This window comes from Cygnus olor, chromosome 1 (assembly GCF_009769625.2).
Source record: "Cygnus olor isolate bCygOlo1 chromosome 1, bCygOlo1.pri.v2, whole genome shotgun sequence".
Classification (NCBI taxonomy): Eukaryota; Metazoa; Chordata; class Aves; order Anseriformes; family Anatidae; genus Cygnus; species Cygnus olor.
In genome coordinates, this window is record NC_049169.1 from 74,708,211 (window position 1) to 74,812,784 (window position 104,574).

Here is a 104,574-nt window from a genome sequence, read left to right on the forward strand (position 1 = left end):
GGCCTGTCTCCTCCTGCCTATGTATCTGTAGAACCCCTTCTTGTTATTCTTCACATCCCTTGCCAAGTTCAGCTCCATCTGTGCCTTGGCTTTCCTGATCCCATCTCTGCACATCCGGACGACACCCCTGTATTCCTCCCAGGCTACACAACCCTGCTTCCACTTCCTGTACATTTGCCTCTTTTCCCTCAGTTTAAGCTGCAGGTCCTTGCTCAGCCATACCTGTCGCCCACCTCCTCTGCTCCATTTCTTCTGCTGGGAGATGGAGGGCTCTTGCGCTCTCAGAAGGGTGTCCTCAAAGAGCTGCCAGCTCTGTTTCTCTCCTATGCCCTTAAGGACAGTTTCCCAGGGGATCCCAGCCAGTAATTCCTTGAGCAGCCGGAATTTTGCTCTCCTGAAGTTCAGGGTCCTGATTCTGCTTTTTGCCAGACCCATATTCCTCAAGATCACAAACTCCATCCCAGCATGGTCGCTACAGCCCAGGCAGCCTCCAGTTTTAACCTCTCTAATGCTCTCTTCCACATTGGTGAGCACCAGGTCTAGTAAGGCTTCACCTCGGGTTGGTCCGTCTATTACCTGGAGCAGGAAGTTATCCTCAACAGACTCCAGGAATCTCCTGGATTGCCTGGAACCCACCGTGCCGCTACCCCAGCAGATATCCGGGTGGCTGAAATCCCTCATCAGGACAAGAGCTTGTGAGCGTGACAGTTCTTGCAGCTGAAGAAGGAACGCCTTGCCAATAGACTCCCCCTGATCAGGTGGCCTGTAACAGACCCCAACCACTAGATGTCCTTTACTGGACCGATCATTGATTTTTACCCACAAGCTCTCAACCTGGTCATGGCTGTTTCTCAGGCACAGGTCTTCACAATCTATCCAATTCCTAACATAGAGAGCAACTCCTCCTCTCCTCCTTCCTCGCCTATCCCTTCTGAACAGTTTGTAGCCATCAACAGCCACACTCCAGTCATGGGAATCATCCCACCAGGTTTCTGTGATGGCAACTACATCATAGTTTCCTACTAGCACGGCGGCCTCCAGCTCCTCCTGTTTGTTACCCATACTGCGTGCATTAGTGTAAATGCACCTCAGCCGGGCCACCTTTTGGGAGGGAGAAGCCCTAATACCCTCTTGACAATACTCAGATGTTTCCATTGTTACCAGCCTCTCACCAACCCTCGTGTCCTTCCTGCAAAATGTTATGTCATCCTCATCCTTCACCAAGACACAAGACTGCAAGGTCTTGCTAGCACATTCCTCACCCACAAGAACTGGCATGTTACATTCAGGCTCCTTTCTAGCATCCCCAGTTTCACCCCCACCCCCCTTCATACCTAGTTTAAAGCTCTATCAATGAACCCTGCCAACTCCCATCCTAAAACCCTTTTCTGCTGGTGGAAAAAGCTATCCCTGTCTGTCGTCAGCAAGCTTGGCCTCATGTAAATCAACCGAAGGTCAAAAAAAAAACAAAACCATGCCGGTGACACCAGGCTTAGAGCCAATTATTAATCAACTGGCTCATCATGTCCAGTCTGTCATTATTTCTTAAAACTGGAGGGATAGAGAACACGATTTGTGCTCCCGAACCCTGGACCAGTCTCCCCAAGGCTCTGAAGTCCTTCTTCATAGTCCTTAGAGGAGTTCTTCCTATTTCATCACTGCCTACCTGAAACAACAAAAGAGGATAATAATCCAAGGGCTGTACTAGCAAAGGAAGTTTCTTCCTTACGTCTTTAACCCAGGACCCCGGGAGGCAGCAAACCTCCCTGTGTAGCGGGTCTGGTCTGCATATCGGGCCTTCCACTTCCTTCAGCTGTGAGTCACCAATGACAATGACTCATCTTTTATTCTTTACTGAGGAGGTTTTAATGCAGTGGGTGGTCTGATTAGACTTTGGTGACACCTCCAAGTAGGAAGAATCATCACCCTTTCCATTGTCCAGTTGTCCTCGCAGAGCAATGTACCTGTTCTGCAGGGGCAGCTGGGTAGGCAGGGGAATCACTGGGCAGGTGCACCCACTACGCTTGTAATGCCGAGCAGGGACCTTTTGCCATTGCTTCCTGTCCCCCAATTCATCACTATCGTTGCTAGGGGGAGGAGGGGAGAAGGGGTTCACTGTACCAGGAACTCTGTCTGCCTGCTGGTCCCCTCCTATTACCTGCTCACAAGGTGGTAGGGGGTGATGTGTTTCTTGTGGAGCCTCTGCTGGCTGCCTAAGCTTCAGAGCTGGTATTTGGGATGTCACACCCCGGTGCCTTTCTTTCAGGCCTGGCAGGGAGTTGCTCCAGCAGTCTATCTCCTGCTCACACTTTCTGATAGCCCTTAACCTCACCATCTCTTCCTTGAGTTCTGCCACCAGGCTGACCAGGTCATCCACCTGCTCACACCTCACCCACATGGTGTCTCTGCCACCCTCAGATGGCAGCAACAGGCTCAGGCACTCCCTGCATCCAGAGACCTGAACGGCCGCATTTTTGAGCGGGCAGTCAGTCTGGGTTGCCACAGACTTTCTAGAAAGAGCTTTCTGCCTAGCGCAGACCATGGCGGTTCAGCTAGGTAGGCAGCCGGTAGATGAGCTGTTCTGAGCACGGAGGGATGCTCTGTCCTGTCCGAGCACACCCTGCCCTCACAAACTGCCACGCCCTGTTTGCCCGTCCTGCTCACCGCGCTCCTGGTCGCTTGCACTCCCTAGGGGCTGCCGTTGAACGTCAGGGAGGGGGCGCTGCTGGCTCCTCCCGTGCCTTGTCAGCCTCTCTCGCGAGGGCTGCCGGGTCCTGGCGGCTCCCTCGGCTGCCTTGAGTGGCCTCGATGCTAGAAAAAAAGCCCTGCCAGCCTCGATCCACCACTCCACTGCAGAACGCGTCTCCCCCAGAGACGATCGCCTCGGCAAGTCAATCTTTAAAAAATAGAAAAAAACTTTTTTAAAAAAAATCTTTTTTTTTTAAATCTTAAAAAAAAATAGAACTATCAATCTTTAAATAATCCAAATCACACAAGTATTTTTTGAAGTATTCCTTTTATTTTGGATGTATGCACGTAAAGTTTGTTCAAATTGGAAGTGAATCTATCCATTCTGAGTTATGTGTTTACTGCACTTCACAGATGTCAAAGTACTGTCTATATATCCATTCTGTATTTCCATATGTACAACTCATAGCTAACATAATCCCTTTAAAATCTCCTTGAAAATAAATTCAGAAAGAATTCTCACCCTCTAATAAGACACAGAGAAAAACTCAAGGGGAAACAGGATGTGAAAGAATTGCTGGAAAAAAGAAATGGAAGTCCTCCATGAATACATAACCATAGATTACATGCGTTAAAACAAAGGTCTGTGGCTTATTGTGATAACCAGCATAGCCCCATGACTTGGGCAGCATTATTATCCTATTTTTATGTATGGGAAACTGAGGTGAGAGACAACTGAGAGAAACTGAGGTGAGAGACAAGCCAATGACTTCTTAACTGTTGTTAACTGTTGTTAACTGTTGTTAATATTGGGACATTAATTAATTATAATTAAATAATTATTAATTTAAATATTAATTTTAATAATACATTAATGATTATAATTAATAATATAATAGAATATTTTAATATTAATTTTAATATTAATTAATGATTATAATTAATTAATTAATATTAATATAATCTAATATTGGGAGTTCCTGTCTTTCAGTACCCCCCAAAAAGTGATTGGATTATGATGAGTTTAGCAGCTAGTTATTATAATTATGATGAGTTTAGCAGCTAATTATTCCTTTCCAGTTTGCCATATGACCCAAGGAACAGAGAGGAAAACAGGGAATATTATGGTGCAGCTCTCTCTCAACTTCTCCCAAATGGAATTTGCCAAGTGGCTAACGAGTTTCTTTTCTCTTTATCACCTAAATGATCCCATATATTGCAAGCAGATTTTGCCCTTCCCTCACTCCCCCCCCCCCCCCCCCCCCCATGTTGGTGCAAAGAGTGGATGGTATGCTTTTTTTTTTTTTTGTAACATCTTGGCTTCTACTATGAGGCTCTGAAAGGGTTAATGTCCCAAGATGTCTGGAAAAAATACTGAGCAGAAATAGGATTTTTCTGGTGTTGACTGTCAGTATATGAAAATAAGAATTTCACATTAGTTGTTCTCATTCCCAGGATGTTGAAAAACTGGGAGGTGGGGTGGGGAGCCAAAATCATGATTCAAGTGATGGTGTGAATGCTTTAGAGCTTAATGTTAGCAGACAACCTGTTTAGCCTTTGAAAAAGGAGTTTAAGGGGTGACTACATCATCTGGTGTCATATCTTCACTAGATAGACAAATTCAAATGAAAAAATAAGGCAATCAATTCTTATTAGTTTTTAGAACAAATTGATCAGGACTAACTGGATGCAATTCTGTCAGACAAGCTTTAATCAAACAAGTTTAATTTTATTTAAACACTAATTATGGGGCTAAACACAAAGGAAGTTGAGAGAAACTTAGTTGCTTGTGATACACAAGATGTTCTAATGGTACCATTTAGATTTAGGCTTTATGGTTTCTCTTTATGCAACAGAGCTTTAATTTTAAAAACTATGTCTTCCTAGGTTTCATGATTAGGAAGATAAAAAAATAAGTGTAAATCACAACAAGAGTTGTCTGATGGAGATTGGAGATAAATCCCACAGTCATTTGCAATAAACTGTGTGAGAAACACTCTGTAGCCAATAACATAGGCTCAGGTGAGGATCCCAGTGAAGTAGGAATTTATTCGCAATTGCAATGGCAGGCATCCCATAAGCAGGAGCGTGCCTACTAGTCGCATAGTACAGTTTATATATTTTCTTTCTCGACAACCGGGACCCTCCCCTGTTTCCCCATTGACTGGGTAATCCAGGTTCACAACCTATCCCATGCTTCACAGACAATACATGGCCTTCAGTTTGCCGGCCTGTTAAATTTCAAATTTCTTTTGACTTTTTTGCTGTTTGAAGTGGTAATGTTTCTTCACTTATCTGACTTGACACCTTGATTTTTGCCTAATTGCTCTAAGGAGTCTGGTTGTCTGCATTTTACAAGGTCATCTGCTAAGCTTTCTTATCACTGCAAGCATATCTCAATACCACATTCCTTACCTTTAAACAATGTAACTCTGTGCAAAAACAACATTTTTATTCCCACAATTCCCCCCTTTTCTTCTTTATAAATTGTTGATTTTTGCAAAACTTTTCTCTAAGGTGTAATTTGGTAGATATCTTCCTCTTCTTCATTTTCTTTGCTTTCCATCTCCTCTAATATCACCTTACCTGAGTAAGGTGGTGGCTCCATGGTCATTTGTTTCAATAGTGCAGTTTCAATTAACCACAGTACTAGTTCTCTTACGCAGGGGGTAATGTAACAACCAATGGCTGTCAAAACTCCTGCTACTATGATCAAGGATGTAAATATGGACACTACCATCCCTTTTCATTTACCAAACCAAGATTCCATCCATGCGGTGATGGAAGTGTCTGTTCCTAAGTATTCTGCCAATTCACTGGTAAGGGTGGTAAGCCCTTGCAATGCTCTAGTTACTGTGCCATCCGGGACAGTATTGTTGGGTATAAAAGTGCAACGATGGTTGCTCAGTATCACACACACCCCTCCTTTCTCTGCAAGCATCATATCTAATGCTATTCTGTTTTCCCAAGCCATTTCGCTGGTGGCATCTAGTTGTTCAGCGATTCCTCTTATTGCATCCCTTGTATAATTTATGAATCTCTGCTGATTATAATAAATATAATTAATCCAATCCACATTCTTATTGATTGTTACCCACCAGAACAGTGACTCAAACCCCGCAGCAATTTGATTCCTGGCTTTATGTTCATCGGGAACTCCTCTAGGCACTCCAATAGAATCTATGTACACTCTATCATCGAATGATATTCCTAAGCTTCTTTTACTTCTTCTGGATATATGTGATGTTTCTCTTTCAAATGCCAGGGTGAAGGGTATAGCTAATTGAACAAGTGCACAAGTGCCTCCCCAATTAGATGGTAGGGTGGACCGTAAGATCTTCCCTCCACAGTACCACCAGAGATCTGCCCTGGGGATCTCAAGTCTTGAGCAGTTTGCCGTCAAGTTCGGTAGCGTTCAAGGTTCTCATGCACAAGGCAAATTCTCCCAGATGCCGGGTAGCACTCACACCCTGCCGTGAGAGGCAAGCTGTGTGGTTACCTATAGCTGTAGAGAATTCAGGGGGAACCCTGATATTGCTATCATGCAAAGAAGGGAATAGCAAAGAGAGAGGCTTACAGGCCTCGTTTCCCCAGGCAGTCTTTTCTTGATACAATGCAATCATACATCATATCCCCTGGGAATCCTTGGTCCACCCCAATGGGAAGGGCACTATATGGGCAATTGGTTGTCCCGAGGCACAAGCATAACAATTGCTATGGTTGAGACTCTGGACAGTATATTTGACCCATTCTATCCAGGCATTCGCATCTCCATACCCTGTTTCAATCTCAAATGTTTGCCTAAGATCTTTTATTTCTTTAACTGTGACAACTGCCGCATTTCGAAGAGGGCCTCCCATTTTCTGCTCAAGTTTCTCCCTATCTTTGGTGGCAATAGAGAATCATTTCCATTTAGCTGTTCTCCATCTGGCTGTCGGAGTATTTGTTCTCTCTGCTCAATTGTCATTGGGCATTTAAGTCTCCACAAGCTAACACCTCACAAGCATCAAACATGACGGACTGTGGTACATAACCCTCTGTCACATTCACCCATATTTTGACGGGGTATCCTGTCTTTGCTATTATCTGGTCATGCCTTTTCCAAGTTGACAATTGACCAAGGCCTTCTCTGAGGCCTACAATCACTAAAAACAAAATTAATAGTTGATTTTTCCCTGTCATTATTTTTAACCGTTAGGTTTCCAAATAATTATCAATACAAAGAATAAGATGTACACTACTACTAGAACAAAATCCCCTTGGGAGCACTTCGATTCGCTATAGGCCAGTCCTTTCTCTCAATTGCAAGTCACACTCATTAGTTACCTGTGAAAATAAAAGTTTAGTTTACAATTGTAAGCTTTTATCCTGCTTAGAGTCTATTATGAGATTTTTTTTATTTTTATTTTTTTAACTTTCAACAAGTCTTCTGTAGGAACAGCTTCCCGGGTACTAGGGTCGACGGATGCTTTCACTCCGGTATAGTGAGTCCAAACTTTTTCTGCAGTTCTTATGGCTGTTTCAGTGGTTAGTAGTACTTGGAATGGTCCTTCCCATTCAGGCTGGAGTTTCGATTCTTTCCAGGTCCAAATCAGGACCCAATTTCCTGGTTGATGGTGGTGAATGGGGAATTCCAAAGGTGGGGTTTGATCTAACAACCCATGGGTCCTGAGAGATGACAAAGAAGAGGACAACCCCAGAATACAGTTCTTAAGAAAACTCTCTCTTGTTTCAAATTGTGGTATCTCATCCCTTCTGCCCAGATAGGGGAATCTGAACAGCATCTCATACGGTGAAATTCCTATATCCTTTCTTGGTGCTGTTTGAACCCGTAGGAGTGCTAAAGGTAAGCATTTTACCCAAGGAAATTGGGTTTCTAACACTAATCTAGTTAATTGCTTCTTTAAGGTCTGGTTCATTCGCTCCACCTTCCCAGAAGAGGAGGGGTGTCAGGGGGTGTGAAAATCCCACTCAGTCTCTAAGGCCTGCATTAACCCTTGCAGTACTTGTGAAGTGAAATGACTTCCTTGATCTGAATCAATGTTTTCAACTATCCCATATCTAGGGACTATTTGCTCCAGTGATACCTTAGCCACCATGTTCACAGTGGCAGATACCGAGGGGAAAGCTTACACCCATCCAGTCACGTGGTCAATTAGGACAAACAAGTACTTAAGTCTCCCTGCTTTAGGTAACTCAGTAAAGTCTACCTGTATACTTTGGAAAGGTCGAATTCCTGGCTCCTGTCCCCCTCTAGGTGGGTTACAGATGACCTTTTTATTTACCTTTTGACATATGGTACATCCTCTGCATATTTGCTTCACTAAAGTATATATTCCTACACAGACATACTTTCTTAGCACAACATCACACATTGCTTGCACCTCCCAATGACTCTCTTGATGTAAAACAATTAATATTTGCCTCATTGGTGCTTTATTCAGCATTTCTCTCCCATCAGGGAGTATCCATTTTCCTTCAGACTTCATGGCTCCTGATTCCTTAAAAAAAATCTCTCTTAAAACTTTTTAGTTCTTTCTTAGTTTTCAACAATTCCCTGAATCCTCTCTGAATTTATTCTTCGTTTTCCCTCAGACATTAGGTGCCTTATATACTTGACTTCTTTTTCTACATATTGTAATTTATTTTTCAATACTCCCAAGCCCCGTTTTCCCAGAAAGTTGAATAGCTTGTTAGTAGCTTCTTTCACAACTGTTTTCTCCTGTCCTGACAATAAAAGGTCATCCACATATTTGTAACAGTAATACCTCCTTGGGAGGTTGGAATTGCTCCAAAATCTGTTCTAGAACTTGCCCAAATAAATCGGTGGCCCTGTAAACTCCTGAGGTAAAACTGTCCATCTGTATTGTTGCTTCTACCCCCATCTCAGGGTCTTTCCAGTCAGAGGTGAATATATCTTTGCTCTGAGGGCCTGAGAGTGCTCCATTAATAACACAGTTTTTCCAGTCTAAAAATTTACTATTTGAATGCCCAATTTCATCATCAATTCCCTTCCCAACAAGTTAGTCCCTGCCTTGGGTACATACAATAATTGCCCAGTAATCATTTTATCCCCTAGTCTCAGCTTGGTATTCCCCCAAAGTGGCACCGTTATCCCAGCCCCTTCTACCCCCATCACTTTTAGGGTTTCATTAGTTAGTTTAATCCCTGATACTTTACAGGCCAGTAATGACCTAGCTGCCCCAGTGTACTGGGTTCACATGGCAAGATTCTGGGGGGGCTACAGTGGCAGCCCCCATGAGAAGAATCCATAAGCCTCCCTGTGGCAGATAAGGGACAACTTCAGCCGGCCCCGAAGCGGCCCACCGCTGCCCAGAGCCAAGCCATGAGCAGCACAGTCTGTGCCTCTGTGAGAGCACATCCAAGAAAGCGAAAGCAAACAAACAAAAACCTGCTGCTCAACAGCAGCTGGGATAGCGAGGAGCGAGAAACCTCCCCGCAGACACCAAGGTCAGCGCAGAAGGAGGGGGAGGAGGAGCTTCAGGCACTGGAGCTGAAGCCCTCCTGCAGCCTGTGGAGAGGCCCCTGGTGGAGCAGGCTGTCCCCCCCGTGTCCCATTCCCTGCCCCCCCCCCCCCCCCCCCCAATACTTGGGAAATTGACCAAACGCCACAGTAAATATACCAAAACTTCTAGACTGTTACTTAGATAACGCCTACATCCTCTTTCCCTGCTCATTCAACTTCAAACAACTCTGTCACATACCACACCTTTAACACCTTCAATAACTCTTCTAACACTTCTTTTTATCTTTCTCCAGCCTGTACTTTCACCAAAGGCTCCGTCAGGGGCCAACTTAATTCCGTACTTTTTTTCCCTCCAGGATGCTGAAACAACATATCAGTGTACCATATTTCATCCCATTTTCCTTCTCTCCTCCTTCTTCCACTCTGGATATTCCTACCTGAAGTGGCCAGCCTGGCCACACTTAAAACGTCTTATCAAAGCCTGTCCCTGCTACGATTCAGGCTGCAACACAGGTAGCTTTCCTTGCCTGCCATTCCTTCATCTCTCTTCCTCTCCTTTCCATCCTGGCCCTGACTCCCCCTGAAGATTTTCTTCCTCTTTCTCCAACCCTCTGCCTCACCACCCGCTACACTGTCAATACCATTAGTTTCGCTCTCTGCTTTTCCTTCTCATCTCCCCTCCGGACATACACCTTCAGGGCCTCCCACAGGAGGGCCCCCCCAGTGACTGTTCACTACAACCCCCCACCTTCTGGAGCTTTTTCTATGTATCTTGCCAGGCTTTAATCACAAAATGAACTTTCAAGAGCCCTTGGGATACCAGGTCTTCGGGATTCATCCACGAGTATTTTCTCATTCTGACCCCAAGTCTCTCATATGATTTCTGTGTTGCGCATTATTATTATTCCAGCCAGGATCACCAAGTGGATATTTCTGCTCTGCCAGTATTACCCCTGGTCCTGGAGGATGAGCTCTTTCCTGTTCTTGTATAGCAGCTCTCCTCCTGATCATTGCCCTTTCTTCCCCTGTAAACAACATACTTAGTACAGACATCATTTCCCCCCAAGAGTATACGTTAGTCCCTAGGAACTGGTCTAATTGTTCAGCTAGCCTGATGGGGTCCTCAATTAAAGACTTCATCTCCTTCTTAAAACCCCTAACACCCCTCTGCCGGTAAGGAGAGGGGGAGTTCACCTAAGAGGATACACAGTTAATGTTAGTACTGTTCGTATCAGGGAAGGCAAAATTCTCAATATCTCTTCTACCTTGTTCTAATTCTTACCAGAGCCTAGAGTACGCTCCTTCTCTAGGGACAGTGTTAATTGCAGTCCCTGTCTTCCTTCCTGGAGCGACTGCTGCTGCCACCGGTGCAATATTAGGATTTTAGAGAGCATAACTTGGCTCCTTCTCCAGAAAAGGAGTCTTATTGTTTACATATAAATTTAAAGCCTGAATTTTCATCAGACCCGTATTTTGGCCAAAATACTGCTGTTTCCTTAATTGGTTCTTTTGTCCAGACTGATACACAATATTTAACCATTTTCTTCTTTTATCATCTCTAATTTTAGGATTATTTTTCCAATTTCTTATCATTCTTCAGGAAGAACTGGCGGTAGGCACTCCCCCAGGGATATCTCCCTGTCCCCTGGAACCCATATTTTCCCATTTCTCCTGGCCCTTGTCAGTGTGCTGCTACAGAAATTTACCTCCTGCAGGGTACCATACACTAACATTCCAATTCTGGAAAATGGGGGTGTACTGCCAAGCACTTCACCGTGCAAGGGGTACCGCACACCTATGAGTTTACCAGATTCCCTGGTGTACTGCCAAGCACTTCACCGTGCAAGGGGTACCATACACCAAATTTCCCAAGACTCTTCCTTTCTCTTTCATCTCACGCTTCGTCTGTCTCCGGCCACGCCCCTCACGGAGCTACGGAACCACGGATCAGGACTCCACACTCGCTTCGTACAAAAGTATGTCTCAATCACATGTCACCCAGAGTCTCACCCGACCCCCAAAGCAATACTTAATATTTCTTACCTTGGTCCGTGCACAGAGTTACCGGATCAATTCTTAAACCCAGAGTGTCTACCTTCTTCCCTTCCCCAGTACTTCATGAATCCTGCCTCCTTAATCAGTCTCGGGCCCTCTGTCAGCTCTCCGCAGAACCGCCACCGTCGATGTACAGGACCACTGAAATCAGCGGGGCATGCCTTCCTGCTGTTGCAGCGGTGGGGCTCCCTGTTAGGTAACTGGATCCCAGACGAGCCCCCAATTCTGAGAAACACTCTGTAGCCAATAACATAGGCTCAGGCAAGGATCTCAGTGAAGTAGGAATTTATTCGCAATTGCAATGGCGGGCGTCCCACAAGGAGGAGCACGCCTACTAGTCACATAGTACAGTTTATATATTTTCTTTCTCGACAACCGGGACCCTCCCCTGTTTCCCCATTGACTGGGTAATCCAGGTTCACAACCTATCCCATGCTTCACAGACAATACATGGCCTTCAGTTTGCCGGCCTGTTAAATTTCAAATTTCTTTTGACTTTTTTGCTGTTTGAAGTGGTAATGTTTCTTCTCTTATCTGACTTGACTTGACACCTTGATTTCTGCCTAATTGCTCTAAGGAGTCTGGTTGTCTGCATTTTACAAGGTCATCTGTTAAGCTTTCTTATCACTGCAAGCATATCTCAATACCACATTCTTTACCTTTAAACAATGTAACTCTGTGCAAAAACAACATTTTTATTCCCACAACTGGTTCTGAATTCTCTAGCAAACAGTCATTCTGAAAGGTGAAAACTGCTCATTCTTTCCAAGCAATTGCGTACAATCTGAGGATGGCAAGTGTAAACTGTATTAACAATTTCACTGCTGATCAAGGGAAATATCTTGAAAATAACTACTTGCAATCAAAGGTTAATTTCAAAGCTGTGGAGATTAATACCATGTGGAAATGAGTTCTAATTGCTAAATGCCATTCCCATTTAATTCAAATGAAGCTGCTGCAAAATTTCCAGCCTGCTGTAACATCCAGGCAACTTGCTACAGAGTTTAGGTATGATTTAATGTAAGTGTGGGAATAAAAATGTTGTTTTTGCACATAGTTACATTGTTTAGAAGGTAGGAATGTGGTATTGAGATATGCTTGCAGTGATAAGAAAGCTTAACAGATGACCTTGTAAAATGCAGACAACCAGACTCCTTAGAGCAATTAGGCAGAAATCACTGTGTAAGAAACATTACCACCTCAAAGAGTATAAAAGTCAAAAGAAATTTGACTTATAACAGGCCGGCAACTGAAAGCCATGTATTGTCTGTGAAGCACCGGAGAGATTGTGAACCTGGATTACCCAGTCAATGGGGAAACAGGGGAGGGTCCCTGTCGTCGTCGAGAAAAAAAAATATATAAACTGTGTTATGGAACTAGTAGGCGTGCTCCTACTTGTGGGACTCCTGCCATTGCAATCGTGAATAAAATTGCTACTTCACTGAGATCCTCGCCTGAGCCTATGTTATTGGCTACAGAGTGTTTCTCACAGTAAGTTATGATGGAATTTGTTTAAGGGTTTCATAATATTCTTATATTATTAGAAGAGGAATGTCTATATGCAGATATATTAAAATTCATGTTCATGTAGCTGGCCAACCAAATGGCACTGTATGTAGGATTTGAATGATATTATGCAGACAGTTCACATGCTTTAGATATAATCTTGGGCAGAGGAAAGAGGGCAGAAAAGAATTTAGTGAGAAGGTAGAAGAAAGTCATTCATTGCTTATTTGTTTCTTTTCACATTCTTTGTATACAGTGTTTCTAAACATTTCATATGTCTCCTATTTCTTCAATTCACTACAATCTAAAATAGCAGTGTTCTCTTAAAAATGGCTCTTTATTCTAGGCTGTGGAACCGCTACTGTGTTAGAGACTCTAATACGATGGACTATAAAGAATTTCTGAAGAATTTTGGAATAAGTACAGATACAGTCAAGCTAAAAAAAAAAAAAAGTTCCAGGTATGTGCTCAGAAAAGGAGTGGAAGTTTTAGGGTACTTTTCCTTTTTTCCTTTTTTTCCATGATTTCAATAAAAGCATTTTTGTTGACCTTGATGGATGTGGTTTAGAATTCTGTAGGACTTTGATAGTGTCTGACTCTCAGCAGATCCAGCTAGGACAGGGAAAAAAAAAAGCCAGTCTCTGTTGGCCTGGGAAATTCCCAATTGTGTGTTAAAACTGCCTTTAAAATCAAAAGACACTTGACATGTGCCAAAAGTAAAAATCACCACTATGATTTGAAAAATACTGTGGTTTTAGTGTGCTTTTAGTTTCTCACTGTTCTAGTCTGTTAGCGATAGGCAACAAATTATATTAATCTCCCTATGCTGAGTCTGTTTTGCCCGTGATGATAGTTGTTGAGTGATCTCCCTGTCTTCATCTCAACCCTTGAGCCCTTTACGTTGCATTTTCTTCCTCTCTTCGTCTGAGGTGGGAGAGGGAGAGCAGCTGTGGTGGAGTTTAGCTGCCCAGTAAGGTAAAACCATCACTTGATAAGAGCAGGATATGGTTGTTTTTCTGAAAAACAAAGTGTATTTAAGCAATTCAGTTGTTGGATGAATGGAGGCAGTGAAGAGAGAAAGCCAGCAGAGACTTGCTTGTACTTTGCAGGGTAAAGAGCATCAGCTGAAACTTGAGCCTATTATCTTCAAACATTAGCCCTTTCGTTTATCTTGCTTAAAATTTAACACTTTATAAAGAGAATTATAGAAGAATATACTAATTTATCCTGGTCTAGAAAAGAGAATGTTTCAGGTAGAAGTCTTATGGTTATCTACTTCCTGAAAAAGTCATCTTTTGGGTAGTAGGAATTATTTTTGAACCAACTTTGAATGGATGATCTACTGTTTGGAGGCTCTGACTACCGCCAGTTTACATTGGCTTCACTAGGATCAGAAGAAGCCAAACTCTTTTGAAATCATTATCTAGTATCCTAATGATACTTTTTCTTCTCAGTGTTTTACATGACAGTGGTGTGACTATATAAAAGTTTGTAAGTTTATGCAGTAATACCTGAGATGGTTATATTATTTCCAGTGATTATTTACAAACAACCAAAAATAATTTATTTCTTTGTGTGATTTTGTGGAGAAATAACCTTATAGAATAAGGCTCCTCCTCCTTCCTAGTACTTGCTGTACCTGCCATTGTGCATGGTTAACCCTCATAATTAACTTAACAGGGCCTGGGACACCTCCCCACTCATTCCACCATAGGATACTTCAGACTAAAATTTAAAGACCTTTCTAGTGGGAAGTTCCTGCAACCCTATCTTACTCACATTGTCTTGAATTCAGCCTTGTTCCACCTCTCACCCGCTGATTCCTAGTCTTGTCTTTCACCGTAACCAGTTCAAGAAATAGACCCTAATCCATGCATAGTTATAAAAAAAAATATTACTGGGCAATATTTGTTTAAAAAGAGATTTTAAGATGACATAGATACACTAGTACTAACCTCTCTGGCACAATCTTGAGGTACAAAACCGGATGGTATTTGTTTAGTTTTGGTTGGGTACTAAAACTTATTAAAGTGAAATAGAATCATGGAATATCAAGATAGAATATCATAGAATCATATAGAATCATAGAATATCATCAGGCCATTGAGGAACAGGATAGCCCTCAGAGAGCATGTCTGTGGCGTAATGACCACACAGACACCAGGGTTCTTTAAGGATCAATAACTTCAACTACAACTTTATTGAGGACAGGCTCCCTTCTTATACCATTAGCTCTACAAGCGGTACTTTCCCACTAGCTATTCGTTGGTTAACAACTTTGCCCAGCAACAGCGAACATTTAGCAACTTCCATGTCTTAATGGTTGGAGAATAAGCAGTTTGAGACAGCAAGTCATCTCCTGAATCATCCTTCTTTGTTCCTTCTAACTTATTTACATTCCTCATGGCTTCATCGTCACCAGTCCGATGTTATCACCAGCCATGGGGCTTGTCAACACCCATGGCAATACTCCTACACATGCCCTAAGCACATAGTGGGCCAGGTGGTCATACTTTGATTACATTTGTTCATACAAAACAGCATTTTGTTTCTTATGCTGCACTGGAATAACCTTTGAAAGAGTTTGGTGCACACACCATTTATGAATAAGATTCTCAAAATGCTTAAATCTTGTCTAGTGAAGTGGTTGCTGCTATGCTGTGAATCAAAGATAAAACATCGATAGCAGAATCTTTATATCAAAGAATCTATGTGCCAGCAGCAGGATAAGTAGAGCAGTATGCCACAAATCCCCAACTCAAAATGAGTTGGTCATCCCACCTGAAATATTTCGCACAATTGCTTTGGGTTTTTATTTGTTTTGCTGTGTGGTGGTGGTTTGGTCTGGTTCATTTGTTTGGTTTAGGTGGGAAATCACTGTGGAAGGCGTATTTGACTTACAGTAACTCAAGGCTCTTCCAAGGACTGTGGCAGCTGAGAAGTTACAGTGAGTTGGAAGTATTTGGAGGAAATGGAAAAGAAAAGAGCCTTTCCAAGTCAGTAAGGATGCTTATTACCATAGGCCTATAAGAAAACTGTCCTCCGTTTAATGAAATTATATTTTTAGTAGTAGATCATTCTGGAAACATATTGACAAAGAGTGTGTTAGTTTCTAGAAGTATTTTCTGATATGCTATAATAAAACTAAAGTTGTCTGTTACGATTTTAAGTGATATGAGTCAATGTTTTTAAAGAAATATGTAATGAAAAGCTACTACAACAAATGCACAGATTAGTTGCCATCATTTTTACCTACTGATCAAGTTTGAAAAACAAGAAAATATAAAATATAGTATACGTTAGTTTTTGCTTTATTCTTTTTGTACATAATGATTTATGCAGTTAACAAAAACAGCCTGTAGGAGTTTTAGATAGCTTTATTTTTTTGAAGGTGAGAAAGCTGCGGACTTTGCTAAGCCAGTTCTCTTAACAGATCTAATCTTCCAGAAGATAAAGGAGAAGGAAGAGAAGCAGAAAATACTTTTTCTATGGCCATCAGTAACAAAACTTTTTCTACAGTGTTCACCAGCTGAGTGCGCTGTGACAGAGCGTGGTCTGGATAGCAGGGAGAGGGCATTTAGAGAAAAGATAAAGGAGTCCCATTAATACTTCAGAATACTTGGATAGGTGGAGAAGATAAGCAAGGCATACAGGAACACGCGCACAATGTTTCTTGTTTGCTTTTAAAGCCAGATAGCAGAAACAGAAGTTCTGTTTTATTTTGCATGTTCCTGTTTAGCTTATTAGATACACAGCATTAAAAGCATATATTAGAACTCCATATTCCTTAGGCTAAACCAAAATGAGAGCTCATCAAAGCTTGATGACTAAGTTATTTCATAACGTAAATTGCTAGATCACTCTGTCAGATCAAAGTAATGACTTCCTCTGAGTAATGACTAGTTATCATTGTCTGACAATTATTTTCTTACTTGCATTACATAAATTCATAGTAGATAGGTGCTACTGCAGAAACATTTTTTATTTTTTTTTTTTTTTAACGTGGAGGCAAGCTTAGAACTGAGATTGAAGCTGGAAAAAACATGGCCAATGACCTCTTGTGATCATAAACGTAATCTTAACTGAAGAAGGTTGGGGAGGATGATGGAGGAATGTAACCGCGTTACTGTGTTCTACCTGCTTTATGGGAAGCTGAAAAGAAACAAAGTTTTACAACACTCATTCTTGTGCCTTTATGTCATGATAATCCTGGCTTTCTGAGAAAAGAAAAGCTGAGGCTGTGCATCAAGACTGTATGATTTACAAAAAACTCAGTTATGCAGACCTGTAACCATGCTTTCTCAGCCTTGAGAAGACAAGAGGGACACGCAGGCTTCAGGGACACTCAACACCTTGACCCTTTTTTGTCTTTTCTATCTTTTTTTTATTCACGATTTATTCACGATTGCAATGGCAGGAGTCCCACAAGTAGGAGCACGCCTACTAGTTCCATAACACAGTTTATATATTTTTTTTTCTCGACGACGACAGGGACCCTCCCCTGTTTCCCCATTGACTGGGTAATCCAGGTTCACAATCTCTCCGGTGCTTCACAGACAATACATGGCTTTCAGTTGCCGGCCTGTTATAAGTCAAATTTCTTTTGACTTTTATACTCTTTGAGGTGGTAATGTTTCTTACACAGTGATTTCTGCCTAATTGCTCTAAGGAGTCTGGTTGTCTGCATTTTACAAGGTCATCTGTTAAGCTTTCTTATCACTGCAAGCATATCTCAATACCACATTCCTACCTTCTAAACAATGTAACTATGTGCAAAAACAACATTTTTATTCCCACACTTACATTAAATCATACCTAAACTCTGTAGCAAGTTGCCTGGATGTTACAGCAGGCTGGAAATTTTGCAGCAGCTTCATTTGAATTAAATGGGAATGGCATTTAGCAATTAGAACTCATTTCCACATGGTATTAATCTCCACAGCTTTGAAATTAACCTTTGATTGCAAGTAGTTATTTTCAAGATATTTCCCTTGATCAGCAGTGAAATTGTTAATACAGTTTACACTTGCCATCCTCAGATTGTACGCAATTGCTTGGAAAGAATGAGCAGTTTTCACCTTTCAGAATGACTGTTTGCTAGAGAATTCAGAACCAGTTGTGGGAATAAAAATGTTGTTTTTGCACAGAGTTACATTGTTTAAAGGTAAAGAATGTGGTATTGAGATATGCTTGCAGTGATAAGAAAGCTTAACAGATGACCTTGTAAAATGCAGACAACCAGACTCCTTAGAGCAATTAGGCAGAAATCAAGGTGTCAAGTCAAGTCAGATAAGAGAAGAAACATTACCACTTCAAACAGCAAAAAAGTCAAAAGAAATTTGAAATTTAACAGGCCGGCAAACTGAAGGCCATGTATTGTCTGTGAAGCATGGGATAGGTTGTGAACCTGGATTACCCAGTCAATGGGGAAACAGGGGAGGGTCCCGGTTGTCGAGAAAGAAAATATATAAACTGTACTATGTGACTAGTAGGCGTGCTCCTCCTTGTGGGACGCCCGCCATTGCAATTGCGAATAAATTCCTACTTCACTGAGATCCTTGCCTGAGCCTATGTTATTGGCTACAGAGTGTTTCTCAGAATTGGGGGCTCGTCTGGGATCCAGTTACCTAACAGGGAGCCCCACCGCTGCAACAGCAGGAAGGCATGCCCCGCTGATTTCAGTGGTCCTGTACATCGACGGTGGCGGTTCTGCGGAGAGCTGACAGAGGGCCCGAGACTGATTAAGGAGGCAGGATTCATGAAGTACTGGGGAAGGGAAGAAGGTAGACACTCTGGGTTTAAGAATTGATCCGGTAACTCTGTGCACGGACCAAGGTAAGAAATATTAAGTATTGCTTTGGGGGTCGGGTGAGACTCTGGGTGACATGTGATTGAGACATACTTTTGTACGAAGCGAGTGTGGAGTCCTGATCCGTGGTTCCGTAGCTCCGTGAGGGGCGTGGCCGGAGACAGACGAAGCGTGAGATGAAAGAGAAAGGAAGAGTCTTGGGAAATTTGGTGTATGGTACCCCTTGCACGGTGAAGTGCTTGGCAGTACACCAGGGAATCTGGTAAACTCATAGGTGTGCGGTACCCCTTGCACGGTGAAGTGCTTGGCAGTACACCCCCATTTTCCAGAATTGGAATGTTAGTGTATGGTACCCTGCAGGAGGTAAATTTCTGTAGCAGCACACTGACAAGGGCCAGGAGAAATGGGAAAATATGGGTTCCAGGGGACAGGGAGATATCCCTGGGGGAGTGCCTACCGCCAGTTCTTCCTGAAGAATGATAAGAAATTGGAAAAATAATCCTAAAATTAGAGATGATAAAAGAAGAAAATGGTTAAATATTGTGTATCAGTCTGGACAAAAGAACCAATTAAGGAAACAGCAGTATTTTGGCCAAAATACGGGTCTGATGAAAATTCAGGCTTTAAATTTATATGTAAACAATAAGACTCCTTTTCTGGAGAAGGAGCCAAGTTATGCTCTCTAAAATCCTAATATTGCACCGGTGGCAGCAGCAGTCGCTCCAGGAAGGAAGACAGGGACTGCAATTAACACTGTCCCTAGAGAAGGAGCGTACTCTAGGCTCTGGTAAGAATTAGAACAAGGTAGAAGAGATATTGAGAATTTTGCCTTCCCTGATACGAACAGTACTAACATTAACTGTGTATCCTCTTAGGTGAACTCCCCCTCTCCTTACCGGCAGAGGGGTGTTAGGGGTTTTAAGAAGGAGATGAAGTCTTTAATTGAGGACCCCATCAGGCTAGCTGAACAATTAGACCAGTTCCTAGGGACTAACGTATACTCTTGGGGGGAAATGATGTCTGTACTAAGTATGTTGTTTACAGGGGAAGAAAGGGCAATGATCAGGAGGAGAGCTGCTATACAAGAACAGGAAAGAGCTCATCCTCCAGGACCAGGGGTAATACTGGCAGAGCAGAAATATCCACTTGGTGATCCTGGCTGGAATAATAATAATGCGCAACACAGAAATCATATGAGAGACTTGGGGTCAGAATGAGAAAATACTCGTGGATGAATCCCGAAGACCTGGTATCCCAAGGGCTCTTGAAAGTTCATTTTGTGATTAAAGCCTGGCAAGATACATAGAAAAAGCTCCAGAAGGTGGGGGGTTGTAGTGAACAGTCACTGGGGGGGCCCTCCTGTGGGAGGCCCTGAAGGTGTATGTCCGGAGGGGAGATGAGAAGGAAAAGCAGAGAGCGAAACTAATGGTATTGACAGTGTAGCGGGTGGTGAGGCAGAGGGTTGGAGAAAGAGGAAGAAAATCTTCAGGGGGAGTCAGGGCCAGGATGGAAAGGAGAGGAAGAGAGATGAAGGAATGGCAGGCAAGGAAAGCTACCTGTGTTGCAGCCTGAATCGTAGCAGGGACAGGCTTTGATAAGACGTTTTAAGTGTGGCCAGGCTGGCCACTTCAGGTAGGAATATCCAGAGTGGAAGAAGGAGGAGAGAAGGAAAATGGGATGAAATATGGTACACTGATATGTTGTTTCAGCATCCTGGAGGGAAAAAAAGTACGGAATTAAGTTGGCCCCTGACGGAGCCTTTGGTGAAAGTACAGGCTGGAGAAAGATAAAAAGAAGTGTTAGAAGAGTTATTGAAGGTGTTAAAGGTGTGGTATGTGACAGAGTTGTTTGAAGTTGAATGAGCAGGGAAAGAGGATGTAGGCGTTATCTAAGTAACAGTCTAGAAGTTTTGGTATATTTACTGTGGCGTTTGGTCAATTTCCCAAGTATTGGGGGGGGGGGGGGGGGGGGGCAGGGAATGGGACACGGGGGGGACAGCCTGCTCCACCAGGGGCCTCTCCACAGGCTGCAGGAGGGCTTCAGCTCCAGTGCCTGAAGCTCCTCCTCCCCCTCCTTCTGCGCTGACCTTGGTGTCTGCGGGGAGGTTTCTCGCTCCTCGCTATCCCAGCTGCTGTTGAGCAGCAGGTTTTTGTTTGTTTGCTTTCGCTTTCTTGGATGTGCTCTCACAGAGGCACAGACTGTGCTGCTCATGGCTTGGCTCTGGGCAGCGGTGGGCCGCTTCGGGGCCGGCTGAAGTTGTCCCTTATCTGCCACAGGGAGGCTTATGGATTCTTCTCATGGGGGCTGCCACTGTAGCCCCCCCAGAATCTTGCCATGTGAACCCAGTACACTGGGGCAGCTAGGTCATTACTGGCCTGTAAAGTATCAGGGATTAAACTAACTAATGAAACCCTAAAAGTGATGGGGGTAGAAGGGGCTGGGATAACGGTGCCACTTTGGGGGAATACCAAGCTGAGACTAGGGGATAAAATGATTACTGGGCAATTATTGTATGTACCCAAGGCAGGGACTAACTTGTTGGGAAGGGAATTGGTCAATTGGCAACTTGGAAAAGGCGTGACCAGATAATAGTAAGAGGGGATACCCCTTCAAAATATGGGTGCATGTGACAGAGGGTTATGTACCACAATCCGTCATGTTTGATGCTTGTGAGGTGTTAGCTTGTGGAGACTTAAATGCCCAATGACAATTGAGCAGAGAGAACAAATAACTGGGAGACACCCAACAGCCAGATTGAGAATAGCTGTATGGAAACTATCCTCTATTGCCATCAGAGAAAGGGAGAAACTCAGGATCCTCGCCTGAGCCTATGTTATTGGCCACGGAGTGTTTCTCACAGAACCATATTATTTTCTTAGGGGACGCTTTTTAGCACTGCTGCTTTATAACTTTATTATTGCTTTTTGTGTCTACCATCATTAATTCATCTTCCTGGTGCCTGCTTTGCAGTGTGTATAGCACAGTATGTAAAAGCTGATATAACTGCGTATAAAGCCAAGGTTTTTGCAGTAAGGTATAGAGGTTTAATGGAGTAGAAGCTTTAAGTTGCTGCTTGCCTTCTTCTTTGTGCTCACAAATTTGTACTTAATTTCCTAAAGGGAGCATTACTGTCTTGCATCCAAGTGACTAGTGTGTGTGAATTTGCTGGAAGAACAGCTTCATCACTGTTAGTACCATAATTGCACAGGGATAGTATGACTCTACAAGCCTCTCCTTTTAAAATATGATAGTGTGGCAAGAAAAAGAAAGGGAGAAGTAAAACTAAAGGCAATGAATAAACTAATGCTGAAAGCTTTCACTCTGCCCTGTTCATTGTTAGTCCCTGATAAAGTTAACTGAAGGGAACTTTCTGTGGTGCACAGTAAACAATTTCAAACCTGAAATTTTGAATGTAAACTAAATTGAGGCAAAAGTCTTTTGAACTTAGGTGTTGACATTGTAAATATTTTTTATGAAAATGCTGTGAGGGTTGAGAAATAATTCTAACTACTGAATTCAAGTCAATGTGTTATTTTACTGTAACCAGATATTTTTGCATTATTATTACCAAAACTCAAATAACTTGTAGGTTTTATAGTGTACAGAAGGTAAATGAATAGAAAACGTTTTCCTGCCTTGCTTCAAGAATCTCAGCAAACCTGAGTTTAGGCCACAGGATATTTTCCAAAATTTGATTTCCTGGACATGATTTAAGTTCAGCTTATGAAGACTAGCTTCCTAAACTCATATTTCCTTTATAAAGTCAAAATATCATAGGAATAGATGTTTTTGTGGCTTTTGGTTAAATCTAGACCAGGATATCCCATGATTAATCTTTTATACTCAGAAGGTAAAAACTGTGAGAAGGATACTGCCAGAATATACTTTGTACTCTTTGGCAATGTTGCCAAGGGAACATGGCCAGTCAAGGAGAAAGGAAGAACAGCTTCACTCTTACACAGTATTTTTGCTTCAAAATATTGCTTGAGCTTACAGCAACAGGACAAGGCACCCAAATCATACAGTGTGAGGAGGTCAGTAACTAGATCTTTTGTCTCTGTTTAATGATACCTTAATTTATAGTTTATACATTTAAATTGTTTGAAGAATCGAATCATCCATGTAAATAAACAGTTGAATTATTTTTTCTTTGTGTGCAATAGATAGCTGAAAAGGCCTCAGTGCATATACATGTTTTACAGCAGCAGGTGCTGTAGGAGAATATCATCTGCAGTAACCATATTGCTTTGTGCATTCAGCAGATAAATCGGATTTGCTTCTAGTCATTCACAGTGTGATATAACAATGATCAACTATTACTTTGTCAAAAAATTGCTATTGTAGTTTTTTCAATTAATGTCACTTGCCAGTTTATATCTTGAAGTAAATCTTGCTCTTAAGAGCAGTTGCATAATGGAAAGATTTCTGCATGTATTCTTCCACTGGAGCTTTCTCTAGCATTTGAAAAATATGGTGACATTTTAATGATGCTGTAAACAGAAATGTTCAAGCCTATGTATGCCATATCTCTCAGGTGATATTTCTCAGATAATGCAATTCAAAAGATCCACCAGGTGAATGGAACAACAGCAAAAGTTCTTCGTAGTAATCTAATTCAAATAATAAAGTAATTTCATTGTAGCTGATAATAAATATAATAGTAATTGATGGGCAAGGGACATGATTTCAAGGTTTTTAAGATTATATTTAAATAACATGACATGACGTGGCAGTGAGCAGTTTATAAGAAATAATACATGATAGCATTTTACGGATGTTGGAGGTATTTACATCTTATAGGCTTTTCATGTAAAATTCAGGGCCCATTGAATTTGATGTAGTTCTACGTTAGACTTCAGCTAGGATTTCATCCTTGACTGGTTTAGGACCAGATTACCTACACACTTATTTCTCTGTATATGTCCCCACTGCAGCGAGATCAAATACATCAGAGGCAAACTGTTGAGGTGTACTTCACTCAAAGGACATCACTCATCCGAGTCCCAAATTCCCTGAATTCCATCATTTCTAGTGTTGAAAATTCCTTCAGTCAGAAATGAAACATTGTGAACTTGAGATTATACACAGAGTGATGTAGAAGGAATGAATTTCACAGTATTTTAGTATCACCACATGAGCTTTGCTGTGCATTACCTCCCTTTACAGTTTGAGGAGTGTGGATGAAGGGTATTCTTGTTGACTCTAGGGAGCAAATCATACGTGACCAGTGTGAAGTCTGTCCAAATGACAGGCCTAGCCTTCTAAGCATTCCTTTTCTTGAGTCTACCCAGATTCCTTATTGGTGAACTTCATTTGTGATATAAGGTAAATCATGGTCATCAGTTGGTCAGGATTTTGGTGAACATTATATCAGTTAAAAACATGAGGACAGTTTTCAGCAGCAGAGAGTTTTAAACTTTTTGTGTTACCCTCATGCTTCGTTTCTCTGATTTAAGATTTGCCAGATGTTAAGGCATTGATGGTTGAAAATTTTTCAGTGGGTAATATACTGTAAAGGATCACTATGAGATGATTTATCACATTACTTTACTGGATATCCATGTTGTTACAGCCCTAATTTGTCAGTTCTTTTGGAAGTATACTCCTTTTCATTTGGACATAACCCTAAGTATACTTCCAAAAAGCAATGCAGTGTTCTGTTTCATTGCTTTAATAAGTTAGCTGGCATACTATAGTAGCAGATAAAATGCTGGCTTACCACTCTCAAAATGTGTGCAGTTTTTCTGGCCCTACAGTGGAATGATCTTTCTGTGCCTCGCTTATTACACCTGTGGCAGCTAAATTATGTACATATTGCCTTCCTAACACAGCTTGAAATCTGAGGGCCAGTATTATGTCTATAAAGAGGGATTGTTTTGAAATCATTAAAATATGCCAAGTCCTTCCTCAGTTTTATTCCCACTGATTTTAATGAGAGCTTTGCCTAAATAGGGCTTGCTTTAATTTGATCCTCAAAACTTACTGCGGGCAATTTCTTCCTCGTTCCTGTGAGGGCCTGATTCATCCCTTTCCATGACAGAACTTGCAAGAGAAAAGGGCTGTGTTGGCCAGCCACAGGGAGATGGGCGAAACTGAAAGAGCTCCGTGACCTGTTAACCATCTGCAGAGTGCAGGAAAACCACTGCACCCTTGTAGCTGTGTTGCAGCTTTGGCTGGTTGCTCATTCTGAGTGCAGAATTGCTCTCTACAGCATGATTCAAGTGATTTAATAGACCACAGACATTTGAGTGGGAAGGGATCTCAGTTGTGGACTCAAAATAACAGTTGTTATCTTGGCCTTAATTTTAAAGATCATCTGTTATTTCATACTGTTTGTTTCGTATTCATTTATCCAAGACAATAATCAGATATAAAATATTTCTTTCCACAGCTTTTTTTAATACCTCATCCCTCAGTGGTATTCTTGGCAAAGCCCCTTCCTGCAGGGCATGAGATGGCTCTCCTGGTGAAACTCAAATCACTATCTCTGCATTCATCTACCTTGATACTTTGGTGCTTGGCCCTTCCCAGCCCTTGTTCTGGGCTCTGGTGCAATTGTGCTGCTTGTGTGGTCTGAGATGCTCATCCCTTGAGACAACGAACCATGGTGTGTGTGTGCTGTTTGTAGGCAGGACCATAGTAAGTAGTCCAGTTCTATCCCCTTCCCTTAAATACGACATGCTGTCCAGTTTCAGACAGACAGAGTGAATGCAGTGATTCTTGTAACTTCTGCATTTTGCTTTGTTGGCTGAGCTTGGGAAACTGCCATGTAGTCCAAAAATTTGAGTGTTTTTTTTTGTTTTGATTTTGTAAAAGATCCAGGAAGTCTTGCATACCTCTGATTGCATTTAGTTTGTTTTTTTTTTTGCTTTGTCCTAAGCATCCTGGATTAGCAAATGCTCTAAGCGTCACCTGCCACCATTCTAAGGAGCATTAGGAGTTTTAAAAGCTTTTCTGAGATGACTAGAGTAGCGAATCAGAATATTTCTGATATTATATGAGGGATGTAATTACCTACAAAGCACCTCCTGAAGTAGGAGTGTATTCAGCCATGCTCACTTGGGCCTTTCTGCAGTACCATTGAAACTGAATAGGAAATACGTCAATGATTTGGGGGGTCATGGGATCAAGTCCTTATTAATTTTAAAGTAATTGTTCTTCGAATGTGATACTAGTTAAGTTCCTGTGATTTTTATCACAGTGTAACACTTCCAATACTTTTGGAGTTTTTGCATATGGATGTGATCAGCACCAAAAGATTAAAGAAAAAACAAACATACTATTCCCCTTAGTTAGGTTCTCTACTGTTATGTGTAAATAATGAGAAGGGATGCATTAAATATTATGTCATTCTAGACATCTGTAATGTGAGCATCTACATCTGAACTGCTCCTCCTAGACTGCAATTCATAGTCACTAGAGGGAAACAATGGGCAGGATTCATCTAACCGGTTTTAGATGTCTGCTTTAGGATGAGATGAATCCTGTCCTCAAAGTGCCTGTTTCTTCCCAATGACTATGAAGGGAATTTGGAGTAACTCACTCAGGTGCAGACATGTACATTTGGTTAGATGAATTCTCACTTGGGGTCTAGTTCTTCCACAGCTAGACATTTGGAAATGAGAAAATAAGTTGGCTCAGTTTACATTTTTACTAACAAAGAAAAGCTGTGGAAGTTTACTCTAATTATGAATGTTGTACACACTGATATCTTAATGATGATGTAATGTTTCTAATTTAAAATTCCTCTTGGAATGCAGAGTGTTTTTATACAAAAACCTTTTAAAACTGTTTTCTTTTGTTCTTCTTTTTTTAATCAAGTTTGGACTGAAAGCCACAGGTAAAATTGCTTGGCAACAATTTTTAGAAAAAAAATGAGGATCCTGGGGGTGCCTTTGAAAACAAGCAGACAATTCCTATGAGAAAAAACAAGTAAGTAAGAAGTTCTTTTTTTATGTGAGTTCTGAGTAACTCGTGTTAAAAATGTTTATTGAAAATGAGGAAACTGTATCCAACCAGTGATCACCCTTGATTAAATTATATTAAATAATCTTTTGGCAATGCTTTCTCTAAGTGCACACTCTTATTTTGAATCCAGTCATACCCTGAGTCTTAATGAGGTGATTTATTCTTCCTACTCTAGAAAGAACGTATTGAGCAGAAGAGGACGAGACATGAAAGCATTGCCAAGAGTGTCTTTTTTCCTGTTGCAGAGTCAATCCACCTAGAGGAGATGAAGCTTTATCCAGTGACACTGTGCTTCAGAAGCTGTGCAGATATACCCAGGATGCTTATCCGTCTTTAAAGCAGGCATTCCTTATGCTTGATGAAGTAAGAACAATTATTGTTAGGTGTTGCCTTGCTTAACTACTCTTACAGCTAACCATTTGTGTCGTATACCAGCTTCAAAGTAATCTAGCGGCTGCCAGTCTTTATTTTGTGTTACAGTAGCTTGCAGAGACTGTTTCCAGTTTCTTTAATATAGATATGTGCAACCTGGGACTAAATAATCTGTAATAACATTTCTGATAAAGAAAAATTATTGAACTAGAATTTCACTGGAAGTCTTGCTGGCTAGTTCTTTAATCATCCCTGTGGCTCCCTTTCAACCCCTGCTATTTTTTCTGTGTATTTCATGAAATGTTATGACAGAAAAGAGAATTGGTGCTTTCATAGCAGTTGTATTGGTACCAGAAAAATAAATAATATAACTTTACAGATACTGCAAAGCATTCCCCTGTTTCTACATCCAAGGATTTCTTGAGTCCCTTAGGCCTAACATCATACTGGCAATTTATTTATGCTTTGATTATATGTTATATATATATGTTATATGTTACCTGCAAATCTTTCAGAGTTACTGCTGCTTATAATTAAGACTCCTCTTCTATTCTAGGATATTTTCTCAATTTCTCAATGTTGGACTTTGTTAGAAAGCTTATTCTTTGATTGTGCTTGATCTTCCGAGTCATGCTGTATCAGTGGTTTGTTTTCTTTGTCAGTTTATCGTTCCATTTGTCTTTGTTATCTATGGTTGTTTTTATTTGTACAGGTTATTTGTACAAATGTGTATGGAGCAAGAGAGAGCACAGGTGCTGTGTTTACTGTTTATACGCACTCACACACACAGAGACATATGTTATGTACATATGTATGCATAAGAAGGATGTATATTACAGGGCTACAAATCAGCCCCTGCAGGACCGCATTGGAAAGACACTAGAGGATGGTTATTATCTATAATTCCATGTGAAGGTTTCTGTTCTCTGGTTTATCTATTGCATTTGTTTGATATCTGCCATTTGATTCTGTACTGTTCTCATTTCTAAATCAAAATGCATGTCACTGTGTGTAAGCAAGGTATACGGCGCCCAAGGCAGCAGACTGCCCCAGGAAAGCAGCTCCAAAAGGGACACAGTGCCTGCTTTGCCTCTGTCAAAGTCCTGGACAACCTTGTTGGCTGCTACCACCAAGGAATGAATCCAGAGGTGTTAATTCACAACTGTTGCCATCTCACCTTGACTGGGTACAATTAGTTATCTAGTGTTATGTTCTGATTATGCAGGGTTCATCTCCAAGCCTGGTTCTGCATTCCCTCCTTCCCTGGACTTCCTCCTGCTTGGGGCTGTCTCTGGGCCCAAGCAGATTTCTGCCTCTTGTTGCCTACTGCAGTCTCTTCTCAAGTGTGGTAGTTTCTTTAAATGTTGATTTCCTTATTGGTAAAATGAAATGTGATAACACTGGATTAGATAGTACAGAAAGAAGGCTATGAAAAATATTCAGTCTCAAGAAAAATCTTTTTGGATGTCATGGTTTTCTCTTCATGATAGGGTCTGCATAGTAACACTTAACGAATGCTATTATTCTGCTCAGCTGCTGTATGCAATAGTCTAACAGAGCATTGGTCTCACCATTGTACTCATTATTTAATGTCTAAACATGTGTGAATCTGTTGCATTTCTAAATATTTATGGAGCTGTATGAGTGGGTTTTCAGCTATTATGAAAAACCCATGAAAACCAAGTAGAGAAATTTCCTCATATCTTAGAGTTAACAAAAGTAAGTTTCCTGCAGTTTTTATTTCAGAAGGTAAAGATTTGAAGTTGAATTTTTTATCTGTTGCAGGACTTAAAATAAATTCATGTTCTTATCTAAAAGGTTTTAATAAGTTCATGCAGCATGCTTCTAATTCATGTCACTGCCTAGCCTTCATGCAACTGCCTGTTGCCTTTTGTTTGCAACTAATTTTTTCCTGAGCTGTTCTTGATGTGTTGAAGTCTAAAATGCTGTTGTTCCATTACTGTCAATCCATATTCTGAAACTAAATCCTAACCTAATACCAGTGCTTTCTAATGTGCAATCTAGAAATAAAATATTTCCTGTAACTGTAGCTACAAATTTGACTTTAAAATTGTGGTGGTTTTACCTTGCTAGGCAGCTGAACTCCACCACAACCACCCTCTCATTCCCCCTCCTCAGAAGAGGAGGGGAAGAAGAAAAGGAAAGAAACAACTCGTGGGCTGAGATAAGGATAACTTAGTTAAAGGAAAAAATAATTATTAAGGAAAAATTATTATTAATTAAACAATTTAACTAAAGGGAAAAAAGGGGAAGGGGAAAAGGGAGAAAAGGGAAAAAAAAAAAAAAAAAAAAAACAAGCAAAGGCTGTGTGGAAGTGCAGAGGAAAGAAATTACTCTCTACTTCCCACAAACGAGAGATGCTTGATCATGTCCTTGAAGCAGGGCCTCAATGCACGTTACCATTGTTTGGGAGGACAGACATTTTCACAATGAGAGCCCACCCCCCTCCTCTTCTTCCTTTTTCCACCTTTTATTGCTGAGTGTGACATCATATGGTATGGAATATCCCTTTGGTTGGTTTATGTCAGCTGCCCTGGTGATGTTCCTTTCTCACTTTTTGCCCACTCCTAGCCTGCTGACTCGGGGGGGGGTTAGAAAGAGTCCTGATGCTGTGCCAGCAATGCTTAGCAGCAGACACAACACTGGTCTGATATCAGTGCTGTTCTAGCTACAAGTGCAGAGCACAGCACTGTATGAGCTGCTGCAGGGAAAGTTAACATCCCAGCCAGACCCAGTACAAAAATGTTGAATCAGATTGATGTTTTATAAAAGTGAATGAAGTTCCCTTTGATATTCTGTTGTATGTCTTGGAATATTTTGTAATTCACTTTAAAACTCAGATCTTAGAAAAAAGTAGTTTTACAAGTGTTTCAACACCAAGGAATTAAGAGCAAACCAAACTGTCTAGCCTCTAGAATATCTTGAAAATGTTTTCCATATATTCTAAAACGTGGAAAGAAAAAGACATTAAAAATAATTTGAATGGGCAATATTCAGTATACATTAGCTGAGCTTATTTTATTGTTGGTTTGGTTTTTTTTTTAGTTATTATTACTGTATATTCTTATTTTTATACCTTCCTGCATTGTTTGATAGTTCTTGTTCTTGATCACGTGTTATTCCAGTCACCTAAGGCATTGACATTTGTGTCATCTGAAAATGTGACACCACAGTTCTTTCAGGGTCATATTGTTGCATTTCCTTTGTGTGAAGAAATTTAGAATTGTGGGATCAAGTTGTCATTGCTCATATGCACTATTTCATTATTTATATTTTAGTTGTGTTTTAAAAAAAAGAGATTGTTTATCTCAGAGCAAGGAATTCAAGTGGTACAGGAAAGTCTCCTAACTCAAATTCTTAGATGCATCAGACTCATAAGAAAAACTAAACTGTTTTCTGTCTTGTGCTGATACCTGGTATCAAGTAAATTTCACTGTTTCCAGAATTGTGGAAGTTTTACAGGTACACAGTTACCAGTTCTAGTATTGTATCTTAATAACTACGAGACATGTATACCTATTTAGCATTACATGCTGAAAAAGGTTGTGATTGAAATTTAAGTTAAAGATAGGCATAAATACATGCAGGATAAGACTACAACTTAATTTGAGATGCAGCATTTTTGAGAAGAAGGGATATGTCATGTATATTATTAAAATACACATCATAGCACTGAATATATATCCCCATGGTCCTGGTGCACACAGGCAAGGGAAAATCTGTTTTGATGAAGGGATAAAATCAATATGATAGGTAAAGTTAATTGGAATTAGAACTGTGCAGTAATTATTACAAGCTCATATGATATAAATAGAAAGTGCTATCATGTCTCTAATATATTTGTGTGCAATTTGTCATCTGATATGTGGATTGTAATGTACGTGTGACACTGACGTGGTATTGAGCCTACTGTTGCATAGTTCACTCTATTTTCAAAAATAACTTCATCTGACTTTCTGTAGAGTTTGGATTGCCTTTTCATGTCTAGTTCTGGAATATGAACTTTTGATAAAGAACTGTCTATCTTCGGTTCTGTGGCCTTCACAATGTACAGAACTATGCTAAAATGAGTTTCTGTCAGGTTTGATGGAATGTATGCGGATATGTATGTCCCATACACTGGATTGTGTGATCGTCCCTTAAGTGGACATCTGGATTTTCTTATTCTGGATTTTTTTTTATTACTTTGATTTCTTACATATTGCACTTCTTAAATTGTAGACTCTATTTCTAAATTCAACAAGCAAATAATAGACTGAAAAATTAAAGCTTTCAGTCTGGTTGACACAAGCAAAACGAGAACTGGGCATATCTTCAGAAGGACTATCACAATTCTTTTCCAATATAATTATATTTTAAAAACAAACAAAACAAACAAACAAACAAACAATTCTTTTTAGCCGTGCACGATATGATCTGTGTATGTATGTATATGACCACAAAAAGAAATAATTCACCTAGCAATTTATAAGAAAAGAAACCAGTTTCATACATTTCAGTAGATAATAATAAAAACTACAGCATTCAGGCTATGATTCAATAAGGCTCTTTACTACATGATTTTAAGTAATTTACTGGGCTGGGGCATTACTGAATGAAGTTTTGAACAAAGGAATTTGAGATTGTAGAAAGGAAAGACAGGCTGAAGAAACAACCACTTAATCAGCAATATCTGGAGGCTGCCACACTGAAAGACAGACCTGTAAGAAATGTTTATATTTATACATAAGACCTGTAACAAATGTTTATATTTATACATAACACCATGGTTACTACTTTTTTTTTGTTGTTGGAATGAAACAGCACTTCTCCATTGACACTGTTGATGCTGGAACTGAATTAAATAATAATCTGAGCAATAAGGTTATTTTAAATAAAGTTAAATTTGCTAGATGGCCAAATAAGCAAATATAAGCTACTTCATAAATACTGATGCAGTATACTTTAACTTTCCCATGTTATCTAAGGTTTAAACAAAACATTTTTATTGTAACAGATCTTCATGGTTGAAACATATTCATTCTGTACAATTGTTTCTTGTGAAGTACAAGCTATCTTTCTAGCTTCAGTACCAGATTCCCTAACTTATTTACTGGGGGAGGTAGGTATATTAACAAGTTTTGTTTCCATATGATTTAATGCAGTGACAACAGTCTCTAAAGAAAATGCAAATAGCAGATAGTTTCAGAAGACCATTATCTTTTGATTGCAAAACTTTAAAGTATTTCCCAGACCAACTGATGAAGTAAATAATTGCTCATCTTCTATATAATTACTGCCACCCTGGATCTCTGTGGGGGACTAAAGGGAAACAGAATTTTCTTAGGGTGAATTTTATGAACAGAAAGATATTTTTCTAGTGCTTAGCCAGGAGCTGAATCACTGAAGGAATTATTTACTCCTAATTTTTCTGTTATTGTTCCAAAGCCTTTATTCCACTCTTTTTTCTTCTTTCCTCCTATTATACTTCCTTAGGTTTCTTTAGAGAAAATAAATAAATTATCTATTAAAAAAAAGGTTTGGAACAAATTTGAAGTTATAAAATGCAGTAGACCATCACAGAAAAGAGTTGGTACAAATCCATATTTAAAACTTTCCTACATAAATTAAGAATATTACTTGCCATAGGAACTGAGGGAAGCTATGCCTTAAATGTCGCAAAATAATAATAATAATAATAATAATAATAATAATAATAATAATAATAATAATAATAATATCCTGATTCCCTTGCATGAGCACATACATTGCCTGTTACCTTACAGTCCAAATGCATATCCATTGGCATGACAATGTGACAGGGGATCAGGTTCTGGATAAAGATTCACCCTGAAAGCTGATTCACCCTCGGTAGCCAGGTCAAGAATGCCAACAGACCCAACATGGCAGCAGAATTGATTTAAAGGTTACATATGAAGATGCAAAGGCAGCGTGAGGAAAGAAAGGCAGAATCCACAGACAGTAGGTGTCAAACGTTTTGGATTAACAAACTACTGTCAAGAGTCAGAATTTCTCAAGGCTCCACATGTACAGATAAGGAAAAAAACACAGCTGATAAGCTGACCTGAATGGTCTGTGCAAATCGAGGTTATGAGGCACAGTCTATCAGCACACTAAATAATCTATGCAAAGGTAATGGAAAGGTCATTATAGTTTCAATCCATAGTTCTAGGCTTCTGTCCAGGAAATATTCCAGTTGTATGTTCACCAGGAACTAGAATAAAACTACTAGGTTCAATATACAAATGCTATTGAAAAATCTGTAGAGCTCTTAGTTGTTGTAGGTCGGGATGATCTAGACATGTAGAATAGCATGTTAGAATTAGCACTAGTTTAGTAAACATTTGCCCTTTTTTATGCATTTTTTTTATGCTTTCTTTTTTTCTTAGAAAAAAAAGAGGGAAAGATCACAAGAAATGACCTTCATCACATTTTCCGTTACTTTGTTTTTCAAGTGAAAGATAAAGACTTCCAGGAGCTAATGCAGATAATTGATCCACAACAGAGTGGATACCTTGACTATCACGAATTTTTAGACTTGTCTGAAGAAAAAGAATCCATGGTAAGTGCTATTTCTTTAATGATAACCTCCCCTATAACAGCTGCAGCAAAATGCCGCATTGTATTTTAGTAAAATGTTGCACTCTGCATACAGTTATTGTCTATATTAGTATGTTCACATACTTTCCAGCAATGTAAACCTTCTTCTTAATCAGTGCTTCTAGACTCTTTCTTTTGGTGCATCAATTGGAAGGGAATCTGATGGTTACGTGATGTTTTTGAAAACTTATGCAGAATCACTAGCTCACATATGCGTGTACAGCAGATGAGGGACAGTAGTAGTACTTCTTAGCTTTCAGGTGTCAGATGCGTTTTGCTGAGATTTTGCTGTTTCTTATTTTATCTTTTATTCTCTATAATATACATCTGTTCAAATTGTATGCTATACGCTACACAGAGGTTGTATATTTTCCTGGATACAGTTTTGATACCTTTTGAATTTGCAGCCTCCTTGTAATGTTTTCCTTTAGAACCATTCACCATACATAGAGAGTATATGTTCAGAGTGTATATTCAGTGTGTACGTACATAGATAAATACATAATGAATCCCGCGGTCAAAATTTCAACTCACTATGCCGGTATTCACTATTTATCTCCTTTGACAGAGATTAAGCAATACTTCTTTGCCTAGCAGATTATTCTAAGACATAAGCTGCAGTTTGCAGATCTTCCTAATATTAAGAATCTGTTGATAATTTTGAGTATCAAATCTCTTTAGGTTTGCATTAGTATGTCAACTGACTTAAGTCCATGTTTAGCTTTGTTTTGGGTAGTCTGAATAGTGTTTTTGACAGATATCAAAAGAGTGGAGTAGTGTCAAGAGATACTAGATGCACAAAAAGAAGGTCCCTTTGAACAGCACTGAATGGAATGCATTGCTTTGAAAGGCTTTGATTTTAGGAGGTAAACCAGGCTGAGTCCCACCCTGGTGGCTCCAACAACAGCAACATTTGATGCAGCAGCTCAACTCCATTCCAGCTGGTTTTGAGTAGAATAATGGTCTGGCTGAAATTTTAGGGCAAACTTTAGTAGTTGTAAAATTAGCGTGTTGGGGAAAGCACAAATGCTGACATTGCCTAAGTATGCAGCCGATACGCACACTGAGTTGGATTTACAAATTATGCCAGTTAGGCTTGTAGTAGAGAGGTACAGAAAGTGGCCATTTTTTGTCATTTAAAATAAGCATCCCAAATGAAATAAATGTTAGCATGGGGGAAGGCAGATAAAGGAAATGTTGCGCATCACAGATCGTTGTCACGCTGGGATGAAATACCACCTGGGATGACATGGTAGCCACCCATGACCCTGGCCACTGTGATTTCACACCTGGAGAGAGATTCTGCTCTGAGGAGTAGATCTGTTCTGGACTTTATAGCTGGTTTGTACCCAGCTATTGATGAAAAGCAGGTGCAAGTAAGCTTGAGTTTATGGAGTCTTTACTTTTTGTCTCCTCAGTGGTGATGCCAGCTTCATCAATGTGGCTTTTCCTGTAGAAAAGGCAATTAAAGGTTGTACAAATAAAAGAGGATGGCCTTTTCAAGAAATCACTTCATTTTTATCATTGCTTTAGGAAGTAACTCAGTCAGAGTAATCTTAATAACAGCAATGGGCAGAACCTGAACCTGGAAACCATCTAGGCCTCCAGACAGCCAAGACAATCTGAAGGGCATCTCGGCCTCCTTCCTTTCACCTGAAATTTTGCACAGTACAGTATTTGGCCAGATCTGCAGTTACATGGAGATTTGCTGTCAAACTGTGATCCTATGTTCATTTCTTTTCAGAACCATCTTGTTTTAATGCCTTTTCACTTATAGATTGAGTACAGTTTTATTCTAAGTTCTACTGCTATAGACAGATCCTAAAACAGGTGAAATTATCCAGTTTTTGTCGTTGTTTTCCCCTGTGCAAGCCTGTTGTCTTCAAATTATGCTCTGAGTAAGCTGAGTGCCACTTGGAACTCATTCAGTCCTAGTGGGTTTTGTTTTACCATACTAAGGGGAGAGACAGACAGTAAAAACCCTGCATTGTTAGTCAGTACATATGTCTCTTCAGTCACTTAAAGGAGCAGGTCTATGAAGTGAGGTATACGCTTTCCTGCACAGTCACTTTTTAATCATTTTTCAGAATTATGTTTGTCATTTTAGTACAGTTTTTCACATGGTAACACTATCACGGTTTAATATCAGGAACACTTTTTGCTCTTTCCTGCACTACTAATTCATTCAGTTGTCAGGTGGAGGAGATCCTTTCTGATAAAATCACAGAATATTGGAAAGATTTTCATAAGGCTTTGCAGTCCTGTGATCCTAAGTGTACTGGCACTATTAAGAGAAGTCATCTAAGAAAAGTCTTACAGCTGTGTTGTCCCTCTTTGTCAGAACAACAATTTATGAAGTAAGTTGATGATGTATGAATTGTAATAGATTTAATGTAATTTCTTTTCTTACCCTATCTTTCTTCCTGTCTTTTAATATGACAGCTATAGTTGGAGGCATTAAGGATTTTGGTTTGTCTTAAGCATATAGAAGATAAAAGATTGGTGGAGGAAATGCCCCATTCCTCACATGAGCAGCATGTAAATCTCTTATTTCCATGACAATTACATGTTGGGAACTTGTCAGTTTGACATAATTTCACTATTTCAAAGGTGACATGAGCCTTTTCTATAAAGGAACAATTAATGTGCTGGAGATCCAAGTCATTATCAAGCATTATTTAGTATTTCCAAACACAATGTAATACAAAATGAGTTGAATTAATGTTATGTCTTTCCTCAGTAGGCTATTGTTGTAAAGAACAGAGAAATGAAATTTAATATTGTTAACATGAAATCTCATTTTCAATATGAGCAGACTCCCCAAACTGGGGAGTCAAAATAGCGACAAGCATGGGGAGTATGAGGTCAAGATATCTATTTCCAAAGGAAAGGGAATTGTATTTAGGCATTTTATTGCACTAACAGGTCAGTCGGGTCATAATCGGGTCTAATCTACTCTCACAGGACCTCTAGCTTTCTCTTCTTACACCCAGTGACTTTCAGAAAAATGTGAAATTCTTTCCTACCTTTAAAAACATAATAGGAAAATCAAAGAAATCAGTTCCAGTCTGACACTTTACAACCCATTGTCCTGCTGATCATTGTCAGTGAGCAGCAAACACAACAGCATCAATATGAAATGGCTTTTGGAAAATAACCTTTGATCCTGAAATACGAATGAGCATGAATGTGATCAGTAAAACCAATTCTACTGTATATATTATCCTTTCTATAAATGTCTTAGAGAAAACTTCGGGTGCTATGCATTGGGTTCATAAAAGTCATGTTTCCAGCACGGTGTGCTGTTATAACTATATGTTTTCATTATCTGTCAGTTTTATAGCTCTGCACTATGTAGCATACAATCAGTGGTCATTGATCATGAACAAGTAATTATCCTTGGAATTACCTGGGACTCAGCAGTTATACAATTTTCTAAATAATTTTTCTACCATTATTTGTGTCAATGAGAGATCTGTACTGTAGGAAAAGTCAGGAATTACAGTCACTTTGAATCACAAAGTGATCTTTACTTGAAATTCTAAACATTCCCTGTAAGAAAACAACATAGAGTAAAGCAGTGAAAGGCAGACTGGTACGGTTTAATTCACTGATGATTTTAGTGAATATGTATTTTACCTTTGTTTTAAAAGGATGCAAGATAAGCACTGTGAGATCAGTCTAGCAAAATGCTGAACACTGAAGTTGTTTTCTAGCAAACCCCAAGAAAAAAAATTAATACTTTTAGGATTTCTGATATGGTGAGCATAGAGTGTATTTGCATTATCGAACTGCAGCATTGTTAAACAGTTCAGCTATCTGTGTTTAGCAAAGCAAGATATGTGTCACCATAGATGGGATGAGTTTGGAATCTTTTCATAGGAATGGATTCTGAAATATTCATCTAAAAGACAAGGTTTGAATTCCATTGTCGAAGACATTCAGGGACATGTAGTCTTGTATTGACCATGTTTAGTCCATGAACGCAGTCTCATTCATGCTGTATTGTTTATTCTTCTCTAGCAGAAGAATAAGAGCACCTGTTCTTAGTAGTATCATTCGTCAGGGTTGTGTTCTAGAGAGCTGATGACCACATTGAAGAAGAAATGTAATTCTTATAATAAGACAAAGAGAGAATTTATACTCAGCAATGCAATAGATGACCTAATCAATTGGAGAAATGTTTGGTTTTAGGATAAATGAGTATAAATTAGCTAATTAAGTTAGAAGGGTTCATCCACATTTGAGGAGATATTTTTGAAAAATCTACTTTGTATATTACTCTTAGATTTGTCATTCTGTGATTTAGCCTGACTCTTTAAAAATGTTTTGACTTGCATCTTTTTACCAATCTATATTTCTTTGCTTCAAATGTGGCTTTTTTTTGTTGTTGTTGTTAAATCTTACTTAAAACTATTCTAGGAAAACATTGTGGATTATGCAGAGGAACAGTGGATGGCACTGTTCATTCGCTGCTCTACAGCAGTAAGAGATGCTAGGTTTAAAAATGATGTATTTTAAAATAATAACCAAAAAAAGAATTATAATTGACTCCTCTAAATGCATACATACTGGTTTAAGACTATCACATCTGTGCTGGGAATGTCATAACCAGATTGCGGATTTAGCACGGGTGCTTTAAAGGATGCAGGGTTTTTGAGCAAAAGGTGATGAAGTGACTGAATTACATTCTGAATTCCAGTGGTTCAGCCATATCAGTCTTATTTATTTGAAATGATACTTCTGCTTTGGGGTCTTCTACTATAATTGGACTTCTGCATTGATGTGACTCATCCTGAGGCGCTTGAGGACAATACTGCTATTGCTGCAGCTGAGTAGCTGGCATGCTTGTCCCAGATGGCTACCTGTGAGATGACATTCAGACTGGGGAAAAGAGGGACCAATTTTTAAGGGCATTTGGGAGACTTTTAAGGATTACACTCACAAAGCAGATGTTGCTCTGTAGTGTTCACAGCCATTTTCTGTGTGAAATCTTCACTTCCTTTTTTTGTTTGTTTGTTTCTGTTTTGTTTTGTTGTTGTTGTTGTTGTTTGTTTGTTTGTTTGTTTTCCTCCACACTGAGCAGAGCTGAACAAATACTAGAAAATGGAGATTCTTTTCCCTCTTTCCATTCTGATACTTTCTCCCCTGATGTGGATTAGATTTTGCAAAATAAATGAAAGCTTGCATTTCATTTTTTTCAGAAGAAAGTCATTGAAACACATGACATGTCAAGTTACCAGTGTTTTTTTACCACAGATGTTTTTTTAGTGTCAATCTACAGGACTTTGGTGTAAGTGGAGTGCAGAGAATGCCATACTTCCCCAGTACAGTACAAGGACAGGAGCATTCAGCTTTAATCCAGGAATTCCCCAGAGCTCTGTGAACATGAATGAAATCCTGGAAGGCTAAACAGCTCAGTGAAGCAGCAACAAGGGCTTGATGACAAGGGCTTTGATTCATGAGCTCTGCTAATTTATATGGGAATGAATTAACAGGGTGATTTAATAGGCCCAGAGAGTTACCCACCTGACCTCTTGGCTGGATGTTACCTTCAGCATAACAGAAGGGGCTGAACAGAGCATCTGCCCTGGACTGCTAGCGTTCACAGCCAGGAGTATTAAATAAAGCCATTAGTGATTTCATTTTACATTCCTATGCCAGGTGGCAAGTTATGGTAGACAGGGGGTTCATTCATGATTTCTGTCAGGTCTAGTGGTGCAGTGGCTATGATCTTAGCTACTTCTTCCACCAGTGCTGCTGAGTTTGACAGGCTAGTGGAGGGTGAGCCAAGTTTCTTCCAAGCATCCATTATATAATTCAAGCATTAATTATACACGGTATTCACAAAGGGTAACTACAGGCAGGAGATACTTTTCTTCTTAGGCTCCTTCTAGAGACAATAGAGCTCTTCCAGGTAATGATATCGTGTTTACATTAGGTTCCCGCTTTCTTTTTGGCTTCAGAAGCCTGGGAAGGCTAGTTTCCAATACTTAAGGATAACCTTCTGAATAATGCCCTTAACTATATATGGAAAGGAAATGTGTTACTTTGATCATTTTTGCCTTAAGACATATGTATTATGTATTGTTCTCAACCTCTGAAACTGTTTTCAAATTCTTATTTTATCCAGGTTATGCTCTAAATATGAGGATAATACTTCTGGTGGGATCTTTTACGAGATGCTTTTGGATAATTTAAAAGTTGCCGTTCTTCCTGGTGACTTAAATGGTATCAGTTCACATATATCAAAGGGAGGTCAACAAAGGGAAGAAAAAAGGCAAACAGAGCTTTCAAAAAGGTACTGTTATTAATACAGACAATGTTCTATTTAATGTAAAGTAAAAAAAAAAAAAAAATGACTCAGACTGAGGGTACATGCTGCTTTTCTAATAGTAAGTACTGTCCTCAGCTGATCTCTCATTTCACAGAGATATATTCAGTTGTACAATGCTCAGAGCATTGCATCAGGAGAACAAATACATATGGATCATTCATCAAAGACTGTAGAATTCAGGTAAAAATGGTTGAGCTTCCTTTACAGGGTCCACAAGGATTGTATCTCACTGCATCATTCAACAACTGCGGTTTTGCCCTTTAGACAACATCTGATGAGTAAGCTTGTGATTCTCTGTAGAATCGGCGTGGCTCATTACTCAGGAACAATAGTACACCTAACGGCTGTGACTACTGCAGGCCTCCATGTATGGCCTCCATCTGTCTGAACCAGCATCACTAATATTGGCACCCATGTTACAAAGATGTATGGTTTACTCACTTCTTATTTTGAATATATGGAAATGTCTGAATAATCCAGCAGAAAACAAAATACAACCCAAACCAAACAACCAACCAACAAAAACAAAAGAAACTGAAAAAAAAATCACGTATTCTAATGTGATGAGCTTTGTTTTCCTTAAAATTGTATTGTACACATGTATTTCCTTTCACTTGAACCCAGTGAAAGAAATATTTACCTTAATACATCCATGAAGGTATTCTCACTGCCTATCTTCCCTCATTTTTAAGGGTGCTATTTCGTAAAACAGAGGCTAGCCCCCTGTGCAAAGATCACATTTTCATCAGCAGCTCTGAAGACAGGAGTATCTGAAATCAACAATTCTGTTAGTGATGCATCTTGTCACAGATCGTCCTGAACCTTCTTTTTTTCCTTTTCAACTATCTGACTTTTGTGCTTCACTAGCTATTGGGAGGAGGTCATTTGTTTGAAAGTGTCACCTGACTACCCACCATTCATGTTGGTTGATTGCATTATTCTTATTTCCTTAGGAAACCGAGGTGAAAGTGGTGCTGTGTGGAGGGAGTATAATTTAAAATATAAGCTTGCCTGAAACCAGGGTAGATCATAAGGATCCCTAGTGGCTCTTGTGTCTCTTAACAGGCTTTGAACTCTTTGTGACTCTGTAATTACTGCCTAGATTTCTTAGATATACGTCTAACTCTCCAGTTCTTTTCCTTTCCTCTTTTTAAAGCTAGGTGGTGTGTGTGCTTTTCTGCATAAATTTGGGGCACCATTTTAGCCAGTTCTTTACGTACCAATTTGAATACATAGCAAAATTTATAATGTGTCCTTGCCTTATTTCTTACTAGTGTTCATTTTTCAAGCTACCTGTTTACATTTGACTTTTTGTTGAAGACTGATACAGAAACAGTCTTTAAGAGCTTCATTCCCCTTAATATAATCTGTTGGTAGTTTTTTTTCCCTAGTGAATAGAAAGCCCAAATTTTTCTCAATTGCTCTTATATTATTGAAGTATTTTTAGAATGAGTTCTTATTACTCTTGGTGTTTTTGATACTGAATCTCATATTGTGTTATGGGCTTTCAGATTTTGGTCATATATAGTCATGCTTCTCTTTTATACTACGATGGCATGTTACACTGATGTACTGCCAGCTCTACTTAAGTCATTTTCCCTTTAAACACATTTCCTATGAGATCTTACTTTCTTGAGTATGTAGAAATATGCTTTTTTTCACTATTCTCCTGTCTTTCTTTTACAAGAATCATAAGCTTTGTTGTTCCATCAACACTCCTGCCTAAGCTGTATTTTGCCTTTTCAAGCCATTTCTCTTGGTTAGTTAGAATAAAATTTAGAAAGATTTTCACTTCACTAGATTTTGCAGCATCAACAGGATACCACTGACACATTCTGATAATTGACCGGACAACCTGTGTTCTGCTGTAATCTCTACCCAACCAATTAAAATCTTTTTTTTTTTTTTTACCCTGGGTGATTTTGCTTCTTTTTTTGCTTAGAAGAAAATCTTCAGATCTCCAAAAGCTTTAAATCTAAATCCTATTTTCCCTCTTGAGGATGTATAGTAGGCATCCTATAATTTTAGCACTCAGATTCTCTTAGGCTTTTATCAGTAGAACTCTAAATAAGGTTTAATTTACCAAATGGTAAAATTCCAAGGTCTTCCAGGAACCATAAGGACTTCCATGTCCCCTTGTTTATACCACTTTTCCTGTATTCATGCACTGACAATCAGCATGCTTGATCTTTTCTGTCTGGCTTTGTCTCTTGTGTAACTGTTATGTGTGACCCTATTCCAGGTAGTTATAGACCCTCAGCTAGGTGACTGTGCTTAATGCTTTCCCATGAGCACAGCTCCCTTTTTCAATCCTAATTGAAGACTTCTCTATTAGAATCATAGAATATCCCAAGTTGGAAGGAACCCAGAAGGATCATCTAGTCTAACTCCCGGGTCCAATCAGGACCACACAAAAAAACAGACTATATGTCTGAGAGCATTGTCCAAATGTTGTCCATAGCTTTGGGACTACACAAATGCTTCTTGAACTCTGGCAGGCTCAGGGCCATTACCACTGCCCTGAGGGAACCTGTTCCAGTGCCTGACCACGCTCTTGGTGAAGAACTTTTTCCTAACAACCCCACCTGACCCTCCCATGTCCCAGTTCCGTGCCATTCTCTCGGGTCCTATCGCTGGTCACCAGAGAGCAGAGCTCAGTGCCTGACCCTCCACTCCTTTTCATGAGGAAGTTGTAGACCACAATGAGGTCTCCCCTCAGTCTTCTCTTCTCCAGGCTGAACAAACCAAGTGACTTCAGCCAGTCCTCGTACGTCTTGCACTCCAGACCCTTCTTCATCTTTGTAGCTCTCCTTTGGACACCCTCTAACAGTTTTATACTTTCTTATACTGTGGCGCCCAAAACTACACACAGTACTTAAGGTTATTATGAAGTTATCAAGCTTTCCAAGAATAAGCCACTGACAAGGAAGATAGTCTTCCAGATGACATGCTGCAAGTAATCGTTCATTTATTTCCAGGATACACCCAGCCTTTGCTTCAGTCTTGAACTTCAGTAAAGTGGAACAATATAAAGAACATTTGAATTTACCTTCTTCACCTGTCCTGTGTTTACTTTTTCATTTTCTTGGGGTCATTCATGCCAAGGCCTGTGTGGATAAGCAGGAGAGCATATTAATCAATGGGATGCGGCAGGTAAAGTTGGTAATGTTTTGGCAATCTCTTGTATTCAGACAAGATAGCAGACCTCTCAGAAGACCAGGTCACTTCAGCAGATGAGTCCACCTGACTTACTCAGAAGAGATCCACCAGTAACTGTCATCTTTTGATTCCTCTTGGGATGCTTAGAGTTAATCTTCTATGTGCTACTCAGATCAAAGAATAACTCTTTTCAGTAGCATATTTTTAGAAAGAGAGTTAAAATTTTAAGATTATCTTCAAGTTTAGGAAATACTATAAAATGTACCTAATAAATCTATAAAAATAGGAGTGCTGAATAATTCTGCATTTTGCTTATATGGAAATACATGCTCTCAGATTAAACAAAAGTAATTGTTCTATAATTCATTTTCATGGGGTAAATCCATAACAAAGGCAAAATAGGTACAAGTGGGACACATTACATACCCTTTAATTTAATTTATTTTCTGTGTTTTAAAGTTATTAAATATTTAATTGTTATTTACATTAATGGCTTATTGATGAAGGTTGTGGTATTGCAGCAGAAAGAGTATACAGTTCATATCTATGAACTTTCTTAGAGGGCCTGAAAAAGAAAGGTATGCTGTCCATTCCTCACAAAGGAAAAAAAATGGAAGTGACCTACTTGGGATCAAAGAAGAGGAAATTTCACCTTCACAGGAAAAAAGGATATGTCCTAAGTGACATTTTTTCCTTCTAAAAATTGATGTAATCAATGTAAAGACATAAATTAACTTCTTTCATGTTGGCTTAGTCCTCTCATGTTAACTCAGTATGTATTAAAGGATAGAGGTTGGTCCTTAGCTGATGTAGAAACCCAGGCTCATTATAAACTAAGCCTGTGATTTGGAGGTCTAGGATCTCCATTTGCAAAATAAATACTGCAGAGCAATGTCAGTCTGTTTGTATTTTTAAAAGCAAGCTCTTCTTAAGAACCAGCCATACTTAAGAAAGGTTTGCACAATATAGGCCTTGGAATCAATGTGCGCTATTACTTGATCAACCTGTCATTTTTTTTTGTATCAAAAAAAACTTCTGTGTCCATGTCTTGTTTGTAGTTAGTCGTCTTCATTATTGTTGAATCAAATATTTGAAACTACAAAAAATAAGCAATTTGTCTTCATGCACAATCTTTCAATTTTAGAAGGAAGCAGATTGAAGATCAAGCTAACATATATGCCAAGAATAGAACTGTTGATGAAGTAATTAAAAGGCTGACGGACAGAGTAATACAACAGGCAGCAACTATTAAAGAAAGCTTTTTTACCTACAACAAGAAATCACATGGTAAAATCAGTAAAGCTGGCTTGCAGAAGGTAGGAAAAATGTTTTTCTCTCTCCTGTGCTTTTTCCAGAAGAATGCTTATTGTCTTCTCATTGTGCCTGCTCACACAGCTAGGGTTAAATCCTTCAGGATTGTTTCAGTCACTAATGAGCTAAACAGGCCTCATGCAGGTTATTGTATGAGAAAGGTTCTCAGCTTGTGTTAAAAGACATAAAATTGTTATCCTGTAGCAGCATCTCACCTTAAAAGCTTCAACAGCTTGCAGTGTCAAAAAGAACATGTATGAATTGGGATTTGCGAGACACGGTTGGAACTTGGAGGTCTCATGTCAGCTCTTAATACACCTCTTATGCAAAGTGAGTGGGCATATCTTAAAGAATTGCTTAGCCTTAACTCAGAGTCTTTTAAACTGTCTTTGTAACTCCACAGTAGTAATTGTTAGGAACTGGATATTGTTACATGAAGAATAAGTTTCTTAACAGATGTAGCATGACACTTTAGTGAGAATTAAGTCAACTAGTTTTATGTCATATTTCAGATTTCTGAGCTTCATCCTCCTCTGAACCTCTCATGGACTGCAGTGTGGCTTGTAATCATGCTGAGGTTGGGGGCACTCCCTGGGGTCCCTGGCTGTCTTCAAAGGAGTTGTGTAAGGGATATCTCCTAAAGCCATCTAGTAGCATTTCAGAGTGTTGACTGTTCTCCAATAGGAAAGGAGAACCTTCCTCTAACTGTTATTTGAGTTCAGTTGATTTGAGCATGTTGTAATTTTCCACTGTAATATGTTGGGGAAAAGAATCCACAACAATATGATTGTGTTGAAATTGTATAGTTTTTACTTGCCAAGGATTCCAACTGGATTTTGTATGTCTTTTTGAGGTATGTTTTTATGTGGTGTTCCCAGGGCCCATCGCAGCCTTGACTGCTTATCGAACTCTGCGTGTTGTCCTTTAGACAGACTCTTAAGGTCATGGATTTGGGATTGTAGCTGTGATGCCGGTGGCACCCAGCTGTACATTTCTTTCTTTCCACATTTCAAACCAAAATGCTTTGCTGAAAGTTGACATGGGGCAGGAAAAGAGATATGATGGCAGTAATGCTCCCCTTGTCTGCCTAGGTTTAAGCAAGAGCTGCTGCTAAATAGTGTTATGACAGTAATTCATACTCTACACTTTGTCCAGATACTATCAGAAGGTCAGAAAAGAATTGTACCTTTGAAAATGGCCTGCACAGTCCCTTGGGAAAATTTGTCCCAATCTATTTTTACTGTGGTTCAGCAATAAACATCATTTTCCCATCCATGTTCCATGGGTTGCACGTGTTTTTGCCAAGCTACTGTTGCATAGGCAAATGTACTGGCTGTAAGGGGATGACAGATCTGTTGCCTTCTTTTCCCTCCGTCTTAACATGAATGCATGATGCATATGATAAGACGAACGCTCAGTTACTATAGCGTCTTCCCCCATGAACACTATAGTTATATCTAGCCACATCTTCATACCCTTACGTAGATATCTTTCTGCAATTGTGTGCAGAAAGTGAAATTGCTTTGAAATGAAGGGAAGGGAAAGAGGGAGGACAAAACACACAAAACATTTTTATTTTCTCTTAAAATTTTCTTGTTAACAATACACGTATTAAGAATGTGTTAAAGTGCAACTCATCCCTGCCATATAGATCTGATATTTGTGGCACATACCTTTGGGACATACTGGCTTTGGTTGCTGCAATTACACTACAATGTGATACCTAAGAGGCTTATTTGTTGCCTGCAGCTAATGCAGTAACATGCATTTTGTCACTCTTAGGGAGAATAAACTCATTCTGCCTGCTGCTTTATCTTCTCCATTTGCTGTCTGCATACAACTCACATTTAAGATATTTGTCTAATAACAGAAGCCATTGAAAGTTAATCTTTGTGATTTCATTGTTTTTTTTTATTACACTAGTCATGATATATTTCTGAAGTTTTGGCAATAAGCAAAGGATAAAAAATCATAATCTATGTGCAGCCACATATATACAATACTGCCCTGTGGTGTTCTTGAACCCTGCAAGCTCAGCAGAGTCCAGCTAGGTGGAATATTGTCCAGGAGCTCTGCTCTGCTGTTGCTGCTGCTTTTCATCATTCAAAAAAAAAGGCCTGTTTCCCTGCAATAGTCTTGGTCTGCCCTGCCTGTTATGCTGAGTGAAATAAGCCTCCTCTGAACTGAATGAGGATGAGAGCTCTGTGAATAAGGGTGATTAAAAGGGATTTCTTGTTAGAACCGAAGCGGCTGACTACCTTATGTCTCTGGGAGCTGTCTGGGCATGTGTATTTCCAGGTGAAATGCAAGCTGAAACTGAGTCACCATCACTTGTGATCTTCAAAAATCTCTGAACCTGTTACAAAACAAAGGGGTTTTAACCACTTCGTCCAAGTGGAATTTCAGCTGGGAGTTTTTGCATTGCTCCTGCTTTAACTTCCCTGACATTTCTACCAAGATGTTCATCAACCCCTGCCCCGAATTGTTTAGGAGAACAGCTGCTTTTCATCCCAGAGCTTGTGGAGTTTCAGTGGTAGATAAAGAATCATAGAATATCCCGAGTTGGAAGGGACCCACAAGATCATCAAGTCCAACTTCTGGGTCCAATCAGGACCACACAAAAACCAAACCCTATGTCTAAGAGCATTGTCCAAGCGTTTCTTGAATTCTGGCAGGCTCAGGGCCTTCACCACTTCCCTGGGGAGCCTATCCCAGTGCTCGACCACCCTCTGGGTGAAGAACCTTTTCCTAACACCCAGCCTGACCCTCCCCAGTCCCAGCTCCATGCCAATCCCTTGGGTCCTGTCGCCGTCCCCAGAGAGCACAGCTCAGCGCCTGCCCCTCTGCTCCCATCATGAGGGAGCTGCAGGCCACCGTGAGTCTCCCCTCAGTCTGCTCTGTTCTGGTCTGAGCAAACCAAGGGACCTCAGCCGCTCCTCTCACGTCTTGTCCTCTAGACCCTTTATCATCTTTGTGGCCATTGTTTGGACACTCTGCAACAATTTTATGTCTTTCTTATACTATGGTGCCCCAAACTGCATGCAGTACTCGAGGCGAGGCTGCACCAGAGCAGAGCAGACTGATACTTCCCTCGACTGGCTAGCAATGCCATACCTGATGAACCCCAGGGTACAGTTGGCCCTTTTGACTTCCAGGGCACGCGCTGCTGGCTCATGCTCAACTTGCCGTCAACCAAAACCCCCTGATCTCTCTAGAAGAATATCTAGAAATAGGTGTCTACTACCACTGTAAGCACTGTGGGGAATCTACCCTGGCCTTCAATTTCTGCTTCAGAAGAATGTGGGACGCCCCGTATCACAACTGCAAGCCACGTGTAAATGTTTTTGATACATCATGTTATCATAGATGGCACTGGGCACCAATATTCAGGCAATGTAACCTGTCCTAAGTGCATATGGTTGGGTATTTTGTGATGCATTTTTGGGTAACGCTGAAGTTAAGTGATCTACATTGTCTACTCTTCTTTGACTGGATCCTGACTCTGTAGCTGGGGAGGTGTGCCAACCTCACTGCCTACATTTATGTCAAGTTTGAAAAGTACTACTCTGACCTACAGACTCACCTAGAGCAGCCAGGTAGCCAATGTACAGCTGGACAGTGTTGCTTGTCCTCCAGGGTGGAACCAGTTACTCGAACAGTAAATAGTATAGTGGTAAACATAAAAGGATGTTTGCGTTTGGATTTGTTATTCCAGGCCAAACCATAAAAATGGGCAAAAGATGTCTGCATAATTTGGAAGTGGATAAGCTCTGTTTATTTGGATAACATGATGTAAGAGTAGCACTAAGGGAGGAATAGGGACAGAAGGGACACTAAGGGACAGAATACACACTTACATTCCTCTGAAGGATAACTTATCATTGTATGTCTAAATAACTAAAAACTACAGACATAAAATCGCCAGTTAGCCTTTGTAGGGTTATACCAACCCTGCCAGTTGTCTGTGTGTTTCTTTACAACTTACAGCATAAGGACACCTTTTAGCTGCTTGCCTATGCAGTACCAAAGGTATGATGAAGGTTAGTGAAGGGGGATGCAGAACTTCATTTCCTTTACCAAAGGGTAATGTAGCGCCTCTGGCTTCACTGGCCTGACTCTCCTAGTAGCAGGGAAAGAAGGCATAGACCTTGCCTTTGCACCTTGGGACTTGGATTATTATTAATGTAGTTGGAAATCAGGAAGATGGCAACTGAAGTTTTGTCAGGTGTCCTGGAGTAACATCCACAATTTGTATTATATATGTGGGTTCACTTTTGTGAAGGATTACAGTATCTCCTCACTGTGAGGTTGTCATCAATCATCTTCCTTTAAATAAGACTTAGAAACTATGTATTTTGTGAGCTATTCAGCACAAGACTATGACCTAGTCTTAGAATTTAATATGGCTTAATCTTGCATGTAGTTTTGGAAGAATTTTATCATTTTTTTTTTTTTCTCTAGATGAAAGTGCTAATAGTTGAGGCTGTAGTCACCAACATTGCTATTGTGACTGATTCTCTTCAGCTTTGATTGGATTTGTATGGCCAGATTTTCTTATCGCTACTATTTATGTATTTGATCTAATGGTAAATTCTTATTCAACTGAACATAAAATGTACTTGCTTATCCAGAAGCTTTACATCCATAGAAAGGAATGTTAATTTGCTAATTATTCTTATTTTTAACACTCTTTATGAGTTCTGCCATTTAATGAATTTTTTCTTTTAATCTGTGCAATTAACTAAAATATAATAACAGGAGTAATCACTGTAGGAACACTTGGAGAACCAGGACAGAGCTGTGCAGGATAGTTATAAAGGGAAACACCTAAATCAGGAGTTACAAAGCAGCTGAAAGTAATGAAAGGTTTTACAGGAAGCCCTCAGCAGCAGCAAGGGCTGCAACTACAACTTTTCAGGGAAACAGGAGGTGGGAAAAGGGGAAGAAAAACAGGGACCCCTCTACAGTCACCTACCAGGTAACATTACAATGAGAGACTGCTGCCATATTGGAGCACTCTGGCTCTTAGATGGAGACAGAGAGGCAGAGGGTCTGGAAAATAAGAGAGAGAGAGAGAGAGAGAGAGAGAGAGAGAGAGAGAGAGAGAGAGAGAGAGAGAGAGAGAGAGAGAGAGAGAGAAGGGGACATAGGAGGAACACAGAAAGATCAGAAGGATTTTGCCAAATTAGATTACCTAACATGGATCCCCAAATCTTCTTTGAAGAGCAGCAACCGAGAAGGGATCTTAACCTTCCACCTGGCTGCAGCTATGTATGGTTCAGCGATTTGAAAGCATTCTGCAGCATTTCTTGTCCAGGAAGTACTTTTGGCAGGTGTGTGGAGAAAAGTGGTAGTAGCAAACTCTACGAATGACAGATTTCTTCCAGTCTGCTAAATGAGTGAACTTTATTTCTTCTCACTTTTTACTTCCCAGGTGAAATTTAATCTTAGTCTGTCACTTGGTTTTTTTGCTTAAAATGCCAGTCTCAAAAATAGTCTAATTTTGCTCTGTCTCTTTCTGTGTAGAATTGAAGTTGTGCAGAGTAGATCTATATTTAAATGGTTTACTGCAAATATAAGGAAGAGAGAACAATTTTCAGAGTAATTTCAAGTTGAGCCATAGGATAAAACATCCAGACTTTTACTATTCGAAGTGGCATATTAAGTAACAAAATGGGCCATTATATAGCTTATTTTATTTCTCTTGTAACAAATGTTGAAGATCATGGCATGCCAGTGGATGACGGTCAATTCAATCTACTAACAAAAAAGCTAGGGGTAGCAGATGGAGGGTTGAGTTATCTGGATTTTGTCGCGACATTGGAAGGTAAAGTAACTTTAGCATCAATACAGCATGAAAAAATCCTTTCATGGAAGGTACAGAACTTTTCTTTTTCAAGAAAATACTATTGTGAAATTAGGAAGAGATCAATGGTATGATTTTTAGCACACGGATGACCTTTTTCTCTGTAGTTCTTTCACTTCTGATCCAGTTAAACTGCTGAGTAGCTGACCCAGGGCTGGAGGGAAACTGGAACATATGGGATGTGGCCAAAAGTCCATAGAGAGGTGTGATGGAGATTGCAGAGTGACTAACAGATTGCAGAGTGACCGACTGATCTCTCTGCCTAGAGTGTGTTGTCGTCACCGTCATTTCTTACTCTTATTCACAGTCTGGGGATTGCGTTATATCCTAAATTACAACAAATGATTTTGTCATAGTGGTGTCCAGAAACATTTTTTGTTCTGTGTTTAAAAAAAAAAAAAAAAAGAGACAATAACTATTCGTTTCAGGAATGAAAGATCTGTTAGTAAGCCATTAGTGATAAGTTTTTTAGTGGTGCTATATACAGCTGGAACTCTGTGGTGTGATCTGGTTACTTATTGGTTTATGGCTTTAATTTAAAGTAGTGCTTTTGAATGTTAAAACTGTATTATGCCTCTGTATTATGCCTCTGTTGTGTTTGTCAGAGGTGTGGTTTTACTATTTTCCACACTGCTATTATTTTCTGCTGTCATTATTTCTTTTTTAGATCTAAGACAAGGGGGAGAGCTGACTTGTGGCTGGCTGACATAATATTCAGACTTTTCTTCATTCAGACCTTGAAGTTTAGAAGTTTGTGATTACAGCTGACTAAACATCTGTCCATCAATATAACGTGCTTTCATCCAGTAGCCTAATAAATGACATTTGAAGCAGATTGGTCTGGGTGAAAGTGAGTGTGCTAGCTTTTTGATTTAAGTCAAGAATCAACAGTATTTTTCCTGTTTTTAAAGCTTTTGCTTTTTATCAATTTTGAGAATCACAGATTTTCTTTCAGGATGTTACTTTATCTCATAGTTGTAAGAGGAAGTGTTTGATATAAAGTAAGTCTCAAATGTCAGAAGGGAAAGAAAAAGAAGCCCTAACTTCTATTTTTCTATAATTTATTAAGGTAGGGAGAAGTCTGACCCTTTTGTCTATAGTTATATTACTGGTAAATAGTCCTAGTTTTCTTCTGGTAAGCTTTAGTAGGAAGATAACATGAGTAGAAATTTTGACTAAAATTCAATACAGACTGGAACTGAAAAAAGGGAGGGATGCGTGTGTCTGTATGGGTGAGTACAGTTTGTAGAATCAAATCGGGAGAAATGAAAAAATGATGCAGTGAATACAATTTAGTGATCTCATCAAGTAGCTATAGGGGGTTTCTTTGTGTGGAGGAGTATGTAAATAATATAAAAAGAAAGGAAACATTCCTTGAGGACAGACCATTAATTTAGAATTTTTCTTATCAGTGAGGAGGAAGGTGTACTGAAATGTCAGTGCATATGTTTTTTGTAAGTTTTTCCTGTTTTAAAATCTGATGTGAATTACTTTCAAGTTATAATAGAGCATACTAGAAATTTGCTAACCATATGAAGGAAGACATACCTACAAGCTGGTGGCAATATTTAATCAATGGGAAGACATACGGGTGTTGCTATTTTTTTTTCTCATCCAAAGGTTTCTGGGAGGCTACATGCTGTACAGTGTAATCTTGTTGTAGCTTCAGCTATGTAAACCATTTTGCTGCATAGGGATGGCTCACCTGGTTAGGTTTTAGGAGTTGCTGTCTTTCTTGATGAACTGTTGTCTCTATAAACCTAAGGAAGATTTAGTGTAAAAAAAAAACCACCTTTTCAACAAAGCAAATATGCCAATGAACACTGCGCATATCCGTGTGAGACGGGACACTGGGATGTAGTGTGGAGGTTTCATAGCAAAGAGCTCATTCACAGATAATCTTCTCCGTTTGTCCAGTGACATTTATGCTTTTGCTGTGTATCCCCTGTATGCCCCATACGTTGTAGAAAAATTATAAAATGCTCAAGAGACGTCAAAATATGTTATTTAGTCTCTTCCCCAAAACCATGGTGAAATGGTTTCCTGGAGTATCACTGTACAATATGCAGAAGGAATCAGGAAGATCTGGAACAGAGACCAAAATAGCTTTTCTGTGGCCTAAAAATACCTTAGCCCTTCAGGACTGGAAGTACACATGTGCCCTGCTGGGAAGCTGGCTGTCTCCTATTCCTGATCCTGCTGGGTTGTGCAATAACAAATTAAAATTGTGAAAATGTGAAGCTGCCATTTGTGCAGGACTAAATCTTACTGGAAAGGAACATCAGGCGAAATAGTCTGAGGTGAGATACTCTGTCTGAACTGGAAAGTAAGGATCATTTTGATGTCAGGTCTTCTGAAATAGTTTACGTTGATTCAAAACAGAGGAGGGCTTAGCTGTGATAGAAATGCTTCAGGGGAGATGGTCTAGCATGCAGTAGTTGTACTACACAGTCAAAGACAAGTCAAATTAATTTTTGTGACATTGTCTGCAGCAGCTGCAGACCATGAGTTCCCTCACTGAGACAGACGATACAACAGCAAATCATGGCTTTCACGGTATTCCTCTTCTCATCCCCCAGTCTGATACCTTCCTTCCTCAAAAGAGCCAGACTCCAGAGAAGGCTAAAGGAAAAGCAAAAGACCTTGTCTCATCTGTGCTTTCCTCCACTGAAACTGTCCACTAGGATCTTTCTTCACCTTGTACTGGGAAAACTATAGCAGCTGAGGCAGTTACTGTAAATTGGGTGGACACCCCTAGTATTGTATACAGCTACATACGTCATCATGTTTGGGCTGTAAAGAACATGATTGCAGAGTTTCTTGTTTTATTTATGGTATATTACAGTGCTATTTATCAGATATGTTTAATACCATCTTTTCAAAATTTGTCACTCTGATTTCTCTATTCCAAATGCTGGATTGAATGGGCCAGGAACTACGTTATGTAACAGCCTAAACCAAAGAGTAAATAATGCTAAATATCGCTACATGACTGCTGAAGAATGTCTCAGTCAGCTTAATGATGGGCTGATTGAAGTCTATGGGGTAAATACATCAAGACATGAGTTGCTTTGGGCAGTGAAGCTGGTTGCTACTTGTGATACAAACATTTGTTCTAAAAGTTGGTTTGGAGGAGCTGTCAGAAAAGTGACTTGAAACTATGCTAGATTTCATGTCTTCTGTGTTCTCAGAAATTTCCATTTCAAATACATTCAGTTTTCAAGGCAAAAACTTTTTTTCCCACTAATTGTCTTCTCTGCAGCCTTTGCCAGGAAAATAAAATCCGAGTTATTTTTTCCCATCCTTTTGTGAGCATAGCTATTAAAGGTTCTGCAATTAGGGGAGAATAATTCCGTGCTACTCATTCATGGAACAGTCCATCTATTCATGACAGTGATCTTTAAAGAAGAGATTCTTAGTCCCTAAAGTTTGCAACACGGTGTTTTTAATCAAGAGTTGTTTTCCATCTTTTCTGTGTTTACTTATTATTTTCTGTAACAACCATTAGAATGTACCCCTTGAAATCCTACCATGGATATGCACAGCATACAAAATAGCATATTTTACAAAAGGAAAGAAGCTGCAGTCATTAGCCTTTTGCTCAGTTCATTCTATCCCTGTTCACTAGGAGAACTGGAAAGATCAGCAGTCCTCTGGGGGTCTTGTGGGGTCCTCTGTTCAAACCAGCCTGGACACCCCTAAAAAAGTTGATCATATTGACAGGTATTACTTCGGATTTCTGTAGATCTGCACCATTTGAAAGGTGTTGGAGCATTTTACGCCTATTTTAATGGGAGAATGTGTTCAGCTAGAAGATTAATTGCTGTAAAGTCTCTCTTCATACCAGGTTTTCTAAGGGTGTGCAAGACGATGGGTAAAGATGAGTCACCTCTCAGTATGGTACTGATGGAAAGTGGAGGCTACTTTGTAAATTTTGGGGGCATGACTTTTTGATGCTCGCTGCTTTTGCTCAGTTCTGTACATGCTTAAGATGAAAGCAATAGGACTACACTTTATTGCAGACTAACCCAAGTGTTAAGTAAGGCAGTATTATTGGTGTTTTGTATTCTTAAACTGCATTAAAATATTTGTCTGTTGTCAAAACAAGTCTAGAGCAATATTTTTTGTGTTTTAAAATATGTAGTTGACATATTGAATATATTTAGTTAAATATTCCTTGTTAGGACACCTATTCTGCCTTCCGTGAAACAGACAGTAACCATGATGGTATCATCAACATGCCTGACTTTCAGCAATTCTTGGACAGCTTTCTATGTGGTCTTAGAGATGAGAAGTTCTTGCACCTACTTGGTTTCTTGGGAATGAACCTGACCACCACGTTAAATTACCAAGAATTCTGTCAGCTGTTCCAGACCCAGGAAACTGAGGATGTACACCCTCGGCTGGTGCCATCTCGCAAGTAAGAAAGAAAAAGTTGAGTTGTACCTACAATAATCTGATGTGTTTACAGAAATGAATATGCTGTGTGAAAATTGGTATTAGGTATGATTGAAAGAAAATATATTTTAATATTTCCTTATCAAGCTGAAGTTGGGTAGCTTTATAAAGTGCTCCATGATTATAGGACAAAAATCAGATGTTAAATCCACCTCTAAGTTAAAATTGTGGAATTACCCTGGGGTTTGTTTAAATACATAATGTTAAATATATATACTGGTAACCATATTGGAGTCTTAGAGCTGAGCTAACCTCTGAGCTAGACAACTGGGCTGTATCTCACAAGCATGCAGAAATAGGGGCATGTTTTGGGAATCAGAAATCATTTCTGTCAGTTCTGAGACTAATCTAATTGTCAATGTACCCTGCCATAGCCCTAGGCCCTCCGCTCCAGACCTTCATGCCACTAGGGAACTGGGTGTAGACCAGATCAGGTGCACAGAAATGCTGAGGTGCTGCAGAGTGGGCAGAGGATAGGGAGAGTATTGCAGCAGCCCCCTTTACTATGTGAAGTGAAGCTGCCTAAAATGTCTGAGATTTTAAAGTTTGAAATAATGCAGAAATTATGAAATAATGAATATCATTTAGGCACTAAAAATACATTCTAAAAACTCAGTATGAAACTGTTTAACTATGCAAACAGAGAAATTCATAAAAAATAATGACAAGGTACAGTAGTACAGCAGGACTGAAAAACCTCCTGATGAGCGTCTCATCTCTGCTGTGGCAATGAAGATGTGATATATACACATAGGCTTATTTCCCAGTTTTCATTTGTCTATTACAGCATTACTGTTGGCTCTGTTGTTACTAATATTTATCTGCTTGGTTTGCTTTTCTTTTTTTCTGAATTGGACAACTGAGTGAATCAAGGACATCAGTCTAAAACAGTGTGGTGGTTTTACTGTGCTAGGCAGCTGAACACCACAACCGCTCTCTCACTCCCCCTCCTTAGATGAGGAGGGGAAGAAGTAAAGGAAAGAACAATTCACGGGTTGAGATAAGGATGATTTAATTAAAGGAAAAAAGAAATAATTATTAAGGAAAGATTATAATTAATTAAACAATTTAACTAGACAATTTAACTAAACAATTAACAATTTAACTAAAGGGGGGGAAAAAAAGGGAAAGGAGAAAAGGGAGGGGGAAAGGGAGAACTAAACAAAACAAGTAAAGGGTATGTGGAGGTGCAGAGGAAAGAAATTACTCTCTACTTCCCACAAATGAGCGATGCTTGACCACGTCCTTGAAGCAGGGCCTCAACGAACGTAGCCGGTGTTCGGAAGGAGGACAGACGTTTTCACAAGAAGAGCCCACCCCCCTCCTCTTCTTCCTTTTTCCACCTTTTATTGCTGAGTGTGACATCATATGGTATAGAATATCTCTTTGGTTGGTTTCGGTAAGCTACCCTGGTGATGTTTCTTTTCTCACATTTTTGCCCACCTCTAGGAGGGTTAGAAAGAGTCCTGATTCTGTGCCAGCAATGCTTAGCAGCAGACACAACACTGGTGTGATACCACTGCTGTTTTAGCTACAAGTGCAGAGCACAGCACTGTATGGGCTGCTGCAGGGAAAGTTAACATCCCAGACCGACCCAGTACAAACAGGAAAGGAAACTGATGGTGACTGGGTCTTGCAAACAGTAGGAGTCTGAGACCAATTAATGTCTCACTGTCATTTCTGTTTCAGCTTGGACTTAGCTAGGCATTGAAACAGTTTGGATTTAGCTCCAGGTTTTTCTCTTTTCAAATACTATTACTGTTTTAGAAGTCCAGTAATGATAATGTGGTGTTCAAAAGCCTTCAGAACACTCTTCTGTTTCCCAGCCAAGTTTTTAGACCATTTCTGCTGGTGAATAGTTTAGGTTTATGGAATCTTCTCTCAAATGGTGGGAGTGGGGAAAAAATCAACAGGTTCCCAGGCACCTAAAATAGATTATTGTGGCAATCGTTTGTCTAAATCTAGATGGAACCCTCAGCAAAGGCTGAAGCCCTGAGCTCTGGCAGCTCGGAAGGGCCTGAGTTCGCAATGCAGCAGTTCTCCAGGACCTGGTTCTGTTTCTGCACGTGCCATGGGTGGTACAAGAACACAGCAGGCAGTCCAGATGTCGTTATTGCGTCTTGCCTCTTCTGTAGACTTGGTATTCTTCTGTCACTTGTATGAGAGCATATCCAAGAGTGCAGCTGAACCAGGCTCTGAAGCCTTGTGTCTGCAGTATTTGTTTATAAAGCAATAGACAGGTGTTGTGGTTTAGCCCGGCTGGCAGCCAAACACCACACAGCCGTTCGCTCACCCTCCCCCCTCCCTCTCTGGGATGGGGGAGAGAAACGGGAAAGTGAAGTCTGTGAGTTGAGATAAAGACAGTTTATTAAGACAGGGAAAATAATAATAATAATAATAATAATAATAATAATAATAGTATTAATAGTAATAATGTGTATGAAATAAGTGATGCACAATGCAATTGCTCACCACCCTGTTGACCGATGCCCAGCCTATCCCCGAGCAGCCGGCCCCCCCCCCTCCACCCCGGCTAGCCACCCCTATATATTGTTCAGCATGACGTCAGATGGTATGGAATACCCCTTTGGCCAGTTTGGGTCAGCTGTCCTGGGTCTGTCCCCTCCCAGCTCCTGCTGCATCCCTAGCCTGCTCGCTAGCAGAACAGAGCGAGAAGCTGAAAAGTCCTTGGCTTGGTGTAAGCACTGCTCTACAACAATTAAAACATCAGCATGTTATCAGCGCTCTTCTCATTCTAATCCAAAACATAGCACCCTGCCAGCTACTAGGAGGAAAATTAACTCTGTCCTACCTGAAACCAGGACAACAGGGAAGAAACTGGTGCTAGAACATAGTGTGTTAAGAGAAATTAACAGGCTTTCCTCAATTTTCTAACTGGAAGTGCTTTGAAAGGCTGAAGAGAAGTGGTCACCAGAAGAAGGAATCTTCTTATGTGGAGGAAGGTGCACAATTTCGAAGAACAGTGAGACATAACATTCCCTCAATTCTCAGTAAGATGTGTCCTTGCATAGCGTGTGGATTTAGTCACCTTTCTGTGCAGTGTGACAGCTGTGCCGGATGCTGATCTGAGGCACCCATGTTTCCCTACCTGCCAAGACTGCACCAGGTCCCAGAAGTTAGGCACTTGGTAGTGATTGAATTTGTTTGCAAGTGTGGGTCTTACTCCCTAAATTTACTAGCCATGCCTTGGTGGTTCACAAAGACAATTTTGTTCTAAGCTATTGATGTAAATCAAGGGTAATCTTCCTGGAGTCACTCCAGGATTTAATTGTTTCAGAGATAATTAACATTTCCTTCTATGCGTACAAATGATCCACGCGGGCTCTTGAGTTTGAGGGAGAATTGAACAACATTGATTTGAAAATAAATAGGGAATTACAAAATTTAAAACATCTTCACTAACCTGCAGCTAGAGAAATAAGGCAATATTTAAAGAATTGTTTGCACAGATGTGAAGTAACAGTTCTTAATGGGTATCTTAAACTATGAAACAAAACCACAACTACCATGAAGAACAACAAAAGTAAAGGAAACTTGTAGAGATTAAAGATCCCACTAATGTAAAACACAGTTGTTATTTTATTTTTTTATTTTCTGAGAAAAAAAAAAAAAAAACAATCAACAAAAAGCAAACAGATAATAACGGATGCAGAGCTAGCTTGTGATCAGGCTCATTACTACCTTGTTATCAAAGCAAGAACCAGATGGCATGACCTAGCAAGGGTAAGAAGAATGTTTTCTTTAAATAAATAAGCAGCACTAATAGATTTCAGAACATTATGCAATGTTGATCTTCAGAGTCTATAAATATGCAAAAAGACCCATGCAAAACAGCTCATTAATGATAAAAACTTACTGTGTGAGTTAAAAAAAAAAAAACAATTTGAATAATGCTCAATTTTTGTAATGCTAATTATATAGTAGATGTTATTACAGTTATTTCTGAAACTAACTTCATGTTTTACTATTGTTGGTTTTATTTAATGTTTCTGTTATAAGAGTAATTATGGGATTCATCCGAGGCCTATTCGATTACGTGCTGTACACAAACACATACCTATTGCTTTACTGACTACCAGTGTTGCCCTGCACACAGAAGCATTGATTTGGGGCGTTTACACCATCCAAAGAGACTCTCACAAAACTGTCTTATAATTTTTTTCAGCATTTTTTTTAATTTGTTGAGTAGTTGCAATATTTCAACAATAGAATAGCTCAAGGAAAAATAATATTTTTTTTTCATGAAATGTTTGCATAAATTGGACGATAGTACTGGTAGACTGTAAAATGAACGATTAAAAAAAAGGCAAAATCTCATTCATATTAGGTATAGAAGAAGTTTGCAAGGAAATCTGCATGTCTACCATTTTCCAGTGCCTTCATCTTCCACTGGCATACCTCAGCAATGGGTGTACCCACAGCTGCAAGCATAATTCTTATGCTCGTGTCCCTGTATCTGCCATCAGTAAGAAACTTACAGATTACACCACCTTGATTTAATCTGTTTGACCTATGATGTCAATCCTCATTCAAGCTTGTGAAAGTTGCACATCCATCAAGTAGGAAATAGTAAAAAAACAATTTGGTGGGGGCAGACATTAAAAAAAAAAAAAGGAAAAAAAAAAGAAAATCGGACGTGTTATTGCATTATTTTATATTTCTTTCTCAATTCCCATTACTCATTAAGCTTATAGAGAGATCAAACATATAGTCAAACTTGTTGGTTCTTGTTAGAATCATCTTGTGATGATTTCTTTTATGTTCCAGAATTTTCAGGAATTTGACAGTGAGGGAAATGTCATTATACAGCCAGGGGACTTGAAAAAAGTCTTGTTCAGATTTGGCATTCCAGTCACCCCAGAAGACTTTAAGAAGCTTTGGCCAAGGTATGACAACTATAAATGATTAGCTCTTGCAATAATGTATCTTTCATAGGATTACAAAGCCCTTGGTAGTGCAGCGAATGACAATAGATTACGCTGCACAAGAAATATTTTATTTTGTTATGATCGTGACCTTAGGTCATGACACCATGTTACAGGAGGCTACATCTTATAACACTGAGCTCAAGAATACAGTTAGGTAGATTAGTTTCCCATGAATTCAAGGACAGGATTTTCTCTTGATTTCAGTATTACTGATCCCTTTAACATACATTTGCTCTTTGAATGGCACTTTAGGTCACCAGCTAAATTAACTTCCTTTTCATCAATTTTGTTTTATACACACAAAATGCTTGCGTTAGTTTGTGGTGCATGAAAGTCAGTTCCAAGTGTCTCAGGTCAGCTTGGAAATACACAGAAAGTTTCCATCAAGGAGGTCCATAGAGTCTGTATTATGTACCTGTCTGAAGTCAGTGCTACCAGCCTCTCATTTTCAGAGCAAATTGCTTACAATATTTTCTACCTAAAGAAAAGTGATTCTGTCAAAAGAAAAATGCCACATACCAAATGCATAACAAAAGAGAGTAAGGTAATTTCATGCTGTGTAAAAATGGCAAATAATATCATGAAATGTTTTTATAGACAACTAATTTGTTGTGAAATGGGTAAAATACTTGTCTGCCTTCAACAAAGAGGAGCTGTGCTATAGACTGTGTTTGAAATGGCGTAGATATCAGCTGTATCTGACATTATATAAAAACCTGCCTCCATTACAGATCTATTTTAAAAAAAAAAAAATCATCACTCTCTCTTAATGTATAGAACCTGGGTGTATTGCTTCTCGGTTTCAAACTGCATTAAATATATGTTTTTTCTTAGTACTGATTCATCTCTGAATTATTTTCTACTCCATTAGATTTTACTTTCCAATGTTATTCCTTATGGATGCCATGGCACATTGAAGAGTATCCTTTTCATGTAGTTATCTGCTGCACAACTCCACTCCCATCAGCCCCTCCCTTTATAGAATAGCTAAAATCTCTTATGTGCCTGATATGTCAGTAACTTGAATAAAGGAATTAGAGTGAAGCTGAGGCTAAATTAGGCATTACCATGCACTGGAGCACTAGCAGGGGGAGAAACTGCAGGGGGAAAAACTATGGAAAGGTTTATACCTAAGACAATATGAAGAGTGTTTATGAGGCTAAATCCATATTTCTGAAGGATGATTACAGTTCTGAACATCTCAGATATGCATGACCTGTTTGAGATATTTGGGGCTGAATTTTTAGGAGCCCAGTTCTCTGTGTCTCAAGTCAGACACTGAAATGCAGCAGTTCTGAGAGCTGGAAAATACTCCTGACAATTTGGTGCTCAGGATAGTGTTTTCTGTGATTACAAAGCAAAGTCCTGTCTTTCGAATCTCATATAAAGTCACTCTCAGTGTGGTATGGCACCTCTGCAAGGAAGGGAAGTCAGTGAGATTTGAGCTACTAAGTCACTTAAGATCATCTATAATGCATTTTTATGAGGAACACTTGATTATTTAAAAAGAGCATTTCTTTTTCTAGGTATGATACAGATGCAAAAGGATATCTTACTCATCAAAAATTTTTACAGAAACTGGGGATAGAGTTTGCACCTACTGACACAGGGCTCAGCAGACACAGCACAGTGGACATCTATACATGTTTAAAAGCAAACTATAATAATCAGCAAAAGAAGCATTCAAAGCTGGAAGAGCAGCAGCAACAGCACACTAAAGCTCTGCATGTGAGAAAAATGAAAAAACAGATCAAGTAAATTGATCTTACGAGCTTAGCATATAACTTCCTGTGTTTGTGTTTAGTTTGTTAAGATGATACTGCTACTGTGTGTAATACAAATGTAATTTTCCAAACAGTCTTTGAAAAGGAGTTTCTGAAGGTACTGGACCAGGCTTATACATAGTGCTATTCCCTGGATTTGCTAGAGATAAGCCTACCCTAGAGTGCATCATGAAACTTTTTTTAACATATTCTCCATGGATGTATATTACTTATTTTACAGACTTCATGGCAGTAGCTATTCTGACAAATCAGAGTGTCCAGGAACATTCTCAGACACAATCATCTTTGCTGATAACCTGCCAAAACAATCCTTGTCATGCGTTGGCCTGTGTCAAGTACGATTCTCCCTGATCTCTCCCAGCACAGTTTGGGAGCAAGAATGCCCCAAGGACTATTTCTAATAGTCAGTTTGCAGGCAACTGGTCTCTTTTCATGTCAGAAGGTTCACTAAGCAGAGACGTGCCAGCTGGCCTCTGTGTCCTGAGCACTCCCTGGCCTGTTTATTGGTATAGTTTCAGCTTGTAGTTACAGTCTGAACACTGCTGTTAGATCAGGTTGAAGGGAAAGAGCAAGTGCAGATTTGTCACCCTACAGGTCTCTTCTCAGACTGCTCCAGGCAACATGGACTTAGACCTACCGGATCACCATCAACAGGTGCTTTTCATTTAGCTGGAATGATTGTGTGTGCAGGACACTCTGGTCCCTTATCTACCCTGTCCCTTGGATGAGAGCCAAGTAGCAAGCACAGTTGGTTTCACAGCCCTCTAGCCACTAGTTAAATTGTCAGTAAACGGCTGCATAGAAGCAGCAAAAGACAACCATGACAAGGATAGACCCTGGCTCCATACAAGAGAAATAATCATCTTATCTCTAAGCAAGAGGAGTCTCTGCATCACACAAAATCAACACTCAGAGTTAATAGGTCATTGCTCCTGAGAAGAGCATTTGACAAACAAATGACAAAATGATATCCTACTCACAGTGGAGTCTAATGATCCATGCTTGCCCTAGTGAGTGAGCAGTGATCAGCCTGCTGCTGCTATAGGATTCCCACACCTGCCAGCAAAATGAGGCAACAGGATAATCCTCTGTCCCACTACAATGATGTTAAAACTTTATATTTCCAGGCTGTAGACAGACACCATCTGGATGCTTATTGTGTTTTCTGCTCATGCTTTTACTCTCCTCTTGAACTATTTTTTATTTAGGACTATAAACCCTCAGGAGCAAAAAACAGTTAAAAACATACCTCCAAGAGTACAGATTTGGTTTGTGGAAAGGGTCTACATGTTGTGGGAGCTAATAAATTATTGTTGATAATAATGATAATTCCTCATAACATTTTTGGTAAAGGTGATACACTCAAAAACAAAGAAGAGAAGTCTTGTCTTGCAGATAAAGAGGCATCTTGGGAAATCATTAAACAACAACAACAAAAAGAGACACCGCAGAGATGCCTGTAAGCTAAGGCTTTGGGCTTTTTACCCTGCTTTTTTTAATACTGTTTTTTCAGTGTTCCAGGCAGGTTGAAGGAATCAAGGACAAAGCTCTCCTTTCTTTTCAGCATCACAGCTTTCCTACCTGCATTGCAGTTCCCAGTGTCATAAGCTGTATTCATGACACACACAGGTATCAATGAGCATTTCACCTGTAAAATATTCACATAATATACAGCAGAGATGGTTAGGCAGCTGCTGTGTTATAGGCATTGCTTATTATTCTATTTGTAACTGTCTGATGTGAAACTTAGGCCGAAACTATGTCATATTGGGCTCTTCTGCTCCATTTGTTGTACCAGCTGGTTGTCTGTACTCTTAAACTTGGATGAAGAGCTCTTTTGGTCAGCAACTTTCAACTTCTAACCTGTTTAGTGCAATGCCAAGTGCAAGGCCTCCCTACCTGTAGAGCTATAAATAAAGAGCAATTCTGCAAGTAGAGAAGATGCTGTAATACAAACAGAAATTGTGCAGTGAGATTCAAAGCTGCACATCCTCACCCTGAAGCAGCTGGAGAGTAATTAATTCAACTGGGAAGACATGCAGGGTAAAAATAAAATAGTGATGTGAAATTGTGGCAGGTTCACATCTTTTACAATTGTTTAGTTTTGAGAACCTAAGGTAAAACAACTATGTATATACCTATGTATATGGCAACTATACACACAAATGCATACATAAAAGTGCATAGCGACTTCTTTATTGTAATTTCAAAGAGAACAGAAATTGTCAGACTGGGCCAAGGATAACTGGATTCAGTTACCTGGTAGTAACCAGAGCCAGGTGTTTCTAGTTGAGGTGGAACAGCCTACTAGTCCATGGATGTGCAATATTCTGCCCCTGCACTAGGGCTGTCTAATCCTGGGTTATGATAGAATTTGGGTTAAGCCTGCAGGCAGGACTTCCATAACCTTTTCAAAAATTGCATTATAATTATTTGTTAGATTCTGGCTTTTCTTGATTCAGATACATAAAACATCCAGTTCTGTTCTTAATCTTTTCAAATTTCTGGCACCTGTGGCTTCCTCTGGGAATGGATTCACATCTTAACCACTTGTGGTCTGCAAAACTAAGTCTTGTTATCTATTCTTGTCACCTTTTGGTTCTGCTGAATGTTCTCTTGTCTGCCGTACTTTCCCACCCACTTCCTGGCCAGCGGGAACAGTCCTGTCATAGTGGTTCCTGTCTGATTTTTCCTCTCGGAAAACTAGAAGAACAAGAGAAGTCGAATCCAGGCCTTTGAACTCCTCAGATTTTACATGAGGCCTCAGAAAGCCATAAGTGACTCTTACGCCTGAGCCATTGTCTGACAAATGACATGCAACCATGTAGTGGCTTTGAAACCACTGTGAAGCAATCCAGCCAAGGGTCAGCCTTCCAGTCCAGGACCAAATAGAGCAGATGAGATATGGCAAGTGAAGTTGGGCATTGTGCCCTCCTACTAAAAAGTCAGTGTAAGGAGATCTGTTCTTGGTCAGAAAAATGGATGAAGTGGCTGCAAAATCTAACCCTGGTGATCCACGTGGTCCTCAGCCTCCATTTTATTTTGAAAGAATTGGAAAAATGATTCATTTCACTGATTCCTGTCAAATTCTGATTGGAAGGAGACAGTTGCATGAGGTGTGAAGTTGCTGTGAAAGAACCCACTTTAGTACCTCTGGGAACAGCACCCATTGCCCCTTCTGTGATCTTGCTTAAGCTTTCAGTACTACTTGCACAGTGGCTGCATCCAGCCCATGTCCTTTCTTCAGGCTCTCTGCAAGGGCTGTAAACCTCAACCTAACAGCTTTGGAGCAGTTTCAGTGCCCTGTGAGTACACACTGTGAAGCAGACAAAAGCTCTGGACGTCTTACAATTCAAAACATATTGCTGTGCACTTTTTTTCCTTTTTCTTTTGTTGTAACTCACAGGAACAAATCGCCCAAATTAGAAACAGACATTGAACAGTGGCTCTCCAGCTTTTCAAGAAAAATGCAAAACATTTGCAAGAATGTTTTTTTTTGGCAATGTAGTTTGATCTATGGTTTTAATCCTCATTTTCTCCATGCACATATTTACTGCTGTGAGTGGAATAATTACTGCTTAGAAATCTTTAATGAGTGCAAAAATGTTGAATACCTCAATTTTCCAAAAATATTAATTTTAAAAACCGTTTTGACTTTTACCTCAGCTTTTGCTTTCATTGGGAATATTTAAGTGGGAGATGATAGTGGTGACAAAGAGCTATCATTTAACAGCATGGCACTGAAAATAACATACAATTGTAAAGGAGTCCAGAATCTTTTTTGCAATGAGGGTAAAATGTGGACCATATCACATCCTAAAAACACACCCTTGCGAGATGGGAGGTGCAGTGCTAAACAATCTTCCAGGGGAGGAGCAAACCAATATCTCAGTGAAATCACAAAGTGCCCATATGGTAGTCAGGATTTATTTTTTTCAGTTTTCATGTTACTGTATGCTGCTTCCTAGGTGTGACTCTCTTGGTCTCTTGGGGTGCTGAGGCGCAGCACCCATCTCCTCCACTATTCTCCCTTTCCCATCTCTGTAAAGCCATAGTTCTTAAGCTGTGGCACATTACAGGTACTCAAAAAAAAAAAAAAAAAAAAAAAAAAAAAAGCAAACCCTGTCAGCAGATCTTGGATTTTTGATTTGTGTCTCTGTTGGAAAATCTGTAGGCTTCTGAACATAATAAGTTAAAACCCATAGATCCAATTAGCAGATATTGGATCTTTAGGGTCTCATATCTAAGAGGAGGTTGAAGGAGTCTAAACTAGTTAGTTAATAATTAGATACATGGAGATTCAAGACAGTAAAGCTATCTTGAGTGCAATGGCACCACTCTGATGTGTATCTTTCATAGCATCCTTCTACGTTCTTTCCAATACAAGTTTTGCCTTGAATCTTTTATGGTAACAGGAGCAGAATGTGAAATAGAGGAGGGTATTATCTAGAAAAAAAGCGATTTGAAAGTGAGAGAAAAGGTGATAGCTCTTTAGGGGCTTTTAGAGACTCTAAAACACACTGGCAATATTGCGGTTTCCTTGAAAAGATTCACATCATGCTTTGAAAGCTATATACAATGGCTAAATTCATCATAAGGAAGCTCACTACTACCTTTTGGAATATTACAGAAGTAGAAGCTATCAGTGTTTTTAATGGCAGGGTGAAAGGGCAATCCATGCGGCTACTGAAAGTAAGTTCAATATTGTACTCCCAAGGAAGTGTGAACTTTTGAAAGACACAGGTTTCATATGAGAATGCACAGGGAGGAATCCTTTGAAGAATTTTTGTCTGATTTTAAAATAATGAATCAGTCAAGTAGTTATGACATTTTGAGAGATTCCATTTTAAGGGATCAGATGTTGATTGGAATCCAAGATCCAAAGCTACTGAAAAGATGTCAGGAAGGTAGGGTGGGTTTTTTCTTTTTTTCTTTTTTCTTTTTTTTTTTCTTAAAAAAAAAAAAAAAAAAGGAAAAATCTGTTTAGTCAAGCTAGGACAGTTGTAAGGGATAGTAGAAAACATCAGAAAGGGGAGAGGACATGCCGCATGTCATGAAATGAAAATACACAGTTTTGAAGAGACCCTTCAGAGCTATCAGTAAGAAGTAACAAAAGTGAAAAATATGAAAATTCGCAGGTTCAAATTATGTCCAGGAATTTGGAAATACTGCAGCAGCTATAAGAAATAACGTTGTAATACCTTGCAACTGGGTAAGCAAAAACAACACAGAGTACCCCACACACTCCCAGATCTGTATGAGGGCGCACAAACCAACCATGCAACAAAGCAGAGATTCTTTGCACAAGCTGCAGAAGGGATCTGCAGGCTGAGAGAAAATACCTCTAAATTCAAAACTGGTGCTCAATGTTACCTTCAAAATTTGGCTTACGAATCTCCACTTACAAAGACAGACTACTGAAACTGAGGGTGTCTACCAAGAATCTAATTCCTACTAAAGGATTATATGAAATTAAATTCGAAAGTGAAGATAAACATAGTAGTTTAAGTTTATGCTCAGAAAGAGATAATATTAGGTCTAAAATATGTCTTGCTCTGGGCTTGATTAAAGAAATGAATCTGGTGAAGGAACTGTAAGAGATCGTGCCCAGAAATCTTTCATGTCTGAAATAAAGTAGACACAGAATATAAAATTGTATTTTCACAACAATTTGTGCTTTTAGCAACATTCCTCTGTTTATGAGAGAGAAGCTCATAAAGCAGCTGGATCACATAGGAATAATGCTGTGAAATTTACAAATGGAAGAGCCAATTAACAACAGGAACGTCAAAAGGCAGGCTGCTGATATTGTCCTTATATAAATGGGGCTAAGTGTATCTTTCAGGACAGATACTGTCCTATATTTACTGTCCTATAAAGGATATTTTCAGGAAAATGACTGCACACATTTTTATGAATATAAATAAACATTTTATGTAAATTCAGATTCTTCTGCTGGATCCAAGTAAATTTCCTTGGATGTCAAGGGTTTAACACTATGCATCTTTAAATCACTGTACAGAACATTCTGCTTGCGAAGACTTCCTTCAGGCTTAAATCCTTTTCTTGTCTTCAAAGGAAAGTGTTAGAAAAGCTATTTACTTGAAGCAGCTATGGATGCTTAAATAGGTACTGAAGATGTTGAGTAGGGAGAAAAACTGTGGGGAATCTGAAGAAGTAGAATTAGATAAATACAAATGTAAGGACAGTGAGATGGCAAAAAAGATTAACTGGAAACGTGATAGAAGAGATTTGTTACAAATGTGCCATCCACAAAGATAATGAGGGTGTCCAGAAGCCTCTTAGCACAGTGAATATTACATGAAAGTTCATATCACACTGACAATCTGTGCAAGTAGCTTTTGAGTTACCACACAAAATACTGGGCTGTAAAATTGGGAAAAGCATTCCTGAGTCATGGAATGACTTGGGTTGGAAGGGACCTTAAAGATCTAGTTCCAACCCTCAAAATGTACGGCATTTATAAAGACAACTACTTGCCTTACATGTATTGATGCTAAAAGATAGACAAAATCTTCAAAAAATGGCTTATGAACAGTATTATTCAAAAAATAATTAGTGGAAATGCATGTCATATGCTTCTAGGGCACTTGTGAACACCATAATTCTAGGTAGAGACTAAGAGAGCAGAGCTTTGTCTCTGCTATGTGATTGTAAGAAATGTCACATATTTGTTTATTGGTCTGTTATGGTCAGAGCTGACACAAATCACTTTGTAAACATGAGAAAAAAAAAAAAAAAAAGGACCAACTTGTGGAATATAAAAGCTGTGTGACTTTTTACATTCTTCTTTAACCAAAACTATTCAATTTTACAATAAAATTTAAGTTGGAGAAATAATTACTGATCAAAAACATACTTTCTTGAGCATTCAATGAGCTTACTCTTGACAATAACACAGAGAATGACATAATACCTGGAAATATGATTGGGAAAAAAAAAAAAAAAAAAGAATAGCCCCACTTCAGAAGAAGGTGGGCTGGGTTTGGAGAAGCTATACAGAAGATGACAGTGCGGAAAGTCATGAAGGTTACGACCTGCCGGGTAGCAAGGGCATTGCACACCAAGCCCATATGACGAACTCAGATCAAAATTTTCTGCGTTCAGTGGCATACACTTTAGAGGTAACAGCATAGTGTTGTCAATGTATTATGACCTGATATGCCTCATAGAGTACAGGAGGCTCACGAGACCTTTGAAAAATGTGAAAGAAAACACCATATGTCAGTACATCTGAACCTGTTGTAAGTAATTGACTTCGGCATTAACCTGAATCTGCGTTTGGATTGAATTTAACATCAGAACATGTTATGGCACATACTAATGCTGAATTTGTTTGCATATGAAGTCCCAGAATTTCTGTCTAACAGTGATGCACTGTTCAGCATTTTGAACCTGGAAAGATTTGTAGGGAATGAAGGATTTTAACATGCTACTTCCAATTCAAGTATCCTAAATTCAATGGTGAGCTGAGCTCAGACTTTTAAAAGACATTTAAAGGAAGCTGTGAAATTGAGAAGTGATCCATACTTTCACCAAACTTGAGGAATGTTTTTCAAAAATGGTTTATTCCCGTTGAAACTTTGTTAGGCAGAGAGTCCCAGTACTCCTAATTTAGTCCGTATAATATTGGAAGGTACAATGGGTCTGAAGCATATAATAAATTGGTAACAACCCACCAAAGTCATATTATAATTCAGATTTTTTAAGGTAGGTGATGCTGTTTGCATACACAATGGTGTTTCCTGTACCCTGAGGGCTGTGGGGAAATAATTCTTTGTTCATAAGAAGTGTAAACTCCAAAAGGATGGATTCTTAGGAAAAACAATTGGCAAGGAAAATGTATTGTTCTTGTAAAGGCTGTACTGAACTTACAGCTTCTTGAAAACAAATGGAAAATCAAGGATTCTGCAATGCTGTGAGAGGAAAGACAGCACCAGTAACTGGAGCTGAGATCAGATGCTGCTGAGCAGATCCATGAGAGCACTGGAAAGACTTACTGAGTGCTGATAAAAAGCATATGATATTTAGCATGCTCCCTGTTAGCCTTATTCATACAAAGGAGAAGATGTAAGGATCGGGTGCTGCCTGATTGGTGGTGGCTTAACAAGAAGCAGAGTGAACTGGTCTGAGTAGTTAGATCCACAGCCCAGCTTGTTGAGGGACTGAGGCAATCATGCTTGATCATGTGGGTTACATGGCTGAACAGTGTTATCGCTGCAATAAGCCTTTTATGCTACAAATCCTGATTCTCTGAAGAACCCAGACTCTGTGCTCTGTACCCTAGGGCTGTCAGAAAGAGCAATCCCAAAGCAAATGGAGTGCAGCTGTAGTTATTAACCCAGATTAAAACCTGTTGTTTTTGCCATAAGGGTATCCTCTTGTAAGTGCTGAATATATGTAGCTAATTTATGTATACTTGGTAATCCACATCAAGGCACAGTTCACAACTAGTTTGACCTTTCATTAATCTTAAGCAATTTTGCTGGTTGAAAACATGCAGAAAGGAAAGATATTTGTACCTGCCTTATCCTCCTGAGCCCAAACATGGAGAGGTTTTTGTTGAATGAGGAGGAGAGGGATATTGCTGGGGTTTCCAAACTTTGATCAAAAGGTCCCCGATGTCAGTGAAATATGAGAGACAAAATAAAGTGGAAGGCATAGTCAGGATTTTGAGGCCTGAATTTGATCATGTGTCAATAGCCAATTGATAGTCAATATCAGAAAAAATTTTAAATGCTGATCCTAAGTCCACATGAGTCAGCAGAAGTTCTGCATTTCTTCCCTTGGGCATGGGTCAGGCCCTGTGCCCAGTTTTGCCCAGATTTGCTCAGGTTTAACTTTTTGTAAAACAGTTCTTCTGACTATATCAAAGTTCCAGGAGCTTCAAACTGCAGGAAGTATGCTGCCAAACCCTCATCATTTTACCAGCTGACACCAAACATCTTGTAACTCTGATCAAACAGGCTTTAAAAGAGAGGACTGTATTTTCTATCTGCAGTTCTGAATGGGGAGAGTAAACACTTAATCACCCAAGTAACATTTGTTTACAGTGGGAGGTTTTGGCTATGCAATTCCACATGCAAATAAAAAGGGGGACGGGGGAATGAGGTTTATTTGTAAACAATTTGGCAGTCTTTGAATAAATCATATGGATTTACCACACACAAATAAGCTCAAAATCTTTCTCTGCCCTTCCACCCCTATTTTGTGTATTTGTTTGTATCCTTTTCATGTGATGTAACAAATGAGCTAAAATAAACATCTGTTCTCTTTCTGGGATAAATTTAGGGATTACTTCCAAGATTTCAAGAAGGCCTTTCATAAAATGGATAAAAATAGAGATGGCTGTGTAACAGTATTTGACCTGCACAGGATACTACAAGAATTCAACTGTTACCTTGATCATGATCAGTTAAGCAGTCTTCTAAACAGGTTTGTATGATTATCTTCTAGTCATCTCTTTGGTCACACCCAGCAAAACCTATAATCTTGTATTTAGTGCTAAGCATATCGGAAGCCTTGTTAAAACTAACAGAGATAGCTACATGCTTAAAACTGCATATGACTGAGAAATCTTTTTAGGCCAGGTATTGGTTCTGCAGGTAATGAGAATGAAAAGTCTGCTTACATAACGATGGTTTGCTTTGAATCTGTGTATTTGTTTGCTAATTTTATTTATTTGTTTCAGTGTAATACAGCAAAAGGGGTGAAAGAGACCCTGTTCCAAACAAAAGCAGAATAAAATCAGGTTATAAAATAGGAATAGCTTTCAAGTCATCCAATGCTGCTGCTATGCAAAACCGTGCTTTTAATTCAGTGTGTTAATATGAGCAAGAGGAAAATTCTCTTCGTAGAAGCTGAGGAACACAAAGGACCTGCTCCAACTTTAGGTAGTTGAGGTTCTCTGCCCTAAACAGCCTCTCAGAGGTCATATGCCTGGCAGCACTGGGTTTTGTTCTCCAGAGCCTGCCAGACCAGGCTCTTTTTGAAATAAAATTAACTAAGACTTTTCACAGTTCACCTTTAATTGGGTGATAAACTTTTTATGAATTGAAACCTTAATAGGAATCTGCTGCTTGTTTCTTTCTCAAAGACCTCTTGATGATAAACACCTCCATTCATTGTAATTTTGTGCAGATCATTCATTTCTTGTTCCAAAATAGTCTTTTCTAAATAATACTGAGTAGATTAGCATATGCATTTAGTTTTATTACTAAAATTTTAATGCCCACTTGGCAATTTATTTCTCCGCTGAAATGGTGTTGATTATTTCCTTTTCCGCACACTGTCTCCAATATTGGAGCCAGATTGACATGGGTAGTATGTGGGAGTGCTGTGCAGCTGCAAGATGCAAAATCAGGGCTCTTGAATTTTTCTTTTCTTAGTAGCAGATATGGGGTCTATAGTTAATTTCTTTTCCAGCCTGTTTCATAAAGTTTCCTCTTTGTTTTACTAGCTCTCCCCATTAATTAGACATTCTTGTAACTGGATATTCTGGTGATTGGTAGCTGAGGCATTGGTCTCCAGTGATTTATTGTGGAAACAGAAGATGAAAGTACATTACAGTAATTCTTTTTTACACAGGAAAATCAGGTTGCATGGTGAGGCCATCTTCTATGTGAAGGCTTGGCTCTCTAGGTGTTGCCTTGACCATAATTCTGACCAAAAAAAAAAAAAAAAAGAAAGAAAAAAAATAAGCTTAATGCAAGACTAAAAAACCCCAGCCTTTCCCCTGCAGCTTACTAGCTGCTTACTTATTACATGTGTGCAAATTATCTACAGTTCTGATGATTGTCTATAAAATTATTAAAGTTTATTAAAATCCTCTCCATGGCTGGTAACTCTAAAGGTCAACCTGGAACAATTCCATGGGAGCCAATAAACCTGTATGAAAAATCCCCAAAGCATACTGTACTCTGGAGACTCTGTTTGTCTTTGCATGGTAGGAAATTCCAATAACTGACTACACTGGATTTACACTGGGCAAGAGTAGAGCAAGCCGATGCTATTGTACTCCCTTGTGGTAAAGAATTCTACAGGTTCATTAGGCAGGTTTGAAGTCCTTGCTTAAAATACACTGTGTCTTTTCATTAAGAAGTCACAAGTCATATGACAGTGGAGGAAAGTATCTTTCCATGTTATGGTTAACGCTATTCATTTCATCTTAATCTTTCATGCTAAATAACCCCTATTCTCACATATTTTCTGCATATGTGAAACTTGCCTTAATTCCAGTCTTTTTATGGTAAACTATCCATCTTTGAATAAAAGTTAATTTAGTTTGGTAACTCAAGTTCTCTGGAAAAAAAATAAATAAATCATATGCGAGAGCTCATCTTTCCCCATGCTGATATTTGATGCAAAAATATATTCAGTGTTGTTACCCAGAGCTATCTGTAGTCAGCTATGTAACCCACTGAGTTTCCAATGTGACAGAACATGAAAATCCCCGGTGTCCCTGATCCAGCAGATGTTTTAGCAGATGTAAATCCAGCAAGTTGTGTGTGCAGCCTGCAAAGCCCTTGGGCAGACCTCCCAGGTACAGTCTGACCACGAGTGATCTGATCAGGATCCCTTACGGGCCACGGGGCTTTGCAAGTCAGCAGCAGCAGCTGTTGGGCCACATGTACCAGCCCTCTGTGCAGCTCAGGGGGTGTACCAAAGGAAGGGAGGGCCAGTGCCTGAAATGCAGTGGGGCTGAGTCCTGCCCTCAGTTAGGCATTTCATTGCCCACACTTCATGTTAAAACCTTTGTGCTGTGGCCACTGACACCAGGGCCAAGAAGCTGTAGAAAAGTTCTCTAGTGGCCTGCCAAACCACAAAAAGTGAAGCATAGGTTGAGAGTGAAGTTAAGCCTTTCCACCTCAAACATTAGGAGAAGTTTTGTGTGGAAACTGATTTTGTTTCCTACTATGTGGCAGACGAATCCTGAGCATGTATTCAGCTGTGCTGGTACACCCACGTAGTGTGTCACAGAGCTGTACTGGATATGTGAGCTTGTGGTTGGTACCAGCATACCAGACTGTGTGTGGTACTGCTTCTTTCTTTAGGAGTAGTGATAACCATGACATACTGAGAAGCTTAAGCAGCACATCAGGATCTGTGGGTCAAAGGTATTTTTGTAAAGCAAAGTCAAGGGAAAGCTCCTCAACTACCTAAATTTGGAGCAGCTCAGCAATAGAGCCTGTTAGATTGTGACATGAAAAGGAGATAAAAGGACAAGGCTGATAGCCTATGTGTCCTCTGGCCACATTGGAGTTGATAAGCTCAGCAGCAGGTTGTGATCAAAATACTCTGCTGTGCTTAAAAAGCACCAAATTAATGCTGATGGACTGGAAGGTTGTACACTTGAGCCCAGGCTAAAGCAGTTCTCCTGTTGAGCATCTGGAGACTGGTCTGAATCTGCATCTGAGAGTGTGGTTGCATTTAATTGATGGGATTGGTGGCTTAGACCTGAGAAAGAGCTTGGGCTGGAGTTAACAGGATTTGTACACTGACAGCACAAACATATCTTGAAGTGCTGCTGCTGTACAAATAATAAATCATAATAATTAATCACTGCAGACAACAGTAAGATAATTATTTAAAATCATAGATATCTCGTTCTGTGCTTTTTCCCTTAGCTTAGGAATCAGCATTCATGACAGCAAGCTCTCTTATTTTGATTTTCTGAGAGCAACTGATGATGGCAGAGCATTTAAATACCAACAGAGACAAAAGCAGGCTGCACCACCTGCAAGCTTTTCAGCGCTCAGCTTAGAACAGACCTTAATTAAGATAAAAGAAATAGTTGCAACATCTTATGATTTGTTGTACAAGGTAAGTTTCATGTGGTCATGGAATATTTTTTTATTCTCTTTTTTCTGCCTGGCTGGGGACTAGCCCAAAGACTTCAAAACTTTTCTACTATTAATTGAGTGTTACCAAAAAGCTTGGCCTATGTATGAATAGTATGTTCTGACAACTGCAGACTTTTTAATTGATTGTATTCTGGTAACTTCACAGAACAAGCATATCAAATCAAGCCTAGAGGTTTTTTGAAGATAAGGATTGGAAAAGAAAAATAAAATGTCAAATCATCTGAACTCTCCTCTCTTCCCCAAAGCCCTTTTCCTTCTCCAGTTATCTGCAAACTGCATGGCAGGCATGTAAATAATCACGTCTTTTGAATATCTCCATTGAGTTTCCTAAACTGAGACTTCCTATAGGTAGACATAACGTGCTACTGCAGACAGGCATTATGGTTTTATCAGTGTGAGATGAAAAGAACATGTAGCAACTGAGGATACAGACATATGATCAGATGTGGACATATTTTAGTGGCTGCAGAAGTTAGCACCTGTCAACTGGGCTTCTGCAACTATCTGCAGTTATGATCTTGGCCACTCCTGACTCTGACACAGACAGATAAGGCACATTAGCTGACAAGCAGCAAGTTTCCTGGTTTTCCCATCTGTAAAATGAGGATGATAAAAATAACCCCTTTTCTCTAGAATTTTGAAAGCCCTGAATGAAAAAAAAAATGCCGTATGTTAAGTAGTCTTAGGCTGTTGTGTCAGAGCATACTGAAATGCAGCAGCCTCTAGAGTAAATAATTTTTGATGCCACAGTAAGATGGTTTTCAAGCATGGGAAAGAATAGTCAAAAAGACCTTGAAGGAAACATTCCTATCACAAAGGAACGTAGAGCCATGTCATCTGCACCTGCAGTTTCAGGTCCAGTGTAAGCTCATGGCCTTAGAGGCAGGCTTCTGCCTGCAAAGATGGAGAGTTGCTGCCAGCACAAGGGAAGAAAAGGGAACAGTGGCTGGAAACATGATGGGGGTAGAAATTCCCTTTTATCAATGGCTGCATTTCTGAATTCTCAATCTATGGGCTTTGTCCTGCAGTTAAAAATAACACAGGCTTGCAACAAAGACATCACTAATGATGTCACTGGTATAACTGAAAAAGAACAAAATACTGTGGGAGATGCTGTTTCTTTACAGAAATCTCTTTCCATGCTCTTTGGAGACTCCAGTGATGTTTGTAAACTTACTGGGGCCATCATGACATTTTTGGCCAGATAGACTAACTATTAAACAGCATACTGACTATTCATGTAATCACTTTGCATTTTTCACTGTAAGGGAAAAACCCCTTACTGTGCTCTGCATCATTAAAATTGGATGTAGATAAATACAATAGTCCAGGTTAGTGTCTGGTAAATTTTAACGAGGCACTCCTGGTGTCCTAAAAGGCAGTATCTGTCCTCTCATCCCTGGGTGCCTTGGAAATGGGGAAGGTCACAGTTTTGTCTGCTTGAAAATGACTTCTGACATGAACAAATTATCCATTTGATCTTTTAGGATACCATTTGGTCGTTAATATAACTTCAGACATTTTCTCCATGGACAGCAAGACTTTTTTGTGGAAAAGCAGAACTTGTTCTCATTTCCTTTATATGAGAAAATAAGAAAGTTCTCCCCTTGTTTCTGAGTCATTTTTTATGTAAGAGTTGCTGCCTCCCCTGTGACTGGGGAGTCTAACAACATGAGTTTATAACAAAGTGTTTGTTTTGTTAGAGGCAGATCTGAAAGCACAGTTCTTAAAGTCTAGCTAGTTGGAAAAAATAACATCCCATCCACGACACTTCTACAAATGAATACAAACCTTTGAAGTTTTATAACAAATAGTTTAAGATTTGTTAGTGTTCAAAGGATTCCTTTCCAATGTCCTTTGCATATGGTAGTGTTTATTTTACCGCTAGACAAGGTTTGTGTACATTAAAATATACATTTTTAAACCTGTTATTTAGAACAGTTCTAAAGCTAAAACAAAAACCGCTGTATTACACCAACATAACACAGTTAGCAGACTAGTGTGACCTTAATTTGAAGTTTTGAAAGCTGTAATATTCATTTACATTTTCTTGAATGAATGATATATATATGTAGTATCATAAATGAAGGGCAGAAAAAAAGAAAGGCACATGGTAAGTTGGTAGCAGCCAGGCAGAACAGGAGTGGTATGATCCACAACTTTTCCAGACCACCTTAATTCTGCCACTAATCTGTATTACTCTCTTGCATGTGTCCTGCTGCAGCTGTGCTAAATCTAGTATGCTTGCCCTGGGAAGCTTTTGGAAATCTTCCACAAAGAATAGGCAGGGCACTTTGTATGAGGGAGAATGAGAACAGAGTAAGCAAGCCTTCAGAAAAAGGTGAAGCTAATGAGAAGGAAGGACTGTTGAGTTCTTTATGGACTAGGCAGAAGAAAATAAACCCACCTTGCTAGGGACAATTATTCTCTTTTTAGGAACAAAAGGCAAATTAAATATACTCAGGCGAGTTTAATTAATGGTATTTTTAATTCAAAATATTTAAGGCAGACCTCATGTTTTTGGTTGTTTCCCCTCGCGTCTTCAGCCCTGCCTGTCCAGGAACATTTGGATGCTTGATACAATTCCTTATTGCTTTTACTGTAGGTTGTTTTTTATTTGCATATTTATATGTAGCACAGAAATATAGGCTATTTTTGGTTTATTTCAACAATTGCCTTTCATTTTTGAAAGAACAGAAAACTTCAAACTAAGAAAGGTTCTGGAAAATGTTTTTTGTTTCTCTATGTATAAACAAAAAAAAATCTGTAAGTAAAAAACATGCAGGACTCATTTCCATAGGAACTGCTAAATGGCTGCTAAAAAAGACTTCTCTTTTGTGGACTGCCTAGGTTTGCTTAGGTAATTTGAAATCTTGCTTCTCAGGCATTTTCTCTATCTGATAAAGAAGGCACTGGAGTAATTAAAGCACTAGAACTTCGGCAAGTACTTGACCACTTCTGCTTTAAATTACAAGACAAGCAGTTCAGGCACCTTCTCAAGAACCTTAACCTTTGCAAGGAATTGACAGTATACTGGAAAGCTTTCCTGAGAAACATAAACCTCCTCTCAGAGGTAAGAATAGTTACTGAGCTGTATTTTTCTTTAGTTGATAAAATCTAATGTGCTAGAAGCATCTAAATTTCACATATTTTTCTTTTGATCTCTGTCAAGCTCCACAAAGCCCTTATTGTCTTATAAACTGCTCTCAGAAGTTAAGTCTGGCACTCATGCAGATGTAAGTCTCTACATGTGGCAAGCTGAAATCATGACCATGGATGCTACCCAACTGGATGACATAAGATGTGGGATACCCAAATATGCGTGATGAATTCTGACCTGTCTAGATGGACTGACAGGAGGTGAGCAGAAAAGTGAGTGGATTGTGGAGCTCACCGCATTCTTAGCACCAAACAATAGCAGGAGTGTAGATGTAGTAGGAAGGTCAAACATGGAGGTTAGTCAAGTACAGAGAAAATCTTGACTGTGTCCATAGACACAGTTCTGATGCTCTGAACATATTTGTTGCAACAACTGAAATTAGAGTTGCTGTTTCTCTGTGGCAGATGTTTTTGTCTGCAGTGTCTCACCCAGATTAGTTCACTTGAGGCAGGCTTCAGGAGCAGATCCCACAGCTCATACTCACAGCATCCTTTTGTCAGGCAGAAATTCTTACTGAGCTTGAAAACAACAGGAGCATATCAAAAGGCGTAAGTAAAAGAAGTCTTTGTCCTATTTTAATTTCACAGTCTTTCCCTTTTCTCTAGTTTCTCCCATCTTAGTCTGTCTTGACCAGTGGGATTAGGGTGAAAGTAGATGTGAGCATATAGGAGTCCAAAGGACGTTACCTTACCGTTCATTTCTGAATTTGGCTAAGGATGTGAAAGCCTGTTACTAACTAGATACATAGCAGTTCTAAAAAAAAAAAAAAAAGGTATTAACTTGCATCTTATGTTCTAGGAAGTAACTATGTTTCATTTTCAAAAATATATGCTCGAAGCACAAATAAAATGAGAAAAATAATAATCATCACCCAGTGGAAAAACATATAAAAAGCCTACCACTTTATTGCCATGGCAATAACAGAATGTTGTGCTAAACAAATCCGTATAGAGCTATATGGTGATTAAATTCTGTGTCATAATGCAGAAGCTAGAAAACCAGTGAGATCTTTGTTTCAGCCTCTTCGTGTCCTGAGTCAGAAAGTCTGTCAGGGCTGGAGTGACTGACAAGAGCAGAAGGAGGGACCAAACTTTTTGGATGAAGGAGAACCCAAAAACAGCTCCAAAAGTTTGTAACATATTATAGGGTTTTGTAGTGTGTTAGTGACTTTACCAATGAGTGTCAGTAACCAATAGGCATAGATTTACCACAATACTTATTATAAGTGTAGCTTTATTCAAAATTTTATACAGTTGCTTAAGTGCTTTTATTCTCTGTAAATTTAGCATTAATATTTATAGTAGTGTAACTGTTACTTTGTCTTTAGTGGCAGTATTACATTTAGTTATAGTTATTTTAAAATAGTTGGGGATTTAAAAATATTTATATTTTCGGCTTATTAAAATTAAAATGCAGTCTTAATAGACATAATAGATTACATGGTTCTCAAGTGTAAAACATTGGAATACTTTTTATAGGTCAGAAAATGCTGCATTTCCCCTTTATTCTGCTATTATGCTGATATAATTTCAGTAAGTTTCAACTGAATCATACCAGCCCAAAGACGAATTGAGTGAAATACATCCGTATAATTATTTTAAGAATGTTTTTGAGTGCTGCAATATTGACCTACCAGCAAGCTTTCGTAATGACTTTAGAACAGGTGTCTACTTTTGCTAGGGAAGGTTTAGCTGTGATGTCTTCTCATCCTCCAAGGAGGTGCTAAGCTTCCATAACAACTTGACAAGCTGCACACTCCTGGGTTCAAGTTCTGCAAGTGTACATTTAACATGAAATATCTTTAGCAGTACTCCAAGACCCTGAGTACTTTCCACCTCAACTTAACAAAAAATAAGCTACCTCCCCAAGTACCTCTTTCAGGAGGTACTTGGTCCATGACAGGGTTGGAGCCTGTACTGCTTTTTTCTATATTGAGCATTCTCCTTGAACTCTTTTCTGTGCTGTGTTGGGGTAGAAGGGATAAATCCATCATTAAAATCAAGTTAATCCACAAGGGGACATTTTTGAAAAGACAAAACAAATATGAACCAGGTTCACAGTACTGGTTCAGCTTCCAGATGGTCTCAAATGTCATGTTTTCCATTTGGGTTCAACCCAAAATCTCCCATGCCTTTGCAATTTCATCCCACCCTGGGTTCATACGTATTCTTGGGGTTCTGTGCAGGTTCTGGGAGAAGGCTGGTAGTTAAATTACTCACTTCATCCAAACGTGCTACAGTTTTGGCTTGTAAAGTATGTATGTAAATTAATGAGGTATGCAACTCATTCAGGCACATTAGGAAAACTGACCATTACGCTATACAATTTGATCATTGAAGTATATTAAAAAGTAATGAGTAAAGTATGCAGCTTGATCATTAAAGTATGGAAAATTTACTGAACTAGTAAAGTACGAGCCTGGGATGATTTTGTCTCACATGGCACCTCATAAATATAACCCACAACCACAAAAGCAAATATTCACAAACCCAAAAGCCATACAGGTTTAGATTTTTTTTTTTTTTTTTTTTTCTTAAAAAATAGCTGAATAAGGGAAGTTGAAAAAATCTTGCGGAAATGATTTTTAAATGTTTTATTCATCACATGGGTCTTTTGATGGCTTTGACATATGCTAATGAGCTTTACATTCTGATTAACTCTTTAGAATACACACTATGGCATCTGTACATCTGATCTGATTTATATGAGCAGGATTCCCACTGAATTACAGCTCCATAGAGGTGTAGAGATACGCTATATGAAAATAGAACTAAAGAAACATGAAATACTTTAAGCAATGTGATTGCAGCTTAATTTTCAGGTAGGGAAGAACTGCGGTTATGTCACTTAGCTCTGATGTTGCTAACTAACTGCAGAAGAGCTGAGAAAGGAGGAAGAAGGCAGAGAGGACATTGTCTTGGGGATGCTGTTAAGCACCAGTGGACTCTCTGAGGACATTTGTAAAAGTCCAGACTCTGGAGCTGGGAATAAGCATCATGAACTTTTCTTGGCTGACCTGCCAGACTTATGATTAGCAAGGTCTGAGTGGAGATCTTCTGCATTAAAATAAGTGGCTAACACAGTCTGGCCTAATGAAAGCTACATGGGGAAATCAGACACCTCCCACCCCAAAAGAAAGTGTACTCACACATCCTTCTCCACTGTGAGCAATTTCAGTAGTGGAAGGGGAAAAAAGTAAAGAATGTGTTAAAAGCAATAGTAGAGGGAGTGCTGGTCAGATCTAGGACAACAAGGTTTTACACAGAATCAGCACACCTACACTGTAGTGGGTAACACAAGAGGAAAGGAGGGATTGCCATCAATTGTTTTGTGTTGTTTGACCTTCCTGCTGCTGAGGCTGATGAATGATTTGCGGCGAGCTTAATAAGCCTTTTTCTGTCGAGACCAGCAGTGAGAAGGAGGAGAGCAGGTCAGGTTGAGGAGATGACGGAGAGAAGGGATAGATCATTGCTTGTGCCCATTCAAGGGCAGGAATTGAGCTAATGAGGGATTTGCTGGCATGTGTGTCTTTCAGCTGACAAGGGAGTAAGTAGAAACATATTCGGCAAAACTGCTTTTTTTTTTAAAGGTGATTTAATGTTAAGTGATGAAATTTGGAAATTGGGCTGATTTCCAGAACTTCTTTCCAGGAAAAATCATGAAACATTTGAAAATCAAAGTAGGCATTTGATTTAGCTTTGTCCTGAACTTTCTGTTTGCACACCAAGTTCTCTATTTGTTTGTGTTTAGCTTCCTGTTGAGTTTCTCTGTAGTTGGTCTCATGCCGCAGAGTGCTTTCTTCTCTAGCTGAGTACATTTTGTTTCCAGCTAGTTACATCATATCTACTTGCCTGCAAAACTGCAGGCTCACTTATTCATGCCAGAGAGGATCCTGTTTCTCCTTGGACCAGTACCCATGAGAGGATTATACCCAGGAGAGTATAGCAAATGCGCATCTCTTCTTGAAGCCTGGCACTGTGATAAGTGTGCCTCCAGGTCCCAAGACTAGTATCCACTATTTACTAATGAAAAGCATTGAGTCTGTTGTTGCTGTCTCCATCTGTGTTGGGCATGTTGCTGCTGGAAAGTCTACAGAGCTAAGCCACTTGCTCTCACATCACATTGCTCTCAGCAGTAGCAATGCTGCAACTCCTACCTGGAAAATGCAAATGAAGCAGCTTCCTAATGCTCTTGGAAACTATTCCTAAACCAAAAGAGGGGACAGCATTGATGCAGCTTACCAGCTCCACAAACAGAGGGTGACTGTGCTGTGACTCTCCAAAACTCTGATTTGCACTGAGTGCAACTCTACAGTGTATCTGTTGTAACTATATAGTTCCAGAGCTACTATAACTATATTGTAACTATATTGTTCCAAAAACAAACAAACAAACAAACAAACCAAAAAAGACCATGCAACAGAGGATTGGCATCCTCTCCTCAGTCTTTCCATACTCGTGCTTCCTAAATTCATCAGTGTTATTAAGCCAACCCTTGTGCACTGTGTTCAGGCATGGGAAGATGAATTTCAATTGCAGCTATGATCTTCCTGTGCAATTGCACCAGGAATATGTGAAGACCTGCTGTACGGATGTGGTGCTTTTCCCTGTTTTGGGGGTGGGAGTTTTACAGGTTTGTTCATTAGTCTTCATCTACTGAACCTCTGGCCCTCGTGCTCTGGGCCAGTTACTTGGGCAGACAGCTGACTCAGCAGTCGTGACCTGCTGCACCAGAGATGACCAGGCCTGCTGATCACATGCCTATCCTCAGTCAGAAGTTCCACAAACTTTGTCCTCACGTAGAACAGCCGTTCTCCAGGGAAATATCCCTTCTGGGATATGTGCATGTTAGTGTCTTTCCAGTATTACATCTGCTTCAGGCTGACAAATATCAAATCTTTCCTTGTGCCATGATACAACCCCAAGTTACTAATAATACATAGTGAAACTGGATCAGAAATTTCCCTTCGTTGCTTCTGCTCTTCTTTGCACTGCCCTCCCCTTGACTACGATGTGCCATCCCTCATTGTGCTGGAATTACTTGTTTGAGATCTCTTCCTATTGACAATGCTTACCAACGCTGTACCTCCCTTTCCTTCTCTGGAGTAATGAACAAAAAGGTCTAACAAAAATACCTACAGGATACCACAACCAAAACTGCTCAGAAAGTTTATTTCTTGAAACAAAATCCCAGATAATTTACTCTGCCCCTCTCAAAACAGCATCTTTTGGAATTTAAATTCCGTTCCTGCTACCCAGCTTCCCCCTAGTTGTGCTTCTGCCCCTATTTAAGGCTAGAAAGCAAAATTTTAAAATGGTAAAATTTTCCTTGGGATGAAAGCCTCTCCTTCGCTTTATATTTACTTGAAGGGGAGGAAAAGGAGAAAGGAGCGATAATGGTTTTGAGAACATAGTATTAGATCATCAGATGTAGTACTGATGGGCTAGACACTGCTGAGAAGAAAGAAGAGCAGGGAGTCCTCCCTATGGCTCCTGCTTCTCAATCCAGTTCTACCTAGGCTTAATGTTTCATATTTATTTAATACAGCTCTTATTTTAATTACATGTAGAGGGCTGTGGCATTTTTGTAGACAAGACAAAGTTTGAAAAAGAGTACTCTTTGACTCATTGTGTTAAATCATTTTGTCAAATCATCGTATGCCATTACAAATGCTAAACACTACAGAGTGTTTTATCCTGCAAATGTGACCTCAAAACTTGAGTATGTGGGTTGCAAACAGTTGGTCAAAACAAAAATGCTACCTTACAAAATGACCCTTACTGGAGTATTCATCTTTTATTTGTAATTACACTTATTATTGCAAGCTCTTGTTGCCCACCAGCTATGAAATCCTCAGCAGGCGTAAATCAGCACTCAGGTTAATGCAGCTAAACTGATCATTGCCAGATGAGGATATAGCTCCACTTACAAACCAGTGGTAAAACACAGGCCTCTCTGTAATACTGGAACTTTTTAATCAGAATCTAAGAGCTAGAACTGGCTGGCTGGTGGCAGTATATTACTGGTTGTTTGAACACAAGAACAAAATGCATTTCTACCCCAAACCACACTCAGGCAACTAACTCTGCTGCTTCCACACATCTCTAGGGAAGAGCAATTTATGGAAAACTACCTGAAGATACTTGTTGTTAGGGTAAAGGATGGTCCCACGGGTAAGCACAGAAACCTCTACAACTATGTAAATTGTCAAAAGGATGATTACTCCTGGCAAAGGTCATTCTCACATACAAAGAGGAAAATGCATCCTTTTTCAGGGAAAGATACAGGCTTCTTGTGCAAGCAGTTTCCCAAGACCTTTGCTGTCTGAACCTCCCCAGAAAGGGAGAGAGGTCAGACTTGTGACAAGGCCAGCGAAACTGTAATTTATCTGGATGTTCTGATTTACTTTATAATTTAAAAAAAAAAAAAAACTTAATAGAAAATTCTTCCAGAAACAGGAAGGAGCTGCAGGAATGGAGCTACGCTGAGCAGGTGTGGGTGGTGGAGCCTTCTTTTATTACTAATCAGCATAGTTGTGCCATTTATAGAAAAGGACATGAGACTGTGCAGAGAACTTTCTAAAGAAGAAAAATGCAGCCCTACTTTGAACAGCAAGTGATCTACATAGAGCAGCCCATGAGAAAAGCCTTGCAATAATGCCTCATCTCTCTTGGCAAAAGCAGGAGGTGAAAGTGGATTTACATGATCCTTTGAAGGCTCTTACAAACAGTATTAGGAGAGACAGGAAAGTCTGTGAAGAGCTGAGAGATGCTAGAGAGGTCTCATGCCTGCTCAGAGCCTTCCTGGTACACGGGTGCTGAGCAGGATGGTCAGGTAGTCTGGAGGTCAGAGCCTACAGCAGCAGCTGGCATGGTGTGGGGCAGGTAACTCTCCAAGACCTACAGCGATTTGAGAAGCTACAGAGCAGGAGCAAGGTACAGAGCCCTCTCCCCTGAATTCTGAAATGAGATAAATAAAGAGCTTGATGGGATGAGTGGAGTACTTTGCAGTGAATAGCAGAAAATCAGCAAAAAGAAAACTATCCCTTTTTCTAGCCCAAAAAAATTCTTCTATAAATTGTCTGTAAGCACCACTAGGACATAACCTGCACAGCTCTGAATCAGATTCATTCTGTTACTTCCTTTCAGTCATGAGGTTAAATTGAGACAGAACAAAGCTAAGAAACATACCCATGCTGTGTGTACTTAAAAATCCAGATGCCCAGACCAGACGCTGAAATTTTAGGCCCCAGCTTGACTACTTCAGCTGAAGGTGATAATTTTAGCTGCAGATGATACAGTCACAGGTGTACAATGCATGTACTAACTGAAGGTAGTAGATGAATGAAAGGCAATAACTGAATATAAATGGTTTTCTAGTTTTCAATCTGTGCTTTACAAGAAGAACAAGTTTTTTTTTATTAGCTTTCTGACCATTTTAAGATCAAAGAGTGTTAGGTCTTATGAAATAAAAAAAAAAGCTCTTGAAATTAAATAAATTAGGAAAGCTTGCACTTTCCAACTATGCTTCTTTAAAAGGTTGCAGGGCAGTAATGCTTTCTCTAAGTCTTTGGCTTCATAAGAATAATTAAAAGCAGAGCTGACGTGGTTTCTAGTCTTAGACTGGCAGGCAGGCAGAAGGTATGCCTGGTACTGGACCATGCCTGGCAATCTTCATTTCCTGACAACAGCAAGGACCTGGCTCCATGTCTGCATGAATAATTCCACTTCTTGTGTTTCTTCTCTTGGTAATGCAGCTGTAATACCTATCCTGCAGAAATGTTTTATGTAAAGCATGGTTAATACTGAAAAGTGTTATTTGCATCTGAAAATAGGGGAGTCTTCTGATCAGAGGCAGGCTTCTTGCAGTTCTGTAAGAAACATATTTTCTTTTCCATTCAGTTATAATGATCATGTGAGACATGACAAGGAAACAGGAGCTCAGGACAAAAAGCCATCTGTTTCTTTTTTGATATTTCATATTGCATGGAGCAGGAAGATGGCAAAGCTTATATGCTTAAACATGGAGGTATAAAATATAGTAGTAACATTTAACATGCTGTAAAGAAACATCTTTGAACCAAAAACAGATTATTTTTTTGTTGTTTTTATCTCTTACCATAGCTATAGTAAAGATGGCTACTGCTTCTGTTTGTGAAAACTTTACTTTCAAGATATTTTACATATTTAGTTTAGACAGTGCCAGTGGGTGGAAAGTTGGCTTCCGTTCCTGAAAATAAGTAGTTGTTTTTTCAGAATTCTGGTACTGCTTTTTAATTACTATTATTGTGCCATTCCTGGGGCTAATTTTGTAAGTAAAACTTGATTCCATTTTAAAAAACTGAGCTTGCTAGAGATAGAATGCAAATGCTATATAGGCTTCACTGATATTTGATTTTATGAAATGTATCTTTTTGCACGCACAGTGAATCTTTTGGTATTCTCAGGTATGACTGTACCAAAGCACAGCAGTTCTTTACTCTGCAGTTTATTCCAAACAACTGTATTTTGTAGCTTTTATCTCTGCTTGCCACATGACCTCCTACTGCATTTACTCAAAGTGTGGATTTTCACCCTGCAGAATGCATAATGGGAGTGTAGTTAGGAGGAAGCTTTGGTGGTAGATTTTAACAGCAACACACTGGTGTTAAATTGAAAGCAATACACAGAAAAAAGGATTGGTGCATACCTCGTGCAAGCATTAACACACGTTTCCAACCCCTTCTCTGCTCTACCTTTACACATTCTCTACTTTTGCAATATTCAACTGCAATATTTAGCTGCTGTATTCCTACTGTGGATGACCAGATTTGAAAGTGCCACAGTGAATGTACCTGGGACTTAGAAATGAAGGGAAATAATTGCCCTCTCTTTCATTTCAGGACTGAAGTGCCTTTTAAATCAAAGAGATTTCCACTGTGTGCTAAAGACTATTCAGATTAGAAGAACGTATTTGGGATATTTGGACTACTTAGCGTTTACTTCCCTTTTTCTGCATTAACAGAATAGCCCTCTTTGTAAGATCACCCAGTTTTTTAGACCTTTGTAAATGTGTAGGTCAGTCTTGGAATTCTGTGCTTTTGTTGGCCTGTCACCAGTTGGATCGCATTTATAGAGAGTCTATTTTTCCCCTTAACTATGTACATAGCCCCTTTTCTCTTTTGTGGTATAAGCCAGAATTCCTGGAAGCAGGTTTTACTGCCTGCGGGATCTCCAAGGCCACCTTCTCCGTGGACTTTTCCCTCTTTGGCTGGCTGAATGCCACACCATGATTTATAATTTATTCAGTGGATCCATTACTGATTCTGTGTGTATGTTTTGTCTAGACTGAGGAAGGGCAAAAAGTCATTCTGCCTAAATCTTCTTGGGAGCTGTCAAAGAGAGGCAAACTCTCACAGATACCAGAAGTAGCAACTGCTTGCTTAAACAGGATAGCACAAGAGTTTAAAGATATTGACTCTTCAAAAGATAACACGATATCAAAAGAGGAGTTCTGGGATATTTGTAACCGACATTTTCAGCAGCTGACTGAAGAACAAGTAAGAAAACTCTTTTATTTTTTATTGTTAGTCTAAGTGTACAACAGGTGAATTGACTATGGCTATAGACACGTTTGCATATTGTTCTGAATAGGCAAGAACTTGTTTAACAAGTTGGAATAAATGAAAATGTTTTAAGACTCTAACTCCATGAACATTTGTTGCTACATTTGTGGGATATCATTTTTTTCCTTATCTCTGAGTATAGTTGTGAACTATAATAACCACAGGCTTTCTAAAGCAAAGTCACGGAGATGCTATTGCTAATAACGTTGTGAAATTAAACTGCAGTAGCTCTCTTTCCTTAGCTCTTCATCTGTGTATTCACTATTTTAAAAGTTTCTTTTTTCAATTTTGAGTTAATTCACTTCTAGGGTCGATGGGGGAGAGGGGCAGGGAGGTGCATTGTCAGCATGGAATAGAAAGTACTTTCATGGGGATCTAATGCAAATTCCATTTTCTCAGTAGCTATTTTGTCCTGCCCTCTCTGGACAATGAAAGGGGCAAGCATTTGATGTTTCCCGGCCACCTCTCAGCTACTTTTCTGGATTAAAGATTCCCCCAGATTAGCGCTAGCAGAGTTCATGTAACCTTGAATTTAGCTTGAGTGATGAAAGTCATGACATAAATCTGTCTCTACGAAGCACCTGGTTAGACATGTGTTAATCTCAGTGGAATCTGAGGTTCCCATCTTCCCTAAGATTATGTTTCTGCTGAATTTAAAGTAAAAAGAGACAATTTTTTATCTTTGCTAATGATGTTTCACTGTGATTTTTTCCTAGTCCAAAACTAGGTGAATAATCAAACCAGAGGTAACTTTGATTACAAAGTTTCATATTTTACTTAACAGCACTCCAACCTTCATGCCTGTGACTGCATCAATATTATTTTGGAAACTGAAAGACAAGACTCAGAACTCTTATGCTTGTCTAGATGCTAGAAAATTATTTTGGTACTTTGCTCATTGCACATATATATCCTCTGATTTTTTGGCCCAGTATTTCCCACCAGCACTTTCGACTACAAATTGCAGACAGGAGTGGGGTCTGCTTGTAATTACAGTAGAGAGTCTGCCATATTATTGGGCACTGCTATGCATATGTAGAATAGCAAATGAAAGCACTAAAAAAATCAAAGTATTTTCTGCTTCCCCCTCGAAAATTACAGAACAAATGGCCTGTGTGCTCTATTCCTGGTCATCATATTGCTAGTGAGGTATCAAGAGCAACTGCCAGGTCTTCTCAAACCTGGAGCCTCCACACCAGATGAAAGCAGAAGTGAAAATTTGGTGATGCTGTTTCCTTATCCCTGTGAACCACTGAGTGGAAGATCCAAGGTCTTTTCATGGCTAACATTTGGATGTAGGACTAGAAGGTGTTTTGAGCAAATTTGCTGATGACACTAAACTTGGAGTTGTTGACTCTGTTAAGGGTGGAAAGGCGTTGCAGAGAGATCTGGACCAATTGGAGAGCTGGGCAATCACCAACCACATGAAGTTTAATGAGAGCAATTGCCAGGTCCTGCATCTGGGACAGGGAAACCCTCGCTATATGTACAGACTGGGCGATGAGATGCTGGAGAGCAGCCCATCAGAGAGGGATCTGGGGGTTGTGGTTGATAGCAAGCTGAATATGAGCCAGCAGTGTGCCCTGGCAGCCAGGAGGGCCAACCGTATCCTGGGGTGCATCAAGCACCGCATTGCTAGTCGGTCGAGGGAAGTTATTGTCCCGCTCTACTCTGCACTGGTGTGGCCTCATCTCGAGTACTGTGTGCAGTTCTGGGCACCACAGTACAAAAAGGACATGAAACTGTTGGAGAGTGTCCAGAGGAGGGCTACAAAGGTGGTGAAGGGCCTAGAGGGGAAGACATATGAGGAGCGACTGAGGTCACTTGGCCTGTTCAGCCTGGAAAAGAGGAGGCTGAGGAGAGACCTCATCACGGTCTACAGCTTCCTCATGAAGGGGGAGTGGAGGGGCAGGCGCCCATCTATTCTCTTTAGTGACCAGCGATGTGACCATTGTCTTTAGTGACCAGCGATAGGACCCGCGGGAATGGCGTCAAGCTGTGAAAGAGGAAGTTCAGGCTGGACATCAGGAAGAGGTTCTTCACTGAGAGGGTTGTCGTGCACTGGAACAGGCTCCCCAGTCACTGCACCAAGCCTGTTGGAGTTTTAAGAAGCGTTGGATTGTGCACTTAGTCACATGGTCTGAATTTTTGGGTAGACCTGTATGCTGCCAGGAGTTGGACTCTATGATCCTTGTGGGTCCCTTCCAACTCAGGATATTCTATGATTCTATGATTCTAAGGCAGGAGGGCACACATACTCCTAACTGAGTTGTGAAAAATCTCTTGTTTTTTCCTTTTTAGAAGCAGGAAGGCAGGCATCTCCAGCTGAAAAGTTGTCCAGAGTAGATTCTGTCTACTTTATGCTCAAGACGAAACAAAAGGACACAGGAGTTATTTTATACTTAAAAGAGCCTCAGAGAAGTAAAGAAAAAAAATCCTGATAGAAACTGTCATGCATAATAACAATGAGAAGTAAGCCTGAGGAGCCTCATTTATGTAAGCAGCATCCTCTGCGCGAGTGAGACTCAAGCCCTGTATCTCCAGATATTTTGATTTTGACAGGTCTCTCAAAGATATGCCTACGTATATCTATATGAAGATGCTCCAGGAGAGCCTTCCAATCTGGGTACAGGATTTGCCACTGCTAAACCAAACCCCTGCTGTTCAAGCTGTTGTCACTGCTCAGAGTTGTTACAAAAGTGTTACTAATAGTCATAGTCTGGATGACTTCACAAAAAATGTTGTCTTTTATCCTTTTCTGAATGATGGCCACTTACTGTTTGCTATTAGCAAGACTTGTTTGGAATCCATATCAAGTAATGGACAAAGACTTTCTTCCTGAAATTTGGCTTCTTAGTTTTCTGAATTTCTGATAGTGTGGCCTTTCTCATAAAAGGTGTAAACAAATGGCAAACAAGCTGTTGATTAATATCTTCCTGAGTGACACCCCCCTTTTTATTACAGGCACTTTCCTCCTCTGCTTGAACTACCTTGACTTGCTTGAACTATTTGCAGTCCTCAAAATGGCTACATTTTGTTGTCTGTTGAAAGTTTCTAACTATAGCTAACCCAGCTTATTGGGGTATTGTTCTATTTAATTGAAGTTTGTAATACACTTTGAGATCCTCACATGAAGTGTGAAGTGTAATCACAAGTGCAAAATAGAATTGTTTATAATTCATAATGTGGTAGCAGCCAGGCCAATGGGGGAAAGTTGAAAGGAAATTCAAAATGGATCCTTTGCCCTTTGAAGTTTGACTGCAACTTGGCACATGCATCAAAGAGGTGACTAGTTTCCTTTAGGGTTTAAGTCTCTGCCGGAAAAGATCAAATCAAAAGCAACCTGAGGTTCCCAAATAGATTTATATTAAAAATCAAAAATGAAGGCCCTAAAAAAGGATACTGATGACTCTTGAAACACTTTCAAAATGAGTGCAGCTTATTTAAGGGCAGACTGTGATAATCCCTGCTTTGATTAGTAGCTTATATCATGAGTAGTCCCATTAAATTCAGCACAGCTACTTATGGAATAAAGAGCTGTTCAGTGGAAAACAGCCCAACCTCATCTTTACAGTGCCATACATCACGCAGAGAGCGGGATACCTGCCCTGCCTTGTGCCAAGCAGCCATCAGACCTCCACGGATCCTTTCAGGCAGCAGAAACAAGGGCATGAGCAGCTGTCCCCAGGACTTTCACAGGCTGTCAGTAGTGTAGAGGTATGGTTCCTGGCAGTATCTCATAACTTTATGTGATTCGAAAGGCTGTAAAGATTTTCTGCTGTGTTCTTTCATGCTGATTCATTTTTTGCCCTTGGGGTGAAATAATTTGGTGATGCAAGTACAATAACTGAGGAACGTTAATGGCTTACTGAGGTGGCTGTAGAACTTAGGTGTACCCAATAGCGTGAGAAATTCTCCTTAATGGTACTTAGCCAGGATACACGTGCACTGTATTTGATATATATCTCATGATAAAATGTTATTCTTCTATACAGCACCTCAATCACTGTGTCTAATCACAGGGTTTAGTAGTATAATCAGCATACTAAGGGCTCAATTCGATTAAAAAATGTCCTGCAGAAGTCCCTTTTTCATTGTTTTCCCAGTTTTGTGCAGGCTTCTGCAGAGAAACTATGATTTTTTTTAATAAGATGAACCCTAGGATTCTTTCTATTCTAAGTCATCTTCTTCCTTTTTTTTCAATACATTTTGTCACATTGTTAGTACCTTAGGGGATGCTGTTGTAAAACTAGCATTTGCAAAAGTCATCTTTTGCTTCTTCAGTAGTTCGAAAATCTTTGGAACACAGTGGATGTTGATGCTGGTGGATGGCTGAAATATCAGGACTTTTTGAGAAAGTTCAGCTCAGAACTCTTAACGATGCCGTCAAGCACTCCCAGCATTACTAGTCTTGCAACTTCTACCAAGCTAGCTACCCGTGCCATGCAGGAACCACAAGTGTCTTCTCAGCCTGAGTGTCCCAATACATTATCTTCCCTAGTAGGGAAAAAGAGTGTAAGTGTGGTTATTTTATGAATTTTCTTTTTTTTTTCTCTGTGCATAGGCTGAAAATAATACCTGTGGGACTCAGTGAAGGTATTTCTATTGATTGCCCATGAAATCAGGCATGAAAATCTGTTAATAAGCAAATGAAGTTATTTGTAAAATATTTGCTTTACAATGACAAAAATTGGGCTAAATTGTAACTCCACTGAAGTCAACTCATATATATCGATTTATACCAGTAATATTCCCTGCTGTTACTATAGGCACATCCATCAGAACTGTATAGCAAATAAAATTTCTATTCTTAAGCACAATCACATTTCTGTGAACAAAGTAAACAAAAGCTCGATAGCTGAAAAAGCAACATAAAAAATGTAGATGGTCATCTGAGAAGGCTAGGCAGGATTGGAAGTTACAGTTTTCTACTTGGTGTTTACATTCTGCTGGTCTTGTTCTGCTTTTTGGTGGATGCCAAATTACAGCTCTTACAGCTGTTAATGGCTGCTAGTCTTACTGGTAGACTTATCATAAGACCAGCAACTTAATCATAAGACCTCAAAGAGAGATAAGAGAAGTGGATTAGGAAGGCAGTAGTTTTGCTTTGGCATCCCTATCTATGCTTAATGTCAATAATGCACTTTGGTCCCCCTCAGCTGCCATTCTGGCCTTCTATGGTAGTGACAGGACTGACAGAAAGATTGGAAATAAATACTGGCAAAAATATTCAATATTGTGGATCTACACACACCTATTCCATGTTCTTTGGTTATAATCAAGCCTACAGAAGAAAAATAAAATATTCAGAATTATTCAGTGCCTGGAACATGCTTGGATTTTCTAACTGGTTCTACATGGAGATGTTTAGCTAATGAAAAAGAAATAAAACAGATTGAGTAAATTAAAGATGCAAACAACTTGTCACGGCTGGCAAATCTAAACACTGGCCCATTGCTAGCTCAATTATTGCAATAACTGTAGGTTCTTTCTTGAAAAGCCCAGGCAATTAGCTGCATGTGTCCTTCATGCTTTGATCCAGTTCTCAGAGAAAGCACTGGAAAATTTCTCCTTGCTATCTGTAAATGCTAGATCTGATAGTATAAGACAACAGGAAGGGAATGTAAGTCTCCCAGAACTCACGGTGGTTGGAAAGACCCCAGCCAGCCTGATGTTCATTCATCAGCATTCATCCCTGCAGCATTTGCTGCATGGAAATGTGCTTGAGTCCTCAGCAAGTCTGCACCAGTGAGACCCCTGAGGGAGCACTGGGAAGTCTCACTAAATATGCAATTATTTGTTGGACCTAGAAGCGTAACTACGGCTTGTGCAACCTTAATAGGTAGGCTGGGGCTTTACTTCCAGCTCACCCACAGTACTCCTGAGGCAGCAATCAAAAAGACACCAAGCACTTCGATCCTCTCACATTATTCTTTCTGTGGCTCTGCACACGAGCACTGCAGAACTGACTCCTCTAGTAACGAATCAAAGCACTGTTACTGCATTATTCAGTGACTGCATTGATTTGTTTATTCTAAGGTGGTATTACATGTCTTTTTTAAACACAGGATCTGTTCTTTAATAAGAAACAGTTTGGAGAAACTATTAAAGATTTACAAGTAAAGTAAATAATAATAATGACTAAAAAAAAAGAAAAAGTGGTCAAGGCCCATTAAATGAGTAGTGTCATTCTGACACTAAGAATTTTCTAACTTGCTGACACAATTCAAATCAGACTTAAAAATGGTTTGGGTGATACATTAGTTTCAAGTCTGGAAAGCCAGAAACTGGATTTGTCATCTGGTGTTTCGTCTACACAACCAGTAAAACTTGGAAGAAAATATTACCATTATCTCTTGCTTTTAGACACCAGCATCCAGCCATCCTCAGACAGCAACGGCATGTTCTACACCTGTCCTTAACTGTGAAACAATAGAAAATAAGATAAGAAAGGATATCCAACGTTCCTGGAGAAGCATAATGAAACTGCAAAGAGAAGGATGTCGGCAAGCTAGGAGAAATCCCAGTGTCAGACTTCCTAGGCTTGTTACCATCTGAAAAGTGCTCTATTCATTCTCAGATGTGTTCTGTTTTCCTTCTGATGTCCTGGCCATTGGCCACTTTAATCAGATGGCATCCACTGTGTGATTGCTCCAGGTACCACCCTGCTACTGCAGAGCAGAACAGCTTACTGTACACTTGGGTGCAATAAGTTCATGTTCCTCTTCAGAATTATCTACTGTTTAGAAAAAGAGAACGTGGCTATGCTTGTTGATACTTTTGGTTTGCATACAAGCTGTCTCATCACCTTCCCAGTACACTACCCTTAGCATGCCTAGTGATAACTGAACAGCTTCACCAATCTTTTACTGTGATCTTGTATGTGCTTCTGGCTGCTCTGGTCTCGATGGGTGAATGCCTGCTGATTTCAAAGGACCTTGGATTTTACTCTTAGACAAGATGAGCTATGCTGCTCTTCTGTTGTGTTCTCTTCTACACAGAATTCTCAGTGTTTTTCTTAGGACATTTGCATGTGTGATAAGACAATGTGCACCTGTGTAATTAAGATATAAACTCCTTGGTATAAGAACATGTTAGCTTATCAGAACATTTATTACAGTTAGCACGAAGGCATACTTCTTGTGCATTTAAAACCAAAGTACCATGATATCAGTCCCCTGAAGCCCTGTTTAATGTGAACTGCCACCCCTATAAGTTTAGGCATATGTATATACCTGCATCTAGCAATAGCTGCATAATACATTTATGCAGCAGTCACTGAAACTGAGCTTGTCAACATTATTCCTGTTAAAACTGGTGTACAGTACAATGATTGTCTATTTTTATGAATGACAAAATGAATATTCTTTCTGCATTTCTGTATTACTTCAGATATAGCAGAGACATTCCACTGGGGTTTAAGTAAAGAGGAAATTAACCAAATAACAACAAAATATGACTTCAAGAAGAATGGAAAATTTGCATACCATGACTTCCTTCAGAGTTGTATCTTGTTGTTAAAACCACAGAAAAGCTCACTGCTACAAAGGGTGATTATACAGAAGCCACAAAAACCGGTACAAACAAAGCATATAAAAATTAAAATTACATTTTTTTTTTCAATTTCTTCTGTAGTGACATAGTATTCTAGCATTCTCTTATGTAATCCTCTTATATTAATTGTTAGTATTCATTTGGTATCTCCTTCAGTTGGAAGATTTAACTCCTTGTGATCATGCTCCCTTGTACCCAAGTTGTATGGTAAATTGGTTAAATTTGCTAAAATGTGGATAATAATTACTAGTGGAAAACATTTAAGAGCTTTTGCTGAACTAAATAAAAATCAAGTTAGAAATAAAAAGTGCAGTGAATGTGTCTCAGGAGGGCCCAGTCTGGAGCTACTGATAGCAGGCTGTGCCCCTGCCCCATGCCCAGCCCTGTAAGACAAGTCCAGAGGAAGCTCTCACTTGCACTGCTGTTAATGGCCACTAAGAACACCTTGTAGCCAGGGCTGATCAGCCACATTGTGCCCTTGCAGCTTTCCCTGTCACACATAGCTATTCCTCAAGCTGCAATGAAAGACAGTTACCCATAGGCTGTTCCCCTCTGCCAGTAGTACCGCTCTAAGGCAGAAAAGATTGGAAGAAATGTAGAATACTGGCTGTAGTGGCCCAGAAAGGAAGTCATCAGTAATAGCGTCGCAATCAAGTTATGTAGTAGGAACAGTGCCATATTCCAAATCTGCTCATTCAGCAAGCCTGCTACATTTTTAGGCTGTTTCTTACTGTGCCTAATTAGTTTAGATATGGTTAGTAGCAGCATTTTATAGAGAAATTACATTACTGAATAGTTTTCAGATGTGGGACAAACAGATTGCTACCAAGGTATGCTACCAAAGTATCATTAGGAATTATCAAGAATTCACTACCAGTAGGGAGAGTAAGGTAAAACTAGTAAGTTTTGCATCAAAGAACCTCATTATCTTACATAAGGTTTCCTTTATATACAAATCTGATGCAGTAAAATTCCATCCCAGTATTCTGGAGTGGATAAAGCAGTCATTTTTAAGTCCGTATGTAGTTGTCTTGAATCATTTTTATTTTATTTATTCTGTTCAGAAAACATAATGAAGGTCTCAGCCCATGTTCTGAGAATCATTATATAATGTAATATTTAAAATGAAATTTCCTCATAGATTTTTCACCCCATTCCACCTAATAGCTATACAGATAAATATCAAAAGGAATAATAATAATAAAACAAATAAAACCTTTTTTATTTTATTTTTGTTGCAGGCAAAATTATTTCTCAAAAGCCTGAGAGAATCAATGTCCTAGGGATTCACGGAAGCATCCAGGCTCTGAGCTATGAAAATAACCCAAGTTGCATTCGCTGTAAAGAGCTCTTTCCCTCCCTTCAACCCACAAGGGTGCACAGTATTTTGGGTTGGAAATTGCATTATTCATGTATCCACACATTCCTCAGCTACATGTTCTGAAGGAGGAATACACCAAGAGCACAGAACAATGGTGCAGCTGACCACCAGGCCTCTTACAACAATAGGTACAGCATGGTGCCCATGTCCACAAAGCAGTTGTATAAAGTCCACTGTGCATTTCCTTCACAATGAGACATTTGTCAGAAGACTAGCTCATGTGCAACTGGCACAAATGTGGCATAATTGGCTTACCCAATTAAAATAATAATACCAGCAGAGCGTTGGGGAGAAGTTGAGCAGGACCTGTAGGAAAATAAAATGGTAATAGAGCACATCCAGATCCTGAAGGTGGCTTGAGGCTTGCTGACTTTTCTCAAAGTCCCTTACTCATGGTAATACTGGAGTATTAATGCTTTGTACAAATGGAATGAATTCACCATAAGGAGTAATTCTGTAGTTCACATGTGTTCAGGGTACAACGACATAAGGAGCTTAGCCAGGCTAAAACAACAAAAGACACTATTTCCCAAGTAAAATTAACACTATCTTCCAGCTGTTGAACTATAAAGGTGTTAAAAAACTGATTGCAAGGTATTTTAGGTACTGAGGAAAATGTACATGGAGGGTTGTTTTTCTTAAATACCATACTGCTCCCATAGTTGGATTATGAATTCAGTCATTCTAAAGCCAAAAAAAAAAAAACTGAAAAATGAACACTGCAGGCAATTAAATATTACTGAAAAAGGGAGTTGAAACAAGGACAAGCACGATACATGTAAAAACACTGAGATCTGAGAAGTAACACTGACTTCAGAATCAGTTTCAAATAATAAAAAGTTAGGGCGTTCACAGTGATTAAGTAAATATACCATCTGCACTTTCCAAGAATATTAAAATGCTGTAGGTTAAAATTATCTTGTGTAAACAGTATCTTACAATAATATGTAAACAACTACTTGACAACCAGTTGCCGATTAAGTCAGTATTACTTTCCAGTACCTTTTCATTCTGCATTATAGTTGTGCCCATGATGTCAGTAAATGATTGTATTTCTCATCCAACTTTGTTAGATGAGTCCTGGACCACAAACCATGTCATTCTGCAGTGGAATTACGAGAATTCAGCCCCAGATATTGCACTGCTGGAGACCAATGAAGCGAACTTTTAAATCTTATGATGAAAGTCGTACTGGACTGTTAAATATTGCAGATTTCAGACAACTAAGTTGCATTTAGTAGGTAATAGTCAAAAAATTACAGTAGTTTAATCTGAGCTTCCTGACAGAAATTTTTCTGAAGAACAGTCCTGAACTAGGATATATAAACTCATCCTAGCTTCTCTGTAACCTTAGCTCTGACCTTTGCTCATGATAATCATTCTCCACGTGATTATACTTTCTGGAGGTCTGGGATCTTGTTGGGATCCTGCTATAACAGCATAGATAAAACAGAGAAAATCTTAGTCCCTATACAACCTTTAAATACATAGTTTTCACAAATGCACGGGAAGGGAATTGAAGTGTTGGCTGCATTGAATGAGTTCCTTATGGTAGGTCTCCCTGTAGTCACTGCTACAGCTGCAGGATCCTGTTGCCCTTCAACTGATGTGTTCCCTTCTGAATGTGGAATGGGCCAAAGTACTCCCCATCTGAGAGTCCCTTGTACTGGTTTCTCTCTTTGCTTTTCTGTGTGCAGCATAATTTTGTACCAGGTGAGGGATCCATACCCTCTACAAATATTTTGGTACCTTGTATCCCCTCAAACAGCAAATATACACCTGTGTATTCTAGATATATTGAGTCTGGAATCAGGAGTTGCTTCTTCATGTAGATCCACAGGGAGTTTGATTTTTGCTTAGCTTAATCTTTAAGCTTAATCTTTAATTAATTTAAAAATATTTGACATTGTTTTTACTAAGAATAATAATCACAATCTGTTCTAGAGGCATTCTGAATATTTGCTACTCAATCACAAGAAAATAATACAGTGGGTCTCTAAACCCATTTAATGCTGCATGCATTGGGACACTCCTTTCTATCACTACTGCTTTAAAGAACTGATAAACTGGTGGATGGGATGCTCAATCACAGTTGGCAAATGCCTAAATGCAAAAAGCAGTCATGGGGTGTGCTTCTGAAGTTCCCTTTTCCCTGGAGCTGCAGGAAGCCAGCTTGCTGCCTAGCATTGCTAAGAACCAGCCTAAAACCCTTTAGATTGTACCAGTCACAGAATGGCTCTTTTAAACCTTTACTTATTTAGTATTGTAGGGAACATGATATCTTCTGGCACTGCCACATAGCTGAAACCTAATCCCTGCTGCCCCTGCATGAAGGCTAGGGGACAAGAAGTATCAGTGTGGCTATATCATCTTTGTGCCTGAGGCTCCCTGTCTGTCATTGCAGCTTTCTGCCTGCCTGGGTACTGCCTCAGCAGACAAAACTTAGGGGAGAAGGAGTGAAGATCAGGCCCGTTACATTTGATTTTAATTTGTCATACTCCTCTAGGACACGTGATGATTGTCTTTCCTAGTTAAAGCTATGTCAACAGCTTTCAAATCAAGCTTCCCTAACATGACCTAAGCTAAGCAAAAATAAATAAGAAATTGAATAAAATCTAATGCCTCGTGGATTTAGATCAAAAAGCCATCCCCAATTCCAGAATACTACTGCAAAGGTGTTAATCGGCCATTTGACAAGATAGAAAGTGATCTGTGGAGGTATGGATCCCTTCATCTCCTAGGTAACTTAATTTACTGAAACGGGGAAATTAGCTCTCTACTAACTTCAGTAACGCTGCTGTTTATGGCTGTACTATTTGCACAGGGCCATTAGTGATTTCAGATGCTGAGTTGTTAGGGGGTGAAGATGTAGAATAATCTGAGTTTTCCAGAAAACTAATGATAACTGGCATGGCCCACAAAGATTAATGATGTTACTGGTCACTTGCAGGGCTCAAATTCCCAAGTGCATCTGAAACCAGAAGGGATCCTCAGAAATCAGTCAATTATTTTCTTTCATGTTGGGGCATTATGAACATATAAACTGCTGAAGTACTGAAAAAGGCACTTTGTGAAATTTTTAGCATTAGGTGAACCAGATGCATCATGTTCAAATTGGGTTCTCACTGAAGTGTTCGGAAGGTATGCCTATAGGCCAAGCATTTGTCCTGTGAAAATTAAAAGCACTGAGTACAGCATGAGCATTATTACATACTTTGGGATTTGCACAGTTTGAGTGACTGCATTACTCCTTCTGTTTGTCTGGATGTAAAGACTACAGATCATCCAAGGAGGATAGAAAGGAAGATACTCCATTTCTTCAACCCATCTCCTGATAGTACTGAAAGCCTTCTAAACATGCACTTCTTGTAAATCAGCTTCTACACACATTGGTGCTACCCATTTCCCAAATCTCCCCCTAAGGCAAGTGCTATTTGGGATAGTAGACAAAACCCCATGTGTATGCAGCTTTTCAGAAACACATTCTAGGGAGTCATTACTGACATGGGAAGAACAGGAGATAATAAAGAGGATTTGATTTTCTAATATTCTCAGAAACTTAAGATAAAGTGGAGCTAAATCATAAAGTTATTTTGTAAAGAAATTTTAACAAGGTAAACTAATGTTTTTACTTCATCATCATCCAAAGTGCTGGAATAAATTTTAAAGTTGTTTCTGTCTTTTGTAGGTTCTTCATGAGTACAAAATCAACCTAAGTGAAGAGGAGTTATTTAGTATTTTGGAATATTATGATAAAGCTCTCTCTTCAAAAATATCTTATGAAGATTTTCTCCAGGCATTCTTACAGTAAGATTTGGTCAAGCGCAAGAAACTGTAGATACAGATAGTGACGGATTTATAATTTCAAATTTCAAACTAATAAATTAAGTATAGTTTTTTTTGTTTTTGTTTTTGTTTTTTGTACCTATTCATTAGAAAGCTCAAAATACTTTAAAATTCTGACAGAGTGATCCTGTGTTGTGGATTAAATCTACATAGTGAGGGAATTAATTCTGCATAATCCATTTATCAAAAAAGAAAGAGGCAACAATTAACATTGTCAAAATAATACTTCCTAAAGACATCTCCAAAAGCAACTCACTTAAGAAAATTCTTTATTTTTAATTTTACACATTTTATTAATGACATACTCTAATTTCAGTAAAAAGGTTTACAAGGCATCCTATTCAATTTCCTCAATTGTAATTTTCCAAACATATTACTTTTAATACATTAGCCTTCATTATTCAGAAAGTCATCCCATTTTTCAGTGCATCTTTTCCCTTTACTTACAGTGACATATTTGTATTGTCAATATGGAATGGCTATGAAATCTGAGATGATGCCAGTGGTGTGACAACACCACACCTTTCTGTTTTAAAAACTGTTCTTCTACATCCTTCAGCAGTTTAGGAAGGAAGCTACTTTACCAATGAGCACTGGCTTCTTAACAGCAGATAGATTCCCAGTGTTAGCCATGAGGTTAATTTTTTTAAGGATTATATATATATACATAAATTAAATAGTAAACTGCAAGTAAGCCCTCTGGTTAGATTTCCCAGTTCTAGAAAGTTCTGTTTGTGTATCTTGTCAGATACTTAGATCTTGGGAAGGAAATTGAAAGATAATTGTTTTGTCTGTGGAACTTCTGTGATAATTAAAGGATGTATGATCATCTGAGCTTGCTTACTGGGATTATATCAACAACTAAATGCTTACCTGCTCTGAAGAATTGTTAGATAAATACATCACTGTGGGGTTCCTGAATTAGTTTTCACTGGTACACTGAAGAGCTCTGTCCTCATCACCTGTACGTATTTTGTATCTTTCTTTCTCCTAAGTAACATGTAAAAATAATTTTAAAAAATAATAATAATACAAAAGAGAGCAAGTCCTGTGTGTGATACACACATGAATATATAGAAGGAAGTCTTTGGAATGAGAGTGGAGAGAGGAACATAATCCTGATTTTCTTATTATTTCTAGTGAATATGTGAACCATTGCCACGAATCTGAAAGATTCCCAGTGTAGACCAATTTAATGCCTCTTTTTCTGGGGAAATGTTTCATCATATTTGGAGCTTTTCAGGAGATTTGCAGAAAATTTTGTTTAAAAAGCACTTGGGGATGTTTCAAATCGGACCTGGAGATGTGGAGTGTAGATGTTCTATATAGTTTCTCATATAGATTCTAGGATTTCTGTAATTTCTACTTTACTATAAAATAAATACATTTGGAATTGGATGTATTTGAAATAGTAACAAAAAGAACATTTGCTTTTTCAAAAAAATTTTTCCATCAATTTTTCCAAAATTGATGGCTATCTGTAAATCTCTGAAATTGATGCTTAGATACTGGATTAGCAGAGGGGACTGTGACTAGAGTTATTTAAGAATGTTCTCTCAATACAAAAATTCCTACTTCCATTACTAGAAAACAGTGCATTTTAAGAATACAAACACCTATATCAGCAAGTGACTGAAAGGGGCTGGTCTTGGTGCAGTTGCTGGAACCAGTAGGCACCTGTAGCATGAGTTAGGTATTCGTACTGGGCATCTCTGGGAGGTCCTGTGTTGGCATCAGCCAGCCGTATAGGGAAGTCCCCAGTGCCCAAGGGCATCTCAGGCTGCAGCAGGTAATCATGTTTCAGAAACTGTGCTGAACCCAAAAGGGGTTCAGCTTAGCCCCACTGAAGAACCAGTTAGTCTATTTTTTTTTTAATTTTATTCTTGTACCTTCTGAGAATCTGCAAACTGCTCTCTTCCTTAATGTCAACTTCTTCTTCTGACCCTAATCAGGTGCAACATGCCTGATTTAATTTCTGTTATTATTTCATACAGTTTATGCACATAATTAATTATTCATACTCATTAAAGAATTAATTGCTATTTGGAACACCTAAAATTGTAACACAAATACTACAATAATTATTTTTAAATAGTGGATTTCACTGAACAGATCTAACCACTGTGAAAAAAATAAATAAACGATTATTGAGTGGTTGTGTTTGTGTGTGTGTGTGGTTTTTGGTGTTTGTTTTTTGTTTGTTTGTTGTTTTTTTTTTTTTTTCAAAATACTCCCATGAAGCCAGGGATAGAAGAATGGGGGCTTGCTTAATCACATTAATGATTTCTAAATAAAACAATCGTACTTATTAAAGCCAGGAATGGAAGAATGGGGGCTTGCTTAATCGCATTAAAATAGATATTGCTGAGTGTCTTTGCTTACTACTGTGCAAATTAACCGAAACAAGGAGTCTCGGGGCCCCTCACAGAGGATGTTTCCTGACAAAAATGGGGAACCTGTCTCAAAAACCAGCTGAGACCGATCTTGTGGTTTGGACAAGAGCCAAGGAGCAGCTAAGTCTGTACAAAGGCAGGGGGTCAACTAGTGGTGATGAAGAAGGGTTATCAACCTTCATCCCCGCAACCCCCCCGACGACCACCACCAGAAGGCACTGCGCAAGTGCAGACAGAAGGAGTTTATGGAAATGACTTCTTGGAGCTAATTTTAATACAAAGCGGGGATATGTTATGCATATGTATAGGCGTATTGGGAAACTTCATGCATATGTAACTCTTCACTGCATATAACCAAAGCAAGTTCCTGCGTTAGGGCGCACATGCCTTTGGGAGCTATCCTGCATGCGCCCGGCACCGAAATAAACCACATACCTACTTTATAACTCATTTGCTTTGAGTTGTAGAGTTCTTCCACGAATCACCCACACCTCTTGTTTGATAATTGGGTCCAATTTTGTACCGAATATAATAAGGCATCCATCCCCACACTGCTTTCTGGTATGGAGCAGCATTGCAAAAGGGTGCAGGCATTGTGTCCCTTGCTCTGCCATCTTCAGGAGACATGCAGTGGCAAGGGCCATCCCTGGCTTTCTTGACACATCGTGCCAGAGGATTTTTCATTAGTTCCACTGGCAGGAGTATCAAACCCAACAACTCCAAGGGGATTTAAGAACAATCTTTTCGCTGTACAAACAAATCAAATCATGCTGGTTTTTTTAGTGAGTTCCTAAAGGCAGGGATGGCAGTTGCCAACTGTTTATCCAGCCTCAAAAAAGAAAAAGAAAAAAAAATTCAACTGCCAGTGTTTCGAAATAACCAAGGTAATTTTTCGTATTAAAATCACAAACTGCTGGCTGGATCAACTTTGTAATGGAAGAGAGCTTTTTTTGCAGCCATTCCCCACAACAGTGGTCAGCCATCCAGCAGCGGCAGGCTGGCAGACATCCCATTTGTTTCCACTAAGAGGTAGATAATGTCAGTGAAACTGAGCATAATCCCTCAATAACGGTCTCCCGCTGCTACATGTAATCACCAAGGCGGTTATGAAAATAAAAACATCAATGCAAACAGAGGAGATGTCATTGCTGAGCAGAGGACACCGATCCCTGCTTTCTGCCGCCCCAGGAGCAGCCACATGGGGTAGGGGATAGCGGGCAGGGGGACAGCGGCCTGACTGCCTTCCTCTCGCAAGCTGTGGAGCAGCGTCTGATCCTTGGGAAGGGCTGAAGAAGAGGTTCATAGGCTCTATAGCAGCTATTTCTATGCTAGGGTTTGGCATGGAGCCTGCAAGACCAGAAATAGAGCCTGTCCCTTCTCTAGGTAGGGAAGGGGAAAGGGAAGGCTGAGGCTAGTCAAGGGACAGAAGAAGAGAAAGGGAAGAATACGTGGCCCCTCTTCTACATCAGCAACTGGCATACAGCCTGCAAGGCTAGAAATAGAGCATGCTTTAGGTAAAATAAAAAAAAAAAATCATTTCATTTTTTCATTTGTTTGATTAAGGCATTACTGAGTGAAGTGCCTATATCTCTGTGCAATTACTGTTTTTGTCTGGATGATATACAGCAGGTCATGAGCAGTAAGGGATGCTCCAAACATGGCAAAATGAAAACCAGATAAAAAAAATCCATTTTCCAAAAAATAATTTTCTTCTGTTTTTGAATTTTTCTATACTAAAAGCTGTCATGCAATGGAAAGAGCGTTATTACACTGTGAAAAGAGACATAAAAATAATTTTGTATTATATCAATACTTAAAATATGCAAATATGATATCGTCACAACACCCCAAAATTATGTTTGGCATGAATTCTTAGCAACAATACAAATATCATCATCTTCAAATAAGCAGGTATAATATGCTGCTCAAATAACTGTAAAAACAACCCCATCACAGCTCTGGGAGCATCCAGATTTCATCTTTGATGTAGGTAGGTTTTAAGTAGGAAAGGGAAGAACGTCATCTTAACCATCAGATTGTACTGGGATGAGCCTTAGTGGAGGAACATGGAGGAATATTTAAATGGACAGCAGACCTACCAGGATGCATAAGTCAGAGTCATTATAAAAACACATTTCTGGGCCTGCCCATTAAGGGCTGACAGCTCATCTTGGGGGAGGTGACATCTAAGTGTACAGAGGTGCTCCTGGGCTGCTTGTTCTGGGGGGTTCAGGTGCAGTTCAGCCAAAGCAGAGTGGGCTCTGCAAGGCTCTGTGGGTTCCCCACGTGTACAGGCACTGTGTGGGGCTGCAGGGATTCAGTACTGCACCTCAGCCACCTCTTTCCTCCTGCCCTGCTGAGCTGGGGAAGTTGAAAGTCGCA

The 104,574-nt window shown here is 39.5% G+C and overlaps 1 protein-coding gene across 1 annotated transcript; it reads left to right on the forward strand.

Moving 5' to 3' along the window:
* Window positions 1-13,119: 13,119 nt before the first annotated feature.
* On the forward strand, window positions 13,120-99,771 carry EFCAB6 (EF-hand calcium binding domain 6). The gene is given in 27 exon segments (XM_040561488.1): window positions 13,120-13,196; window positions 26,759-26,876; window positions 27,598-27,637; window positions 33,296-33,468; window positions 35,703-35,863; window positions 44,147-44,289; window positions 47,469-47,561; window positions 50,003-50,140; window positions 54,027-54,106; window positions 54,364-54,599; window positions 57,551-57,620; window positions 58,271-58,381; window positions 59,426-59,544; window positions 61,113-61,314; window positions 62,724-62,829; window positions 73,990-74,213; window positions 75,283-75,417; window positions 77,139-77,327; window positions 77,835-77,962; window positions 78,455-78,542; window positions 86,740-86,952; window positions 91,306-91,533; window positions 93,385-93,503; window positions 93,505-93,560; window positions 94,411-94,595; window positions 97,027-97,194; window positions 99,642-99,771. Coding segments are annotated over 27 exon segments (3,723 nt in total). The 3' UTR covers window positions 99,765-99,771.
* Window positions 99,772-104,574: the final 4,803 nt, after the last annotated feature.